General features: G+C 39.4%; 1 protein-coding gene across 1 annotated transcript; it reads left to right on the top strand.

Moving 5' to 3' along the window:
* Nucleotides 1–55,951: 55,951 nt before the first annotated feature.
* LOC149155577 (uncharacterized) lies at nt 55,952–135,103 on the top strand. The gene is made up of 8 exons (XM_089444457.1): nt 55,952–56,346; nt 56,529–56,672; nt 73,633–73,708; nt 74,063–74,183; nt 74,387–74,916; nt 99,362–99,436; nt 123,482–125,440; nt 134,753–135,103. The coding sequence occupies exons 1-8, from the start codon at nt 55,952–55,954 to the stop codon at nt 135,101–135,103; spliced, it is 3,651 nt and encodes a 1,216-aa protein (XP_089300583.1).
* The last annotated feature ends 9,076 nt before the right edge of the window (nt 135,104–144,179 follow it).

Raw genomic sequence — 144,179 nt, 5'->3', positions numbered from 1 at the left:
ATGAAAAAACTCATTGATGAATAACCTTCCACAAATGAAGAAGAAACTAGCCAACAAGTTTGGAATGAAGCAATGGATGAAGAGTACCAATCAATCATGAAAAATATGTTTGGGAGATTGTGCTAAGGCTTGAAGGGAAGTTAGTTCTGAATTCCAAGTGAATATACAATATTAAGCATGTTTTTGATGGTAGTATTGGCAAATACAACACGCAGTTTGTGTCTAGAGGATTCTCCCAGAAAGAGGGAGAAGAATTTGATGATACCTTTGCTCTAGTTATTAGATACACCTCTATTAGATCCATCATTTCTCTTATTACCTTGTTGGTATGGAAATTGCACCAGATGGATGTAAAGACCACATTCCTCATTGGTGTGATTTTGGAATAGGTGTACATAGAATCAACCTCAAGGATTTGAGGTATATGGAAAGGAATCTCATGTTTGTAGGTTGAAGAAGGCCTTGTATGGACTCAAGCAGGCTCCAAGAGCTTGGTATGCTTATATTGGCAATTATATGACGAGATTGGTACTTACCAAGAGCGAAGCCGATCCAAACCTTTACTTTAAAGTTGTGAAGGACACACCTTTGATCATAATATTATTATATGTTTATGACTTGTTTTGAACAAGTGCCAAGCCTCTTATCATTTAGTGCAAGAAGCAGTTGGCGTCTGAGTTCGATATGGAGGATTTTGGGTTGATGCACTACTACTTGTAATTAGAAGTATGAAAGAAACTTGGTGAAGTCTTCCTTGGTCAAGGAAAATATGAATTAGATATCCTTCAGATATTTGGTATGATGGATTGCAAATCCATGGGGAATCTCATGGTGACTAACTTGAAGAAATCAAGAGGCTCCAAGTCCATATTAGTAGATGCATCTTTTTACTAATGAATGATTGGTTCGTTGATGTATTTGGTTAACACCAAGGAGGACATATGCTTTGTTGTAAACACACTTGCGCGATACATTGAATTATGGCTTGAGATTTGTTGCAAACAAGGATGTACAACTTCAGGGATACGCAGATGCTGATTAAGTAGGGAGTGTTGAGGATAGGAAGAGTACCTCAGGAGTATGCTTTAGTTTGGGATTCGTTATGATATCATGGATAAGTAGGAAGTAGAGGTCAATTGCACTCAACACTATTGAAGTAGAGTACATCAAAACTAATGAGGTTTGTATCGAAGCAGTATGGCTCCAAAATTTGTTTGCAAGATTGTTTAGCCAAGAGTTGGAATCGATGGTGATACATTGCGATAATCAAAGTTTTGTGAAACTTTTAAAGAATCTCATGTTCCATGATAGGTCGAAGCATATTGAGATTAAGTACCACTACATTCATGACATGGTGTATAGGGGAGCAATAAGGCTCGAGTACATCTCCACCGATGAGCAGACAACTGATGTTCTGATGAATTCGTTGTTGAGAGATAAGTTCATGTACTTCAGAGAAAAGTTGGGCTTGTGGAGTTTATCCCTCTCATTGAGAGGGAGTGTTGATATATCTACAATATGGATGGACATTCTCTCAAAATGGAGAACAGATCCAAGAGACTAAGAGGGATCAATTGGATGTGTTAAATCTATCTCTTGGAGGAGGACCTTGATCACACACTGGAATGGTGGAGTGAGGTCCTAGACCCTGATCACACACTAGGAATGGTGGGGTGAGGTCATATAGAATTTGGACCCTGATCACATAATAAAAAAGTGGAGTGAGGTACAATACCCTGATTATACACTAGGTAGGGTGGAGTGAGGTCCTTTTAGTATCTAGAGCCGATCACCAACTAGGAAGGGATTGAGTGAGGTCTTGGCCCAGAGTGCTCACTAGGAAGGGTGATTGAGTGCTTAATAGTTGAGGGTCTCGACATTTTGGCCTAGGTAGAGGCCATGGGATTCAAGGACCAATCACTCTAGAAGAGTGAGTCTAGATATGATGGTGACATTGCCATGGGTGCGGTACCACCCCAGATATGGCCACTAGCAGACGCTGATAATAGATCATGATGCTGGTAATGATGGATAACCTTTTTCTTTAGATAAATTTGTTTAATTTGAGAACATCTATGATAGTGATTATAAATACCTTCCTAATTAAGAGGGGGTGTTGAATTTTTAAGTATGGTTGGTCTTCATATTGTACTTTTCGTCATTTGATGTAATTATATTTATCATTGTAAAGCATATTTATAAGTGCTTGAGTCAAAGGAAATTTTATTTTGATTCCAAGTCCCATTGCGACTTTTTAAAGATGAAAGTTTTTTGAAATGTAGATTTTCGCTCCAAAAGTTACAAGTTGAATTCCCTCCAAGTCAAGTCCGTCCTGGCTAAGAGACACGTCAATTCACTCTAGATAGAGTACTATATAAAGGAAACTTGACCTCCTCTATTTGGGATTCACATTCTCACACATAAGACAGTTTCTGGGCAAGCAAGCGAAAGACTAGAAGGACTCTAGAGGAGTGAGTCCTGATATGCTGATTACATTGCCATGGGTTTGGTACCACCTCACATATGGCCGCTAGCGGATGTTGATAGTATAAGATGATGATGGTAATGATGGATAACCTTTTTCTCTAGAGAAATTTGTTTAATTTGAGAACATCTATGACAGTGATTATGAAAATCTTCCTAGTTGAGCAGGAGTGTTGAATTTGTAACTATGGTTGATCTTCAAAATGTACATTTGGTCAGTTGATTTAATTGTATTTATCATTGTAAAACATATTTATAAATGGTTGAGTTAAAGGAAAATTTATTTTGAGTCAAAGTCCCATTGCGACTTTTTAAAGATGAAAATTTGAATTTTTGAAATGTAAATTTTGGCTCCAAAAATGACAAGTCGACTTCCTTCCATGTCAAGTCAACCTTGGCCAAGAGACAAGTCCGTTCACTCTAGACAAACTAATATATAAAGGCAACTCGACCTCCTCTATTTGGGATTCACATTCTCACATACAAGACAGTTTCTGGGCAAACAAGCGAAGGACAAAGTAGGACAAAGAAGAAGGCTTGGATTTCTCCCTTCTCTTTCTATCTCTAGAAATTTGCACGTGTGGATTGATCTATCTCTATGGTTCACAATTTTCTTGGGAAATTGTTGCAAGGGGCTGAAAATTTTGGGCAACTAGGGCAACTATTGATAGGCCAAAACTATGGCGCAATTGGTGTTGGAAAATGTAACTAGTTTTGGTCTTCATAATTGTTATTGTACTCATGTCAATATGTATATCTTATGTAACAAAAAAAAAGAAGAAAGAAAAATTATTATTTTAGAGCATGGGTTTCATACTTCTTGTTGATGATATGCTAGGTAAAAGCATGTTCTCCATGATTCTATGGTTTGTTAGGTCATAGGATTTGCTGTCATGAGTTTAGAGAGTCAACGTGTGATTATAATACCCATTTGGGCAATATGTACCTTGTAAAATAATTTATTTTGAGTCAAATAAGTTAAAATAATACTCTTAGCACAAGTCGACCTTACCAAAGACAAGTCGCCCCAAAGAGGGGTATTCAACCCAACTAGAAGAGTATAAATAGAAGTTGTTCGACCTCATTTTCTCACCAATCTGATCTGTAATAAAGGAGCTTGATATGAAGTGCGAAGATCAAGAAGAAGGCCAAGAAAAGCAAGGAAGATGCAAACAAAAGTTGCAAGGGAGGAAAATTGAAGTTTTTCCCTAGCTTTCTTTCACACGTGTGAAGTAATTGTGTTGTTGTAGGAGGCTGAAGTTGTAAGACAAATTGCATATATGAAATCTTGTTTCTGGGGGCTGAAATTATGAGTTTAGTGCAGTTGTGGAAGGATTTCTCTCTCGTTGACTTGGTTTGTCTTTGATCTAATTAGAGGGTCTTTTTGGAGGGTTGACTTTGTGCAAGGATGAGGCTTTGGTCTTGTGGTTTGGGTCTTGGTTGTCTCATTTGAAGTAGATTCTATAAGAAAAGAGACTTTCTAGGTTTTCCCGTAGGAGGGGTTTTGCCTTGCCTTGCCTTGGAGCCTAATTTTTGTGTCCATTATCTTTATATTTTTGTCTTGATACTTGTTTGATGAAAATATATAATAAATAAACACAAGAAGATAAATAAAGTTCACAATAATATATTAAGGAATAAGGAGAAGTTTAATTATTTGTTGCCATATTACATTCTCCAATAACTCGCTATTATAGGAAGGCTGAAATTTTGGGTCAGACATGCAAAACGAAATGCAAGATTAGTTCGGATGACTTGAATCTGAGGAAAAGACCAAGTTTGACCATAGGTTTAGGCGTGTTTCTCATTGAACAAGAATAATTTCTTATTGAAAAAGTTTGTTGGGTTTTTCCCCTTTGTGAGTTTTCCCAAGGTAAATATTATTTTGTTTTATGTGTTGTGATCTCTACTGTTCGACTATTCTTTATGGTTGAATTTATGAAGTATAATTGTTGAATGATATATTCAAATAAGTTAAAAGATGATATACATCAAAAGTAATTATCATAATTTCAAAAATATTATGCTAACCCTAATTGCACTAAGAAAATCAATAGGACTTTTGTTCACAAAAATTACTCACTGATGAAATTTTTAAACATGGAATCCAAGGTCCTTCAATATGCACCCTATGCAAAGAAAGCAATCCAACTATTTCTCACCTCTTCTGATCTTGCAGGTTTACAAAGCAGGTATGCAACTTTAAAGGATCTATCCCAAAGATTTATATGGCTTACTCAAATACCAACATATTTCTTAGCTAGAACGAGGCTAATGTAGGGCCTTTTCACTACTAAATCCCTTCTCAAAAGAATATGGCAATCCCTCCCTAGGTAGATATGTTGGAAAATCTAGTTGGCTTGAAACACAAGTAGCTTTTAGGAAACTTCCTCTTGCACAAATATTGTTGCTTAAAAGGTAATATCTCTCTTGGTGGAATATCTCAATACTAAAGGCGTCTCATTTGATCTTCCACAAAGCTTGGATATACTAGAACACATATGGCTCTCCTCCCTTAATTTAATTCCCGAGAAAGCGCCCACTTCCTCTTCTTTGATGGTGTTTCGAAGAACAACCTATGGGTTGCAAGCTACGGGGGGAGCGGGTCATTTATTAGGGCCCAATGGAATATAAGAATTTGCATACTTGTGGAGCCTCTGACAACCACGTAGAAGCACATGTCATACTCTAGGACATTAAGTAGGCGAGAGTACCAAAGCTTCAACAACTAAAAATCACTGGGGACTCCTCTTTAATCATCATAAATCTATATTACCATGCTCTACCAAGCAATGCCAGATTACAAACATATTCATGAGAATCAATCACGCTCTTAAGAACCTTTGGGAAATCAAAGTGATCCATGTCCTTTGTCAAAGTAAGAAAAGAGAAAACCAATTGGAAAATTGGGCAATATGTCACCCAATTATAACTTCTTTAACCAATGTTTAGGGTGCTTATGTATCCATTTGCTAACCATGGTTAAATTCTAACTCACAAAGACTCAACCAATGGCATGACAAATGGGGTTCATTCATGAGGTTGTGTTGCAATTTAAGTCCCACACAGGCTCATAATACATTTGTAATATCACTTCCTCTTGGTAAATCTCTCCACTCTCTTGCTTGTACATATCACATACTAGTAAGTCCTATTTGAAAGCAACGCAAGGGGATGATTTCAAGATGGGTTAATTTGGCATGATGCTCTATTAATTCATGGGTAGCTATTGGGTTCATGTTATTCACCACTTTGTTGCATGTAGTTTGTCGAGCTATATTATCTTTGCTCACCATTGGGCCTGCGACAGAATCAAAACATTTCATCACTGTCTTATATCACCACTTGTTGTGCTCATGGGCATGTCCTTAATCACTTTTAAATTTTTTCTATAGTTTCCATAAATCGACATTTAAAATTCAACATTTAATCCTCATGATGGCACAATCATTCAAGAGTAATGCCCAAGATAATTTTCTATCTCAAAGGGAGGAGACTGAAGGAAAACAACATGAAATAATTCTATTGCAAATTTAACAAGGATATATCTCCTCTAGTTTGACAACTGCAATGGAGATTTTAATCTCCCACGGGCAACAAATATAGAAAATGAAGGATGAAATTTAGGCCCTTAGAGCTTAAATTGAAGACTTAAGGCTTCTAATGCAATTGACACAACTCTAAGACTCCTTTGCAAACTAAGACAATGCTTCTCCACGAGTTTTGGATTTGAATAACTCTCCCTAGCCAAAACTTTCTCTAGGTTGGATCAACAATTCTCCCAATTAGAATGCACGCAAGTCAAAAGTTTGTAAAATTTTGGAAATTTTTTATTTGGTATAAATCTATAAATCATAAGGGGGATGAATCATCTAGACAATTATTATATATAAAAACTAGACTCCTAGTCTCTCTAAATAAACATCGCTGCTTGGCAATTTTGATGTAATTTTGGTTTGCTATTACACCCCATATGCATATTTATGATAATGTAATTTTAATGGTTATGGTTTTATTTGAAAAAAAGTGTATAATTACAACAAAACTTGTTTGCCCACCAATGAGATGTTGTCACCGCGATTGCGTGAAACTTAGTCGAGCTTGGACACCTCTTGAGATACTTATTTCCCCCATAGGTGGATCCTACCCTTAGCCCCCTCTCCATGAGGTTTGAGTCTAAAACCTAATAGGGACTAAACCCCATAGAAACCAACTAGACTATACCTCATGGGTGACTATTTATCAACTTTCTATACCAATCAAAATTTGAAATTGACGTGTGAGATGTAGACTAGTTGGTTTGTGTAGGTTTAATCCCCATTAAATCACTAGTTCAAATCCCATGTAGAGGATTTGGAGATAGAGCCACATATGAGAGATAAAAAATATTCCACATGACATCTAGACTAGATTAACTCTCCACAATCTTAATCTTCTATACAACATAGAACTAATGCCAACCTAAACTCAATCTAATTAAAATAAAAGAAAAAAGCTCAAAAAAATTCAAAATTTAATTATTCAATACAAAATACAATTAAAAATTAAAATAGGAGTTGTCTTTAGTGTGACTTTTTGGACTTTCTAGAATTGGAGATGAAATTTTGATTTGTGTTATTTAAATTGGTTTTTTTTGTGACTGTATATATGGATTCAACACTGTGAAAAACCCTATGGCACTTTGATTGTGCAAGGTTACCCCATCAAACTTGCGATTTCAATAAATTCTTTCTGGATTTTAGAAAAATTAGATCGGAAAAACCCACCTCAAAAACTTCTAAAAAATCTCACTAAAAACAACTCGATTAAAATATATTACATAATACTATTTTTTCGATGCAAAATAAATTCTTTTCCAGCGGGAAAAAATTGAATTATTCATTGCAAAATACAAATGGTGCCGAAAAAAATTCAAATACGACTTTTAAATGCGATATGAATTCGCATCAGGTGACCTTTTTTACCAACTTTGACCTTTAATATATTTTTAAGGAATATAATATTAATTAATTTTATATTTTATTTGATGGCGACGTCTCCAAAACCACAATTTAAGGAATATAATATAAATATATATTCCTCATTTAATGGATATATTATAATTATATATATTTTATTTGATGGCGACGTCCCCGAAATCCCAACTTGAGGAATATAACAAAGTTAAATATTTTTTTAATTTGACGTTTACGTTCCCTACAAAAACTATAAAGGCATGCGTTTGAGAATTAAAAAGGGTAATTCCGTGAGGCTTTAAAGAGGTACTGATTTTTTCTACCTTTACACGAGATACACTCTGTTCATTCGCTAATTCATTAGACTCTGTTCATTCGCTAATTCATCAATGGAAGGCAAACTCAACAACGACAACAGCAGCGGTAGCACCAATTGGAGGCCTACTACCTCGATAGATAGCGGCGGCTCTGCCATGAACAACAGTGGAATGGAGGTCGATCCTAATTGGAGAATAAGTTTTCCCGAGAACTCCCGCGTGAAGATCATCGATAAGATGTATGTGTATGCATTCAATTTTAATGTGCTGCAGATTAAGGTTAATGCTCAAACAAAAAAATGAGTATGCATTCAATTTATATGTGCTGCAGATTAAGGCTAATGCTCAAACGAAAAAAAATGCGAATAAGCCTATTAATTTCAATAGAATAGTCTTGTGGGGGGTGGTAGTAATTGCTATTAGTTTAAATGGTTAGTGTTTTTTTGAAGTTTTACCATGCCAATGCCTCTGTCTCGCGTTTGTTCGATTTCTTTTTCCGGTCTTTAACTGCAATATTGTTTGTAAAATTAAATTACATTTTGGCTTTGGTGGAGGCTAATAAAAATTTCAGTTCAATAATTTATAAATTTCAAGAAACAACTAGAAAAGAATTAAAAAAGGTTTACTTTTTTTTTTTTACAAAATCGGGTGCTTGTTATATTCAAAAAAGATGGAGGAGTCTAAGCTCCGGTTTTACAATAGATAGAGTTACAGAAGTAACTTGATTCTGAATTTCATTGTGGCAGTACACATGAATATCTTTACTGCTTGCTTGTAAGGTCCTAGAGCAAGTATATATTCTTATAAATTGGGACAATAGAAGACTGGTTTTGCTGTTCATTTAGACAATTATGATAGATCTGATTAGTCAGTCCGCTGAGGCCTCTGGTTGGCTGTAAGAATCACAAGTTCTGCTGAAAAGTACATTTAGATAGGAATTGCTGCAAGAAGGAGGTTTGATCAAACTCCTTGACATTATAATCACAGTCATAGGTTTACTGTTAATATCTGAAACATGGGAGCTTTTATGCTTTTTCTTATTGGGGTATAATCCTCTAGCACCAAATTGTTCTTCTGTCATCTGCTAGCAGACTTGGATGGTATGAACACCCTCAATGTTTTTACTGTTAATATCTGAAACATGGGAGCTTTTATGCTTTTTCTTATTGGGGTATAATCCTCTAGCACCAAATTGTTCTTCTGTCATCTGCTAGCAGACTTGGATGGTATGAACACCCTCAATGTGTTTACTGTTAATATCTGAAACATGGGAGCTTTTATGCTTTTTCTTATTGGGGTATAATCCTATAGCACCAAATTGTTCTTCTGTCATCTGCTAGCAGACTTGGATGGTATGAACACCCTCAATGTGTAGTTGCATGTCCGATTATCCATCTTGAAATAACTCTCCGATCATGCACATTGAATTGTCATCAATTATAGCTGTTGGGCAAACTTTGAATGAAGATGCTAGAATACTACGTTCGTTGTTATCTCTTACAATGGGCGTGAGAACATACAGGTTGGCTTTCATCGACCTTTTGGGAGAGGAAGCTCACATTTCGCTTCCCATTCCCTGCTTGTGATTTTGTAATGATGTATCCTGTTATGTGCATTAATGGGATTTTGTAATGATGTATCCTGTTATGTGCATTAATGAAGGGAAACTGATATGCATCCCTTTTGCATCACATGTTAAAGCAATTTCTGCTGTTATTTTGGTGTGCAGAATCCAAATCAGCGAAGGCAGGGCAATCTAATACTGAACAGAAATTGAAATTGTCACCATGCTTATCCATGTTCTGTTGAAAATACTGAGAGATGGGGAATCAATATTTTTTTTAAGTGTTCAATTACAGTTAATATTTTATCACAAGTTGAATTAGAAATATAAGAAATAGAAGAAAAAAACTAATTTTATTAGTAAAGATAGTGAAGACTCCAATCCTTTTTTCCAAAAATAATTCAGGCTCCAACCTGTACAACAAAATCTCCAACCTTTTCAAGGCTCTGACCTTGAATGAGGACTCCAATCCTCAAATATAAATTCTGCTCCAAAGATACTTTACGAGTTGCTCCAATTGTTCTTCAAAGTCTGCTTCAAGAAGGACTACAATATCTGCTCCATATTTGCTTCAAGAGGCTGCTCAAAAAGTCTTCAAATGTATTCCAAGAAGCTCTTCAAGTCCAACCTTGAACAAATGTTTTTTCAAACTTTTACCAAAAACACTGCTTCAAGATGTCATCATAGTGGCTCCAAGATGCTCTCTAAAATCTGCTCCAAAGATACTTTACGAGCTGCTCCAATTGGTCTCCAAAGTATGCTCCAATTGGTCTTCAAAGTCTGCCTCAAGAAGGACTAAAATATCTGCTCCATATTTGCTTCAAGAGGCCACTCAAAAAGTCTTCAAATATATTCCAAGAAGCTCTTCAAGTATGCTTAGGGAGATCTCCGATCCTGCTTCAAATGTCACTCGAAATCTGATCTATGGTATGTTTCAAAAAGACTTCAAGGTCTGATACAGATCTGCTCCAAATTGTCTTCAAGGAAGCTCTAGGAAGGCTGCTCAAAAGTCGCCCAGGTCTGTTAAGAAATGCATTCAAAATAACTCAAAGGGGTCTCCATTGAATGCTCTAGAATCCCTCCAAAATGTGTCCTCGAATGTCTCCAAAATATGCTTGAAACCTGAGGCAAATAGGGGGCCAAAATTATATCTTCAAGGGGCTGATCTGCAGGCCCGTATTAGACCTCAGAAATATTCAAATTGCAGGGTTGAGATTTCCTCAGATAGGGCCAAGTCTGCACTAATGACAGGCCAGGGTTTGTTGCTACCTCAGGCTGAGTTTATCCCTCTTCCACAGGTCGAATTACAGGCAGAGAATAGGCCGAGTTTTTGCAAACAAGAGGACGAGTTTTGCTCCAAATTTCTGTTCCAAATTCTTGATTAAAAAATCACCAAGAAAACCATAAACCAAGAACTGTAACCAGCAACCAAAAACCTTCTTCAACTTGTCCTAGGGTTCATGAGATATGAACTGAATTGCCTCTATGTTTCTTGTTTTCTGCTTTCTTGGACTAATGGTCAAATGAGGTCAAATAGACCCTAATTTATCTCTGAACTCAAGCTTTTGTGATTCGTAATGTTTAGAGAAATAGCTCTTCTGTATCAATCTCATGCACATTTTGTGGTCGATGTGTTTCGAACCAACCAATGTGGTTCATCGTCAGGACAGAAAGATGAAGAGAATCTGATAAGTTGTTGGATCAGTTTCTCTTCATCTCTTTGTCTTGATGATGAACCATCTAAAAGAGCTATTTCTCTAGACCCTTATTTATACTGGTCCTGTCACATGAATTTGACCATAAGAGGGCCGACTTGATCATGTGGAGGCCGAATTGTCTTGGGAGGCAAAATTTGGTTTTTCTTGAAAAATTCATTTCTCTTTAACGAGGAGGAATTAGGAGGCATGCAAATGCTTGTTGGAAAGGGATTAAAGTCCTCTACAAGCCTATGTAATTTTCTTCTTGAGTTGAACATTCCTTTGACATCAATAACAAATATTTTTCCAACAATATCCCCCTTTGTTATTGATGGCAACATTCTCCTCATATGCTACTCCCCTTGTCATTGTGTTGTCCCCCCTGTCATTGTGCTACTCATCTTGTTATGATGCTGCTCCCCTTGTCATATTCTCCCCCTTTGACATCAATAGCAAAGGGATGCTCTAATGGGATGCAAGAGAGATGACCCCCATCTTTTGACGAAGATATTCAAATGATTCTCGAGGTAGGGGTTTTGTGAAGATGTTTGCAATCTGTTCCTTAGTGTTGACATATTCCATTTTGATGTTTTGCTTTGCAACTTGTTCTTGGAGAAAGTGGTACTTGATTGGGATATGTTTTGTTTTTGAATGCATGACTAGATTTTTTGAGAGGCTGATTGCACTGGTATTGTCATAGTAGATGGTGATAGGTTGATTTGTTTCTATATTGACATCCTTCAAGGCTTCCTTCATCCATAGGATTTGTGTACAACAATTTGCTGCTGCTATATACTTGGCTTCAGTTGTGGAGAGAGATATAGATATTTGTTTCTTACTTAATTAAGATACAAGATAGTCTCCTACGAAGAATGCATTCCCACTGGTACTTTTCAATCATTAATGCTTCTTGCCTAGTCTGCATCAGTATATGTTGGTAAGGTAACATTTGTGTTCTTAAGGTACTGTAGTCCAAAATCAAGAGTGCATCAGGTATTTGAGTATTTTTTTTCCAACTAGCATGTGAGATTCTTTAAGAGCTGATTGGAATCTTCCTACCATTCCTACTCCCTACATGATGCTTGGTCGTGAAGCTGTCAAATATAAGAGACCTCCAATCATTGATTTGTAATGATTTGCATCCACCATAGGAGATTTGTCATCCTTACTTAGCTTGCAATCTGTAGTCATAGGTGTGCTTATAATAGCACATTCTTCCATCCCAAATCGCTTAAGCATATCCCTGAGATATTTTGCTTGTGATATGAATAGTCTTGCTTTGGTTTGAGTTACTTGAAGTCCAAGAAAGTGAGACAACTATCCAATCATTGACATTTCAAATTCTTTTGACATGCCTTGGGCAAATATGTGCCTCATTTCATCATTGTTGCTCCCAAAAAACAAACTCATCCACGTATACTAGTGTGATTAGTAGATTGTCCTTGTCCATATTCATGTAAAGGTTGCTTCTTGTAATTGCGTTCTTGAATCCTTGTTATTGAAGATAATGATCAAGTCTAGCATACCAAGCTCTTGGAGCTTGTTTTAATACATATTGTTACTGGATGGTGGGGGTGGCATGGCTGATGTTGCTTCATCATCATCTCTTGGAAGTTATATTTGCAGTTCTTCTATATGTAGAGCACCATCCTCCAAATTATCTTCCTCTAGATTGTTGTCCCAAGTTTTATATGACGTATCCTCACGAGCCCTTTCACAATAATGACTCAACAACCTCAAGTTGTAGTGCACATAAACCAAGCTTTTTGCCCAGTTTTCACTGAGTTTTTTCTTCTCACATTATGGATGAAGCTGTAGGTGCTTCAACACCTCTCTGTAGAAGAAGTATTTACAACCTGTGAGAGCACTTTTTTTCCCAATTTTGGCAAAAGTCCCTGCCCGCCATATGCGTCCCACCATCTGATAGCATCAAATTTGTACCTATCTTCAATTGCATGCAAAGAACCAAACACTCCAGTGCTAGTGAAGTATTTTCATAATTCAAGACACAGATTAGCAATTTAGCACACTCCTCCCTGTCAGGGAACAACTTGTCTAATGCTTTCATATATCCCTGTTGTACCTCTGGATCTGTATGGGGTTTGGTATTAACCCACCCCCAGGTGCAGTTTTTCCCAACCAATATGGAGAGTAGTATTTTGGCATAAGGATATATGTGAAGGCATCTAGTGGAACATTACGTTTATTCCACCATGTACACACACACTTGTGAATAATATCATACAAATTGGGATCTTTTTCTTGAACAATATCTTTTATTTGCCCCAACATGTTATCAATCTGCTCATACACCTCTCCAATCACTGGTGCATCTGTATTTGAAAAATGAATCATGTTATAAATGCACTTGGTGAATTGCAAAACATCCCTCATACATCCCCAAAACAGACCATCAAGAGCAGTGTCCTCCACTTATTCAAAATCGTTCTTGTCAATTGTGGTTGGAGCCCTGTCCTTTAATACCTGCCATTGTTGACTTGATACCATGCTAGCCAATGACTCTCTTACCTTCAAAAGGCCCCTGAAGGTGAAGTAATAGCTAGCAAATCTAGTCTTCGCAATCTTCAATAGCTCCAAACTTGAGTGACTGCGGAAAATCCCATGACTATTGCTATGATTTGTAATAAATTTTATCATTTTTTTGCCTCTCTTGTACAAATAATCAATCCATTTGTATTGAGGGTTTTTGTTCTTAATAATATCATGCATCAAAAGGTTCATTGTGTGAACCGAACACCCAGACCAAAATATTTTGGGTTATCTATTCTCAATAATTTCTCCTGCTACCTTACAATTAGAAGCATTATCAATGATGACTTGGATGACATTGTATGGGCCAATACATTCAATTGTTTGAAGTAATGGTTCTGCAATGTTGATGGCGGTCTTGAACTTTTCTAAGTAATCATATGTTGAAAGGAAGATTGCACCACCTTTAGACACAACAAGAATACTTATCAATGGCTTGCCTTTTACATTTGTCCATCCATCAAATACAATGGATACCCCATGCTCTTTCTAGGAACTTGTCATTTGACCCAAAGCATGTGTTATTTTTGCTTTTTCATGATCAAGTCCCACAGTTATAGCACTGTCGTGCCTATGCCTCTTGTATCCTTTGGGGGCATCATTAATGGTGGAAACCATTTCATGCCAATAAGGTGTTGAATGGTATTCCACATGCATAGAGAAACCGATTTTTTTTTAATCCACATCATTCCTACACCCTTCGGCAAGGAAATTTGATATGGTTGTAAACCTTAAAAGGTTGTTTGTTTCTATGCCTCCATATCCACTGCCATTGGAGGATGTTGATGGAGTTCTTTGTCTTTGTGATTGTGGGCTATCATGTTAGATTTATATTGGGAGAAAATTACATAGGCTTGTCCCATCCCATGGCCTTGTCCCACAGAGGTGCTTTTTGACATGAGTGTATGAACCTATGTAATTTCTTTTGCAATGGAGGCATATAAATTTAGTGGTTCCACCCCCTTTCCTTGCTTTAGGCCTAGAAACATATTTCCACAAAGGGGTTTGGTTTCCTTTCATTTTTGTGCCCTCATATCCACTCTCCTCTTTCTCCTCACCAAGGTACTCCTCCTCTCCAGGGGTTTCAAATCCACCACTACCCACTTCTTCATCATCTTCTGTTGGAAAATCAATGTAAATAGATTAGGGTTTGATTCTCCTTTCTTGATAATTACTTGTGAGTTGTGTTGGCTTCGTTTACTTCTTTATTATCTTATCTTTCATTAAGAAATTACCATATTTTGTGTGTATGAAGATCACAAAACAAGAGACACAAGATATAGGCACTATGCAAGGGAAAAACACTTCTTAAGGAGAAAACCCAATAATTTTTGTTTCCTTTCAAAAGTATTCTTTGAGACTCTTCACCCTAGACAAAGACCAAACCTTCCCTCCACACCAAGTCATCCTCCCATATCTTTGACCTCTTTTCCAGCAACTTTGACCATGCAACAACTTCCAGCATCAGTGAAACCTCGAAGACTTTGATCTTCAAAACTAGGGCACAAAACAGAGAGAGAGAGAGAGGCACCAAAAGTTTGATTTTCTTCTTCTCCTTAGACTCTACCTAACTCGCACTTCCTTTAGCTTCCTTATACCCACTTTGACCTACTTCGCACTTCTCCAACTTCTCTTGAGATATCGAATTAGCTTGAGATAAGAATTAGTTCACCATGGACTTCTTGGGCATATATTACATGCGATACTCCCGATATGGCTCCTTCGATGTTAACTCCTTTGATAAGTTGGCTCCTCCGATATTTCATGCGATATCTTAATAAGAACAAATTGTAACAGACTCTTACTCATGGCTTGGCTTCGCTCCTTGGCTTCTTGTTCCAGTTTCTTCACGGATCTTCTCTGCTTCTCCTTGGCTTCATATCATTATTTAGTATCTAGAATATTGCCATATTGACATCAATGACAATCTAGATCAACAATCTCCCCCTTTGTTATTGATGGCAATATTCTTCTTCTCTCCCCCTCTGATACCAAGAAGAAGAATATTGCCATCAATAACAAAGGGGGAGATTGTTGATCTAGATTGTTATTGATGGTAAAGGAATGCACAAGGACTCCCCTTGTCGAACTGCTCCCCTTGTCATGCAACATCTTTATGAATCAACTTAAAGTGATGCTAAAGAAATAATCTCCATCTTTTGACAAAGATCTTCAAATGCTTCTCGAGGAAGAGGTTTTGTGAAAATATCAACTATCTGCTCCTTAATATTGATATATTTGTTCAGCTACTTGTTCACAAAGGAAATGATACTTGATTGGTATATGTTTGGTCTTTGAGTGCATCATTGGATTTTCGCTGAGGTTGATAGCACTTGTGTTATCACAATAGATGGTGATTGGTTGATTTGTACCTATGTTGACATCTTTCAGAGCTTCCTTCATCCATAATAGTTGAGTACAACAATATGCGGCAGTTATATATTCGGCTTCAGCTGTAGATAGTGATATGGATGTCTGTTTTTTGCTGAGCCAAGATACTAGACAACCTCCCAGGAAGAATGCATTTCCACTAGTACTTTTTCGATCATCGACACTTCCTGCCCAATCAGCATCGGTGTATGCAGTCACAGTAAGAGTTGAGCTCTTAGGGTACCAAAGATCGAAATCAGGAGTTCCTTTCAAGTATCTAAGAATTCTTTTTACAGCCATCAAATGGGATTGTTTTGGGGCTGATTGAAACCTTCCCACCATTCCTATTGCTTGCATAATGTCGGGCCTCGTAGCTATTAAGTATAGAAGGGCTCCAATTGTTGACCTGTAATGAGTTGCATCTACCGGAGGAGAGTCATCATCTTTGCTTAATTTGAAATTTGTGGTCATAGGTGTGCTCATGGGTGCACAGTCTTCCATTCCATATCTTTTAAGCATGTCTTTAAGATATTTGGCTTGAGATATGAACATGCTTGTCGTGGTTTGAGATACTTGTAGTCCAAGGAAGTAAGATAACTCTCCTATCATCGACATCTCAAACTCTTTTGACATATTTTGAGCAAACTCATGGCTCATTTCATCATTATTACTAGCAAAAATCAGATCATCAACATAGACAAGTGTCACTAGTAACTTATCCTCATCTGTCTTTATGTAGAGATTACTTCCTGCTACCCCCTTCTTGAAGCCTTGTTGTTGTAGATAGTGATTCAATCTTGCGTACCAAGCTCTAGGAGCTTGTTTCAACCCATATAATGCCTTTTTCAACTTACAAACAAAGTCTTTTCCTTCTGCTAGATTAAACTCTTCTGGTTGCTCCTTGTAGACTTTTTCCTTAGGTTCCCCATTCAGAAATGCTGATTTTATGTCGATTTGATAGATTTTAAATCCTTTTGAGCAAGAGAATGCTAAGAACATCCTAATAGCTTCCACACGAGCTACTGGTGCAAAGGTTTCTTCAAAGTCAATTCCTTCAATTTGTGAATAGCCTTTACAAACAAGCTTTGCCTTATTTCTGATGATTTGCCCATCTTCATTCATTTTGCCTTTGAACACCCACTTGGTTCCAATTATATTTTTATCCTTTGGACGAGGTACCAGCTCCCATGTATCATTCTTTTCGATTTGAGACATTTCTTCTTCAATGGCTTTTACCCAATGAGGATCCTTACTTGCTTGAGTAAATGTTTCTGGTTCTATCATGGATAGTAGAGCAACATCATTTTTCTTTGGTGTACTTGTCATCCTTCTTCGGGTTTGCAGTGGGCATATTGTGTTTGCATTATATTATTTTCTGTTAAGTTATGGTATGTTCTATGCTTATAACAGTTTACTTCTTTTTCTTATAATATTCCACCGATTAGCAATCACATGTACATAAAGTAAAGTGCAGATAGAACATTAAACGATCGACAGAAAACAAGCCAAGACAAGAGACACAAGATGTGGCGGCTAGCCAGGGCAAACCCCACAATGTGTGGGGAAACCCTTTGATCAAATCTTCTTTTATCTTCAATAATTCAGCAGAGAGAAATAGTACAATAAATCTGATTCATATCAACAGTAGCAAACCCTAGATCAGTAGCATCAGCATTAGCGGCTTCATTATCAAACTAGGGCAGACCATATCTCACAAACCGACAGTCAGATTGACTTCATTCCACCACCAAAAGTTTCGGCTTCCAGAGGAGGTTCAGATGAACCTACAGTGCAGTTCAGATGAGGAGATCTTTTAGGCCACGCAAGTCAATCTTTACTTCTGCAGTTGCAGCGTCAGTTTCAGCAGTTTCCGGCTTCAAACTAGGGCAGTCGATATCTTGCAAACCGTTTGTCGGATTGACTTCATTCCACCACCAAAAGTTGCGGCTTTTAAAGGAGGTTCAGATGAACCTATAGTGCAGTTCCAAAGAGGAGATCTTCTAGGCCACGCAAGTCAATCTTTACTTCTGCAGTTGTAGCTTCAAATTCAACAGCTTCCGGCTTCACATGTGTGAGAGAGAGAGACCCATTTCAGCGCAGTAGAGAAGAGACTCATATCTGCGCAGTAGAGAGAGAGAGATGTGAGTGAGTCCAAATGAGGAAAAGTCTTCTTATATTTATACACAACGTTGGTGGGTGAATAGATGTGACTGTTGGGCTTTTGAGCCTACATGAGTTGTAGGTCGGCTTGATAATAATTCCATAATCAAAATAAATTCATATCTCCATGAATACTTATCGGAATCGGATGATCTTTATATCAATCTTACACCTCTCGACGAGAGGAATCTAATAAAAATATTATTAGCCATGAATAAGATAACCCACATGAAGTTTTGCCCTGGCTGCCAATTTTAACATTTTCAACGGCAATATACATAATGTGCGTTAATCTATGATCATATACGGTGCGTACTCACATTCAAATTAAAGAAGTATATATGCATTACTGCATCCTACACTAATGGCCCTACGTTATTTCATGGTGCATATATATTCATTGCTGCTGCATTATATATTCCTTGGTGTGTATGTTTCACTTGATGCTGCGATATATGGTGCTGCCTAATATTGCATACATTGATATGGTGTGTTATATATTGAAAATTTACAGTGCCCTGGTGGATTAATGTAATATAATCAGGATGTTTGGTGCTGACAACAATATTTAAATAAAAATGGCAACAAGATGAAAATGGCAACAATATTTAAATAAATAAAAGCAAGTTGTCGTTTAGCTAATTTAAACAAGCTGTACCTTCAAGCTTTTGTGATGGCCCAACAACCATACAAAATGAGTTGATAGAGGTATTGAAAGACAGTGAATCAAAACATTGGCATACGAGTTATTATAAGGTTGTAAATATTGCATGGCGCCTTAGTCTCCTAGGGTTATTGGTGATGGCAACAAATATATATTACGAATTATTGTGGAGTTGTATTGGAAATATAAATGGCATTTTTAATATATATAATGTTCTCAGAATGAATTTTATTACAATGCATTGATGTTGCGTTGTAAATATATGAGCATTGATGAATACAAATCGAGGCTCAAAAGTGCATTTAAAAATCCGCAGTCAAACTGTTTGGTCGTGGTAAAATGGTCATTATTTATCGGTGTTGCATGATGTTCCCTTTCAGTTACAAGATGGCGTGGTTCGATAAGCAAATCACAGAGCAGTTATATTCGCAGTGAGCTTGCCTTCTATCTATTTCATGTGAGGTTTACCAGTGCAACGACTTTTATTCTCCATTGTTGTGTATGAAAGCAGCCCCATTGCATTTCATATCTCATAAAGAATTCCTCACAATAACCACTGCCAGAAAATTTTGCAAGCGTTGATATTAATGCTGGTTGATAGCATTATATGCAACGATATGATTGAACCAGGGATATACATACATGCATGCATGCAGCGATCATGAATTAGATTTATGCAGAGATAATTGGAGTAGCGTTTTTATGGCAGTTTTGGAGAGCTTTGAGCGTTAATATTATCGTGGTTTTAAGCCAATGCCAATTCGTAGTTTTTATGCCAAGATCCTTTACCATTGCAGCGTTAACATTATGCTAGCATCGGGTATGTTGCATTTCCATACATTGAAATATATTTCAACGTCATATCGTGGCAGCGGCTAGCATTGTACAAGATTGGTATACAATCCATGGTGATGTGCAATATATGCGTTGGTTAATAGCTGCGCGTTGGTTAATAGCTGCTGTATTGGTGATACTAGCATCAAAAAGGACGATATTTGCAGTGCTTTAATACAATGTGCGGATATGGTTTGGTTTTATGCAGTTTATTTTTTGCAGTACAAATCCGTAGGAAAGCGTTGAGAATTTGTTGGAGAGCGTTGACAGTTAATATAATATATCTTGGTTGGTTTGACGTGGAGACTTATATTATGAAGTAGCTTTCATATGCCAACGCTTTCATTTGCCAACATTGACAACAACGTTCATTATCTTTTGGAGCGGTCATGCCTTTAATCATCTTAATGCAACACGATAAATAGTTTGGAGCATACCTTTCATACCTTCTTTCAAGTTGGGCAGCGTTGACATTATAATAGGTTGGGCAACATTAAGTTTATGGAGTGTTAATATTGTTATATGGAGCGTTAATGTATGTCTGTGGAGAGCATTAATATATGCTTTTTGTGGAGAGCGTTAATGTATGCTCTTGTGGAGAGCATTAATATTGTTATATCGATAGCGTTATATTGGATACAATATACAATATATGTTGCAAACAACATACAATATGGTCGATAAACACTGCAAACAATATGTTATATGGAACGATAATGCTATGTCAAGAACTAATGCTGCATAACGCTATGAATTCTATGGGTATGGAATGAAAAATATACATAGCACATATAATCCATGGGTATATATGAATTCTATGGGTATGGAACGAAAAATCTACATAGCACATATAATCCATGGTTATGGAACGAATGATGGAACGCACATGGGTAAGTGGATCGAATAATGGAACAGGTATGTCAAAAACTAGTGCTGCATAATGCCATGCAACGAATATGGAATGAATAGTACAACTTTGGTTTATATATATCACTGGTTCTACAAAGAAGAAAGAAAGAGAACTTATTTTAACGTCCACGAGGCTAAAGATAGCCTATGGGACAGATTGCTTCTTCATTTGCTTGATGTATTCGACCCTTTTTCTGTGAAGATTCACAATAAATGCTCCCAGCTTCTCGACAAACCCCTCACTAAATAGATTATCCCAAGAGCTCGCTGCAAGCATATCTGCAAAACTTTCCCTGTTGTCTTTGAAGGCCTCACATTCTAAAATGAAATGTTTTTCTGTTTCCACTTTTCTGGAAGAACAAAAAATGCATACCCTTTCCTCCCACACTTCTTCTGGTCTTTTCCAACGCCCTGTTTCACAACGGAGTTGATGAGAATTAGTCTTTAACTGAGCAATGAGAATTTTGGCTCTCCAAGAGATATTGACTCTATGTATGCTTTTGGTTGATGATTATGAGTGAGATTAAACACTTCAATATAGTAATTTTTCTTTCTTCCTAGCTCCTTATCCCAAGTATGTTTGTGGAACTTTTCCATAACAAAAGCTTTTACCTTTTTGTTGTTTATGGGACACGCGTTCAAGCAAATACCCCATTTACTAAACCATTTGTTATTTTGCTGCATCCAAGTTTTTTTGCTCTTGTACAATATATCGTTAAAGACAACCTTAGGCCATTTACCATCTTCCATTTGCTAATTTTTTTTTAAATACCTTATGGCTCGCACCATAGCAATTGCTTCAATAGGAGCAGTCCCTGTTTCACTTAACAAGATATCATATGGAACTGCACTTTTCATCTTAAATTTGTTTGTAATCAAACGCTTCTGAATTTTCTCAATTTGTCTCCACTGCGTGTCTGAGGTACTGCTAGCCCATAGTTCACAACCATAGAGAATCACCGGAATCACTAGAAGCCCAAAAAGAGTTTGAGTGGTCTTCCAGTCCCATAACTCTGCCTCTCTACACCTATTTTGAAAAGCATAAAATGCTTTCCAACCCCGCAAAGTTCTTTTCTTTCTACAACCATTCCAGCTTAGATTTTTGTTGAAGTCAATTCGAGGTATTGTAATCTGCAACTTCTTCCAGAATGTTGCCTTCAAAGTAGAACTGATGCTGGTTATGTTTTCTTTTCTTATAGAAGACCACTACTTTCGCTTTGCTGATATCGACTTGCATCCCCACACTTCTACAAAAATGCTCAAGGGATAGTAAGTGCTCTTGCAAACCAAGAGCCGATTTAGCAATCATAATAAGCTCATCTGCATACAAAAGAAGCCTTATAACAAACTTGCACAAATAGATACCATCACCCCCTTGCAAATTTAACCACTCCTCAAGCTTGTCAATATATAAACCAAAAAGGGTAGGAGACAGTGGGCAACCTTGCTTGACCCCGATATCGCTTCTAAAACTTTCAGAAATGCTTGCTGAAGTTCTAATTTTGACTTTTACATATTCATACAACCTATGCACAACTGTTCTCAAATGTTTAGGAACCCCAAGTTCCTCCATTCTCTGCCAAAGTTTATCCCTATGAACCGAGTCAAATGCTTTTCTGAAATCAACAAAGCAACAAAAGACTTCTTCCTTTTTCTCCCAAACTTTTTCAATGATGTGCCTTAAAGTTATGCAATGATCAACTGTGGAATGTTTAGGTCTAAAACCTGCTTGCCCTTTAGCACGCTTATCTCTTTCTTCTGCCCACTTGCTAATTTTGTTTTCTAGCATGCTTCCAAATAACTTTGCAAACAAAGGGTTTATCATGATGGCCCTATAATTGGAGGGATTATTGACGTCACCACTCTTGAAAAGAGGTATTTCCAGACTAGTTGATCAATTTGTGGGGAGCCCTTGTTGTATGATGTTGTTGAAGATTTTTGTAATGTGAGGTGCAAGAATCTTTGAGCCCCACTTTAGATATTCTTCTTTGAGTTCAGCTAAGTCTTTTGCTTTTCCAACTCCCAACTTCCTGATACCCATCTCTACCTCTTGTACTGTGAAGAGTTCAGTATCAGTGTTGACCAAGGGGGGAGGGTCAACCTTGGGCAGTGTCACAGGGTTCGTCGAACCCAAAGGTTGAGGTCCGAAATTCGTCGAATTTCAAAAAAAAATCTCAAGGTTCGTTTAAGTTCGAGAAGGTTCGGTATAATGTGTATCGGAAATCAAAAATATATTGCAGTATCGGAATCTGCCTACATACATTATAATGTTTTAAAAGCATTATATTATAAGGCGTCAACAATATTGCAATATCGGAATCTGCCTACATACATTATAATGTTTTAAAAGCATTATATTATAAGGCGTCAACATTATTATAATTCTAGAAGTATTACAATATTACAATGAACTCAACGTACATGTATTACAAGCAATACAATATGTTAACACATTACAATGTATTGAACTCAGCTTATATGAGGCATTACGATAGGTTAATGTATATTTTTTATTATTATAATAGTAATAAAGATAAGTTAACCTAATTTAAAAATTATATATTTTTACAAGAATTATTTATAATATATTTTAAATTATATTACATTATCGAAATTAGAGTATTGTTATTTTAAATATTATGAAATAATATAACGTATATTTATGAAAAATTATATTTATTGATATAGTATATGATAAAAATTATAAATATATATTAATTATAAATGAATATAAAAGATTTATATAATTTTAATTATTATATATATTTTTAAAATTATATACATGAACGAACTTAATGGCGAACCTCATTCGAACCTCATCCAAAAATTCGAACTCGAATCGAACTTAATTGTAATCGAATTCGAATTCGAACCCGAACCATGTGACATTGACCTTGGGAACCTGCTCATAGAGTTGTCTTGTATAGTCAAACCATTTAGAAGCTGTAATATTATTTCCAATTTGTATCTTTTTTGGTTGGAGCTCCTTCCAAAATAATTTGGGATTATTTTTCCCAAGGAAGATTAGTTATTCCCTTCTTGAAACTATGAAATCAACCTTTTTCTTCCTTAATAACTGCTTGTATGATTTGAGCTTTATGTTATCCTTGTTTGACTCTTTCCAACAAGAGTATATACGCTGGTACATATTCCAATAGAACACTGGTACATATTCCAATATAACACTCGTTTATTATATAACAATAGAATGTTGGTATATATTCCAATAGAATGCTCGTTAATTCCAATAGAACATTGGTATATATTCCAATGGAATGCTGGAATACAATGCAAGGTACTGTGGAGAGTTTGCATACAATGCAAGGGATATTTACATTGGAGCAACGTTATAACATTCATGGCAAGCGTTACGTTATATAATTCCATATTTTATTAATGTCATTCCTGAAGTGAAATGGGCAACGTTCAAGAACAACGTAGCTCTACATTGCAGTGTTCAAGAACAACCTTCAAGATCAGCGTCCACTCGTTATCTTGGAATAACTAGATCAACGCTCACTCATTATTGCACTTTATTGGCTTGAATGCCGCTGTTCTCAATCTTAAGTTTGGAAATAAAAAACCTTGTTTATTTCACGACGGCTTATCACGGGTGCTTTTTATGAGTTAGGGTTTTGTGCCCTAACTCCAAGAACAAGAAATACATGTTGTGGTTCTACTTCTTCAACGGGAGTCGTTGGAACCATTCACAATTTTGATGGGTTCATTGTCGATTTAACAGATAAGGTCCACTAGCTTCCATGCTGCATCAAATACAGTGGCCAATGCTATGTTTTTGATCACTGCAAATGCTACTCACCAACCTGTTACTGCAGCCGAGATTGCTTCGAAGACTTCTAAAAATGCAAGGATAATGGAACGATATATTCCTTTCACGATATGTATTGGAACGACAAGATGGGATGATAAATATGATGTTACGCTAGTGTGGCTGCTATAGTGTAACACTGGTGTGGCTGTTGGAATGGTATATATTGGAAGCATTTATTGGAACGATATATTGGAAGGATTTATTGATATATGTATTTCTTTCATGATATATATTGGAACACTGCTTTATTAGCCATATTGGAACGCTGCTTTATGCATTAAGGAATACTATATGCACACATAGTGATACCTTGCTTTATGCCTTACGGAACTTGACGAAGAATACAAAGAACCTTGAATAATTGGTCCAATTAAAGCATGAAATGACACAATTGTTGGGATGTTCTAAGTAACAGTGTTGATAATATCGCTGATATATCAGTGATATGTGAAAATATCGTGATATTTTTGGCAAAACGATATATCGCCAAGTAAATATCGTGATATTTTTGGCAAAACGATATATCGCCAAGTAAATATCGTGATATTTTCAAAATATCGGCAAAGTATCACGATATTTTGAAAATATCAGTTAACTATTGCCATATTTTGAAAATATTGGCTATGCTTAAAAATATGAAAAAATTGATTTTTTATGTTTGCCAATATTTTACGATATTTTCGCCGATATTGCCGATAAAATGTTTTCAGGACCCTTGTCGATATTTTTGCTGATATTGCCGATAAGATGTTTTCAGGACCCTTGCTGATATTTTGCCGATACTGTTATTTTCAACACTGATTCTAACTATGCAAAATATGCGCTGGAGAATCATATGGCTAAGACATTTTCTAAAGTTATAGAGTTGTTAGTGGATATATCAGTGAATATATCAAAGTCGGCTACTAAGGAATCACAAAGACTTAAGGATTTGAAGAAAAAGGAGGAATGGAGGATTCACACTACTATAGCTACAAAGTAAAAGCAATGTTCCACCAAGACTCCGGTGTGTGGAGATGCGGGTGTGGGGAGACGCACAGGGGGGATGTGTGGGAGTACCCTCAAATTTTAGGGAAATTTAGGGGGTGCGGGGGGACGTCGGATTATATCTATCTATCTATCTATCTATATATATATATATATATATAAAATTCAAGTTCATATTCATAGTTCAATAATGAAGGCATAAATATTAAATAGACTAATAGTAATATGGATACCAATACATTGAAAATTGAAATTTGATCCACATAAAATTTAAAATCATAATTGAATTAAATAATGACATACATTGATCCATCTTCATCATTCATTTTGATACATACATCATTCGTATGACATACTCATTATTCATCCATACCATGAGATTCAATAATGAAATATTCAAATGCATTGATCGATATCATTCATCATTCATCATTCATCATTCTACAATCTACATTGATTTAAAAATTAAATTCATCATTCTAGAATCTAAATTGGAAGCAAAACATACCAGTATATTACTATATACTATATACTATATACTAGATACTGGAGTTTGAACACTAAATTTATATGATTCAAAGTTTCAAACTCAAAATAGTTAAAAGTGAAGAGTCAAGAACCAATCTGAGGTCATCAATATCTAGTGTCACAACTCAAAAGTTAAAATTGAAAAATAAAAATGGATAATGAGCACTGAAAATAAAATCAACATCAAGGACTCAATCTCAATGATTGGTCCTCTACATCCATCTGTTGCATGAAGTCATCGAGACCATCAATGGGAATGCCAGTGTCTGAGTCAGAGTCACTCCCTTGAGTAACCAACGGAACTCCAACCAAACCATGCTGCAGCTCATCTGGTCCATCCTCATCTCTATCTGTGTGCTATCCTATGGATCTACATCCCATCGTGTTGCCGGTCCCTTCCGATACTCCGTTGTCTTCCTTGGTGCAAGACATAGAGAAATGCGCATTGCAACTAGCTTCTCTGCTCTCCTAGAGGAAAGTCTATGCCTCTTGATAGAGTGGATGAAGCTATATGTGGACCAATTCCTCTTTGCTACAGAGGAACTAACAATCTGAGATAATAAGCGATAGCAAGTTGTTGAATCTCTGGAGCATCATCCACATGCATGGTCCACCAACCAATGGGGTAAGTTTGCCCTAAATCATTACAATCTTCCCTTGCATCGGGCTTGTTGAAGGGACCATTGAGACTTGCAAATTGCGTCCACTGTCTCCTAATTGTTCTCCCTTCTTCTAAACTATACATCTTTGTAATGGTAGCTCGAAATCTCTTTTTGACCTTTGGATCTTCAATGGGAAGAATTCTACTAGTCCTTGCCACATACCATTTTGGGTTGAGTGCATATGCTGCCATGTGCAAAGGCGTATTCTTTCGATCCCACCTACCTCAAAAAGGGGTATGACTCTCTTGCCCTCCTTTATATATAGTGTTTCTAGTATTGGTTCCCAAACTTTTTGTCCAAGCTACGTCTCATGGATACGATCATTAGGCCTATTTTCCTTTACGGGTCAGAGATTTGGAGCCCAAGTTTGTCTAGAGTGATTGGGCCAAGATTGAGAGTCAAAACCCTTCTCCTTAGGTGCATTATCCTTTGCGAATGTACGGTTCCTTAGCCCATTGTTGAGGTTGAGTTTGAATCTGACCCTTTTCGCCTCAATGTCATCTTCCATTTGGTTTCTTTTTGCATAGGGTTTCAAGGTTTCAAGATTCTACCTCTGAGAGAGATAAGTATGGCTACATAGTATTGTGCTCTTCAAAGCTTATCACCTCAAATAATTGCTTGGGGATTCCGCACTAGTCTTGTATCAAGAGGCATGTTGGCTTCTTTAGTTAGTGCTTATATGCCAAGACCATCTACCCCCTTTTAGTTATTTGTTAGATGTGCCTTGTTAGCTAAGATGGAATTGGGTTGAGCCATTTGTGAGGACTTCTATATATAGTCTCTCAAAGAGCCTTGGCTTGAAGATGGCCCTCTATTTGGAACACTTGGAGTTGCAGAAAGAAATCATTGCTTGTCCCCTATATGTGGAGACACCAGATGCATTCTATTAGGATCCCCTTAGAACAATTTTGGGTGGGATATAATAGACTTTGGATAGAGATTTATCACCATATACCATGATCATAAGGAAACCACTAACATTGTCACTTATTGGAACTAGAGACAAAATCCATTTTTATCTCCAAATGCTTTCTCTAATATGAGATTACAGATTGTTACTGTTGCCTCTATCAAGACTCAAGGGACTCCCCTCTACCTTTTTCTACTTCGATTACATGTACCTAACAATCTTTGTGGGAAAGGTGCTCATATATATCTTAGTCCTTGAATTCCTCGCTTTGATTGATCACTCTTAGGAAGATCACTCATACTTATAGGTTGCCTTGTCAGAACAGGGCAACAATCCATAGGTAGAGGTCTAAGACACTTTAGTCATTAGATTAGTGAAAGCTTCGGTCCTTTCTCGAGTATCATCATCTTGATCTCCTCCCTGAGGGATAGACCTACATCTTCAGGACCACATAGATTTTTCTCCAAGACAGCGGTCATACATCACTAGATATATAAATAGGCCAAATTGAGATAGGACCAATGTCAAGGTCTTCTTGGCTGTTAGAGTACGCCATTGCATCAACTGAGTAGCTAGTATTCTAATAGGATTTTTTTTTTTCTTTGATCTTGGATGGCTGGAGAATAACGCTTCCTCTCTCTTCTTTTACCTTTGAGGAGCATACTATTGGATCCCTCCAATGCTGGCCACTCCTTATGGGATATCATCCTTTGTTGCATTGGCCCATTTATAGTGATATACATCTTTGACACCAACCTTGTATCTTGATCCCTTCCCTTGCCCTTGAATATTAGGACCAATAAGGTTACATATCATCTCTCCCTTTCTTGTACAGTTAAGATCATGACATCTTCATCACCTTATCTGTTTGTTGGACTACTAGTTTATAGCTTTTGGCTAGATGCTCAGTTATTTTACCTACTTTAGCTTCTTTCTTTTTGTATTGTTATAGGAGTTCCTTTTGCACTACAACATGCTATTTACATTAGATGTATCTTTAAGTCCTTTTCACCTACTTTTGTGGTCTATTGTTGGACAACAATAAAATTATCTTATCTGACTGTCTTCTCTTATCTATCTTCCCCTCTCTCGGTCTTGTGTGAGCTCAAAGCCCCTCCTCTTGTTCCCCTTGGCCATTCAGTGCCTTGCATTTACTCAAGCTGCCAGTAACATGCATATAGATCATTGTTTTTAAGCCTCACTTAGGTAAACCTAGAATAATATTTTCATCACTTTGTGGATTCACTATCAGTCTCTTTCCCTTGGGCCCTTATTAGGAATTCTACATAGGCACACAAAACATATCACATTTACATCAAGGTGGTGGGACCCTTGATTCAGTACTGAAGAAAAACATACTCATATGCATCACATAATTACATATCATATGCCCAATTTCCCATATCCAAAATAAAGAAGTTGAGTGAGGTTTTCTGATAATTATCAGTCAGTTCCTTAGCTAAAAGTGGAATCAATTGCTGGTTTTTGTCTTGTACAATTCTGTTATCAATCTGTAGTGTTGCTATTTCTTCGCAGAGTATATGCAAGTACAACAGTGAGTTCTAATTCCATCTCTTTCAATATGTTAATTTCCAAGTGTAATGTGGATCTTGGTATCAACAATGGCACTACTAGGTTACCTATTTGCAAAATACTATAAAGGTCCTCAAATCAAGTATTGTAAATATTAAATCATTTGAGGTTCTTTTCTTCAAGATGACATTACGATTATTGTTACATTTGTTGGATGTCCTTGTTTAGTGGGTTTAGCCACAACAGAATTCTTCTAATTGGCTGATCTTTTGACAGGTACAATGTTAACATTTTCTGTGATAAATTACTTTGTGCAGAATAAGCACCCTACAGGGGAAGCTCTCAGGTAACCCCAAGGAAGCAATTAACACTAAGGACATGAATAGACTGAAGAATATGGCATATACGGTTGAAGCTAATATTCACTCTGCTGCCAATAGTAAGGTACAGGATATATGTGTCCTTCACATTTGTTATCACTTTCTGCTAACTAATTTTCATGACCAAACCTAGTGATTATCCATTTTGAGGAGTTTTATCCATCTATTTCCAGCATTGCTGTTTATTCATCTTTTTATACTTGTATCTGTAATGGTTTTTTGGTGCATAGTAATAAGTTTGCAATTGCGTTGCCTACCTTCCTTCAAGAAAGCGCTATTACATATGTTACTTACATACATCTACTACTAGTGGCGAATGAAAACCTTTATATCCATTCCTGGTTTATGGTGATCAGATTTAGGTAAACGCTCTTGGACATGGCTGCTTGTGCTTTACTTGCCATTATCAGGCTGCATGTAAGATAGGTGATAGTGAAGAGCTAATGCTGAAGGGTGTTCTTTGGATGGACATGTACAAAACTAGGTATTTTATTTAAATGATGAGATGGCAGAAGATTATGCATGAGTTTGTTGTTTTGTAAATGTGTAGAAAACATTGTTGAATTGGAAATGATTTCTATGCAATCCTTGTGTAATGTGAGTCACAAAATTGTGGGACCACAAAGAACCCAAGTGGACCCAACTAGGTCAAGGGTGTGGAGTAGATCAACAATAGAGGGGCTTGACCAAGTTAGGGAGGAGAATAGAATCAAAGGAATAATTTTCTTTTGTAATTAAAATGCAACGATCCAAATGGGGACACTAACCCAAAGCAACCTAGGGAGAGGAATGATCCTTGAGCTAGGGCTTGCAATATCTTGGGATTCCTTTGTCGGATTGAGCTCAAACTTGGACTCCTTGAGAAGACGCCAACGCAATTGTGGACCAATTTTCAAGGGTTTTGGATGGCTACAAAAGATTTTGCTTGATACCCTAGGAGACCTAGGGTTAGGCCTAGAATTGGCAGAGATGAAGAAAAGAAAGGTGAATTTGACCACCAAAAGGATGCGAGGATCAGTGCCTTGCTTCTTGCGTTTAATGGAGTCAAAATACACCTAGATCAAAGATTTTCTTATTACTTTTTGTAGCATCGAATGTGTTCTAGACATGAAATTTGGTGGAGAGGCTAGAATACATGAGATCTACAAAACCCATAAATTGTTTATGGAAATTCCGCCTAGAAGTGTCTCAATTAGATTTTTAACCGTTTTTTAAATATTTCCTAAGTTTGAACTTAGGGAATATGGTTAATTAATCAATATTATTTGAGATAAGGTGAGAATAGTCTAGAAACTCACACGGATTGATCTAGAGATGATCCTAGTCATCGATTATGTTTTAATATTGGCCGTTGGTGCTCCAGCAAAGGATTATAAGAGGAGGTCGATGTGGTGATGGAGAATACACTTCAACAGTTCAATTTATGAGCAGATCGATTTCTAGAGTAGTAGTAGTCAGTGGTCAAAGAGAGAGCTAGAGATTGAAGTAGTGAGATAGGGGCAGAGATAGTGAGGTTGGAGGAGGCATTCCAGATCCAGCGAGTGCATTTGCAGAGTCAGAAGAGCCACAGAGAGGTCGATGCAAGGGCAGCGCAACAACCTCTAGAGGCAAGATTGATTTGCTGAGAGGGAGAGACGTCTTTAGTTCCAGGGCCTGGGAAGGAGTCCTAGAGTGCTGAAGCAACATCTTTCCAGTCATCAGAAGGCAGAACGACCTAATCATAGACCAGTCTGAGGCTAGATGTCAAGCAGGTTGCGCAGAGGGTCATAGGGTCGAATTTTTGAAGGCAAGTCGTGTTGGAAGATTGCCTGTGGGGTGGGGAAAATTCCACACTAGATTTTTGCCAGTATTTTTCTCTGTAAGATTGCCAGATTTCGACATCCAGTTATACTCAAAATTTCTCACTGCTGCATAATAATAAAACCCTCAGTTGCTGCACCAATTTTCCCAAGTTGGGGTTTTCCGGGGACTTTTATCCAAAAATAATTGTGTTACTTTTATGTGTGTGCTAGCATTTCTTAGCTTCCAACATTTTATTTTTCTGCAAAATTTTATTTGTGAAGGTTGCTATGTATTTATTTCGATATTTGCCGTAGCAGATAAATTATTAATTGATTAACAATTAGGAGAAATAATATCAGTTGCTGCAATAGGATTCCAATTTTTGGAATTTTCACATTTCTTATGCTAAGGATCCATAATTAGCCTTCGCTGGCCTTTCCAAGTGTAACAACTAGGTTATTAGGATTTTATACTTCAAATTTGCAAAGGAGATGAAGTTTTGAGGTCTTTCAACCTATGAGGTGCCTCTAGGAACATTCACCCACTCCCTCAAAGAGCAACACATGCATTAAATCACTTATTCAAGGTTTCCAAAAGAATTTTGCATTATTTTAAACCCATACAAGAATAATGATAATAATACCATGCATTAGGCAAGTAAAATAACAAGAATAGCATTAAATTTCACTGACATGAGAGAGAGAGAGAGTATATCCATTCATTAACTTCGCATTAGAAAGAAGCTCCAATCACAATAGCGAAAATTCAAACATCATAGTGCATCAAGAAACTCCAAAAATTTTGTCCCAAAAACAAGTGCGAAAATTGCTCAAGTGATACTAATCTAATCCAAGTGATGATGAGAGGAATGAATGAGTCTATCATCTATTTATATCCTTCCTAAAGGGTTTGATTTTCCTAATTAGGCCTAATTAAGCCCCAAATAATAAAATAATGTGCCATAATAACATCCCTTGGTGACAAGCCCACCAAGATATCTCCAAAATAGAAAGATAAGCCTTTCAAGAGGGAAAAATAGTAAACATGATGAGTCGTTGGGCTGTTGAGAAGGCCTACTAGAGTCCAAAGTGTGGCAAGGTGTGTAATATTCCAAACGGGATATTTGGCTAATTTTGCAGAAATCTAACTCAACCAAAATTTCTCCATAAAATTACCATTGAATTAGCAAAAGATTGCCATGTAAAATATGACAAATAGAGTGCTTGCAATTCAATAATATGATGAGTAGAAATATTCTCAACTTTTATTGTAATAGAAACTGGGGTTTACATGCTGATACAATAAAATAGCTAAGATGGAAACTGACCTCAAGAATCTGCTCCAATGCTGTGTTGGCCCTCCAAAATTGAACTGAAATGTCACTGCTGAGCTCTCCTATGAATTCTGGATGAATTCACCAAGGGGAGATGGGAACTTGCCCAATCTCATTGATTCACCCGAGAGTTTTTGTCATAGGGCTACTAATGAAGTAGAGAGCCGGGTTCTTAACCTCTCATACATGAAGAAGATCAAATCCAAGATGTTCCCCAGTGGCCTCCTCTTATTTTTATAAATCTGATGGACCCCTTTAGAACCTCTTATTTTATTGTTATTTTAATCATTGAGCATGTTTCCCTCTTTTATTAAAATATTCTTTTTAAAGTGGGAAAATGGTAAATTGGCCACCGTGCCTAATTAGGTCATTGGAAATCCCTTCTAACCATCCCATCCTATATATCTCCTCATTCTGGTTCCAACAAGCTATTACACTAAGGTGTTTTGTCAAGTATTCCTCTCGGAATGCCACCTTAACCGTAATTAATTGAGTTAGGCCGAATAATAACCCTGTTTCTCGAAAGTTGTCAGAATGCAACGAAACAAAAGGCAAGTTGTGTGGATGATGGAATATGCCAAGCGAATGCCATCGAATCCCATATAAACTCCTCAAAACCACATGAAACATCTCCAAAAGCCCCTGAGCCCGCTGATGAAGTAAGCTTGCACCTGTGACCAATCTAACTCCAACAATGAAAATCCATCCATAAGGAACACTAGAAAAAGGAACATCTCAAATCCTCCTGCCCCAAGATTGCTTGCCCTCAAGCAATCCAAACTTGTGGACCAGTCTGGTGGCCCAATGCAACTGAGACCCAATGACTGGATCCCATACAAATGACTGGGTGATGCTATGTCTCTGTGTCAACCCACCATGATTAGACCCCTCTAATTTAACCTGTCATCAACAAATCCTCCGGATATTAGTGCCACCAAGGACAAGCATCAATGCTCCATGGCTTTTGCTGTGCTATAGCTCTGGCTATGAATGCTGTTCTATTAACCACGTAACAACTCATCACCTCTCTCCAGTCCAACCCTTGGCATAGGCCAAGGTCAGTCCTGTTGAAATTTCTAAGTATTACCTGTTAGAAATTTTATCTGTATTCTCTGGTTTATTTTGCCTACTTGTTTAATTACTAACAAGTTATCTAACCATAAAAACACTGAAATAAACACAATACAGTCTCAGTCCCAAGGGTTAGCTCAACCAGTCAAATCAGTGCCTCGCCCATCAGGAGGTCACAAGGTTAATTCTCCCCGAAGCCCTTGGGGTTAGGCCTAGTTATTGGTCGCGGGGCTCGATTCCCTTCGGGGTTTATCAACCCAGATATTTCCGTGGACATAGTGGCCACCCAATGACTAGGGTGTCTGTGAACCACACCAAAAAAAACGCAATATAGTCTCAATATAGTCTACAAAATTAGTCTAAAAACGCAATATAGTTTTTAGACTTAGGAACCCATTAAAAATATTAATTATTTTAATATCTCCTTCACCAGGCAGAATTTCCCCAAACTATTTATGGGTCTTGGAGATCTCATGTGCTTTAGTCTTTCCACCAATTTTCATGGCTAGAGCACATCTGATGCTACCCCAAATCAACACTCCCTCTTAGCGAGGACTGTGCTTTAGTAATACTCCACATTGAGCGTCACCCTGATTATACAACACCTGTACCTGTGTTGATGCTAGGCCTCCCCGCCCAACATCCTCTGCATTGCTGCATCCTATACTGTTGCCCATGGCTTTGCCATTGCCACTGCTACATCCGTACGACAGCTCCCTCTGCATCTGTGCTGTTGCTGGTCCTTTCTCCCAACATTGCATCTGCACTGCAGTTCTCTCTCGTCATGTTGCATCATGCTACTGCTACTGCTATTGCATTGCAACTCAGTTACTGAGAAGTAAGTAACTGATCCACCCAACTACTGACATCCTTGTCAGGCTAGAAACCCTCCCGATGCTGAAGCTCTCTCTGCTGCTATCCTGTGCTCCCTCTGCTGCCTCTGCGCCGCTGCAACAACTCTGTGCCTCTTGCACCGCTGCAAACCTCTTTGTGCCATCCTGCACTGCCGCAACCCCCTTCGTGCCTCTTGCATTGCTGCAAGCCTCTTTGCGCTGGCAAGGACTACTGCACTCTAGCACTCTCTGCTGCTTCATCCACATCCACTTTTACGGACATCCACCATCCTGCTACTCTCACTTCAGGGCTCCTGTAGCTAGGTATAATCCAAGAGTTTGGGTACCTCAAAGATCCTGCCCCTCATCGCTTGTAGTTTTCCTAACTACAGCTCGATGTCTCGAGGAGAGGTCCTTTTTCTTCCTCTTCTCTTGCTTCCCCGCAGATGCCAGAGCTACAACCTCTTCCTCCTCTTTCTTGACCCGGGCTCCTTTGCTTCTACTTTCTGTCTTGGTCAGTCGTCCAATCTCTTCTTGGTGAAGAGCTGCCCACAATTCTTCCCAATTTGGAAGATTCTCTCTGCCCAGAATACTCTAGACGAATGTCTCCCACTCCTCGGAGACTGCGTTTAGGGCGGTCCTCACCATCAACTCCTGATCCGACGTGGCCCCTATGGAAGTCAGTTGGTCTCGGATCTCCTGCAACTTGCTGAGGAAGTGATTTACCTGCTCCCCCTTCTGCTTTTGGTATGACCACAACTGATGCTCCAATAGCATCTTCCTTTGCATAGAAGTGCCTTGAAACAATGTCTTCAAGGTATCCCACATTTCCTTTGTCGTCTCCTTCTCGGCGATATGCTGGACCACATTCGCCTTGGCCATCGCATCCTCATACCTTTCATTGTCAGCTTGGTCGACTGGGATAGCCACGGTTCTCAAGGCAAAGGCCTTGATGCGATGTCTATCTAGAACAGATAGGTTCCTGGCCTTTCAGATGACAAAGTTGGACACCCCGTCCAGCCTGTCCTGATCCCTCAGTCCATTCATGGCCATCTCTCTGCTCTTCCTTTCAACTCCTCTGAGTCTCTACTTCCCTCCTGGAAGTTCTCTCTTCAACTCCCTCTGAGTCGCTACTTCCCTCCTGGAAGTTCTCTGCTAGACTCCCTTTGAGTCTCGATTTCCCTCTTGGAAACCTGCCTGCCAACCGTCGAGTCCCACCTCTCCGATCTCCTATGCACTTGCAACGTTGATTTGGATTTCTTAGCTAGAAATCCGCCTAGGTAGCGACTCCCTCTACCTTGGTTTTGCCCCATTAGGTACTGTTTTGTCTCGGCAGCAACAACACCCCACCAGCTTCACTCCCCGCAATCTACCCACAACTTCCTATGCCCCAACAACTGAAGGACTGAGCCTCTAGGCTCTGCGCAATCCCGGGAAGGCCGATTTGCTCCCTTGGCCAACTGCGTCAACCCTCCTAGTCTCTGCGTGGCTTTTCGTGAGCCTCTTTTGCCTTCTTCTACCTCTGCGTTGACCTCTCTCTAGCTCTTCTGCCTAGGAACAACTTCTGTCACTCGGGACAGTTGTTTTTGCTGCAAATTCTTTGATTCAATTGGTGCCTTCAACTCTCCTATGATCTGATTCGCTCTGATACCATGTTGAAATTTCTAAGTATTATCTATTAGAAATTTTATCTATATTCTCTGGTTTATTTCGCCTACTTGTTTAATTACTAACAAGTTATTTAACCATACAAACACTGAAATAAACATAATACAGCCTCAATCATCTACAGATCAACAAGTGAAAGAAATAGACAAACACACAAGGGACACTGTTATTTTTGGAAAACGTCCCTGGAAAAACCCAACTTGGGAAAATCGGTGCAACAGTTCTGAGGGTTTTTATTATTAAGTAGCTTTTCTGAGTACACTGGGTGCAAAACTAGCTCACCCGACAGAGATAAAGATCTAGCAGTAATACCTCTCTTCAGAAGCAGATATTCTTAAAGTCTGCCCCATGAAACTCTCTCCAACACAATCTGAAGCACTACGTCAACCCTTTTGGCCTCTGCATGCAGCGTCAGCCCTCTAAGGCTTTGCGCAACCTCTCTGGCCCTCTGCATCACTCCTACAGTCTCTGCGTGGATGACGCAAGCCCTTCTGGCCTCTGCGCAGTCCCTGCTAGCCTCTGCGTGGGTCCCTCTCGTTTTGCATCTGCCTCTCTGCTTCTACGCTAGTCTTTCGGCACTATCTCCGCCTCTTTGCGTCGTATTCATTGCCCTTCACTGCAACTGATCATTGATTCGATTTCTCTTAGCAAACCTTGCTCTAGAAAATCGAATGACTTGTCACTCTAGTGTATCCTCCAACTGACCCTCAAGCCTCCTCTTATACTTTTTCTGTTGAGTCTTCAACGACCAAGATTACATCTATAATCAACGGCTATGATTAGATTTGGCTTGATCCATGTCCTTTAGAACCTTCTAACCCAGTTTTATATTAATACCCATTAATATTTTTATTTTCCTAAGTTTAGACTTAGGAACCCGCTAAAAATATTAATTATTTTAATATCTCCTTCACCGGGTAGAATTTCCCCAAACCATTTTTGGGTCTTGGAGATCTCATGTGCTTTGGCCTCTCCACCAATTTTCATGGCTAGAGCACATCCAATGCTACCCCAAATCAACAAGTTCCACTATGTAGATGCAGCCCTGAAGTGCTGGAAAGATGTTGGCCTACCTCCCACCGCCAACTGGAGCATGTGGTACTCCTCATGTCTAACGGTCCCTGTTACACTATGCACCTGACTGAGAATATCGTGCCACCAACAGGATACCAACTCGTAATCTCCCTCCAATCCATCTCGTGGGAAGGATCAGATCGATGTGCACATGTATATGGCATGAGTTCACAGTGTTGCACCATGTTCAACTCATGCAACTCTGCCTAACCAATCAATTGGATATGTCTATGCATCCCTACCTCTCTCCCTATAAGTGGGAAACCCATGCTATATGCCTTGTCTATGTACTCTTGGATAGGGATGCTGCCTGGAAATATTGCAGCTTCGCTAGCTGCCACTGCACCTCGTTAGTGGGTAGACCCAAAGATGGATGCACCACTGTCTCCAAAAGAGCCTCCCTCATTTGACCGAAAACTCCATGCTCCACTGGTCCACTCTTCACTTGCAAAATTGTCTTGTTAGGCCCCATCGCCTCCTGATGACCCATGTCTACAAATACTACCTCCTTGGTGGCCGTTTGTACATTTGTGCCTGCTTCTCATCAATGGCTGGCCCCAAGCATGTCTGCTCATCCTCCTCTATCATGGACTCAACATGAGCCACCGACTGACACTCTAAAGATGGCCCATCGTGCGCACTGCGCTCCACTATGTGCTCCTCATGTTGAATGGGAACAAGCTTTTGCTCATCAATCTCCTCTACTAAACATGGTTGCATCTCTAAGCTGCTGTCAACAACCCCCCCTGATTGCTCATGCTCCTCAGAGGTGTCCATGGACTCAACTATAGAAGAAGGACCCTCATCCTAAAAGTTAGAAGGAATCTCCTTTTGATCTCTCCTTGTGGTCTCCTCAGTGTCACCCATGCATGAGTGATTAGGTCCCTAAGGTTCCTTGCAGTTGAAGCAAAGACCCTTCCTCCTCAGCTCATTCTTGCTGCATGATCCACCAAACCTGAGTAACTCCTCCTTGGTCAACTGTATTTTGAACAAACCCAATGTTCTGCTCAACCAACCCTTCGGCTAGTTCATAGGCAGTAGGTGAGACCAACTATTCTCTCCCCCAAACATACAACAACCAAGATTGCAACTCCCAACAAATGGCATCATGGCCTCTCATACATGATGAAAAGATGGACTGCATGTGTGTTTTGATTGAATCATAATGATATCTCCTAATGCTGAAGAAACATTGGAACATTTGCAGGATCAAATCATCACACTCAAGATCAAACATGATTTCATAAGTCCTAGTCATGGCCATAATTTCCAAAACCTGAATCTTCTTCCCAAATGTAGGACCCTCATTATTATCCAAATCTCACAGGGTGTCTACCATCAGTCTGAAGACTCTCTTCATTATGTCGTCATTGTAAGGAGGTATAGGTGTCGACAACATCATGATACTGCTGAGACAAGAGGAAATTGGAAGAGTGATCCCTTCACAAGGATACTTTAAAAACTTGGACTGTATCAAAGCTAGCATGGTGGGTTTGAAAGCCCACATCAACCTTTTCCCCCCTAATTGGTTTATCTCAGAAAGGAGTGTGTCTTGTTCTTCTAATTTGGGAAAGGTTTTTAATGTAACCTTCATGTGCTTGAAGATTACCCCCAATGCAAAAATATTGTGTCGTAATTCCTCCCCCTTCTGCCAATCTTTAGGCGATTCTTGGTGGAGAAGGGTGTGGATCCCTTTTGAGAATGATCTGCTATTCAGTTTTGTTTTCTGGTCTATATTGCCGCCCATGGAGGTATTGACTTTCGGGTTCATGAGGCATTTTAAGAACTCCATTATTCAACAACATATACAAGGCTATGGAGTTAATATAATAGTGTCGTCATATATGGTAGTTATGGATTTAATGACAATTCTGCGCATCGATCTCAGATTAGACAAGACATATATAACAACTTACTCAAGTTTCTAGTATATACACTGCCCAGAGAGCTCCAACTAACAGTCAACTTCAACAAAATGATCTCTAGTGATTAGAATCAGCTCCATTACCTCTCCTCTTTGTCACAGATCTAGGAATTGTTTGCTTCAAAATAGGAGGTTATGATTTGAATAAGTATAGTGAGATAAGCTACTACAGCTAAGGAAAGATGACTCTGATCCCTTCTTGACACACTGCTACAGGTATAGGAGGAATGGATTCAAGGAAACTTAGATCTGGAATACAAACTACCTCATGATTGTAGTTCGATTTCTGGTAGCAATGTCCTCCAACTATTGCTACTTGGCCTCTTTCAAGAAAATTACTAGACACTTCAATAATCTGGTCCCCTTTTCCTTATAGACATAGATGGGAATTATGATGGATTCCCACTTAGAATTAACCGAAAGAGCACTTGTGTTTTTTCACTTGGTGGAGGTTTTTCTTACTAAGGAATGGTTTAATGGGAAGTTGTGAAAATTCGGTGATCTCGAATCTTACTACAACAACTGACAATACTTCTCCTATTTGTTAAATTTACTCAACAAATTATTTGTTGTTTTCTACGACAAACATCAAAATACATACATTGCAGCGTTCACAAATTAAAAATACTGCAGAAGAATTAAAATGCTGAAGAATAGATGCACACACACATATACACTATTATTTTTGGACCAATGTCTTCGGAAAAACCCAACTTGGGAAAACCCGTGCAGCAGTTGAGGGTTTTATTATTATACATTAGTAATGTGTGTGCAAATCTATGGAAGCTCAAATCTAGCTTTCCATACAGAGAACATGACTGACAAACGTCTAGTGAGAAATCTCACTTCCATCGGTGATTCGACACTGACCTTAGCTCAAGATGAGTTGCACCTAGCTGCCTTTGCGTCACCCTATGTAGATCTGCGTTAGCCTACTGGGACCAACATCTCTCTCACTCTGTTGCTCTGAAAACTCAATCTTCTGGCCTCCGGGCTCCCACTCCGGCTCCTGCTTCTGAATCTTGACTTCTCCTCAGCAAATACGGATCTTCCTTTGAAGCTTTGCGTTGCCTCTCTGCACTACGTCAGCCTCTCTGTGGAGTACGCTGTCTCTTTGCTATGCACTCACTGGACTGGAAAAACTTCCTTCTAGCCTTACTATCCCTGCCCCTCTCTCACTGCTTCGAAACTACTGAATCATCTCTGGCAACACACAACTGCTACTCTAGAGTTCGATTTCCCAGCAATACTGAATTCCTTGCTCCTCAATTGTGTTCTCCAACCCCCATCAAATTTCTTCTTATAATCTCTCGTTGAGGCTTCAATGGTCAAGATTAAAACATAATCGATGGCTAAGATTAATTAGAAATCAATCCATGTCTTCTTCTAGAAGAATCTCACCAAGACTTAATTAATACCTTTTAATGAACCAAATTTCCTAAGCTTAGACTTATGAACCATTAAAAAAAATTTAATTATATTAAGTAGGTCGTCTCTAGGTGGAATTTCCAGAAATGATTTTTGAGTTTTGGAGAATACATGTATTCTGGCCTCTCCACAAAATTTCGTGTCTAGAACACATTTGATGCTACAAAAATCAACATAAGTGTAGTGCCCTAAATTCGGATTTACAGTAACCAGATAAACACTCATATGAAATTTGAAAACAGTAATGCATAAAATTGTAATCTGCACCTACCTGAGCTGCTGGCTGACTTCCGATTCCGCTGCTGAACTGGTAATCCTGAACTGCTGACTGATTTGATTCAATTTCGAGATGGCCAATACCACCCTACCAGACAGAGCAACCTGGTTGCTCAATCCAGAGAAGCTCTCCACAGAGGCTCTCTGTCCCTCCGTGCCCAGAACTCAGATCACTCAAGACTCTTCCACTGCAAAGTTACTTCTCCTGGTTTCCTGCTGATGAATTCATAATTCTTTGGTTTTTTTTTTATATCTCCCCCACTTCAGGTTCAGGCCCTGCTATTTAATCCCTGGTCTGGCGGTGGCCGCCCTCCCACTTGCAGCCACCGCCTTCCTCGCATTCATGACCCTCCGATCTTTCTTACTGTCCTTGGCGCTCAGTAATAACCATTTATCTGGTTCCACCCACTTTATTAATGGCTGGGATACGTATAGATTTTTAGGGCAGCTGATATTTTCATTATAATATTCCAGCATACGTATAAGTTTTGTAATTGATTCCTTTATAACTTACATTAAAATGTTATAAAGTTTAATGATACAGTGTAGAACGTTTGTTTTATAATTGCTATAAGGTTTTAGGATATATATATTATATCATTTAAATAATATATGATATCAAGTTAAGTATTATGTCTTATAACATATAAATTATATATGATATAAAGTTAATTAATATATCATAACATTTAATTTATATATGGTATAAGTTAATTAATATATTTTATAAATTCATATTTATAAGGTCTAACCATATACTTTATAAAATTTAATACATGGATATATATTTATAAAGTTTTAAGGTCTAAAATTTTATTAATGGGTTGTTACATACATTCCCCCTTCTGAAAACTTCGTCCCGAAGTTAGAGCTTTTAGGTTCAAGGATTTAATGGACACGACCTTTCTATCCAGGTCCCCAAGCTATTCAAACTCATCCTATCCTTCCTAATCTCTTCTGCTCCCATCCTATCCGACCTCTACTAGAGTATGCCATGGCGTCAATCTTACTGACCTAACCATTCATAACACGAAGGTAACAACGTCGGCTATACCGACCTGACTCCCAGTAGGCATCCGGCAGTCATCATCACACGTCTAGGGGAGCGTGACTCGCACAGTCCTCCCATGACTCCAGGATTCAGAGGATAAACGGTGGGTAACACCTCCACCCCTCCAGTAGAATCAGGGCTACTACCCTATCATAGAATCACTTTGAGCTTTAACTGATCTGAGTTCTGTCATCACGTGGTCATCTCGAAATTGAATCATTTATCTGCAATCATAGTTTATCTGCAATCTTACACTTACCCAACATTTGTAAAATGTGCATCAGCATATTCGAAATAACTTATGTATTATCTACATATAACAGAATTTTGTTTATTTTCTATGCATGTATTCTGACTTTTCTATAGGGTGTATTCACTTCCTGTCTTTTATTTCAGTTGCTCGTTTTGACATGCATAAAATAAAACAGATTTATATTGTTCAATTTCTACCAGAAGTAAATTCATTTGACGGTCTTAATCTTTACTTCAACATTTATAATTTAGTAATATAATCACATATATTGTTTTGGTATCCATGTACCAGCAGGAATTAAACACATATTATTTTGGTATACACGTACCAGCAGGAATTTAAACATGTATTATTTTGGTATCCATGTACCAGCAAGAATTTAAACATATATTATGCCGCAAAGTTTCATGTTTATCACTAATCATTCAAATGTTTTTGGTTTTCTGACAGAGGTGAAGTAAATATATATACTAAACATAGTGTAAAGTTCTTCAAAATGGACATAAACTAGGGTATCTCTGACATATGTCCTCTGTATTCTCCCAAGTCGCTGATCCAGGACTATACTTGTCCCACTGGACCTTAACTTGGTCCACCAGGCGGTTCCTCAGCTGTCGAACTCTACGTTCCAGTATACGTAACGGTTCGACCGTTATGACTCCCTCGTCCGATACCTGCAATTCTTTCCACTGGATGTTATGAGATAGATCAGCTACATAATGCCTTAATACAGAAACATGAAATACATTATGAATTCTATGCAGGTGAGGTGGCACGGCAAGACGATAGGACACAGGTCCAACTCTTTCCACGACTTTAAACGGTCCTATAAATCGGGGTGACAGCTTTGTCCCTTTTCCGAATCGAATAGTACTTTTATTTGGCTTGATGCGGACGAAGACCTGGTCCCCTACTTCATACCTCCTATCAGATCGGTGAGCATCAGCATAACTCTTTTGTCTATCCTGTGCTTCCTTTAATCGCTGTCTAATCTGCCTGACCTGCGCTTCCATTTCATGGATTAATTCTGGTCCTATTATCACTCGATCTTCTAACCTGTCCCAGCTTAACGGTGTTCTGCACGGTCTGCCATATAAAGCTTCAAATGGAGGCATCCCAATTGAACTGTGGTAACTGTTGTTGTATGCGAATTCAACCAAGGGTAAATACTTTTCCCAGAGTGATTGCTGATCCATTACATACATTCGCAACATGTCTTCAAGTACTTGATTTACTCTTTCAGTTTGCCCATCAGTCTCAGGATGGTAGGCAGTGCTTAAATTTAGCTGAGTACCTAAGGTTGTCTGCATGCATGTCCAGAATCTGGAAGTGAATCGCGAATCTCTATCGGATATAATCTTCTTAGGTACTCCATGATATCTGATAATTTCGTTTATGAATACTCGAGCCACGTCAGCAACATCATAAGTATCTTTTACCGGAATAAAATGGGCGCTTTTTGTTAATTTATCCACCACTACCAGAATGGCATTGTGTCTCTGAGAAGTAAGAGGTAGTCCAGTGATAAAATCCATAGAGATGGTCTCCCATTTAGACATAGGTATGTCGTGGGGTTGTAAGAGACCCGCTGGGTGACAATGATCTGCCTTTACTTGCTGACATTTCATACATTTTGCAACAAATTGAGCGATATCACGCTTCATGCCTGCCCAAAAGAAGAGTTTCTTGGTATCCGCATACATTTTCCCTACTCCAGGATGAGCACAATATACGGCTTTGTGAGCTTCCCTGAGGATGGTATCTCGAAGATCTTTATCATCAGGAATGTACATCCTTCCACAGAATCGCAAGATCCCATCGCTTTCTAATTCATAACCCTCGAACTTAGATTCTTTTGCCTTAATCCCCTCAAGACTTGCCCTCACTTTTAAATACCAGCTGTCTTTTATAAGACGATCCAGCACTCGTTGTCTTAAGTCCACTTTAATGGGTATGAGAGAAAATATCCGGGGTCTCCTGCTTAAGGCATCGGCTACCACATTTTCCTTTCCCTTAATATATGATATTCCGAAGTCATACTCACTTAGGAATTCACTCCATCGCCTTTGCCTGGCATTTAAGTCTCTTTGGGTGAACAAATATTGTAGACTTTGATGGTCGCTTTTAAGTGTAAACTTTCGTCCCACCAAATAGTGTCTCCAGATCTTTAAAGCTAGCATTACAGCGGCCAATTCTAAATCGTGAGTAGCATAGAGTTCTTCATGAGGCTTTAGCTTTCTGGAAGCATAAGCTATCACTCCCTTATCCTGCATCAATACTGCGCCCAGCCCTTGCTTGGATGCATCAGTACATACCGTAAAGTCTTTGCTCATATCAGGGACTCTTAGGATTGGTGCACTGGTGAGTAGTCTTTTGAGTTCAGAGAATGCATTATTACATTCCTCGGTCCACTCATACTTAACACCTTTACGCTGGAGGGTTGTGATTGGCTTTGCGATTTTGGAGAATCCCTCCACAAATCTCCGGTAATAACCTGTTAAGCCCATAAAGCTTCGTATCTCATGTGCATTTTTCGGTATTGGCCATTCCATGATCGCCTTTACCTTCTCAGGATCTACTGAAATCCCTTCACCTGATATGATGTGACCCAAATAATGGATCTTTTCTTGAAAGAAAGAACACTTGGACAATTTTCCATATAACTGACGTTCTCTAAGGCAGGACAATACTAGCCGTAAATGCTCTTTATGCTCTTCTTCATTCTTGGAATAGATGAGAATATCATCTAAAAAGACTTGTACAAATTTATCAAGATACTGACGGAAAACACTGTTCATAAGATTCATAAATACGGCTGGCGCATTTGTTAATCCAAATGGCACCACAGTAAATTCATAGTGCCCAAAACGTGTCCGGAATGCTGTCTTAGAGATATCATTTTCGGAAATCCTTAGCTGATGATACCCTGATCGAAGATCAATTTTTGAAAAGACAGAAGCTCCTTTCATTTGATCGAAAAGATCATCGATTCGCGGCATAGGGTATTGATTCTTTACTGTAGCTCGATTCAAGTCCCGATAGTCTATGCATAATCTTAAGGATCCATCTTTCTTCTTCACAAAAATTACAGGAGCGCCCCAAGGTGAGGTACTGGGCCGAATAAGCCCTATATCGAGTAGTTCCTTCAACTGGATTTGCAATTCCTGAAGTTCTGGAGCTGTCATTCTATAAGGCGTTTTAGAAATCGGCTGGGTACCTGGCTTTAATTCAATAGTGAGATCCAATTCTCTTACCGGGGGTAATCCAGGTAGTTCCTTTGGAAATACATCCGGGAACTCGGCTAGCACCGGATATTGTTCTAAGGATGGTCCCTTTTCCTGGCTTACTTCGTGAATTGCATAAGCCTGACAACCCTTTCTTAAACAACGCTTCACCTGCATTGCCGAAATGTAGCGCAAAGAAATTTCTCTCTTAATTCCTTGAATTTGGATTACTTCTCCCTCATCATTTAAGCCCAAAATCCTTTTTCCATAACAATCTACCCACGCTTGGTGAGCTTCCAGCCAGTCCATACCTATGATAAGATCATACGTCCCTAGGGCTGTGACATAGACTTTTAGTTTAGTCGAACAGACCCCTAGGTCAATTTTGCATTGATCCACACTCAAGCCTACGGTTTGGAGTTCTCATGAGGCCATTTCCACTTGGTGGAAATCATTTTGTCTACGAGCTGCCAGCCCACATTTGTTTAATGCATATGACGAAATGAAACTATCTGTGGCACCAGTATCAAATAAGATTTTGAGTTTTACACCATTGATAATACCTGAAGATTCCACTACAGTGGATTGATGGGCTGCTTGGTCGTGGTTGACTACTGCATGAATTCTATGATTACTTCGCTTGGCTGATATCGGCTCCCTCCCAGTGCTTTGCAATATGTCCGATGACGCTTCTGGGCAGTTACGCTGGAAATGCGGCCCCCCACATCCCCAACAATTGAGCTGCGCTGATCCTCTTGAATTAAGGTGTGAGTTTCTAGAGAACGAGCCGCGTCCTCCCATGTTGGTTCCTCTCGCACCCCTTCCTCTACCGGTAGTCCCTCGCGATGCCCATGGTCTGGTGCTGGACGATTCCGCAGCTATAGTGTTTACAGCCATGGGAACTCTTGTCCCCATACTTGGGGTAAACCTGTTACCGTAAGGTGGCCTCGAGCTACCTCCTCTGAAAACGTTCCGGGGAGCCTTCCCTGGAAACCCAGATTGAAAAGGCCCTGCTGGCCCCATATCCTTTTTGATTCCAAGGTGCTCTTCTGCATAACGGCTACATTCGACTGCCTCGGCTACAGATGATGGTTTCCACATACTTACCAAGGCTCTGATGCGAGGGTTTAACCCAAATATGAAGCGTTCAGCTTGACGTTCATCAGAGTCTAAGTAGGGAATGTATTTTACCAGCTCCATAAACCTTATTTCGTATTCTTCCACCGTTTTACTTCCCTGAATTAGTGTATGAAAGGCTCTGGCTTGCTGCTGTTGAAAATATGGAGGTAAATACTTCGCGCGGAACCTTTCCTCAAACAGATCCCAAGGAACGTTGTCTGATGTAAGGTGTAGCTGCTTTTCCAGGTTTCCCCACCAAATCAGGGCACTTTCCTTTAGTTGAAACACGACAATTTTTGTTTTTGCTGAAGGCGAATATTCTCTTAACCTAAAGCACCGGTTCATCCCCTCCAACCATGCCTCAGCGCGTTCACCAGCTCGACCTCCCGAAAATTCTGGGAGTCTAATTTTTTGAAGCTCCCTAGAGATGTCTTCTCTCGATCCTCTGGGCTCCAAATTATGTGGTTCCGCTGAACTGGTGGCTACATGTTGAAATTCCTCTTTGTTTTTAGCCTTAGTTGATTCCTTTAATGTCTCCAACAAGGCCTCCAAAGAGTTCATTATCACAGTCAACTCTGGCGTTGGAGCGTTTGATGTTGACGGTTGCCTTGGTGGTGACGAGGGTGAGGGGGATGGCGATGGCGACGGTGGCGGCATTAATGGTGATGCTGCTGCCTGGTCACGTCGTCGTCGCTCATACGTCTTTACCATAGTAATGGTCCCTGAACACAAATAAAATGTATATATATATATAAAAAAAAAGAGGCGGATAACCGAATTTTAACACACCAATTTCCTTGCAACTTCACATTTAAAACGGGTATAGGTTTGCTATTTTTACCCGCTAGGCGGATCTTACTGGTACCGAGGTCAAGGAGGGTGGTCTCGCGACCTCCTTGTCCTAATGCAGGGTATTCTATCCTAGTATGAATAATGCAGAAGTATGGTTATAGACTCCTAACAATTGGGACTACTATTTCTCTGTCTGGGATGTGATTTGCTTCAGTGGAGGACTCACATGAATAATACTGTAATGATTTCATTTAAAATTCAAAAACACCTAGATTCCTCAACTTGGATATGGTGAACAAGGCAAGGAGCATTAACATTTTAATGAAACAATAATATTCCTTCTCTCACAACATTATTCTTTCAACTATATTTAGCCGTCATTACCTTAAAACATTTTATTTTGAACCGTTGATGCATTCTCGTTAACAAACACTTGTTCGTAATTTATTATCCTTTACTAAACAGATGACTTCAACATGTCTATTTCTTTTATCGAGTGCATATAGCTTTTAAAGTTTCCATACATCCTTGGGGGTTTAGTGACATTTCTCAACAATTTCATGCTTTAAATGGATGCATAATCTTGCTACTCCAGAGTTAGTGACCTATATTGTGTACATGGACGAAAGGCTGCCAGATCTTAGTCTGAATGAGTAGTATTCCTTCTTAGTTTTTAGCAAAATACTCACTATACTTTATCAGAGTTTTTTTTTTTTTTTTTTTTTTTTTTATGGTTTTGGTCAAATAGTTTGTTTACAAGCTGCTGAGGGTGTTCTCTTTTAATTTACTTAAGCATAACAAATGCATAGACTCCAAATATATCGTTTCAGCACAAGGAATGACAGACACAATTTGCACATATAACATTTGCACTGAAAATAGGAAAGCTACAGGTAGAAGAATCTGCCTTTCTAACCTCTCCTATAAAAGGGATAACAAAAGGAGCATGGGGAAGCTCGTGGATAGTCACTTTTGTTCAACCCAAGCTGCAGTTACAGTGCTCTGAAAGGTATTGCTGAAATTTTGATTTTAGGGGCAGGTAGATTCATAAATGGTAGATTCTGATATATATATATATATATATATTTTCTTTTATTTTATTTTTTATTTTTTATTTTTTATTTTTTTTATATATATTATGCTGCAACAATCAAACCACTTCCCAGATCCAACAAAACAGGATCTATGAACTAAAACAAGGAATAAGTCGAGTAAAGATCTCAACCATCTCCATCAAGAGGTCACAGATACTAGGAAACTAGCCTATGAAAATATCAACTATTTTCTGATATTAGGAAATGACAATGCTATATATCTCTCATACCATATGTGTTTCCTACTACAATATTAATGAAAAATACAAAGTATATAATGCTCAAAATATAAACTAGGCAATGTATTCCTTATCAAATGCAGTTAATTGACATGTGATATTACTCTCGAGACTTTTATTGTTTGCCTTAGATTTTTGTACTCTAGCTTCTTTTAGTATTGGCTAGATCTAGGGATATTTAGTCAAGCAATATGTTAGCTTAGTTTTGAACTTGTTTATTTCCAGGATTATTTCTCGACATTTTTTTTTCTTCTGATGCATAGTGCAAATTGAATTTATTATTTTTGTTTTAATCTTGTAATTTCCAACTATTAGCTTACTTGTAATTTCAATTTTCAGATTGGCCTCGAGTCTAAATGTTTCATTTCCAATTCAAAAATAGACTCATTTACCTCATATTTGCATTCTGTAAATTTACTTTTAATTTCTGCTTTAATTTCTTTGCATTTCTACAATTAATTTACTATTGAATTTTATTTTCAGATCGCATTTGAACATGCTAGCCTACATTGACATCTAATAAATGAGAGATTTTTTTTTTACCTAGTCTAAACATATTCAATTACACTCACCCGACTTACGAGTGGATTGTAAACTTGAACCTCACCGTAGCGAAGCATCTTTTGTGCTAGAGAGGAGCTAGCTAGGTCGCGGTCATTATAGTAGCTCAAATTTCCCTTTTACAGTAATAATCCCAGTCTTCCAGAAGTGCATTTTCTGGGACAAATGGCCATGGGTTCGATTCCCTAGTACCGCGCGTTATAACTATCTAAATAAATCATAAACCCGAAGCTGAATATTACGATCACATTGATTCCTATGGATATTGCGGCCAATTGAAGGCTGCTCAGCTGGCCTGTAAAGATGAGTGTGACGGACCCGACTGTATATTCGCCTATTGGTGATGACAGCAGCCCTTGCAGTAGCCCACAGCTCTACTACAGCAAATGGCACTGGCCGAATGGTTAAGGCGTGTGCCTGCTAAGTACATGGGGTTTCCCCGCGAGAGTTCGAATCTCTCAGGCGATGGGTTTGCTGCTAAAACGCAGGTGTTTAACATTCTGTCGAAACTATTTCAGGCGACTGAACTGGTCGAAACTATTTCAGGCGACCGAACTGCCTACGTTTTCAAACGTTCGCTATGACTCACGGTTTTCATGTCTTTTGTTTTCACTTTTGGTCGAACTCGTGACTTGTGTCGTGGTTTTTTTTTTATTTTAAATTTCACCATTCCGCTTCAGAGCACAGATCTAACATCTGGTTATTAAAACGAAATGCGATAGCTACTCGGGTTAATATGGTTGCGTCCAACGGTTAGGGTAATTGCCTTCCAAGCAATAGACCCGGATTCGACTCCCGGCAGACGCAATAATGGATCTTCGGTGATATATAATCCTACGAGAGAACAAGTACACGCTTGGATTGCGATAGTTTATGCAACCGGCCAACCAAAAGTTCGTCAGTTTGATTTCGGCACTCCCATGACTACCAACTTTCCGTCACTGGTCCTGGTTATCTTAAAACCAATTTCGATCCAGGAGTAATGTCCTTGTGAAAATCCTCGAGGATCTTGAAGGATCTCCGGATTCCGACTGTCGCCGAATTGATAGCTGCGTTCTTCTCGGGCAGCAACAACCAAACCCCGAAAAATAAAGACGAGTTTAATACTCTCTGAAACCCTAACGGCCAGTAAGTTTAATCAATGGAGTTTCATACGAATTACAGAGAAGTTTTAATGCAAGGAACGGGATGCGAACTGTCAGAGATCCCGAACTGTAAGAGCCAAAATTAAATCCTGGCAGAATTAAATCACAGTGTACAGGAGCGTGGGCCTGTGAGGTCCCGAAGGTTTGAACACGGGCTCCGATACCATGTGTAGTGCCCTAAATTTGAATTTACAGTAACCAGATAAACACTCATATGAAATTTGAAAATAGTAATGCATAAAATTGTAATCTGCACCTACCTGAGCTGCTGGATGACTTCCGATTCCGCTGCTGAACTGGTAATCCTGAACTGCTGACTGATTTGATTCAATTTTGAGATGGCCAATACCACCCTACCAGACAGAGCAACCTGGTTGCTCAATCCAGAGAAGCTCTCCACAGAGGCTCTCTGTCCCTCCGTGCCCAGAACTCAGATCACTCAAGACTCTTCCACTGCAAAGTTACTTCTCCTGGTTTCCTGCTGATGAATTCATAATTCTCTGGTTTTTTTTTTCTCCCCCACTTCAGGTTCAGGCCCTGCTATTTAATCCCTCACCTGGCGGTGGCCGCCCTCCCACTTGCAGCCACCGCCTCCCTCGCATTGATGGCCCCCGATATTTCATACTGTCCTTGGCGCTCAGCAATAACTATCTATCCGGTTTCACTGACTTTATTAATGGCAGGGATACGCATAGATTTTTAGGGCAGCTGATATTTACATTATAATATTTCCCATACGTGTAAGTGTTATAATTGATACCTTATAACTTACATTTAAAATGTTATAAAGTTGTAATGATATAGTGTAGAACGTTTGTTTTATAATTGCTATAAAGTTTTAGGATATATATATTATATCATTTAAATAATATATGATATCAAGTTAAGTATTATGTCTTATAATATTTAAATTATATATGATATAAAGTTAATTAATATATATATCATAACATTTAATTTATATATGGTATAAAGTTAATTAATATATTTTATAAATTCATATTATAAGGTTTAACCATATACTTTATAAAATTTAATACATAGATATATATTTATAAAGTTTCAAGGTCTAAAATTTTATTAATGGGTTGTTACAATAAGTCACTGTAGGTGTCCCTTTAAATAAATTTCAGAGAGGTAGTGACACCTAGTGATGTATTGAATCATTCCTTAAACAAAGGTATTTTATACTCAATAATCTCATATACATTAAAGCAACCACAAAAAATATATCTGATCACCAGGTAATAATTCAGGAATGCAAGCAATGTACACACAAAATTTCTGAGTTTATAAAGATAATTATATCATGCAAATAGAGGAACCTGGAGTTTACGTCAGCCCCTTTTTGACACACAGGAACACTTCAAAATTTGAGGATGATACTCTCTATCTCTGCTAACAATACCCGAACAACCACGACGAGAATCTCATCTCTGCACGTACCAAATTGTACAAGATAAATAATGCGCACTCCTCTATCAAGCTGCAGATCGATCTTGTTTACAATAATGACCAAAGGCTGCCCCTCCAAGTTCGATCTAGTACACAGTGGGGTCATTCACATATAGTGTCTAGAAACATACAAAGTCTGATAGCAATGACAACTTCAGCCTTGTCTCATGTCCCTGCCAGTGAGGAATAATGTTCCTTGACAGCTTGGTTAGGCACTGTAGTAGGAGCTCAATCTCCTTGCACAATAGCTATGCATTCCTTTACAACTCAGGTTTTATACGAGACTTCGATTTTTTTATAATTCCTGCTCGCAATTCCTCAAGGGAACATACTCAAAATGCTGAATAAAAGGAATATGTGCCCCTTATCTGAGGTCAACACGACCAAAGGTGAAGAGAAACCTCGACCCCTTCAGAGGAACACCCATGACCAGATATATAAGAAGAAACTCAACCCAGAACTGAGATATGGTACAGGACTTTAGTCACTTCACTGCCATTCAAATGCGTAGCCTCTATCCTCCTTGAAGATGAAACTTGTGCTCTAGAATGAACCACCAATCGTCAACTCACCACAATAAATGCAGAGTTCCTTGTGAGTATGCTAACTGGCAATGTACAAGGATGATGATTTTGTCTAACATAGACTAAAAACACAATAAAGCTCAGAACTGCTATTTTAGGTGTGAAATCAACTCGTCCTCTCTTTTCACCAAGTCGGCCAACCACTGCATTTCTCTTGGGAGCTCGAGCTTCTGCATTGCACTTGAAACTTTTAATGCGACCCTCTACAAATAATCGACCCCCTTCAAAAATTAATTTCCAATGTGGCCCTTAGATCAACTAACATTTAATAAAATTCGCTCATGGAAATGAATATACGACTTCCTTTTAAATAAAATTCTCCCCCTATAATAAACATTTGAGCTTTATAAAATTAATCTTTGCCCCTCTTTAAAGTAAAGAATGCGCCACGACATAATAATTGGCCCTTGTGTCCTTAGGAAATTTAATTCACAACTCTAAATTGAAATTCAGCTCCCTTTTAAAATAAAATATTTCGGCCTTCCAATAATGCGACGGCCAAAATTAGACTCTCTGCCCTTCCAATAATGCGACGACCAAAATTAGACTCTCTGCCAACTATTATTAATTCAACAATTTGAAACAAATTGTCGGATACTTAAGGGAGGAAATCCTCAACAATTTTGTTCCATCTTCAACACCAGAATTTTTTTCCAAAAACCTAAAACCCTTGATTTTCTCCGAGGTTATTCTACAATAAACCCTCAGGCTAGCAGGATGCACAACTGCGATACCACTGTAATATCCCAAACAGGATGTTTGGCTAATTTTGTAGAAATCTAACTCAACCAAAATTTCGCCATAAAATTATCATTCAATTAACAGAAAATTGCCATGTAAAATATAACAAATATAGTGCATGCAATTCAATAATACGATGATCAGAAACAATCTCAACTTTTATTATAATAGAAATTGGTGTTTACATGCTCATACAATAAAATAACTGAGATGGATAAATGGCCTCAAGAATCTGCTCCAATGCTGTGCTGGCCCTCCAAAATTGAACTAAAATGTCACTACTGAGCTCTCCTGTGAATTCTGGATGAATTCACCAAGGGGAGATGGGCACTCGCCCAATCTCACTGAATCACCTGAGGGTTTCTGTCCTGGGGATACTAATGAAGTAGAGAACCGAGTTCTCAACCTTTGATGTCCCCCAATGGCCTCCTCCTCTTTTTTTTTATAAATCTAATGCACCCCTCTAGAGCCTCCTATTTTATTATTATTTTAATCATTGAGCACATTCTCTCTTATTTAAATATTCTTTTTAATGTGGGAAAATGGTAAATTGACCACCATGCCTCATCAGGTCACTGGAATTCCCTTTTAACCATCCCATCATGTAGATCTCTTCGTTTTGTTCCAACGAGTTATTACACTAAGGTGTTCTGTCAAGTATTCCTCTCGGAATGCCACCTTAAGCGTAATTAATTGAATTAGGCCCAATAATAACCTCGTTTCTCGAAAGTTGTCGGAATGCAACAGAATGAAAGACAAGTTGTATAGATGATGGAATATGCCAAGCGAATGCCATCAAATCCCACAGAAAGTCCTCAAAACCCCATGAAACATCTCCAAAAGACACTAGGCCTGCTGATGAAGTAAACCTGCACCAGTGACCAATTTGCCTCCAACCTAGAAAATCCATCCATAAGTAACACCAAAAAATGGAACATCATAAGGTGAGAGAATGTACTCCAAACATAGTGAATAAGGAGTTGGCCCCTTGATATCCAAGCAAGTCACATGTGGTGTCCCCAAGTGGGTGTGGGGGCATAATGACATCCTCACGGGTCTCTAAGTGGATCGATAATGCCTGTACACTATCTACAAGGGCTAGCATGATGACATAAGCCCTCCCTTTGTCTCCCACGATGAGACACATCCTCATTTGGACCCTGGAACCTCTGCCATGTGTGTGGTACAAGTGTGGAGCCGACTAGACATGGTTATCCAGGTGCATCAACCTCATCCAAAAGGTGGAACACGAACAATCACTGAATAGTGTTGGGGATCCATGAAGTGCTCTCTGCTATGGTGGAGGCCCATGGCTCTCTACGCTCACCCTACAAGTGCCAATGTGACCCTCTAGAGGGATTGGACCCCGTATAGGGAGACCAAACCCAAAATGGATATCCACTTGCAATCTTGTATAATATCCAACGTGTCCCGTTGCCCTCCAATAGAACAAGTCATTAGAGTAATCATGTAAAAGAGCTTACAAATTATGGAACCAAATGGACACTTCATGGTGGCATGTCCTTCCATAGTGGGCTTTGGCATGTACAAGTGTCTCCAAGCTCAATAAGGGGGTTAACCAAGGACCCTATTAGGTGATTTCAACCTTTAAAGGGGGTGACATGTCCATGGTACATCCATCGAGTGGTAGGTAGCATGTGATATAATGATGGAATGGAGTGGGGATCCAGGGGATGCTCCAAGCCACATGCCATGGTACATGGGTAGCTATAATAGGGGAAGCCCACACTTGGGTATATGAGTGTAGGAGGGAGCAATCGTGGTACATGAGTTACGCCAACCTTTGTTTTTTTGCCATTCTTCATATGCTTTTTGCCTTTGATTAATTTTTCTTCATAGCAACTCCAGGGTCCACGCAATGAGAAAATGGTGTGTAGGATATAGCAGTAGATACCCCCTTTAAGGTGGGGCAGTTCGTTGCCCACCAGGGGTTGGGACAATCATGGGTTCCTTAATGTGGAGGGGGCTCATCTAGGGCCCATAGGAACCAGGGTGATGGCCATAGATAAGGGGTTGAGCTCATGTTTGGCTTTTTCCCATGTGCTAAATTTGTATGTCCCAACCATCTTTTGCATTTTGTGGTACATTTCTTGTTGAGAGTGGTCAAATTATGCTTTTTCCTTTCTTTTTATTTGCATCAACCTCTAGGGCATCATTCCAGGCTTGACCCAATGTGTGGACAAGGTGAGGGGGAAGCTAACCCTTTGTTGACCCAGTGGACAAATGTGGACCCGGAGGGGAAAAGTGATAAATGGGGTTAAAATGAGCGGAGGGGAGTGATGTACATGGTGTTTGGGAATCAGGACCATGCAACGAAAATCGAGATTTTCCATGTAGTGCCAACCCTAAAGCTAATAGGCAGTAAAGGAGATTGAGACTAGGATACAAGGATAACCACAAAATTGGGCAGAGGAGACAAGAGTATGGACCTAGCCCACTCTTTCCGCCGAATCCCCCCACCAATCCATGCCCAAAAGTGTCCATAATAAGTAAACAAAATTATTCAACTATACTAATGAAAAGCCATACCTTCAGGGTCTGGAGGCCCTCCTTCAAACATATGATCATAACAGATGGGCGAGGGACCACATGGCTGGCTCAAGTTCTGGAGATTGTGGCACATCAAATTATTTGGTGGTTGCCGACTAAGGACCAGCTAGGAGAAAATTTTCTCCTATGGACACTACCCACAGGTGGTAGGTAATATGCCCCAAAGTTGCATTTCAGTGAGTTGGCTAACCTGAGGCAGACGGGCAACGCGGATGCTTATATAGTCGAGTTTCTGAGACTTGCGGTAATGGTCTCGAATGTTTCTGAGGCGAGACTAGTCATGTTGTTTATTGAGTGGTTGGCAGAGCCATTGTGTGGATAGGTGCGAGCATATAGATCAATATCGTTGCAGGATGCCATTAGTTGGGCTCTGGACATGCTTGATGCTATTTCGAAGATGAGGGCCTCAACTCCTACTAGAACACTTTCCCTTAGAAGGGGAAAGACACCAGACCTCCTAATAAGGAGTGGACAACTGGATGATGAGACCAGGAGAGACCTTTGGAGGAGGAAATTGTGCTTCACTTGCCAAGAGCAATGGGCACTAGGGCATGGATGCACCAAGGGCAAGGCCCAGTATATAGATGTATTTTTAGATAGTGAGCTAGAGGAGGAGTTAGAACAAGAGGCAGATACAAGAGGTTGTGGACCTGAGGGAACAGGAGGAGGTGGCCCAACACCCCCACCTGGTGCAGGAGCATTCTTACCCATTGGAGGGGTCATTGCTTCACTTTGGCAAGTTCCAAAGTATTTTACTCTACGGATCAGGGGCGCGGCACAAGGGCAACGCGTGTCAGTTTTGGTGGTCAGTGGGGCTACCCACAATTTTATTGATGCACAATTGGTTAACAGGAGAGGCATTTAGGCAGAATCCTTTGAGGGGTTCTCAATATTGATATCAAGAGACAAGGCCATGCAGTGCACAAGATATGTTCCCAGTATAATTTTGACCATTGGGAACTACTTGATGATAGATCACTTCTTTGTGGTGGACGTTCCGAACACCAACGTGGTGATGGGAGTTCAATCGCTGTATTCTCTCAGGCGTGTCACCATACATTGGCAAAAGTTAAAGATGGAGTCCATAGGCATGGATCGGAAACTGGTGGTGTTGAGAGGTATGCACTGATATCCACCACAAACAGTGTCAGCGCACAGGACGGAGGCCGACTTGAGGCTTGGAGGTATAGCTTGGGTTGTAGAGTTTAGGAAGTCTGAGCCAGTGGCACCAAAGTAGTTGACACATCTAGACATATTGGCTCTCTCAGAGATGCATCAGGCGGTATTTGGAGACATTCCCTCGGGGAAAAAGACCATCTATCGGATAGAGGATTTGAACACACCATAGAGTTGGAGGAGGGGATGCATGCAGTAATGACTCATTACCACTCCTTATAAGCATCCCAAGGCATATCAAGATGAGATTGAGAGGGAGATACAAGAGCTGCTGATATTGGGGCATATTAGGCCCAATTATAGTCCCTTCGCTTCTTCGGTTGTATTGGTGAAGAAGAAGGTGTTGATTTGTGGTAGCATCGGATGTGCTCTAGCCATGAAAATTGGTGGACAGGCTAAAGCAGATGAGATCTCCAAGACCCTGAAATGGTTTGGGGAAATTCCACCCGGTTAAAGAGATGTTAAAATAATTAATATTTTTAATGGAGTTCCTAAGTCTAAACTTAGGAAAATTAAAATATTAATGGTTGTTAATATAAAATTGTGTGAGAATGCTCTAAATGACATAGATCAAGCCAAATCTAATCTTAGCCATTGATTAGAGACTTAATCTTGGCCGTTGAAGACTCAACATGAAAAGTATAAGAGGAGCTTGAGGGTCAGTTGGAGATACACCAAGATTGATCAGTGAGTTCAATTTTCTGGAGCAGGGTTTGCTGAGAAAATTCGAACAAGTGATCTGAGTTGCAGCGAGGGGCAGTGAGTACATAGCAGAGAGGCAGAGATAGTGCCAGAGGGCCAGCACAGTGATTGAGGAGGCTATGCAGAGGTAGCAGGAGCCACACAGAGGCAGCTAGAGACTGCACAGAGGCTGAGGGGCCTGCATGGGTGACGTAAAAGGCCAGAGAGTTGACGCAGAGAGGCAGAAGGCTGACGCAGAGGGTTCCAGAGCTACACAAAGGCTAGCAGGGCTGACAGAGAGCTTTGGAGAAGGGCCGAAAGGATTTCTTGTGGGGCAGACTAGTGTTGAGAAGTTGAATATCTGCTTCCAAGAAGAGGTATTACTGACGTGTAGAAATCTCTGTTGGGTCAGTGAGTTTGGCATGCTAGTTGTACTCAAGAAATCTTGATAATAATAAAACCCTCAGAACTGCTGCACCGGTTTTCGCACATTGGGTTTTTTTGGGGATGATTGTCCAAAAATAACGGTGTCCCTTATGTGTTTGTCTATTATTTCAGTTGACGATCTGTATGTGAGTTGAGACTGCATTTGTGTTTATTTTCAGTATTTATATGGATAAATATCTTGTTAAGGAATAAACAAGTAGGTGAAATAAACCAAATAATGCAGTAGGAATTTTTGACGTGTTAGCTTAGAAATTTCAACATGGTATCAGAGCATTGCAGATCACAAGAGGATTGAAGTCACCAACTTAATCAAAAGTATTTGCAGCAGTAGCAGCTGTCCCAAGAGATAGAGCTGCTCCTAAGCAAAAAGCAACAAAGGAGTGACACAGAGGGCCTTCGTCATCATTTCGAGCCAGAGAGAGGGCCAGTGCAGAGCAGAGAGGCAGAAGAGGCTCACGAAGAGTCACGTCATCCTACTCAGTCAAGTAGGCTTGACGCAGTTGGCTAGAGGAGTGATTAAGCCTTTGCCGAGATTGCATAGAGTTGAGAGGCTCAGTTCTTTAGTTTCCGGGGCCTAGGCAGCTGTGGGTAGATTGTGGATTGGGAAGCTGGTGGGGCGTTGTTTCTATCGGAGCAGAGCAGTACCTAACAGGACAAAACCAAGGTAGAGGGAGTCATTACCTTGGTGGATTTGTAGCCAAGAAATCCAGATCCGAGTTGTAGTTGCAAAGAGGATCGGATCGACAGTTAGCAAGAAGATTTCCAGTAGGGAAATCGAGACTCAAAGGGAGTCTAGGAGAGAACTTCCAGGAGGGAAGTCGATACTCAGATGGAGTCTAGGAGAAAACTTCCAGTAAGGAAGTCGAGACTTAGAGGGAGTCCAGAAGAGGAGTGAAGATGGCAATGAACGAATTGAGGGATCAGGATAAGTTGGATGGGGCCTCCAACTTTGTTATCTGGAAGGCCAGGATCTTGTTTGTTCTGGATAGACATCGCATCAAGGGCTTCGCCTTGAGAACTGTGGCTGTCTCAGTAGACTGAGCTGATAATGAGAAATATGAGGATGCAATGGCGAAGGGTAAGTGCATAATCCTTGATGGGGTCAAGGATCATGTCGGAGCACATATTGTCGAGAAGAACACGACAAAGGAGATGTGGGATACTTTGACGACATTGTATCAGGGCACTTCCGTGCAGCTGAAAATGCTATTGGAGAATCGATTGCGGTTGTAATAGATGCGGAAGGAGGGGCAGATAGATCTATACCTCCTCAGATTGCAGGAGATTCAGGACCAACTTACTTCCATAGGGGCCACACCAGATCACGAGTTCATGGTGAGAACTGCCCTTAATGCAGCCTCCGAGGAGTGGCAGACATTTGTCCAAGGCATTTTGGGCAGAGCTATTCTTCTAGGATGGGAAGAGACGTGGGCAGGTCTTCCCCAAGAAGAGATCAAACGGTTGACCAAGGCGGGAAGTAGTAACCAGGGAGGTCGAATCAAGAAACAGGAGAAGGATGCGGCTCTGGCATTTGCGGGACAGTAGGGGAAGAGGAAGAAGAAGGGACATCTCCAAGGTAAAGTGCTTCCATTGTGGGGAGCTGGGTCATTGTGCAACCCAATGTTCCAGGAAGAAGAATAAGGGAGAGGTTTTTGACTCCAAGGTAGCTCCGGCTAAGGTGGAGAAAGAAGTCGAGACGGATGATGACTGTGCCATGAGTGTTCATGCACATCTAGAGAAGAGGTGGGGTGACATCGAGCTATAGTCAGGAGGACTACAGAAGATGTGGGGTAGGATCCTTGAGGTACCCAAACTCTTGGATCATATTCGACTATAGGAGCCCCGAGTGATAGTAGGAGGATGACGAATGTCGGTAGAAGCAAGATGCGGATGGAGGGACAAGGTAGTGCTAGAGTGCAGGGGTCTGTAGCAACGCAGTGGGGGTTGCAGCAGTGCGAGAGGCACAGAGGTGATTGCACCAGTGCAGAAAGGGCTGAGGCGCAGAGAAGGCTGCAGTAGCGCAAAGGCAATAGAGGGAGCATAGGATAGCAGCAGAGGTAGCTTCAACATTAGGGGGCTTCCAGACTGACAAGGATGTCAGTAGTTGGGTAGATCAGTTACTTTTTTCTCGGTAACTGAGTTGCAGTGCAGCAGTTAGCAGTGGTAGTGCTATGGGCAGCATGATACAACATGTTGAGAGGGAGCTGCAGTATAGATGTAGCAGTGGTAGTGGCAGAGCCATGGGCAACAATACAGGAGGGAGCAATGCAGTGGATGTAGGGTAGCAAGCCCAAGATCAACACAGGTACCAGTGCTGGAGGATCAGTGTGATGTTCAGAGTTAGGGCATTACTAGAGCACATTGATTTGTTGTAGCATTGGATGTGCTCTAGCTATGAAAATTGGTGGAGAGGCTAAAGCACATGATATCTCCAAGACCCAGAAATGGTTTGGGGAAATTCCGCCTGGTTATAGAGATATTAAAAAAATTAATATTTTTAATGGAGTTCTTAAGTCTAAACCTAGGAAAATTAAAATATTAATAAGTATTAATATAAAACTGGGAGATAATGTTCTAAATGACATGGGACAAGCCAAATCTAATCTTAACCATTGATTTAGAGACTTAATCTCGGTCGTTGAAGACTCAATAGGAAAAGTATAAGAGGAGGCTTGAGGGTCAGTTGGGGATATACCAAGATTGATTAGTGTGTTCAGTTTTCTGCAGCGGGGTTTGTTGAGAAAATTTGAACAAGTAATCTGAGTTGCAAGAGGCAGAGATAGTGCTAGTGGGCCAGCGCAATGATTGAGGAGGCTACATAGAGGTAGCAGGAGCTACGTAGAGGTAGCTAGAGACTGCGCTGAGGATGAGGGGCCTGTGTGGATGACGCAGAAGGCTAGAGAGCTGATGCAGAGGGTTCCAGAGCTACCCAGAGGCTAGCAGGGCTGACACAGAGCCTTGGAGAAGCGCTGAAAGGATTTCTCGTGGGGCAAACTAGTGCTGAGAAGATGAATATCTGCTTCCGACAAGAGGTATTACTGCCGTGTAGAGATCTCTATTGGGTGAGCTAGTTTGGCACCCTAGTTGTACTCAAAAAATCTGCATAATAATAAAACCCATAGAACTGTTGCACCGGTTTTTGTGCATTTGGTTTTTCTGGGGACGATTGTCCAAAAATAATGGTGTCCCTTGTGTGTTTGTCTATTATTTCAGTTGATGATCTGTATGTGAGTTGAGACTGCACTTGTGTTTATTTTTAGTATTTATATGGATAAATAACTTGTTAGGGAATAAACAAGTAGGTGGAATAAACTAGATAATGCAGTAGGAATTTCTGACGTGTTAGAAATTTCAACAGAAGGATGGGACCCTTTGCATGTGCATAGACTATAGGGCCCTAAACAAGATGACATTGAAGATCAGATACCCGATCCTGTGCATAGATGGGGAGATGGATGAGCTTAGATGAGCTAAATACTTTTCTAAGATAGATTTGTGCTCAAGATACCACCAAATTCAGGTGAGGGAGTAGGACATCCCGAAGACTGCTTTTTGTTGCCATTACGAACACTTTGAGTTCTTGGTGATGCCCTTCGGGATAATCAATACGCCAGCCACATTCCAATCTTGCATGAACCATGTGTTCCACATGTAGTTGTGCCGATATGTTTTGGTATTCTTTGATGACATTTTGATATACAAGAGGACATGGGAGGAGCACCTCCAACACTTGGAGGAGGTATTGTGCGTTCTGAAGGAGCAATAGTTGTATGCTAAGATGTCATAGTGTGAATTTCGATTGACGGAGATGTTGTATCTTGGACATGTGATTGGGGAGGATGGAGTATGAGTGCATTAGGAGAAAATCAGGGCCATCCTAGATTGGCCTACACTCATGAACGGGACAAAGTTATGGGGATTCTTGGGCATTTGCAGGTATTGCAGTTGATTTCTAAAGGGGTTTTCCCAACTAGCAGAATCCCTAACAGATCTGATAAAGAAGGGAGCATTCAAGTGGACAAATGTTGCACAGGAGGCCTTTGAGTGCCTAAAGGGGGTGATGAGTAGCTGTCCTGTTTTGGCCCTACCATATTTTTCACGACCCTTTGTTCTGGAGTGTGATGCATCAGGAAAGGTTATTGGGGCAGTTCTAACCCAGGGTGGCCATCCGATAGTGTATGAGAGCTGGAAGCTACAACCACATGAGAGATTGTAATCCATTTATGATAAGGAGGTGCTGGCAGTTATGCATGCGTTGGCTAATTTTTGGCTGTACCTAGTGGGAAACAAGTTCAAGGTGAAGACTGACCACAACAGTCTTCGATTCTTCTTAGAGCAAATGAATCTTCAGTAGAGGCAACAAAAATGGCTCAACAACATCCAAGCATACGATTTCGAGATTGAGTATGCCAAAGGCAAGCAGAATACGGTTGCTGATACCCTATCACGGAGGCCTGTGACTCTCTTATTGGTGGATATCTCACAGGACTGGAGAGCACAATTGTTAGTGGAGTACTCCAAGGATCGACAAACATGCGAGATCTTGGATGGTACTCATGGAGATGATCGGTACCGGGTGATGGATGAGGTTATTTACTACAAGGATAGAATTTATCTAGTGCTAAGGTCACAGTTGAAGGAGAAGATCCTTCTTGTAGCTCATGACTCCCCATTGGCAGGACACCAAGGGTTTTACAAGACGTACAAGACCATTAGGAAGCATTTCACTTGGCAAGGTCTTAATGAGGATGTCCCGAGGCATGCTAGGGAGTGCGATGTTTGCCAAAGGAACAAGGGGGAGCACACTCATCTAGTTGGTCTACTACAACCTCTTCCTATTCCCAAGAGGAAATGAGAGAGCATATTGATGGACTTCATTACAGGGTTGCCAATAGTTCAAGGGAAAGATTGCATCTACGTGGTGGTTGACAGATTGACGAAATTTGCCCACTTTTACGCCATTCTAGTCAGATACTCAACTTCAAAAGTGGCCGAGTTATTTTTTTGGGAGGTGTTCAGGCTGCATGGGTTGTTTAAGATGATTGTTAGTGATCGAGACAACTGGTTCGTGGGTGGATTTTGGCAAGAGCTATTTCGCATTATGGGCACAAAGCTTACACCGAGCACGAGCTATCATCCCCAGACAGATGAAGATAGTAAATAATGTTGAGAAATCTAGGGCATAGAGATTAGATGATTTCTCTTGTAATGATAACTGCTTGTGAGGACTTTTTACTTTTTCTTAATTAGATTCTTCTTGTACTTGGTTATTATTATGTGTTCTTCTTTATTAAACAAGTACCAAACCATAGAGAAGAAACAAAGAACACAAGATGTAGGCGATTAGCTAGGGCCAAAACCTCTCCAAGCTTGAGAGGAAAAACCCAACGAATTTTTCTTCTTAAAGAATCTTCAATTGATGAATTCGAAAACCTAGACCCTTGACCAAGAACCCTTCCAAGACCAAGTCAATGCTCTTTCTTTGAGTAGCTCCTCTTTCTGGCAACTTCGTCCTATCCTGCAACTGCAACTTCGACTTGCCCAGAAATTGCAACTTCGACTTACCCAGAAACTGCAACTTCGACTTGCCCAGAAACTGCAACTTCGATTGCAACCAGAAACTGCTACTACAACTTCTAGAAATTGTAACTTCTCTTCTTCACTTAGGTAGATTCTCTCTCTTAGAGAATTTAGTTTCTAGAAAAACTCTTCTTGGTGACCTAACTTCACTTCTGCAAATCGACTTCACTCCAACAAAATGTGCCCTAATTCCTTCGCACATGTGGAGAGAAGTAGCCCAAAACAAAACCCAAAACTTCGACTTCTTCTTCTTTCTTCGATATCGTCTTCTTCACACTTCTTTTTGTCTCTATGATCGAACTTGTGTGAATGAGAGTGTGTCCTCTAAATGAGGTCGAGTGCCTTATATATATGCTTCCTTGTGCCTCCTATTAGGCCGACTTGACATGTTCTTCAGCCGACTTGTTGCTCCATTAGGCCGACTTGATGCTTGCATGATTGACTTGGCCTTGGAGGGTCTTTTGACTCTTTCACTCAAATAATTTTCTTTACAATATGTAACATGCCCAAAAGGGTCATTCATACATGACAATGACTCAATGAATTTATAACAAACCTAGAAGCACACAATGGGTGCGTTGACCTATAAAAATGAATTCTCTTGAGCATGAAACCCATGCCTCAAGACTCACAATAGTAAGTTTATTTTTATATTTTCATTAAATACATAAAATCATGATTACATTTGTCATTATGAAGACCAAACCTAGTTACATATTTCAACACTCACTCTTAACTAGGGAGGTATTCATAATCCATACAAGGTACTTGGACATTCTCAATCTGAAGAATTCTTATAAGAAGAGTCAGATTGGTAACCCATCTGTATAGCGTCATATCCTCCATCATTTTCACATAGCAAGGCCTTGACTCACAACTCTATCTCTCCACAAGATCAGAGCACAATGCTGGCGAGACTAATGATTATAGACACCCTCATCATTGTCTCTCTCGGAACACACCCTACCGACGATCTCAAAATGTGTTCCACCAGGACTATTCTTATCTTGGATTCCCAATCCTCAAAGAATATCGACCCTCTACGATTATTGTTATCTTCGATGCCCCAACTCATCCTTAAAGAGTATTGGATGCAAGATGTTTAACCAATCCTCCATTTTGTCTTCCCAAGTGAAGACAATAATGATGTGTCTATCTCTCCCTCTCAACTTAGGGAGGACATACCCATTCCACTAAAGGAATGTACCCATTCCTATAAACAAGAATGTACCCAAGCTCCCTCTTAACTAGGGACTTGACCAAGCTCCCTCTTGACCAAGGACTTGCTTTCAGTAACTCTTCAGGTGGAGATCATGGGACAACCAACTGCTTGTAGAACTCCTTCCTTTGATGTCATGAATTTCTTCTTTGTCATAGAGTCTACATCTTTTGGGACTTCTTCATAGGGCACATACCATCCATCACTTTCATCCATGAGTCATGTCATCATTTCTTTCATGGGAAATGTTAGCTTTTGTAACATCGAATGCGTTCTAGCCATGAAACTTTGTGGAGAGGCTAGAATGAATGAGTTCTCCAAAACCTAGAAGTTGTTTCTGGAAATTCCACCTAGAAGTGTCTCAATTAGATTATTAATCAATTTTTTTAATTATTTCCTAAGTCTAAACTTAGTGAATATGGTTAGTTAATCAATATTAATTGAGATGTGATGAGAATCATCTAGAAGCTCACACAGATCGACAGGGAATTAATCTGGGTCATCGATTATGTTTTAAATCTTAGCCGTTGGCGCTCCAACAAAAGATTATAGGAAGAAGTCGATGGGTAAATGGGGAACACACTAGGGTAGATACTTAGTTGCTCAAGCAGATCGATTTTCTCAGTGGCTGAAGTTCGGCAAGAGAAAATCGAGTCAGAGAGTGAGTTGCAGGTGGGAGAGAGAGGGCATCAGCAATAGTCTGAGAGTGCAGGACAAATTTGGAAGGGGTAGCACAGAGGAGGGACGTAGTTCATTAGTGCAAAGGAGTGACACAGGCACTACACAAGGGTGACGCAGTGAGGACAACGAAAGGGCAGAAGGTCCTCTTTGAGGTCAGAAAATCGCTGTGGAGTGTGAGAAATTCATCAGTAAATTTCTCTCAGTGATTCTTCCTCTATTTTGGCTATCCGTATCTTGTACAGAAATTATTGTTGAAGATTAATAAAAGAAACCCTCATCTGCTGCACCGGTTTTCCCACATTGGGTTTTTCCGGGATGATTGTCCAAAAATAACTGTGTCATTGTGGTTATATATGTGCTAGTATTTTTCCTTGCATTTATTTTCCGCATAATTTTATTTGTGTAGGATGCAGTGTATATGTTTCGATATTTGTTGTAGAAAACTGCAAATAATTTGTTTAATTAATTTAACAAATAGAAGAAATAATATCAATTGCTGTTGTAAAATTCAAGATAACGAATTTTCATAGGAAAATGATCCATTATACCACATTTGGCCTTCCTCCATGCCATGCTGCCTTCTTCATATCATGTTTCCTTAAGAACCTTTCATCCTGCCACATGATTGTCAGTTGTAGAAGACTTCCACAGTTCTTCCCTTAGCAGCCTTGCATAAGCCCATCCAGATATGATTCAAAAATAAGAATTAATTCAAAATTACCTCTGTGATGGTCTTTCATCATGACATCTTTTTGTTTGCATCGACATCCTACATACATATTGACACATCTCCAAAAGATGTACATCGTCTAGGACCTCTTTCTTTTTCAAACCTCATTGGGGTCTTCATATCTTTCATGGAAATATCATAGTCTTCATATCTTCCACGAACTTCCAATCAAAGTTCCTCTATCTTTGTCAACCACCTCATATTTCATATGAGGACATATTATGTTGATTTCATCTAGTCAATGTGTGACCCATGCCTTCCTGCGTCCTTTCAAAGGAGGAGATACTTTCTTTTTATTATGCTCTCGAAGTAGAGCATTCTTAATATCTGCAACCATATGACATGACTTAATATATATATATATATATATATATATATATATATGTTCATACATACCTTGTTTCTTCCTTTAGGCCATCTATACTTTCTTCAACAACTTCCTTGATTGGAAGAAATTCAATCCCTTGACCAGCTTCACTTCTTTTGACATCATACCATCATCCCCTAAATTCCATACAAGTTGGAATTCCCGGTGAGAAACTTGCTTCTTGAAGTAGGTGAACCTTCTAATGAAGATTCCAACAGAGGATCTTGTTCATCCTCATCCTGCAAATGCTCCTTTTGAATGACATATGATGAGCTCTATGCTAGATAACTTTGTTTGTCCTATAAGTACTACTTATGCTTCTAATGAGGTTACCAAAAGCTGCATCCTTTTATAGGTGACAACCATAGAGTTCTATTTCAGCTATCTTTCATGCTTCTTTATAATGAAGTCAGGAGCTCTTGCTTTCAATTGTATGCTTCTATGATGCCATCTCCTAATGTGATGCATCCTATCATGCTTCTAATGATTCCCAACATGATAGTTATACTCTATAACAAAAAACAGAAACTTGAGAAGAACTAGGTGAGGAAAACTTATCTCAATAATATTAGAGATCTTTTACTTCCTCCTTGAATTTCTTCTTTTCAGCTTTCTCCCTTCTTCGTTTGTTGTTGTCCTTCTTTAGCTTAGGATAGTCTCCCTTGTAGTGCCCATATCCTTGACATCCATAGCATTGGATCTGAGACATATTGATCTTCTTCTTTTTCTCAGGACCAAACTTGCCAATTTTTCCGTTGCTTCTTGACATGGCAGCAAACGTTTGACCCTGCTCATCTGACCGAGTATCACTTTTTGCCTTCAACTTGTTTTCTTCGATCTTGCATAGTGACCACAAATTATTGAATGCGATAGCTTTCTCCTCTTCATAGGCCTTTGATACAAGGTTTCCTTGTTCATCAGTTAGAGCATTTAAAACAATGGTAATCATTTCTTTATCGAATATCACCTCTCCTATATCTTGAAGTTGATTCCTTATTTGCGATGCTTTTGTGAGACATGTAGATATCCCTTCATCCTTTGATGCTTTCAATTTGTATAGATCAGATCTTAGTGATATGATTTTTCTTGTTATGCTTTCAAAGAATAGTTCTACTAGTTTATCATATATCCCTTTTGATGTCTCCAACTCTACTACATATGGGATTCTATAAGAATCCTTTGAGCCCTTAGATCCTTTTTCATGTATTTAGATAGTGCTTTTCCTTTAGTTGATTTGGAGACTTTGCCATTGACATGATCAATAACTTCATTTTCCTTGAGGACTAATCCTATCCTCCTTGAGACATGATAGCGTCTTTGAGATCTCCTTCTTTGAGGTGATGATTGAGTGTGGATCCCAAGAATGCTCCTTTGATCAAACTAGCGTTTTGACTTTCTTCAAGATGATGATGTGATCCTTGTCCTTGAAATGCCTTGGAGAGGAAGGAATCCTTTTGATGCTTTGATGCCCTTGATACTTTTCTCAAACTTTAATCCTTGAGTGCCCTTTATTGAGTTTCGCTTCCTTGACTTGTTACCTTAGCTTTGGAACCATGTTGAGAAATCTAGGGCATAGAGATTAGATGATTACTCTTGTAATGATAATTGCTTGTGAGGGCTTTTTACTTTTTCTTAATTACATTCTTCTTGTACTTGATTACTATTATGTGTTCTTCTTCATCAAACAATTACCAAACCATAAAGAACAATGAGACAAAGGACACAAGTTTTAGGCGATCAGCTAGGGCCAAAACCTTTCCAAGGTTGAGAGGAAAAACCCAACGAATTCTTCTTCTTATAGAATCTTCAATTGGTGAATTCCAAGACCTGAAACGTTGACCAAGAACCCTTCCAAGACCAAGTCAATGCTCCTTCTTTGAGTAGCTCCTCTTTCCAACAACTTCGACCTATCCTGCAACTACACCTTCGACTTGCCCAGAAATCGCAACTTCGACCTGCCCAGAAACTGCAACTTCGACTTGCCCAGAAACTGCAACTTCGACTTGGCCAGATTCTGCAACTTCAACCTGGCCAGAAATTTCTTTCGAGTTGGCGAAAAGATTCAACTTGGACTTGACCAGAAACTGCAACTTCGACTTACCCAGAAACTGCAACTTCGACTTGCCCAAAAACTGCAACTTCGACATGCCCAAAAATTGCAACTTCGACTGCAACCAGAAATTGCAACTGTAACTTCGATATTTCCTAGAAATTGCAACTTCTCTTCTTTGCTTAGGTAGATTCTCTCTCCTAGAGAATTCGACTTCCAAAACAACTCTTCTTGGTGACCTAACTTCACTTCTGCAACTCAGTTTCACTGCAACAAAATGTGCCCTAATTCCTTCGCATTTATGGAGAGAATTAGCCCAAAACAAAACCCAAAACTTTGAATTCTTCTCCTTTCTTCGATCTCCTCTTCTTTGCACTTATTTTTGTCTCTATGATCGAACTTGTGTGAGTGAGAGTGTGTCCTCTAAATGAGGCCGAGTGCCCTATATATAGGCTTCCTTGTGCCTCCTATTAGGCCAACTTGATGCTTGCATGATCGACTTGGTCTTGGAGGGTCTTTTGACTCTAATTTGACTCAAATAATTTTCTTTATAATATGTAACATGCCCAAAAGGGTCATTCATACATGACAATGACTCAATGACTTTATAACAAACCTAGAATCATTCAATGGGTGCTCTGACCTATAAAAATAAATTCTCTTGAGCATGAAACCCATGCCTTACGACTCACAATAATAAATTTATTTTTCTCTTTTCATTAAATACATAAAATTATGATTACATCTGTCATTAGAAGACCAAACCTAGTTACATATTTCAACAAATAAATGGCTGGAGGGCTACCTACACAACTATGTGACCAGGTAGTAGAGAGCATGGGTTATGTGGCTGCACTTTGGGGAGCATTGCTACAACACCACTTATCATATGTCCATATGCATGTAACGCTTTTGTGCTTTATATTGTTATGATGCACTAACTGTTGCTGATATGATCTTTGGAGATAGGTGGGCCCTAGGGGCCGCAGATTGGATACATGAAAGCCAAGATATCCTTAGAGCCCTCAAGGATAACTTGCAATTGCTCAAAACCAACGAAAGTTGTATGCAGATAGGGTAGAGTTGAGCGACATTTTGAGGTGGGGGGCTTGGTTTTTCTGAGGCTCTAGCCATACAAGTAGACCATGCTGAAGTAGAAGGGAGTTGAAAATCTCAAGCCCCATTTTTATGGATCTTACAGGGTGATTCGACAGGTAGGATAGGTAGCATACGAATTGGAGCTCCCACCAGGGAGCAAGGTGCACAATATATTTCATGTGTCTTGCTTGAAAAAGGCCTTGCGACAACAGGTGACAACTACTTCAGAGTTATCGCCAATGGTGATGGGGGGCACTTAGTTTTGGAGCGGGGGGTTATCTTATAGGAGGGGAAGGAAGTTCAAGAGTAGGGCAATCAATGTGTTTCTTGTGAGATGGAAGGACTTACTTGAGGAGGATGCCACCTGGGAGGGAGAACAAATTTTGCAACACCCAACATAACAGTTGCTTGGGGACAAGCAACATTTGAGAAGAGAGAACTGTCATGTCCCCAACAATTAATTTTGCTAAAGGGAAATCCACAATTTTGCAATTTTGGCAATCGATAAATGTTTTGGCGTTTAAACTTAGGAAAGAGGGGTATGGAGGCTTAAATTAAATTTTGCAAAGGGGAAAATGTTGTAAAATGTAACTAGGTTCGTTCTTCATAATGACATGATCTTTGTAAATGATGAAATAAAAGAAATAAAATTATTTTTGTATGCCTTGCTTCATGGGTTTCATGAGCAAGAGATTTTATTTTTTAGTGGCTCCCATTGAGAGCCTTAGGATTTATCATTGAGTCAAAGAGTCAATGTCATGTATGAAGAGCTCTTCTTGATCATATGTAAAATAGGAGGTGATCAGGGAGATAGCACCTCAACTTGCACAAGACAAGTGAATAAATACACTCAGAATGGTAAGGAAATGGCCTCTCTCTGAACTACGTCCAAGCTGCCGGAGAACTGCTGTGCTGCTGCTACTGTTGGAATCAAGTGAGGATTTGGGGCTTCTCCCCTCAGAAAATGCTGAAACTCTGGAATCAGACTCTGCTTAATAAACCCAGAAAAACCCAGAAAGCTTTTCTAAAATAGCTGACCCTCGAAAATCAACCCCTTGAGGATCTACACAATCCCTCAAGGCTTTGCGCTGCCACTGAATAGAACCCTCCAAAACTCTGCCCGAAACTCTGCCAAAAATCCTCCAATATGCAAGGGTTGATCCCTTGCTCAATCTCCTAGCTCAAATCCTCCACATAAACCCAATCCGGAACTCCTACCCAAAGTGATCGCGTCCTCCTCTCTCAAGACTACGCAGTCATCTAAGTGCTCAGTCCCTCCTCAACTCCAAAGATCGATCCTCCTGCAAGAGACTGCTGAAAACTACCTTGCCCGAGTATGCACTCGAAGTCCCCTGGGGCTAAGGGTGAGATCTCCGAACGAAGACACTCAAACAGTGCCGCAGACAGGCTAAACAACCAGCGTGCTCTAAGTCGAAGTGACTAGCTCAAATGCAACATAATCGAATGCCAAACTGAGGAGGCTCGTCTCTCCTCTATAGTGTTGGCCCCTCTCAAACCTTAAGGTCCTCCTCCTCCAACGTAGCCTCTCTCTTGCCACGTGCTCCTCTCCATCTGCGCAGTCCCTCCAAGTGTCTGCGTGGGCCCTCTTCTCTACGTGGTCCTTTGGCCCCCTTGGCTCCCTTTTAAGTTACAATGTTGTGCTACTAGGGAGTGACTTTATTCAAAAGTGAGTTATGTCCCCCTTTTCTCACCCTTTTATTTATAAATAACTATAGAAGGCAGAATTGAGCAAAATCGAATATTCTAATTAGCCATGGCTAATTAGGAATATTACAGAGGTACAGGCCGCTTTCTTCTCAAATGGGTTTTTGTTTTAGCTTCTGAAACTTTGTAGTGAACAAGTTATAGCAAAACTTCCACGATGACCTATTTTATATGAAATTCTGGAGCTTGCCAAAACCCTAACTTCCTCAGATCATATATCCTAAAATATAGCGAGACAAGATTTGAAATTCGGACCTAAGGTTCAGCAAGATTTCTTCTCAAATGGGTTTTGTTGTTAGCTTCTGAGACGTCGCATAAAAAAAGTTTTAGCAAAAATTCCACGATGACCTGTTTGGAGCAGCAAAACCCTAGAATCCAAAGCTCTGATACCAAATGTTATGAAACTAGCTCACAAAAATATAGAAAAGATAGATAAACACCTTAGAAATTAGCCTTTTTGAAGGGGAAACCTCCTTTACATCATCGACCTCTAGCCCTAGACTTATTCACTTAACTTTCTACATGATCCAATTATATACATGTTTGAAGCTATCCTATTATTGTATCGTTTACTTCATTTTATCCTAGATTTAGCTTTGGCATTTCTAAGTGTCGCGTTTGCACACCTACATTGTACTCATATTGGTTGTATCCTTCTGTCCCATTGGCCTATTTATGGTCATTCGTTGTACATTAATAAAATTATCTTATCATGGGAGGATCCCTCTCTACTTTCTTTTAATACTAGGATTAGAGATGCTTAGCCCTTTTCATTAGGGATATTTTCAACCATAGATCTCAAGTCCTGTACACCATGCCCTTCCCTAGGATGACCAGACTGATCATCTCATACTTCTTTGTTGAGCCATTAGATTGGGGAAATAAACAGGAGGTAAAGTTCTAGAGTGTACCAAATAGTAGGATGGTGAGACCTTGGGCTTCTCCTTACCCCCCACTCTGGGGGACCTCTCAATATTATCTAGACCGATTCCTAAATGTTGGAGTGTACATTAGACCACATGTTCTCGGAGCATTAGAGAGATCAATTCTAGACGGGTTTAGAGTAGAGCATGCCTTGCCCATTAGACTACCTCCCAGATCTAGAGGAGCAACGAGAGTTATATTCAAAATTTTCTTCTTTCGACCATGGATGTTAAGGAGTAGGAAACCAGGTTCGATGGTTTCAAAAGACTCTGATGACGAGCCAATGCTTAGTTCACCCCTCTTGCCCTCAACCATTAGACTCAGGAGACCTTAACATCATCAGCCCAATCATATGATCTACCTCTCTCACACTCTCATGAAAAATTCTTGAGTTGGGATGTCCACCTTTTTAGTCTTGGACAAATGCACTTAGTGTTCTATATCAAGGTATCTTTGTCATGGTTATACAAACTGTTGATAATATCGGTGATATTCAAAAATATCGCGATATTTTTGGCAAAACAATATATCGCTGAGAAAATATCGCGATATTTTCAAAATATCGGCAAAATATCGCGATATTTTGAAAATATTGGCAAAATATCGGCTATGTTTAAAAATTTGAAAAAATTATTTTTTATGCTTACCGATATTGCCGATAAGACGTTTTCTGGACCCTCGCCGATATTTTCAACGCTGGTTATACATATGTATATAGGTTTCTTTCTTTGCATTATTTTTGGCGTTTTATAGTTGTGCTGGCACTCCCACATTGTATTCATACTAGTTGTACTCTTCAGTCCCATTGACCTACTTTTGTGGTCATTTGTCAGACATTAATAAATGATCTTATATAAATGCCAATTCTTTGGAAAATGAAGTGGGCTCTGAGAACTAGCCTTGTTTATCCTTGGAAGGGCAAAGAGAAAGATATGGATATATATTCTATATACAAGCAAAGTCCCGTACAGCATGGATCTTGTGGAGGAAGAAAGCAAGTATGAAAATTCCATATATAAAGGATGTTCCCCAAACTCTCTTGGATGGTGGCTTGAGGGACCACCCATTTGCAATTGATAATGTGCTGGAGCGTAGACTCTGCCATCTCGGCAAGTGCCCAATATAGAGGACAGATACGTTCCCCATATCTAAGCCTCACAGAAAACTGTGGCTTTGATGATGGTGTCAATGGGGTGCATCTTGGTAAGGATGTATTGATATGCAAAAGGGAACATTGGTGATCATGGAAGGCCAAAGAAGGATTATGTGCTTAAGTAGAAATACTTAGGAGAGATGTATCTATGTAAGCAATATATTTGGTTGCTATGGAAATTTTTGTTCTGTTCTAAATCTGGTAAATTTCTCATTCTAAAGTATGTTCCAATTTTCATAATATGCAGGATTCCTCTGACATGCATATATGATACAGCTGCCTCAATAGTAATGTGTGTGAAATTGCCTGTCTCAATTGACATTGTCTTTCTGTAGTTAGTTCTAATAGTTAAAAATGTCCATTGTCCCAGAAAGTCGATCTTGCCATGAAGAAAAAATATGTATTTAATAGCAATATTATTCATAAAAATCCATCCTTTGGTTTATTGACTCATTCCATGAACAATAGGCAGTTAAAATTAATATGATTAGATAATTTTGTTAGAAAGTTCCCATTGGATTGGTAAAGGTCAGCCTCATATTTGATGATTGGTTGTGATGGCATTCATACCATAAAATGTTGAAAGATGATATTGGTTGATATAGAAATAAATGATCATAAATTTCTTGTTGTGGAAGTTTCCCCATATGATCTTTTTATTTCTGAGTGTTTCGCAGGAAGATTATATGCGGAAAATTAAAGCCACACTAAAATCAATAGAAATGAAACGTCCAGGACAAGTAATAAATTCTTCGCCAGCCAACTCTACTGGATTTGACCAAAAGTTGCTAGATTCAGGTAAGAGCTAATCATAAAGCATGATGTTTGAAGTATGTAATAAAGATTTTAAGTTTTGGTATAGCATCATGTTAACAGAATAACATGGAGAATAGTAAATTGTCATTTCATTTTCTTTCATACAGCTCTTGTCTAAAATTACATTAATTTTCTTAAAGTAGTGCTCCCACAAACCTTTTTGTTGCTGTTCCACAACATTTTAGGTACAAGTTTCATGCAACCTAGCCAAGTTCAAGCACGGCCACAGCTCCTATCTGAAAATATTCAATCTAGCATTACAGAGTGTTCTGCTGGTTTTGCATCTGCACTGTCTACTATGCCAGGATTATCTCGGACTGGAATCTCTACTCTTGGTGCACAGACTACTGCCATGTCAAATATGTCGGGGATATCCAAAAGTTCCTTGAATAATTCAACAGCACAAGTTTTTCCCCAGAATACGTTAACAAAATCTCCGAGATACGAGATGCAAGCAAAACAACCTCAGCAGCAGCAGAAACAAACACAAACTCAGCATCATTTGATATATCAACAGCAGTTGCAGAATCTTCAACTACTGTCCCACCTCCAGCATTCAGTTCCACAGCAGCTACAACCACGACAGTCATTTCTTGAACAGAAACAACATCGACAACTGCCTGCCCATGTTCAAGCAGCACAGCAGCCCATGGTGCAAACTGTCCAACAGCGAACAATTGGTGCTGAGGACCAGCTAGAGATGATATATCAGAAGGTATGGTATGGACCTTATGTTTTCTGTCATCTGCTTTGGCTATCAAGTTCATACAGTGTTGTGCATGTTTATAACTTTATACTGTTATTATGTGGCAATAGGCTTAGGTTTGAAAACAAAATGCCGCATTAAAGCTTTGGTGAGAGGGTGCACTGACTTATTTTGTACTTCTATTTACTATATTATTATCTTTATTTTCCTCCGTCCTCACGTTTGCAACCATCCTTTCGGGCAATTATCAGCGTTTTGTCATTTATGTTAGTTATTATTTGCAGGATATTCATCCATTCCCTTTTGGACCGGAATGCATATTTTCATCTGCATTTGTAAAGATTGCCATGTTTTGTCATTGTAGAACGCCATTCATTTTACACCCAAAATGTACAATGAAAAAGTAAGCACTGATTATGTTATCGTGAGAACTTTTGATTGTCTTGTGATTTTGTCATTTGTGATCTCTGTCAAGCACAAGTGGGTAGTTTAATAGGCAGTTTGTTATTACCCCCTGACAAGGATCAATGTTGGCCATGAATGGAATAAAAATGATATAATATTGGAAACTCTCAGTCTTGTGAAAATTTCTACTTAGAAATCCAACTGCAGTGGCTGATATTATTTCATCTATTTATTAATTCAAAAATAAGTTATTCATAGTGTTTCTACGACAAATATTGAAATAAATTCTACTACAACCTTCACAATTAAAATACCGTGGAAAGTAAATGTAAGGAAAAATACTAGCACAAGTACAATCACAATGCCAATTATTTTTGGACAATTGTCCCCGGAAAAACCCAATGCGGGAACACTGGTGCAGCAGATGAGGGTTTCTTTATTAATCTTCAGCAAAAATCTCATGTATAAGATACAACCAGTAGAATAGAAGAGGAATCTCTGTGAGAAATTTATTGACAGTTCTCTCGCACTTCTCGGCAAGATTCTGATCCAGGAGAGGATCTACTGCCCCCTCTGTGTCTCACTGCGTCAATTTCTACGTGAGGACTGTGCAATCCCAACGTCAGCCTCTATGCTGTCCCTCTGCGTCACAGCCTCTGCGCTATCTCTTTTCTGTCCTGCGTCTTCTGCTCTTGTACTCCCGACTGATGCTGCTACCCTCTCTCTCCTCCTCACCTGCAACTCTCCCTTTGAATCAATTTCCTCTTGCTGAACTTCAACTAGTGAGAAAATAGATTTTACTCGGATAACTGAGTATCTGCCTGGTGTGTCTTCCAAATGCCCATCGAAGTCGTCCTTCTTATAATCCTCTAATTGAGAACCAACAACCCAGATTAGATTCTAATCAATGGCTCAGATCATTTGGATTCGATCTTCGTCTTCTTCTAGTCTTCTAGAAGTTTCACCCACGGTTAGATTAATACTCTTTAATTATTTTAATTTCCTAAGTTTAGACTTAGGGTCCTGTTGACCTTGCCGCCTACACCTACCTACAAGTTAGTGAGAAAAAAATTCAATCCCGCAAGGTGTGGTTGGTGGCAGGGAACTCGGAGAAGGGGCTGTCAAACTAATCTTGACTCTCTCCGTTTGAGCTATCTCCTAGGTTAGCTAAGGGGGGTGGTCCCTAATGAAAAGTTAAGTTAAAAAAGATCTGAGTTTCTAGGAGAATTGTTAGAGTTAAATAGATTATCTCTTTAAGATTTATAAGCAAAAACCTAAGTAACTTGACACGTGGATTCAGGATTTATCGGATACGGGGATTCGAGTGTTGGATTCAAACACGTTAACTCCCTGAAACAGGACACATTCATATATGTTATATATTATTTTATTAAAAATATATATCTATATATTAAAAATTAGATGTTTCTTACACAAATTCTCATTAATGATACAAATTCATTGATTTCAAACATAGATCTTCATCTAGATGTAAATTTCATTGTTTGCAAAGTAAGTTAGTAACATTATAGCATCCATAGTACATACAAAATTCAAATACATGTCACATAAATGATAAATCAATGAATCATAAATTATAAATTCATAAATGATAAATCGTAATACATATTCAATTCATCAACGATTCAATAGGAGAAAGACAAGATAGTAAGATAAAGACACTGACAGCTATAGTTTTCTCATTAAGTCATCAAAATGAAAATGTGTTACATAGGTAGTGCAATGCCAATGGAAAATAGAAATAGAAAATACAAAACAACTACAAGTATACAAGCCTCAAGGCAGTAGGTAGCTCATGACTCATGAGTCATCAATCCTCATAGTCATCATCAAAATCAGCATCACTGTCCTCATCATCATGGTCACCACTGCTCTCCTCTACTGCATCCTCCTCCCTTGTATCCAAAGTCGCCTCTGCATCTGTTGGTGTGGAGGATGACCCCTCTACAATATCATCATCATCAAATCTAACAGGCCCTAGCACTGGATCATTGAGATCCATGTTGACCAATGCCAACTCAACATTGTTGTCCAGACTCATATCATCAAGAAATACATCCCACATCTTTGTCTTTCCCTTCAACCACTCTTCCCTCTTCCTGTAAATAAGACGAATGTTGGTGTGCACATATACCATTGTCTTTTCTCTAGACTGCTCAAGCCTGCTTTTCCTAACACTATACAAATTCCCATATGTGCTCCAATTCCTCTCGCAACAAGAGGATGAAGTCACCTGAGAGAGGAGCCTCATGGCTAACTGTTGTAGAGGAGGGCTTGTTGCACCATGATTTTCCCACCAAGAATAGGGCTTCTTAGCCCCCTGTCTCTAATCACATCATATCCTGCAAATCGACCAGTGCCAGTGGAAAACTCTGCAAATGCATCCTCCACCTCATCAGGCAATGCTCTATCCTGAAAAACCCGCATGAATGTATCTTTCCTCCCCTGTGAGATTTCACCATCCATGTGAAGTGGGAATTTGCAGGAAGGTCCACCATTTAGCCACTCATGGCTGTAGTATTTTGGGTTCAATGAGTGAGCCAAACAATGTAAAGGTGTGCAATTCTTGTCCCATCTGTTGACAAGAATATCCTGTATAGTACCACAGAAGGCCTCTGGTAATGTCTCATACTCGGGGTACTCACTCTGTAGAATAATGCTCCTCACAGACTCAATCATGGAATCCCATCCCTCATAAACCTCTCCTAAGATGGGTTTTTCTGTATATGGAAATCGAAGCAAAGAAATGATAGGGTCCATGATCTGAATAATTAGATCTACCCTCTCCCACCAAGCATCATTTAGCATTGTGTCCTTCACTCTTTTAGAGGCTACTTGATTTGTCTTTCTCCAAAAATACCAAAACTGTAAAATAACCATGGCCCCAAGAGCGGTCTTGACCACTCTCTCCTTGTGTGCGCAGGGAATCTGCGGGAAGGTCCACCATTCAGCCACTCATGGCTGTAGTATTTTGGGTTCAATGAGTGAGCCAAACAATGTAAAGGTGTGCAATTCTTGTCCCATGTGCTGACAAGAATATTTTGTATAGTACCATAGCATGTCTTCGGTGATGTCTCATACTCGGGGCACTCACTTTGTAGAATAATGCTCCTCACAGACTCAATCATGGAATCCAATCCCTCATAAACCTCTCCTAGGATGGGTTTGTCTGTATGTGCAAATCAAAGCAAAGAAATGATAGGGTCCATGATCTGAATAATTAGATCTACCCTCTCCCACCAAGCATCATTTAGCATTGTGTCCTTCACTCTTTTAGAGGCTACTTGATCTGTTTTTCTCCAAAAAGACCAAAACTGTGAAATAACCATGGCCCCAAGAGCGGTCTTGACTTCCCTCAACCTCTTCAACATGATGAATGAAGAGGCAAACCGTGTATCCACACTCTTCAACAATGATAGATTGCTATACTCCTTGTAGATAGTGAGGGCATTTGTATGGCTTTGTACAAAGTTACAGATATGTCGTGCATCCTCAATAATGTTACCAATCCAAAGCACATCAGAAGCAATGGATTTCAGTGCTATGTTCAATGAATGGACAATGCAAGGTGTCCAAAACACTTGTGAATATTTAGCTTCCACAACCATGCCAGTAGCCTTGCAAACAGATGCATTATCTATAATGATTTGCACACAAGAGTCAACGCCTACATCTTCAATAAATTTAATAAGCAACTCACCCATATATTGTGCATCCTTGTATTCTCCAAGTGTATCTATTGCTTTCGAGAAAACTGGACCATTCAAGGAAGACACCATGAAGTTGATGATTGGTTTTCGTGCTGAATCTGTCCATCCATAAGAAACAATGCTAACCCCAGATGTTGTCCATAATGCTTTCATAGGCTCAAGCATTTTTTGCACCTCTTTTTTTACCTTCGTCAACAATGTGGTTCTAAGCTTCTCTGAACCAGGAGGCACATACTATGATGGAGCCCTGTGATTTAGAGCTTGGCACGCCTCAATAAATACAGGTGAGCATGCAACATTAAAGGATCAGTTTTGATAGAAAAAAAGGCAACGGTGAGATCAAGCTCTTCCTGTTTCTCCTTTTGAAAAATCTTGTCCATTGGACTTGTTGATTTGGGGTAGCATCAGATGTGCTCTAGCCATGAAAATTGGTGGAGAGGCTAGATCACATGAGATCTCCAATACCCATAAATGGTTTGGGCATATTCTAAATAGTTTGGGAGATATTAAAATAATTAATATTTTTAATGGGGTCTCAAAGTCTAAACTTAAGGAAAATAAAATATTAATGTGAATTAATATAAAAATGTGTTAAAAGGGTCCAAAAGTCATGGATCAAGCCAGAGTTAATCTTAGTCGTTGATTAGGGACTTAATCTCGGCCGTTGAATTGTCAACGAGAAAAGTATAAGAGGAGGCTTGAGGGTCACTTGGAGAACACACTGAAGGAGACCAGTTAGTTCAATTTCTGGAGCGGGGTTAGTTGAGAAATTTGAACTAGTGGTCTGGTGAGCAGTCAGGAGGCAGCAAATACAGAACAAGGAGATGGGATCAGCCACAGGAGACCAACGTTGAGGCACGAGAGGCAGACACATGGCATTTCAAGTAGACGTAGAGGCAATAAGAGACTGTGCAGTCACTAGAGGGCCTACATGGAGACGCAGAGTGTCTGGGAGCCACGCAGAGGTCAGCCAAGCTAATTCTGGTACTAGGGGAAGTGTTGGAGATTTTTTCTCTTTGTGGGTAAGCCAGTTTGGCACCCTGTTGTACTAAAGAATTGCTGAATAATAAAACCCTCCCGTGCTGCACCGGTTTTCCCACATTGGGTTTTTCCGAGGACTGTTGTCCAAAATATCTGTGTCAATGTGTTGATTCTTGTGCATGTGTTTGTTTCTATATTACGGTGTGATATCTGCAACATACTTTATTTTAATGTTTAGTGAAGGAATTTCATAAATAACTTATTGAAGAATAAGTAGGAAAAGTAAATCAAATGTTGCAGTGATAGAATTTTCACATGGTATCAGAGCGAGTAATCAGAGACAGGAAGGGAAAATCAGTTATGGGTCGAGACCACGATGCAGAGGCATCCACGTCAGGGGACTCGCACAGATTTTCAGAAGATTGCACGAAAGGAAGAGATTTCGATTTCTCTATGTTGGCTTCCAGGCTGGAAGAGGAAGTGGCCTATATGACTAGTTTTACATCATCAGAAGTGTGGTATATAGATAGTGGAGCTTCGTGGCATATGACGAGAATCAGGGAATGTTTCTCAGAATATCGAGAAGACAAGATGAACTTTCAGATCACCATGGGGAACAAGGCAAAGTGTACTCCAGTAGGGAAGGGTACCATAGTTTTTGAAACAAAATCGGGATAATGTTAAAATTTGGGTACTAGAGGACAAGTGGTTCCCTAAGGCTTTGATCTTTGCCCTACGGAAAAGTGTCCAAATTTATTTTTTACTTTTCGCCTAAAGTGACTTTATAAGTGGTAAAGTCAATTTAATTTAAAAGTGACTTTATAAGTGGTAAAGTTACATTCTAATTTAAAGGCGACTTTATTAAAGTGAATGAAGAATTAAAAAGTGAAAAAGTGACTATGGAAATAAAAGGCTAAGTGGGTATTTATTTAAGTGGGTGAGTTAAAAAATAGAAGGTGAGAATTAAATGCACATTTATTCTCATCCCTAGATCTAAATGAATCTCAGCCATTAGATCTTAGGGTAACCCAAAAGGTCATTTAGAGAATAAAAGGAGAAGAAAGGAGGAAAAGATCAATTCATTCTTTCATGAGCATTTGAGGGAAAGAGAAGAGATAGCAAGGAGAAAATTTATGAGCAGTGAAGGAGAGTAGGAAGAAGACATTTCAGCAGATCTAGGCAGCAACATTTATTGGCAATTTGGCACACATCCCAAGGAAAAACCGTACAACAGGAGAAAGGCACAAAAATTGAGGAAGAGGGACATCAAGTTCTGGGCACGTTTTTTGAGGTTGGCTGTACAACATTTAATTCTGTTTTATTATTGTAAAAAAATCTGTTTTGGTTGTTTGCTGATTGGCATGATTTTTGAGGTGGATTTCAGGCACAGAAATCGAGATAAGTTGTAATTTGTGGTTGCTAGAATTTTTACTGTGTATTTTAGTTTTTCTGTAAAAGCATTTTCAGAAATAAAGAAGAGCTCTCAAACTGGTTTTCCCCAAGAGTTGTAGGGGGTTTTTTTAGGGTCACATTGACCAAAAATCACTGGGCTATTTTCTGTGCGTGGGTGTCATAATTTTGCTGTGTTTTATTTCCACGATTTCAGCAGTTGTGAAATCTCTAAATTTGTGTTTTCAGAAAAATATTATCAGTTCCAGATTTTAGACTTCTTATCATGCTTGGATTTAAAACTAAATGCATGGAGTGATAAGGAAAACTGATAACCGAGTGGGGGTTGAAATTTCTTAAGATAACGTTTCCGTGCTACAAATGTGCTGCATGTACTAGGATTGGGGATGAACTTACTTTCCGTATCACAAATTCAAGGCAAGGGCTATGACGTTTACTTCATCAAGGAGAAGGTACACGTCAAGCACTCGAGGTGGAAAAAGAAAGTGCATATTGGGATCAAAAGTAATGGGTTGTATAGATTACAACTAGAATCACTAATGGCACTAATAGGCAATCATGGAGACAAGGACTTGAATGAACTATGGCACAAAAGAATGGGTCATTTGCACCATGGAGCTCTGAGAATTCTCAGGAGCACTGTAACAGGAGTTCCGGGTCTAAGTACGGAACGAGATGATGTATGCAAAGGATGCGCTCTAGGAAAGTATGCCAAGGCAACATTTGCTAGGAGTAAACACAAGGCCCAGAGTGTACTAGGGTTGATACACTCAGATATCAGTGGACCTATGTCCGTCAAAGCTCTCAGTGGTGCCGAGTATTTCCTTATCTTCATTGATGACCACTCAAGGAAAACTTGGATTTATTTTCTGAAAACCAGGGACGAGGTTTTCTGTCGGTTTAAAGAGTTCAAGGTTCTGGTGGAGAATCTGACTGGGAAGAAAATAAAAGTTTTGCGCTCAGATAATGGTGGAGAGTATGTCAATAAGGACTTCACTGATTTTTGCGCTAAGGAGGGCATCGAAGAAAGTGGACAACTCCCTATAATCCGTAGCAGAATGGAGTAGTAGAGAGAAATAACAAGATTATTGTAGAAGCAGCTAGGGCCATGATGTATGATCAGGATATGCCAAAATTCCTATGGGCGGAAGCATGCAACACAATAGTCTATGTTCAAAACAAGACTCCTCATCGAGCGTTGGGCAAGATCACTCCAGAGAAAGTTTTCACAGGGAAGACACCTGAAGTTAGTCATTTCAGGATATTTGGGAGTTTAGCATATTGCCGCATACTCGAGGAAAAGAGGAAGAAGTTGGATCAAACTGTGGAAAAGGGATATCTGGTGGGATCTAGCAAGACTGCTAAGGTATACAAAATCTGACTTCCAGGGAGCAGGAAGGTAGTTGTTCGACGAGATGTAAAGTTCATGGAGGACAGGGATTTCAAAAAATCTCATGAGATTCCTTCTAAGGAGCAGTCAAAAGAGGAGTCGCTAGTTAAGCCTCTTCAACCAACGGAAGTAAAGAATTCTTCCTTGGGTCAAGAAGATTCATAGGATGAGGAGGAGGAGCTAACAGAAGCACCTGCTGGCAGAGGAAGAACTAGCAGGGAACTTTGTCAGATTCTGCGAGATGCAAAGGACTTCATCGGTGCACCAAGAAACAATAAGAGGGAGCGAAAATAACTAGATAGATATTAGGCACTAGTAGCTCAGGATGGGGAGCCTGCCAGTTTCAAGGAGGCAGCTCAACATCAGGTTTGGCTAGACGCGATGGTAGAGGAGTACAACTCCATAATGGTGAACGATGTCTGGGAGGTAGTGCCAAGGCCTCAAGATAGATCAATGGTATGATCAAGATGGATCTATAAGATCAAATATGTTGCCGACGATAGTGTCGAGATATACAAGGCCTAGTTTGTGGCTAAGGGGTATTCTCAAAAGGAAGGAATTGACTACGAGGAGACCTTCACCCCGGTAGTCAGGTATATGTCTATTAAGATTGTGATATCTCTTATAGCTCAGATGGGATGGCAGATTCATCAGATGGATGTCAAAGCGACTTTTCTGAACGGGTAATAGAAGAAGAGGTATACATTGAACAACCAGAGGGCTTTGAGACACATGAGGAGAAGTCTCATGTATGCAGATTGAAAAAAGCCTTGTATTGGCTAAAACAGGCACCTAGAGCATGGTATGGTCGAATAGATGGCAACTCAACATCAAGTTTGGCTAGACGCGATGGTAGAGGAGTACAACTCCATAATGGTGAACGATGTTTGGGGGGTCATGTCAAGGCCTCAAGATAGATCAGTGGTAGGATCAAGATGGATCTACATGATCAAATACGTTGCAGATGACACTGTCGAGAAATACAAGGCCAGGTTTGTGGCTAAGGGGTATGCTCAAAAGGAAGGAATTGACTACGAGGAGACCTTCGCCCCGGTAGCTAGGTATACGTCTATTAAGATTGTGATATCTCTTTCAGCTCAGATGGGATGGCAGATTCATTAGATGGATGTCAAAACGACTTTTTTGAACGTGGTAATAGAAGAAGAGGTATACATTAAACAACTAGAGGGCTTTGAGACACGTTAGAAGAAGTCTCATGTATGCAAATTGAAGAAAGCCTTGTATGGCTTGAAACAGACACCTAGAGCATGGTATGTTCAAATAGATGGCTACTTGCAGAAGATGGAATTTGTCAAGAGTGACGCAGATCCGAATCTCTACTATTTGGTTGTAGAGAACGAACCGCTAATCTTAGTATTGTATGTGGATGATCTCTTTCTGATAGGATCATCCAAGCTCATTGGGGACTGCAAGAAAAATCTAGCCACAAAATTCGATATGAAGGATTTGGGACGAATGCGTTACTTCCTAGGGTTGGAATTTTGGCAACAGAAGGGAGAAATCTTCCTTGGGCAAGGGAGGTATGCTGCAGAAATCTTGAAAAGATTCGGGATGGAGGACTGTAGACCCATGGCTATTCCAATGATCACCAACTGGAAGAAGATTGATACATTAGAAGACAAGGATGTTGATCCCACCCTATACAAGCAGCTCATAGGGTCCCTGATGTATCTGGTCAATAGCATGCTAGACATTTGGTACGCTGTCAACACCCTCAGTCAGTTCATGGTGGAACCGAAGAGGGCACACTGGCCAATAGGGAAACACGTTCTCAGGTATTTACAGGGAACAGTCGATTCTGGACTCTTGTACACCAAAGGTAAGGATATTAGTTTGAGTGGATTTACTGATGCATATTGGGCAGGAAGTTCAGTGGATTGGAAAAGTACGTCTAGGTACTGTTTCAACATTAGATCAGGAATGACCTCTTGGTGCAGTAGGAAATAGAAGTCTGTGGCTCTGAGCTCATTTGAGGCAGAATATATGGCAGCAAGCACAACTTTGTGCGAGGCCATATGGCTTAGAAAACTGCTTGTGAACCTATTCAGAAGGAATATGGAGGCAACCACTATCATGTTCAATAATCAGAGTTGCATCAAGCTCTCTGAAAATCTAGTGTTTCATGATAGGTCGAAGCATATTGATATCCAGTGTCACTTTGTCAGAGACTATGTCTAATGAGGAGCTGTACAGTTGAGCTACACACCTACAGGAGAACAGGTGGCGGACATCCTCACCAAGGCCCTTGGAAGGACAAAGTTTGACTACCTTAGGGAAAAGATGGGGATGGTAAAGAACCCGTTTCAGTAGCAGAAACGGGAGTTGTAACAGCACGGATGCAGAGGGAGTTGCAGTGCAAATGTAGTATTGGAAGAAAGGACCGGCAGCAGCACAGATGCAGAGGGAGTTGTCGTACAGATGCAGTAGTGGCAGTAACAGAGCCATGTGCAACAATACAGGATGCAACAGTGTAGAGGATGTTGGGCAGCAAGGCTTAGCTTCAGCACAGGGACCGATGCCGGATGATCAGGGTGATACTTAGTGAGGAGTATTACTAGAGCACAGTCCTCGCTAAGAGGGAATGTTGATTTGGGGTAGCATCAGATGTGCTTTAGCCATGAAAATTGGTGGAGAGGGTAAACCACATGAGATCTCCAATACCCATAAATGGTTTGGGCATATTCTAAACAGTTTGGGAGATATTAAAATAATTAATATTTTTAATGGAGTCCCTAAGTCTCAATTTAGGGAAAATAAAATATTAAATTGAATTAATATAAAACTATGTTAGAAAGGTCCAAAAGTCATGGATCAAGCCAGAGTTAATCTTAACTGTTGATTAGGGACTTAATCTCGGTCGTTGATTTGTCAATGAGAAAAGTATAAGAGGAGGCTTGAGGGTCACTTGGAGAGCACACTGAGGGAGACCTGTCAGTTCAATTTTTGGAGCGGGGTTAGCTGAGAAATTCGAACTAGTGGTGTGGTGAGCAGTCAGGAGGCAGCAAGTAGGGAACAGAGAGACGGGATTAGCCACAGGAGACCAACGTTGAGACATGAGAAGCAGACGCAGGACATTTCAGGCAGATGCAGAGGCAGCAGGAGACTGTGCAGTCACTAGAGGGCCTGCGTGGATGACGCAGAGAGGCCCAGGGCCGATGCAGAGTGTCTCGGAGCCACACAAAGGTCAGCCAAGCTGATGTTGGGACTGGGGGAAGTGATGGAGATTTTTTCTCTCTGTGGGTAAGCCAGTTTGGCACGCTATTGTATTGAAGAATTACTAAATAATAAAACCCTCCCTTGCTCCATCGATTTTCCCACATTGGGTTTTTTTCGGGGACTGTTGTCCAAAATATCTATGTCAATGTATTGATCCTTGTGCATGTGTTTTTTTTTTTTTTTTTTACTGTTTTACAATGTGATATCTGCAGCAGAATTTGTTTTAATGTTTAGTGAAGGAATTTCATAAATAACTTATTGAAAAATAAGTAGGAAAAGTAAATCAAATGTTGTTGTGATAGAATTTTCACAGGACCAAGTGAAATTTCCTTTCTTTTTGCTGCTTGTCCCCCAATAAAACTCTTAAATGGGAATTTGTTGATGCCTTTCCTCAAAAATGGAAGGGGGTCATCATTCTTGGTTTTTTTTCATTTTTTGCAGCCACATTTGCCATACCAATAGTGAACTCTTTTTCCATTTCTTTCCTCTTTTGTTAAGGAACTTGTGTACAAGCTCCAACTCCACAACCTGGTAAAGCCAACAAATGGCCTTTCACACGATAATATGTGCTTGTGAAATTACTGTGGCAAAAGTTGCATCTCCAATTCACATTTCCTCCTGATTTCACCTTGTTGCTTGGCCCATCCTCTCTTGTGACATATTTCCACAAGGGATATTTCTCAACGTTACCTTTAGAAGGAAGTCTTCCCTTAACATTACTTGCAATAGAGGGAATACTTGCAACGGAATTTGATGAAATTGGGGGAGGAGGGGCATCTCCAATGGGGACATTCTTCCCCTTCCTTTGCCCCTTACCTGCTGCCCTTGATTGAGCCACGAATACTATAAAAAAATAAAAAAAACATGCACAAATTTGTAAAAGAAATGCATATACAAATTGCCGTAATACAAATGCAAAAAAATAGAGAGGAAATGCACTTACCTGTTGCTTCAATCTCCTTGAAAACACTCCACACCCTTTGCTCCTTGCTCCAAACTCCTCACAGCAAACCCACAACTCACCTATTGCAAAAGAAATGACAAAAAATGATGCAAATGAAAGGAATTTTCGCCCTTTTATGGCTGCGCGGGTCCCATTTTTCCGGATTCGTGTAAAAAACCTGTAAATCTTTAATTATCCCACACACTTCAATTCTTTTAGAATCCATTGAACATATGTTGTGATAGGGCCTAGATACCCTTAAATTCAGTTGCTCCATGACTTTCTTGATCATGACATTTGATGAAACCCTTGAATCATGCATGCAGTTATGTAAAATACGATCATTCAGTAGCAAAGAAACATAAAATGGTAGATGATCTTCATTCCCCACATAAAAAATCATACTTTTCGATACAATGTCCTCATCTTCTGGTTCGTCACTAGGCTTTTCTTCCCTTTGAGTAAGTTCAATGGCACTTAGTAACATGGCCCTTTGAGATGGTATCTTTAAAAGGACTGTCACTGGAATAGAAACCTTTGCATTATTCACCCAATTGCCCAAGTCAAAATTCAATGCTGAAGTAGGAGGAGAAAAATTTCTGTGATTACTTCGGTCTTGGATATCCCTTCTTTGATAAGTCATCCCTTGTTCAGATGTAGGTTTTTCCCCAAAAATCTTAGTGACTTCATCAAAATTTGCAATCATATTTAAAACCCCAAGATTATTAGGCCTATGGTCAATCTCTTGATTTCTCTCAATGGTGTATATCTGATCTTCCATGGAGAACATATTGATTTGACCAGCTATCCTTACATGTTCATCTCCTAACATGCCACTTTCCATGATTCTCTTCACATATGGGCATGTGGTTTCTTCATGGAACTCATTACATGGCCTACAAAAGGGGGGAATCTGACCTACCATGTTGGTGGATTCCAATGGATTTGGTGGCCTATACTCCTGTTGAGGGCCTTCATTCTTTTTCCATCTATCATTTGGCCTAGGTTGGAATCTTTGGACTTGTGATCTCTCCATGGCCACCAACCTATTTTGTGTGGCTTGCATTTCTTTAATGTCATTTTCTTCTATGCTCTTGATGAGTTGAATTGGTTATTTAATAGGATCATGCGTAGTCTCTTCCTTGGCCTTGCCTTTGGAATCATTTGATTTTGATTGTAACGACCCATCTAAATTGATCCATTATATAAAGTTTTAAACTTTATAATAAAACAAATATGATGAAATTTAAATAATAAATATGTTAAGTTTTATAAATATAATTAAACTTTATAAACATATATAAGTTAAATTTTATAAAATATATAATTTAATTTATATATATTATAAAGTTCAATTATATATTTTATAAAATTTAATTTATAAATATTAAGTTTAATTATATATTTTATAAAATTTAATTTATAAATATTAAGTTTAATTATATATTTTATAAAATTTAATTTATAAATATTATAGCGTTCAATTATATATTTTATAAAATTTAACTTATATATGTTTATAAAGTTTAATTATATTTATAAAACTTAACATATTTATTATTTAAATTTCATCATATTTGTTTTATTATAAAGTTTAAAACTTTATATAATGGATCAATTTAGATGGGTCGTTACATAATATAAAATTTAATTTATAAATATTATAAAGTTCAATTATATATTTTATAAAATTTAACTTATATATGTTTATAAAGTTTAATTATATTTATAAAACTTAACATATTTATTATTTAAATTTCATCATATTTGTTTTATTATAAAGTTTAAAACTTTATATAATGGATCAATTTAGATGGGTCGTTATATTGATGATTCTCTATTGAAACCAGGAATTTCAAATTTTCCTGATTTCTTTGTACTGACCCTTTCTATCTTCAAGGCTTCAGATTGAGCTACACTTAGATTCATAGGCTCCTTCCTCCTCAACTCATAGGCAATGTCAACCCCAAAAACATCTAGATATGAGCATAAAAGAAATTCACCAAGAGGTTTAATAGTAGCAGGCATGCTTTTTACTAATTCATTGAATCTCTTGTTAAACTCCTCCATGGTTTCATTCTCATTTTCTTCATGTTGCTAATGGCATTGATCAAATGCTTATTTTCCTTCTCTCCAAAGTTATCTAAAAATGCAGTTAGAATGGCTTGTAAAGAGTTATATGAGTTAGCAGGTTGCTCAGTGAGCCAATCAAGGCCATCCTCTTCTAAAGATAAAACAAAAAGTCTCTTTTTCACATCCTCATAGTTAGCAGTGTTACACCATTTAAAGATACAAACATTAAAGAAAATGCTCATTCATGATGCTAGGCTCTACTTGTTCTTGAAAAACAAATGAATATAAAAATAACTTCTTGCCCAAAGCTAGCAAGAGCTCTACTATGAGAAAGTCTATTCAACCTCTCTCTAAAAACCCTTTCAGGATCAAGAGAGGTGATAACTAGACCACTTGAATTTCTCCTAGTAGAGACTCTTGCAAAATTTGGATTGAGTGGAGTCGCCACTTGAGCAAGAATCTAAATCTAAAGTTCAAAAATGCGAAAACCAAAAGGCTAGTCGATTTCCCAGGTACAAGAAAGCTTGTCCCCAACAGTGGCGCTAAAGATGTTGACCCTACCACCTACACCTACCTACAAGTTAGTGAGAAAAGCCTTCAACCCCACAAGGTGTGGTTGGTCGCAGGGAACTTAGAGAAGGAGCTGTCAAACTAATCGCGACTCTCTTCGTTTGAGCTATCTTCTAGGTTAGCTAAGGGGGGTGGTCCCTAATGAAAAGTTAAGTTAAAAAAGATGTGAGTTTCTAGGAGAATTGTTAGAGTTAAATGGATTATCTCTTTAAGATTTATAAGCAAAAACTGATATGAGCAATAACCATCATAAGGTAAGCATGAAATACATAAACAACCAGTGCCTTCCAAGTATTTGATCTTTAAGAAATGAAATTGTATTTTGCTTGTACATGTCGAAGCCTATTATGGAAGGGCATGCCGCTAGGAAGTGTCTATGTGGATCCATGATTTGTAAGCTCATTTACTCAACTACACTAATGTTTGGTTGTACTGGAAGGTGAGAGGATGCATTGGATCTTATACAAGATTGCAAGTGGGTCTTCATGTTGGGTTCAGCCTCCCTATACGGGGTCCAAGCCCTCTAGAGGGTCATATTGGCATTTGTAGGGTGAGTGTTGAGAGCCACGGGTCTCCACCATAGCAGAGAGTAGATTGCCATTTCATGGGATCCTTGAGTTCCACTTATTGCTTGCACGTTTTCCACCTATTAGACGATGATAATGCACCTGAACCACCTTGCCCAACCGACTCCACTCTTGCACCACACAATTGGCAGTTGATCTAGGGCCCAGATGAGAATATGTCTTGGCATAGGAGACAATGGGAGGGCTTGCATCATTCTTTTAGCCTTTACAGATGGGATACATGCTTCTTCGATCCAATTGGAGACCCATGAGGATGCTTTGTGCCCCCATAGCCACTTCACTTGGGGGCACCAGAGGGAATTTGCTTGGATATCAAGGGGCTAACCCCTTTATCACCATGTTTGGAGCTCATCATTCATCTTGGCACATATTAGACTCCACTAGGCCTTCTCAACGACCCTTTGACCTATTGTATCTATTATTTTTCCCTCTTGAGAGGCTTATTGTTGTATTATGGAGCTATCTTGGTGGGCTTGTTACCAAATTGTGTTTTTTTCCAAAGAAAAATTAGTAACTTTCTATTAAAGAAAAATGAAAAGTTACATTGAGTATATGCATAAAGCATTCAGAATTTGTCCTGAGGGACCCGTGTGTATACAGGACACACACATAGTAGCAGAGCTACCAAAAAAAAAAATTCTAGATTGCCAGATAAATTGGACTTTTCTTTTTTACCTTTTTTCTTTTGAACTTTTTGCCAGACCCCAAGTGATGGAGTAGTAGAGACAATTGCCAGTTCATTATTTCTGGAGATGTTTGGAACTTCTTTATCTGAATCAGAACTTTTAGATACATGAGATCGCTCAACTCCCTGTTTGGTGGCAAACCCTGCATCTAAAGGCAGTGTTTTCAAAATTTAACCACTGTGTCCACTTGAAATCTTTGTGTCAAATGGATACATTCCGGAAGGCCTTTGCTAAAGTCTATCTCCACACAGATATGGGCAAAAGTGAATATCCCTTTGTCCATTCTTTCTCGATCCAACTTTAGGAACCTTCCCAAAGAATTTCCAATCCCTTCTAGGACCAGATGGTGCCAAAAAGGTAGGTGGAGGTTATATAGCCTTACCCAAACTGGCATTTTTGAGACCACCATTGAGTTTGCATCAAAACCAGGGAACCATGGGGTTACGAAGAGCCCCGCCCTTCCCTAGAACCATGTTTCGTCATTTATGACATGATTGTAATCTTTTTGAGTATCAAACTCAACCACAAAAAATCCTTTTTCACACAGATAAATATCACAGTCTCTGGTCCAGTTGAGATAGATCCACTCACTTAGTTCTTCAGATTTGGGCCAGAAACAGTTAAATTGACAAATGATAGCTTTTTCTTGTAAAGTATTGAAGAGAGCACGCACTTCTAGTAATTCTATGGACAAATCTGGAGCTTGTTCCATCTTTTCTACTTTGTATGGACCTGGAATTGTCAAATACCCTTGTCTGTCGGTGCTGATCTAGCAAATGTGCTTGCTCCTGGGGCACCTCCTTTTAGCCGTAGATTCTGGATAATGGTAGAGTTCCTTTGAATACCATAGTCTTTCAAAGGGATCTCTTCCTGCAACACTTTCCTGGAAAAAATCAAACTTTGTAATGAAGCAGAAATACTTGTGACATTTTGGGCATTTTGCTTCAGATCTGTCACTTGATTCATACTTCGGACCCATAACATTATTGATTTCCCAGAGATAGTTTTGATAAAAACCTGATACAAATCCTCTGGATTTGGGTCTGCCCCTTTGTTGTCAGCCTCTGGACTTTTGTCCCGTGTTTAAACTCGTGCTGGTTTGCTTTGCATTTGATGATTGGTTTCGAAGCCCCAAGTTGTATGGGAATGTGCTCGTCTCGGCCTTTTCTCGTTCCATTGCATTGTGCCCTTCGTTGCTGGATCTGTCCTTTTGCTTTGCATGCAACTCCTAACCACTGCATGTCCATGGTGCATATTCGTAGATTGTCCCAAAGGAAGAAAAACCATTGTCTGCAACCCTTCTCTTTTCCCATAAGCGAATTTGCAGAGCTTTTAGCCTTTCTTCCGCCGAGTTTCATTTTATGCATACTATAGACCTCTCATCGATGTTGTTAAAGGATCTTCGATCCATCCAACAACACGTATCATCATTGTTGCAATCATTGTCCACGTAGTGGGTGCCATTTCTATTTTGTGATCTCTTTTCATGTTTGTTCTTGGATGCCTGTGCACTCGTCTTTACCGTGCCCAAGCCATTGAGTTTCCTACACGATGATCTGAGCCCGAGACTGTTGGTCTTGATGAGAAAAACCCCAAGGATAGTGACATGTATGCCTGAGTTCAAAGTAGAAAATGAAAGTGTATGTCCGGGATGTGCCGAAGGAAAACTTACAAGGGGACGCATTCCCCTATGGTAATAGCAAGACCACAGACATATTGCAATTGATCCACTCCGACATATGATCCACTCCGACATATCTGGTATGATGCTAGTAAACTCCTTGGGAGGATACTTATATAATCTCACCTTTGTGGATGATTATTTTCAAAAGACCTGGATCTACTTCTTGAAGAAGGATGAAATGTTCACCTAGTTCCGACATTTCAAAGCCTTGATCGAAAACCAATCTGAGAAGTAAATCAAGATATTGAGGATTGATAATGGGACCGAGTATGAATCCAATGAATTCCAAGATTATTGCAGAGAAGGTGACATTAAGAGGGAGACTACAACGCCAACACTCCCATGCAGAATGGTGTGGTTGAAAGGAAGAGTCACTCTATTGTAGAAGCTGTCCATGCCATGCTTCATGATCAAGGCCTTCTGAAGTTTCTATGGGGTGAAGCTGCAAATATCACCGTGTATGTTCAAAACCGATGCCTTCATCAAGCATTGGACTCCAAGACTCTCAAAGAAATGTTCATTGGTAAGAAACCCGATGTCTCTCATTTTCGAATTTTTGGAAGCTCCCTATATTTTCATGTGTCGAAAGAGAAAAGAAGCAAATTGGGTGCATTTGGGAAGAAAGGAATCTTTGTGGGCTATAATGAAAATTCTAAGGGATATAGAATTTATGTGGCTAGTCAAAAGGAAATTGAGATAAGTCATGATGTCACCTTCGATGAAGATATGGCCCTCAGGAAGTTCAACAACCTTCCTATCCTAGGGAAGGACAAAGAAGCTGACACAGGAAATTAGGGTGAAGAAGATGACGAATGATGCCTGATGTTGATGAACCTATGGATCCTATTGATCCACTCCCTCATGAGCCTTCCTCCTCCAAGAGGAGACCTTCATGGCTCAGGGAGACTCTCGAAGATGCTGAGAGGGATATTGCACCAAGGGGTAATTTCTGTGAAAGCAAGAAGCCATACAAGTACCAAGGATATTTGACTGCCATGAGCACTATCATTCAAATTGAGCCTTCATCATTCGAAGAAGCCGTGAAGCAACAAGTATGGAAGGGTGCTATGAATGAAGAATATGAGTCAATTATGAAGAATGATGTCTGGGATGTGGTTCCTAGACCCCAGGACAAATCGGTTGCACTTCTAAGTGGCTCTACAAAATCAAGCATGGAGCTCATGGAAATGCAGAAAATTTCAAGGCTCCCTTTGTTGCTCGAGGCTTCTCTCAAAAGGAAGGTGTAGATTACGGTGAGATATTTGCAGTTGTTTCTCGATACACCACCATCCGCTCGATCATAGCCCTTGCTACCTCGCAAGGATGGAACCTACATCAGATGGATGTCAAGACTGCCTTCTTGCATGGTTCAATCAAAGAGGAAGTCTATGTGGAACAACCCGAGGGGTTTGAAGTTCATGATCGGGAATCTCATGTATGTAGGTTGAAGAAAGCTCTCTATGGATTGAAGCAAGCACCCTGGGCTTGGTATGAGAGGATCGATAACTATCTGATGAAGCTGGGATTCACTAGAAGTGAAGTCGATCCAAACCTTTACTTTAAGGTTGAAAATGATAAACCTCTCATTCTGGTACTTTATGTGGACGACCTCTTTCTGACAGGTGTAGACCCTCTCATTCACAAATGTAAGAGGGAGTTGGCTTCTGAATTTGAGATGAAGGACCTAGGACCGATGCACTATTTCCTAGGGTTGGAGGTTTGGCAAAAGCCAGGTGAAATTTTCCTCTCTCAAGGAAAATATGTTGTGAAGATATTGGAAAGATTTGGGATGGTGGACTACAAGCCTGTGACTATTCCGATGGAACTTAACTTTAAGAGGTTATGTGGTAATGTTGTTGGACCTGAATTGGGAAATGCTTCTGAGTATTGTCAACTCATAGGAGCATTGATGTTCTTCGTGAACTCCCTTCCGGACATATGTTTTGCAGTTAACACATTGAGCCAATACATGGTTGAGCCTCATCATATACATTGGATTGGCGCCAAGAATCTTCTGAGATATCTTCCCGGCACAATCACTCATGGATTGAGATACACTGCTGGAAATGTGAGGCTACATGGTTATTCTTGTTTATTTGGAGTAGCATCGGATGTGCTCTAGCTACGAAAATTGGTGGAGAGGCTAAGGCACATGAGATCTCCAATACCTATAAAGGGTTTGGGTAGATTCTAAACAGTTTGGGAGATATTAAAATAATTAATATTTTTAATGGAGCCCCTAAGTCTAAACTTAGGGAAAATAAAATATTAATGTGAATTAATATAAAACTGTGTTAGAATGGTCCAAAAGTCATGGATCAAGCCAGATCTAATCTTAGTTGTTGATTAGGGACTTAATCTCGGTCGTTGATTTGTCAACGAGAAAAGTATAAGAGGAGGCTTGAGGGTCACTTGGAGAATACACTGGGGGAGACCAGTCAGTGCAATTTCTGGAGCGGGGTTAGCTGAGAAATTGAACCAGTGGTCTGGTGAGCAATCAGGAGCAGCAAGTACGGAACAAAGAGACAGGATTAGCCACTGGAGATCAGCGCCGAGGCAGGAGAGGCAGACGCAGGGCATTTCAGGCAGACGCAGAGGCAACGGGAGACTGCGCAGTCACTAACTAGGCCTGCGTGGGTGACGCAAAGAGGCCCAGGGCTAACACAGAGAGGCCCAGCGCTAACACAGGCAAGCAGAGGCTGACGCAGAGGGTCTGAGAGCCACGCAGAGGTCAACTGGGCTGATGCTGAGATTGGGAGAAGTGTTGGAGAATTTTTCTCTGTGTGTGTAAGCCAGTTTGGCACCCTCTTGTACAGAAGAATTGCTGAATAATAAAATCCTCCCTTGTTGCACCGGTTTTCCCACATTGGGTTTTTCCGGGGACCGTTGTCCAAAATATCTGTGTCAATGTGTTGATTCTTGTGTATATGTTTGTTTATGTATTACGGTGTGATATCTGCAGCAATATTTATTTTAATGTTTATTGAAGTAATTTCATAAATAACTTATTGTGGAATAAGTAGGAAAAGTAAATCAGTTGCTACAGTGATAGAGTTTTCACAATTCTAATGCTAATTGGGCTGGCAGTGTGGTGGATCGCAAGAGCATTTCTGGATGTTGTTTTTCTTTGGGTTCTGCTTCGATATCCTAGGTGAGGAGGAAGCAGAAATCGGTTGCCTTGAGCATCACCGAGGCCGAATACATAGTTGTTAGTATGGCCTCTTGTGAAGCTGTCTGGTTGAGGAAGCTCTTCAGTGAGTTGTTTGGACATGTGCTGGATACCACTATGATTTGGTCCGATTATCAGAGAATCCTGTGTTTCATGTTCTCTCGAAGCATATAGATATCACGTACCACTTTATCCGGGATATGGTACAACGAGGAGCAATAAGGCTCCATCACATTGGATTGATGAACAGGTTGTCAATATTCTGACAAAGCCCCTGGGGAAGGTCAAATTTTTGGCCTTCCGAGAATGACTTGGACTCGTGGAGAGACCCTCTTATGAGGGTCTTGTATGAGATGGACATTGAGATCTGGGAGCTCCAGGGGGCTTGGGGTATTTCTTGGAGCGGTGAGCAACCATAGGGTTAGTGGTTCAACCTTCCCCTAGTGGTTTGTTGTGTACAAGGTGAGTGGTTCATCCTTCCCCTGTGATATCCCTTGACAACATTTGACCAAGACGAGTCATTCATCCTTCTCCTGCTGAGACATCCGACCCATGTAGTCTAGGACTCATGAGAAGTACCTCTCATCTGGCCAATGAGTAGGGCAATGAGGATAGGGACCATAATACTACCGATGGATGCATCGTGTACTATCATACTCCCTATGCTAGGATGTCTGATATTGATCTGGGATCAATGGGAACTGACCTCGGGTCATTAAGAGTGGTATGAGACACTCTCTTTTGATTGGGACTAACTTCAGGTCAATAAGAGTGGTATGAGACACTTTTTTGATTGGGACTGACTTTGGGTTAGTAGAGAATGGTATGATACATTGTCAATCACTTCTTCTTCTTCATAGTTCAGCAGAGCAGTGTAAAGCAATGCATGGATGGCAGAGATGGTACATATTGGCAGATGGATTAGCAGGTGTAGTTCTCCCTAGTTGAGAGGGATTGTTAAAATTGGCAACTAGGGCCAAACTCCACATGGGTTATCTTATATATGAGAACTGATTTTTTTATTAGATTCCTCTCTCGGAGAGGTGTAGGATTGATCTAAATATCATCTGATTCTGACATGTACAAATGAAGATATGAATTTATTTATATTATAGACAAATTGTCAAGGTCAGCCAACAAGCAAAACAGGGACACAAGTCCCCAATTCATCCTCAAAGTTGCATATAAAAAGGGGACCTCATCACACATATCTCTCTCTCCTCTTGTGATTGGGCACACTATCCGAGGCTGTCTTCTCTCTCTCCACACGTGTGAACTAGGGTTTCTGTTTTCTGCATTGACCGAGTTGCTGGTAGGCTGTTTGACTGCGTTGGCTTGATGCATTGACTTGTTTTGACTTCAGTTTGGGTGAGGAATCTCTCTCTAAGCAAGCCACAACTCTGGGCACGAAGATCAAAGAGCTTTGATTAATGTTGACTGTGGTTAGGGCTGAGCGCAGGTTGACTGTTTGACCAAACCTTAACTGGGCAGAATTCAACTGTTTAGTGCTCTACCCTGTTGACCAGCGTTGACTTTTCTGATTAGTGCTCTTTTGTTGCTATTATAAATTATCAGAATTTGTAAATTGTACTATCTCTCTATTGAACTATTGAAGACTAAAAGAGGATTTAATCAAGGGTTTCCCCACATTGGGGTTTGGTCCCTGGCTGGTGCCACATCTTGTGTCCTCTTGTCTTGGCTTTTCTTGTACTGTTTATGTTTATGTTCTATCAGCATTTTACTTACATGTTTATAAACTGAAACTAATATTGGGCTCATAAAGAAATTGAAGTAAAATTGCTCCAAAGCATAGAACTAGTGTTCCACGGGGTCTCGTCCCCCCACCTTGGGGTCTAGTTTCCTAGCTCCCTCATGCTCCGGGGACTTGGGGACGAGAGGGGGTCGTTTCCCCACGCTCCCAAAAAACACAGTACACAAGGAAACTTGAAAGGGGTCATTTCCTAGGCAAAAGGGGTCTTGAGTACCTAGAAAATTCGCAATTTTTTTTTATGAAACAAAAAAATCGTAATTTTTAATATTTGTTGACCGACTAGGAAGGGTTTACATTATGTTCATTTCACGTTTCATTTTTTGTTTGCTCCTTCGTTGAACTAAACACTGCCGCCATCGCCAAGCAACCTTCTATCTGCTCCTTTATTGAACGGAATGATGTCGCCATCGCAAAGGAGCCTTCTGTCTACTCCTTCGTTGAATGGATAACCTTGAGCGATTATGCTCATTTATCTTTTGATATGTTCTTATGTTATTTTGACTCTATAAAGTTAAAATTTTTGACTCTTGATGTATCAAACTTATTATTTTATTTCAATATTCAGTATTCAATGTTCATAGTTGGGAACACCAATATGGTTTAAAGTTTAAACATTTAAAATCTTATAATTTATTTTCATTGTGCATTGTTAGTAAGTTACTAGACTAGTAGTTACACTGCACAGTTACAAACTTGCATGTATGATGTATGATTATAATTTATATGATAATGATATCAATGATCATGCTTTTCGTTTTAAATTTGTTTCAGTTATATGATTTATCGATTTATATTTTATATTTATTAGTTTTTAAGGCCCCAATGCCCCCCCACGTTTCCTAAAAATTGGTGGGAAGCTTTTGCATAGGCTGCTCCTGTGTATATCCACTCCCTCGCCTCCTCGTCCCAGAAAATTGGTGGAACATTGCATAGAACATACCATTGTTGCCTAAAATTAACATAAGTACTTCAACAATCTGGACTTGTGAACATGTATTGAATTATAAACAATAGATGGTGTTTTTTATATTTTTTGTTATTGAACTCAAACATAAGTTGTTTCCAGTGAGATGTTATCCGCTCCCTCGCCTCCTCGTCCCAAAAACTTGGTGGAACATTGCATAGAACATACCATTGTTGCCTAAAATTAACGTAAGTACATCAACAATCTGGACTTGTGAACATGTATTGAATTATAAACAATAGATGGTGTTTTTTATATTTTTTGTTACTGAACTCAAACATAAATTGTTTCCAGCGAGATGTTAAAATGAAATCAGAAGAGTGATGCAATGCAACTGATCACTACAACAATGAGGTTTTTATCCGATCAAACATTTCCTAGCTGACCACAGTTAAAGGTTTTGATGTTTTAGATCTGTATTCATGTTAAATATGAAGCTGTTCCATTGTTTAAATAGTTGTGATGAAGCCATCTATTTCCTAGGCATGCCTGTATAGAGACCATTCTATCTTCTGTAAAGCTTATGAAATTTGGGGGCATTCTGTATAACTTGAGAACATAGTATTAGATGACAGACTGCGGGGAATGGCCACAATATATAGCCAAGAGTTACTTCTAGGACAACATGTCTTTTTATGGGTATTCTTGTTTACGTATTTGTGGGACACTATAGGAAGTATGCTCTGTTGATGATGTTCCCTAATGTCTTTCTCATAAGCTTTTTTTAAATCTGAAAGTATTGTTCCACATTTTCTTTTGTTGACGCGCATGTTTCTGTATGTGGGTGGCTGTGTGTGTGTGAGATAAATTAAGTCCGAGGCATGTCTCTGATGGAATGGGAGGTTTTTTGCAGCTACAAAGCTTAAAGGAGACATATCTACCTAAACTAAAAGAAGCAAAGAACTTTCTTATAGAGAATTCTCAAAAGGTGTGGTTCCCTTGTTCCTGCTACATCATATAGTTTTGAACTTTTGATTCATTAAGTCATTGATATTTACCCCGTGTTTTTTCTGGAACACAGTTTGTGCTAGACCAGTAATAAAATTATACCTTTTTACTTTTCGTCTGCTGTTATTTTAGCAACTCTTCTGCGAAGATATGGTTTTGAAATCAAAAGTTGTAACCTTATTCATAAACATATTGCTGATATTTAATTCTTTGCTTAAATGACCAACTGTAATTATTCAGTGATTTTGACTCCCATATCTGTGAATCTAACAGAGAAGTGACATGGATATTAACAATAGTACATAGTCTAATGTTGATGTCTTTGTATTTATTTGACGTTAGTCTAGGTTGCTTGGAAACATATAAAATTCAGATTTCGAACTGCCAAATTGCTGCAAGTTTCAATATGCAGACAATCAATGAATTCAGCTTCTGTTAACAAACAAATAGAAAAACGTTATTTCTTAACATATTGAAAGCAGAACTGTATTGATTCAACCACTTGCAGTTTATCCAAGAATGATAAAGTCTACAGATTTCTACTGAAACTGTACCATTATTTATCGTGCACCCAAACATGCTTTTGGAAGGCTATCACAATTAACTATAGCTTCTCTTAGGAATGTACACAAACTAATGGTGAAATGTGAAAGACACATCCAAGAAAAGCAGGATAAAATACGTAGCAGCACTAGAAAATTTCTGAGATTTCATTCCTTTTTAGGAGAAGCTTTTCAAAAAGAGATAACTCTAGAATCTGTCGATCTATTTATAATAGACATGCACACACTGCTATTCTCTTTGTACAGATCCACTAGAAAAATAAAGGTAAACAGAGATATATAAATTTAATCTGTTATTGCACTCATAAAGATATTCTCCATAAACATTTCATATGAATTTGACAGTCGAGGCCATTGTATGGTGTTGAAATGTGTAAGCTACTTGTTTTGTTCACCTGGGGCATTGCAACCATGTGGAGAACTACAAATCCATTATCATCAATTAATATTCATCCAATTCATTGGTGGGATAACATGGAGAAAAATCAACAACTGAGTAGGTTGTAGAGGAGAGATAACAAGGCCAAAGGTCAAGTTGGCTTTAGACTGAAACTTTCCATGACCATTTGGACGGGTATTGTTGCAATGTGTTTGTTAAAGAATTCATGTCCTGATGTTGTATGATAGCAAAAAAGTGGAGCAACAAAGGTGAGGAATTATGGTGATGCTTTGTAGACTTCAAAAAGGCTCTTGACACATATCCTGGAGAAGAGTTATGCTACATGCTAATGGAAATGGGAGTCCCTAATGAGTGGAGAGCCATGGTGCAGAAGATACGGAAGGGTGTCAACACCGAATTAGAACTGAAGATGGCTTGTTTGAGAGCTTCAAGAGTGTCTTAGAAGTTGTTATAATATAACTTCATAACATTATGAACATGTTGTACATTTTCTATTTAGTCATGATTGGTTATAAGTTATAACTTGTGTATTAATGAATAAATTAACTGACATGGATCTTCTTCATCTTCATAGTCTATATAGAATAATTTATTCTCACTACATTTATGCCCTTTATTTGTTGTCACAGTTGAAACATAGTCCCTTTTCTCTTCTTTCATCAATTTGCTAAGGAGTCAACCTTGTTAGTTTAGGAAAGGGAGCATGATTTTCTTTATAGTTATTAGTGACCATTTTTCTAGTGGTCATATTTTTACTTTAACTTTCCTTGCTAGACTGAAAGCATGCTCTAGATATTTAGGTTCCATCCTCAGTTTATTTTATAAAGTGAAAATGTCGTAATTAAATTGATTAATCAATTTTAATTATTTTCCTAGGTGTAACTTAGGGAAATAGATTAATTAATTAATAATAGTTGAGACATGGTCGATTTTCCTCTAGAGACTTTTAGTACAGTGTCTAAGTGAATTTAGCCATCGATTAGATGATTTCAGATCTAGATCTTCGCTGTTGATTTCTCAATGAGAGAGATTATAAAGGAAATCGATGGGCTGTCTTGGAGATCAATTCATTGCAGTGAACAGGGCGCAGTGATAGCGTGGGTTTTGACACCAATGAGGGTTTCAACAATAGTTGCAGTAGTAAATACTTTTGGAGTTTTCTTTCATTAATATTCTTCCAATTTTCGAGATCTGGAGGAATTCTCCAAGAGTTATTTTGTAGACAAGAGAGGTTGAGATTGCTAAGAGAGGTTGTACGATATTTCCAGGAGAGGTTGTATGAGCTGCCAGTTTAGCGTCTTGAGATTTCCAGTTGCAGAGTGAATTGCAGGAAATCAGTGCAATTGCAAGAAAAGGCCAAGAGCAGGAATTCATAGTAGATTGTAGGAATAACAATGTGAATTGTAGGAAAGGCCGTGTCATGTTGCAAAGGGAGGGCATGGGCCTTCTAGTCGTCGGATCGACCTTTTTTTTGATCTATTTTCTTTTTTTCTTTGCACCGAAAATCTAGGTAGGTCCACTCGAAGGGACCACACCCCTGAACCAAACTAATTTGGGCCTAACACCGAGGGTGTCGAGGAGAATTGAACCTGTGACCTCCCAATGGCAAGGTGTGTTATGAATAAAATGTATATAAATAATATAAATTAAAAATGATAATAATTGTTAATTAAATAGTAATTATTTATTGAAGAAGCATGTCTCTAGGGACATGACAGTTCATGAAAAGGCACCTTCTTGGCTATATAAGAGGGCCCTCATTTGTAACAATCATTGTCTCATATCTCTTTTGTATTTAAACATTCATATATTTATTTATTATCCTATGATGGATACTTTTATATTCCAGATCTTCTGAGAATTATGCTGCATATACGAACTTTGTTCATAGCATTAGTATCAGAGCGTTTACGAACTTTGTTTGTAACATTTGTATTAGAGTGTTTACCGACTTTGTTTGTAACATTGGTACTAGAGTTGTTCGATCCTTTGGCTGCTCAATCACTACATAAAACCAGTCTGATCTAACCTTTGGGCATCAACTGTACGTCAACTTTGTTGTCGTGCAATTGAAGCGTTTGGCTACACAAGAGTTTGAAGCTTCTCCATTTCGCCATTAGGCCGTTGGCCATATAATTAAAAAAATAATTTAAAAGAAGAAGAGAACTAAAAAAAGGAAAAAATTATTAAAAAAAAATTATAAAAGAAAACAAAAAGAAAAGAATTGAAAAAAAAGGATATATATATATATACACACACTCTTTGTTTTTTTACCCCTTTTTTAATTATTCTTTTTAATTCCTCATATATATATATATATATATATATATATATATATATATATATAACAAGGAAAAAGGTTGCACGCAGCCGCTGCAACATGTCGGCACACCCAAAAACATAGTCGCCGAACCAATTTCCACTGACCAAATTCCCAAACATGTTGTGGCAACCATGTCCCTTGTGCGTTCCTATCAGAGTTGTGCCCATTCCCTTGTCCAACCATAGCAACCATCGCGATCTCCGACACTGCCACCAACCCCCCTCGATTCTCTCTGTCGCTGTCCCAGCTGCCGCTAGAGCTCGTCCTACGCCGTCGCCGTAACTCCACACAACCGCTGACACCAAGCTTTGCAACAAATCGCAAGTCACAGCCTCAACCACCTGAGCTGATGCAACCGAGACAGACCACCACCAAACGTTCTCATCTATTCCACCTTGCCAGGGGTCCTTGTCCATTGCCATTGTAATCTTTGACATACCCATGTCGTCTGCTTGTCCTCCACTGATTCATTCAATGATAGCGGTCTATTGCACATTGCTAAAGATCATTCTGACACTGATCGGTACTTGATTTTTGCAATAGCTTAAAATTAATTTCACTTGTAGTATTGTCTACATTGTGCCGTTGCTGGAAGGTTTGCCATAATCGCATCAACTCAAACGACTAAGTGAAAACACTTAGTCACGTCCATACAAATCCTCATGGTAATCTCATAATATTAAATTTTAAAGAAGCGGTTTAGTAAATAGGGTTACAAGGAACTATTCATGTTAATTTTAGGCAACAATGGTATGTTCTATGCTTTAGTGCAATTTTACTTCAATTTCTTTAAGAGCCCAATATCAATTTCAGTTTAGCAATTGCATAAACATGTAAGTAAAACGCTGATAGAACATAAACATAAACAATAGAAGACAAGCCAAGACAAGAGGATGCCAAGGACAAACCCCAATGTGGGGAAACCCTTGATCAGATCTTCTTTTAGTCTTCAATAGTTTAGTAGAGAGAGATAGTACAATCTACAAATTCTGATAATTTATAACAGGAGCAAAAGAGCCCTAACCAGAAAAGTCAACGTTGGTCAACAGGGTAGATTTCTTCCTCAATTCAGCTCGGTCAAAGCTAGTCAACTTTGACCTCCAACAAGTCTAATCAACCCAAAATAGTTTGAAAAAGTCCAGTGAAAATTGGTCAACAAAAGTTAACCCTACAGCTAGTCCTAATACAGTCAACGCTGGTCAAACAAGAGGTCAGATTGCCTCAGTTCTTGTGCCCAGATCTGCGCCCTGCTAGGACAGAATTCCTCCACCCAAAATCGCACCAAAAATAGGGAACGCTTGGTCAACGCAGTCAAACAACCTCTAAAATTTTTGGTCAAATTTGGTCAACGCTGAAACAAAAAAACCCTTCCTTCCCTTCGCATGTGTGGGGAGCAGCTTCATATTTTCGTACCCAATCAAAGTAGGAGAGAGAAGATGAGTGAGTGAAGTGTGTCCAAATGAGGATGAGGCATCATGTATTTATAGGAAAGCGTTGAGGATGAATAGACATGACTATTGGGCTTCTGAGCCTGCATGAGTTTGTTGGCCGACCTTGACAATTTGTCCATAATATAAATAAATTCATATCTTCATTTGTACATTTCAGAATTGGATTATCTTTAGATCAATCCTACACCTCTTCGAGAGAGGAATCTAGTAAAAATATCAAATGTCATAAATAAGATGACCCAAAAGTGGAGTTTGGCCCTAGTTGCCAATTTTAACACTCCCTCTCAATTAGGCAGAACTCCACCACTAATCCATCTGCCAATTTGTACCACCTTTGCCATTCATGCATTGCTTTGTTGAACTATGAAAAAGAAGAAGTGATCGAGAATGTATCATACCATTATCTACTAATCTGAAGTCAATCCCAATCAAAAGTGAGTGTCTCATACCACTCTTAATGACTCGAGGTCAGTTCCCATTGAGCCGAGATCAATATCAGACATCCTAGCATAAGGAGTACAATAGTACATGATGCATCCATCGATAGTACTATGGTCCCTATCCTCATTTCCCTACTCATTGGCCAGATGAGAGGTACTTCCCATGAGTCCCAGACTGCATGGGTAGGATGTCTCGGCAGGAGAAGGAGGAACGACTCGTCTTGGTCACATGTCGCCAAGGGGTATCATAGGGGAAGGATGAATCACTCACCCTGTACACAACAAACCACTAGGGGAAGGCTTAACCACTCACTCTATGGTTGCTCGCCGCTCCAAGAAGTACCCCAAGCTCCTCGGAGCTCCAAGAGCTTAATGCCCATCTCATAAGAGAGTTTCTCCACGACTCCAAGTCGTTCTTGGAAGGCCAAGAATTTGACCTTCCCCAGGGGCTTTGTCAGAATATCGGCGACCTGCTCATCAGACCCAATGTGATGGAGCCTTATTGCTCCTCGTTGTACCATATCTTGGATAAAGTGGTACCTGATATCTATATGCTTGGAGCGATCATGAAACACGAAATTCTCTGATAATTGGATCCCACTCTGGTTGTCGCAGAAGATCATGGTGGTATCCAAGACATGTCCAAACAGCTCACTGAAGAAATTCCTCAACCAGACAACTTCACAGGAGGCCATACTAGCAGCTATGAATTCGGCCTTAGCGGTGCTCAAGGCAACCGATTTCTGCTTCCTGCTCATCCAGTATATCGAACCAGAATCCAAAGAAAAACAATATCCAGAAGTGCTCTTACGATCCACCACACTGCTAGCCCAATCAACATCAGAATAACCATGCAATCTCACATTTCCGACAATGTATCTCAGTCCATGAGTGATTGTGCCCCGAAGATATCTAGAATATTCTTGGAGGCGATCCAATGTATATGATGAGGCTCAATCGTGTATTGGCTCAATGTGTTAACTGCAAAACATATGTCCGGACATGAGTTCACCAAGAACATCAATGCTCCTATGAGTTGACGATACTCAAAAGCATTTCCCAATTTAGGTCCAACAACACTACCACATAACTTCTTAAAGTAAAGTTCCATCGGAGTAGTCATAGTTTTGCAGTCCATCATCCGAAATCTTTCCAATATCTTCAGTGTTCACAACATATTTTCCTTGAGAGAGGAAAATTTCCCCTGGCTTTTGCAGACCTCCAACCCCTAGAAATAGTGCATCGGTCCTAGGTCCTTCATCTCAAATTCAAAAGCCAACTCCCTCTTACATTTGTGAATGAGAGGGTATGCACCTGTCAGAAAGAGGTCGTCCACATAAAGTAACATAATGAGAGGTTTATCATTTTCAACCTCAAAGTAAAGGTTTGGATCGGCTTCACTTCTAGTGAATCCCAGCTTCATCAAATAGCTATCGATGCTCTCATACCAAGCCCAGGGTGCTTGCTTCAATCCATAGAGAGATTTCTTCAACTTGCATACATGAGATTCCCGATCATGAACTTCAAACCTCTCAGGTTGTTCCACATAGACTTCCTCTTTGATTGAACCATGCAAGAAGGCAGTCTTGACGTCCATCCGATGTATGTTCTGTTGTCGCACAAAGTGTCTAGCCACCGCGAAAACGCTCAGAGTAAGGGCAGTCACTCTTAATCCTTACTCACTCAGTTTAGACTCTCTCCTAGGCAAGTCAAGGGGGGTAGTCCCTGAAGTAAATGGATGAAGATAGCTTGTGAAAAAAACAGACTCTAGGAGATTTTAATGACAGACAACTTGATGAATCTCAATTATATCAAAAGAATAGATTAACCGCCAATGTAAATAAGACACGACCACAAGATAGAAACGATTATAGACCAGTGCCTTTAATATTTGAATTAACCATCAAGTAAATAAAAGAAGTTGTCCAGAATGATTTTCAATATGTGATGAATAATGATAATCAAGTATGATTAATATAAATGCCCAAAACCGCATCACACAAGATATTCTAGATTTAAAATGATTTTCACTAATGACCTAGATCTAGAACTTAATTAACCCTTTCCAAAAATCACTATGATTTATTGCACCTTGACCATAGGAAAATCATAAAAAATGCATTTAATGACCAAATAACACTAAGGAAATTTAGGTTAAATTTTTTTAATTATTCCTTAGGAACTTGAAAAACAAATCAAAGGGTTAACATATCAAAATTTTTAATGGGCCATGAGTCACATTAAAAATTTTGATGTCTAAGCACAAATCCTTTAATTTATTTCGTTCTTAAATTCGACACCAAAATTTAAAATTTTTAGACTTTTTTTTTGAAATTTTTAGGATTTTAAATATTTTAGAATTTTTTAAGTTTTATTTATTTTTAGATATTTTTAGATGTTTTTAAATTTTTTTTTAACCTTTTTAAATGTTTTTAGACTTTTAATGTAAAATTGAAATCATAAATAAAAAAAAAATTGAAATCGTAATAAAAATCGAATTTTTTATTTTTTATTTTTAACTTCTAATGAATCTAACTTAAATTTGATTTAAATGAAATAATAATAATAAGAAGGCACTAACCTAAACCCTAACAATAAAAAGAACTAACTAAATAAGAAAAAAAGAAAAAAGAAATACCTAGTCTAACATAACGCATACATAGTAGATTAAAACAAAATCGAATGTTCTTGTTGTTGTGTGTCCGTAGGTTTGAAGCTCGACGAATGGAGGAGATGGAAGTGAGCAAGGAGCAGGGACGATGGACACGCGGGCCAGCAGCGATGAGGGGTTTCGGAGCAATGAGGGTTTGGAGGGTGCAAATGAGCTGAAGATGCAGCGGAAAGGAGTCGGGTAGGAGGTCGAAAGAAGAGGCAATGTTTGAGAAGCAAGCTTGTGCAGGTTTCAGTGTATGTCTATAGGTTGGACTTGCGATGAAGACGCAGAGGGCAAGGTATGGCAACGTGCAGGCAGAAGGACGTTTGTTGTGTGTTGCATGGGGATGGAAGAGATGTGAATGTTAGGGTCCCACCCTAACCCCCTTATTTATGTCATGGGATCACGTCATAGTCAAGAGTCAATAAAGCCCATATTAATATTTGTAAGTGGTTAACCCGCAATTAATTACGGGAGCACAGTTAGTTGCAAATGGGCGGTAGTATTAGTTAGATGGTAAATGGGCGGTAGTATTAGATAGATGGTATTAATAAAACCCACGATATTGGCTCGTGGTATTGCATGTATGAGTTATATATAAAGGATAGAGACTCCCTGCGAGGAGCATTGTGTCTTGTTTTGTAATCGAGCTCTGCTCTATTGGAGGTTGCCCCCTCGAAGAGGCCTGTGAACATTTCTCTCTGAATAATAAAATCATTGCTATTTTGTGCTCTGGGTATATTTTTTTGCATATTCTGCGTTCTCGGTATCTTTTCTTTGCAAATTTTATGTTTGGGTATCGCTTTGCAGGTTAAGAGCATAACAAGTGGTATCAGAGCACTTTCCAGGGCTCGGTGGGATCTCCAAATTTTAGCAAAATTTTTTTTAGGCTAGAGACGTGTTCCGGCGTCTTTAAACCACAGGATCTGTCGTTAAGCGCATAAACCTGCGGATTTGGGGAGGCATGCACGCAGGAAATACAAGAGGTGGTCACGTCCGTTGGACTCCCTTGTAACCCCTGTGGGTACCCCTTCGAGTAGTAGCGCATTAGACAGAACCGCGCACGGACTGTCTTCCACGTACCCTCTGGGTATATAGGAAGCCCCCTAGCTCCCATGAAACCTCGCCATAGATAAACCTTCGGCCGTCTTGTGGCTACAGTACACCGAGAACAGCACTCGGAGAGATTACTCGCCCGTACGATAGGGTAGTCGGGTTGTACGACTAAGGGTACGGTCGATCCTCCTTAGTTATAACCCTGAAACATTGGGCCGAGTACTACTGTCAGACCCTTATGTATATTGCGATCTGTAGCACCTGACACTCCCCAAGACCATAGTTCCCTTTCTATCGGGGGATCACACATCTTCTATTCCAGATCAGCAGCAGCAGTGGTTCCACCATTCAGATCTCTCAGATCCACCAGATCGGATATTCCAGATCAGCAGCAGCAGTTGTCCACCATTCAGATCTCTCAGATCCATCAGATCGGATATTTCAGATCAGCAGCAGCAGTTGTTCCACCAGATCGGAGTAGTTGGGAAGGGTTCCTATACCGGATATAATTTTCGCAGGACTTTTGGCGGCATTGACATTTTGAGGATTTGGCGACTGCAGTATTGATCAGGAAGGAGTAAAACTCCGTTAGGAGTTTTCCAAAAAAAAAAAAAAGAAAAAAGTCTGAGCTCTTCCGGGACGCTTATTGGTGACCTAGCCCATCAGTATCAGGACGACGAGCTGAGCAAGGTGGTACCATTCAAATTATTAGTAAAAATTTTTAGGCGGTCCCAAATTTTCATCAGGTTGGTGTATGGTAGAAACTCGCGCCCAAGCGATGGCCAATGAACAGATCGACAAAATTGAAAACCATATGGAGACCCTCGAAACGGCTATGTCCAAGAGCGCACATGAGCTTCAAGAAATGAGTAGCTTCGTACAACTTCAACTTAAAGGAATGAGTAACCAGATACAAGAGGCATTCCCAGAAGGCAAGGAGCCAGCCCACGAGGAGGGGTATAATGGCCATAACTACCATGAGGGTGAGTCTAGCCACTCTCCTCACATTTGGCACTCCCGTCCACCACCCAGTCAGCGTCCTCCCAAGTTGGATATGCAGAAATTTGATGGTTCTCACACGTCAACATGGCTAGCACAAATGGAGCAGTATTTCCAATTGAATCATATCATAGATGAGGGAACTAAGCTTATGGTGGGCACCATGTACTTGGACAATGAAAGATGGCAATGGAAGGAATGGCATCAACGCTGCAATGGACATTTTCAGAATTGGGCCCAATTTGCCAAAACTCTCCGCAGTCGCTTTGAACAGGAAGACTCTTTTTTGGGGCGTCTCACTAAGCTTCGACAGACGGGTACAGTGGAGGAATATATGACTGCTTTTGAAGCTTTAGCCTTCCGCACTAAGGGTCTCACAGATGAGTTCTACATGGAATGCTTTATCAGCGGTCTTAAAGAAGCCATCAAAGCTTAGGTTCTACTCCACCACCCCCCCACATGGACCGAGGCTTGCCAGGTAGCCCGTAAGGTGGAACGTGCATTAACAGCCCAATCCAGCCGCCCCAACTTCCCCGCTAAAGGTCGTCCCTCACAGGCTCCCAATATGACCCAAACACTTAAGATTCAAAGGGTGTTACCGGCCGAAATGGTCGAAAGAAGGAAGCAAGGACTATGTTACTACTGTGATGAAAAATATTCCCCGAGTCATAAATGCAAAGAGCACAAGTTTTTTCAAATAGATGCCACTGACTACAGCTCCACTGAGGAAGATCCACCACTTGAGGAACCGGAGGCCACCGAAGAAGATAACCAACAGGAGATGGTATCTGATGAACCAATGATTTCGCTACATGCATTGGCAGGAATTTCTTCCCCTCAAACTCTCAAAATCAGGGGTTTTCTTAAACATCGCCCAGTAGTAGTCTTGATTGATAGTGGAAGTACCCATAATTTCATCCACCAAAAGATCGCTGAAGCAGCACATTGTTTTGTCCGGGCAGTTTCTAACTTCCAAGTCCAGATTGCAGATGGGGGCACAATGAAATGTGAAGGTCGCTGTGAAAATGTCAAAATTCAAATGGGGGATTATCATTTGAAAACCCACATGTTTGCAATACACATGGGGGGTTGCGACATTGTCCTCGGTGCGGAATGGCTCCGCACTCTTGGGCCAATCACAATGGATTTCCAGGAATTATATATGAGTTTTAAGCAGAACGACTTCACACATACCCTCCGTGGACTACAGGCGGGAGCCCCCTCTATCATAAGCTCGCATAGGATGGAAAAATTGTTAAAAAAGGGCCATCATGGAGTGGTCGCTCAATTTAATGCCATCCAGGTAGTAGACACCATGTCTTCGCCAATTCATCCTGAGATGCAACAGATTTTGAATAAACATCGGATGGTCTTTGACAAACCTCATGAACTTCCACCCTCGCGAGGGGAACATGATCATAGCATCACATTGGTTCCAGGGGCCCAACCCCCAAATGTGCGGCCATACAGACATCCGTTCACCCAAAAGAATGAAATAGAAAAAATCATCAAGGAATTGTTGGAAGCAGGTGTCATTCGTCCTAGCATTAGTCCTTATTCATCTCCAGTCGTCATGGTCCTCAAGAAAGATGGGGAGTGGCGGATGTGTCCAGACTTCAGGGCCCTCAATAAGTTAACAGTCAAAGATAAATTTCCCATCCCAGTGGTTGACGATTTGCTGGACGAACTCAATGGGGCTCAATTCTTCACTAAATTGGATCTTCGCTCAGGCTACCACCAAATTCGCATGAAGGAAGTCGACATTCCCAAGACAGCTTTCAGAACTCATGAAGGCCATTATGAGTTCTTGGTCATGCCATTTGGTCTCTGTAATGCCCCCTCTACTTTTCAGAGCCTCATGAATCACCTCCTCAAACCATATCTCAGAAAATTTGTCCTGGTCTTCTTCGATGACATACTCATCTATAGTGGCACTTGGGCAGCACATCTTCAGCATGTAGATATCCTCTTGCAACTGCTCCGCACGCATAAACTATTTGTCAAAATGTCTAAGTGTGCGTTTGGCATGGAAGAAGTTGAGTATTTAGGCCACATTGTGGGGCGTGAAGGTGTCAAGGTGGATCCCAAAAAGATCCAAGCAATGCAAGAATGGCCTCAACCTAAGACCTTGAAAAGCTTGAGAGGAATTTTGGGTCTCATAGGCTATTATCGTAAATTTTTCCGCAACTATGGCCGCATAGCGAAGCCCCTGACGCAACTTCTAAAGAAAAATTCCTTCTTTTGGAACGAAGAAGCACAACAGGCATTTACCGCTCTCAAAACCGCCATGTGTTCCACTCCGGTCTTAGCACTACCGGACTTCACCAAAACATTTGTCATTGAATCTGATGCTTCGGGAACAGGTATTGGAGCAGTCTTAATGCAGGAAGGGCGACCATTGGCCTTCACCAGCCAACAACTAAGTGGGAAGAACTTGGGCCAATCTACCTATGAGAAGGAAATGATGGCCATCTTACATGCAATTGAGACCTGGCGACCCTACTTGTTGGGGCGACGTTTCCAAATCCGCACAGATCATCACAGTCTTAAATATTTTTTGGAGCAACGCCTATTATCCCCCCAACAAAATAAATGGTTAGCCAAAATGCTGGGATATGATTATGAGATCATTTACAAGAAAGGGAAAGACAACAGGGTAGCAGATGCATTGTCGCGCCAATTTGAGGAGGAAAGTACTCTGCTCGCAGTATCCCTCCCCATTCCAGACTGGATTGAAGAGGCTCGCAGGGAATGGTTTTCACATCCTGGGCTCTCACAACTCATTTCTCAATTACAGGCAGATCCTAATTCCAGCAAGGGCTACTCGTGGCAGAATGATATTCTTAGCTACAAGGACAGAGTCGTCATATCACCAACATCCACCCTCAAAAGTCGCATTTTGGCAGAATTGCATTCATCCCCCATTGCAGGACATTCGGGCTTTCAGAAGACATACGCTCGCACCAGAAGATCATTTTTTTGGATCGGCATGAAACAGGACATCCTTACTTTTGTAGCAGAATGTGACGTCTGTCAACGCCACAAAGGGGAAACCGTCAACACACCAGGCACATTACAACCATTGCCCATTCCGGCGTCAATTTGGATGGAGGTCTCCATGGATTTCATTACAGGTCTTCCAAAGTCCGGGAACAAATCAGTCATCATGGTGGTTGTGGACCGGCTGTCGAAGTATGCTCATTTCTGCGCCCTACCCCAACCATTCACACCCACTTTGGTTGCTCAAACTTTCATGGATCAAATCTTCAAATTGCATGGCATGCCCACTTCTATTGTGTCCGATCGCGACCCAATCTTCACCAGTAATTTTTGGCAGGAGCTCTTCAGAATACAAGGCACTCAACTCAAACTCAGTACTTCATATCATCCGCAAACAGATGGTCAAACCGAAGCAGTCAACAAATGTCTAGAAACCTACCTTAGGTGTTTCACTTCAGAAAAACAACACCTTTGGGTACAGTGGTTACCTCTGGCGGAATGGTGGTATAACACCAACTATCATGCCACCACCAAAATGACTCCCTATGAAGCAGTCTATGGACAACTTCCGCCGTCCCCCACTTCTTATCTCACGGGGTGCTCCAAAGTACAAGCCGTGGATCAACTCCTACAACATCGTGCAACCATGCTTGCCCACCTGCGCGAGAATCTTCATCAAACTCAGAACCGTATGAAGCAACAGGCTGACCAACATCGCTCAGAGCGCCAATTTCAAGAAGGGGATCAGGTCTTTTTGAAGCTGCAACCATATAAGCAAACATCACTCAAAGACAAGGGCTGTCAAAAGCTCTCTCCAAAATTCTACGGACCATATCAAGTACTTCAGCGCATTGGAGAAGTGGCTTACAAGTTGGCTTTGCCACCTACAGCAAAAACCCACCCAGTTTTCCATGTATCGTGTCTCAAGAAAGTGATTGGGAACAATTGCCGAGTTCAAACCAGTCTACCTGAGTTGGATGAAGAAGGATCAATCTGGCTTCAACCTGAACAGGTTCTAGACACTCGAGACAAGCACCTGCGCGGCCGCCTGATTAAGGAGGTCCTCGTCAAATGGAAAGATACCTCGCCGGAAGATGCAACTTGGGAACCAGCCGCTATTCTTCAGCAGTTTCCGCAGCTTCAGCCTTGAGGACAAGGCTAGTCTTAAGGGGGAGGGCATGTTAGGGTCCCACCCTAACCCCCTTATTTATGTCATGGGATCACGTCATAGTCAAGAGTCAATAAAGCCCATATTAATATTTGTAAGTGGTTAACCCGCAATTAATTACGGGACCACAGTTAGTTGCAAATGGGCGGTAGTATTAGTTAGATGGTAAATGGGCGGTAGTATTAAATAGATGGTATTAATAAAACCCACGATATTGGCTCGTGGTATTGCATGTATGAGTCATATATAAAGGATAGAGACTCCCTACGAGGAGCATTGTGTCTTGTTTTGTAATCGAGCTCTGCTCTATTGGAGGTTGCCCCCTCGAAGAGGCCTGTGAACATTTCTCTCTGAATAATAAAATCATTGCTATTCTGTGCTCTGGGTATATTTTTTTGCATATTCTGCGTTCTCGGTATCTTTTCTTCGCAAATTTTATGTTTGGGTATCGCTTTGCAGGTTAAGAGCATAAGAGTGAAGGAGAAGGTTTTTTGCTGGTTGGAGCAGGTATGGGCAACTGCGTGAGGGAGAAGGACGCAAGGGAGAGATGAGCAGGGTTATGAGGGCTCTATTGAGGGCAAAGCAAACATCGTATGGAGGAGAAGTTGCGGGTTGAGGAAGAAAGGTTGCGTGAGGGACAATGATGGCAGGGGTTTTGAGGTTTTGGAGAAGGCAGCGGTGAGGGACGCAAGCAAATGGAGCAGCGATGATGTATGGCACGAATCTAGAGGGTATGGAGGGACTGCGAGTAGGATAGACAGAAGAAAGAACTCAGGCAGAAACTCAAATTTCTCTAGATCTTTAAAAAAAAAAAATTTCAAAGCCCAAACTCAAAAAATAATTTCGAAATTTTCCAGAAAACAACAGTGAAAACAAATTCGAAATCTTGTTCTTAGGAAACCCCAGGCAGCAGAGAAACTGTAGCCCAAGAACCGAAGAGAAATTTCCAGATTAAGTTCTTATGCTTCAGCTTAAAATTTATCAATGAAACCCTTATAAAATTTCCAAATTAAAAAAAAAAACTCTTGGATTGCAAAATCTTTGGATAGAAACCCTGCCAAAAATGATGCTGATGGACATCTAGAGATCCAGATCTTACCCTCCAGGGCCTAGATCTGGACTCTACACAGTTTTCAGCTTCAGATCTGCAACTACATGACAAGAACCACCCAAACAGTATATACAATGACTCAATAAAAAAAAACTAAAACCCATAAAACCCAAGTGGAAGATCTATCAGATCTAGGGAGTGTGAGTCCAACTCCGCTCCAAAATCTGATAATCTGAGGCTCTTAACAACGAGATCTATCGATTTAGCATAGGAATTTTTTTTTTTTTTTTAAATTTTAGAAGAGGTACTGAGCTCAAAACCTTTCATGCATTACCCATAAAAAATATTTTATGATAAGCCCGGGATCAAATTTAAACTGGGCTCTTCAGAAAACATGGATCAGGAGTTGGCTGGTTCAGCCGAGAACTTCTCCGAACGCCCGATGATCTAATAATCAAGGATTTCCTGCAAAAATCAATTTAACCATCAACATAGAGCGAGAAAACGATACTGAAATTCAGATAAATAAAGATACCTGCTATTATATTCAAAACTTAAATTATCATTCAAACCCCATCGACTGAGCAAGATACCTGTACTCAAATCACTCTTCAGAAAGCTACATCAATGGCTAAAAAGAAATCTATACATGAAAATGACACATCTTACAGTGTTTCCACGAAGAGTAACACCAACAGAAATTAACTCCAAAGTATTTCTTTATTGCTCATAAAAAGATTACAAGAGAGCTTTTCGCTTAGTTCACGATCCAGAGATCGGATGATTCTGACGGACAAAATTAAAGATAAATCCTCCAACAACTAGTTCGAGTAATCCTTGTCAAAGCAATATCGACCGTTGATGAGGATTAAAATTTATTTTAATCTCATCCGTCGAAATTTTAATTTATTGAGGAAATTCGAAATTTTCAATTAAATGAAAATTAATTAATTCAAAAATTAAATTTTTGAATTATTTTCCTCAAAATTTTGACTTTGACTCAACCCAAGGGACCAAAGGATAAAATTTAGCAGAATAATCAATTAACCTTAGTCCCTGAACCTCTTAAAATTTAATCTTTTAAAGGACCCACGCATTTTGCCTTTGGAACATTTAAATTCACTTAGGACTTAGAATTAATCAAATTTTTGGCTTAGGATTTTAATTAATTTTGGCCAGAAAATTTAATTAATTAACCTATGAGGGGATAAATTATTTTTCTAACCCTCAAGACACTTTACATTATGATTTTTACATTTTTTACATCTCAAGAGGAAAAACCCATTTGCAAAAGACCTTCCCAGACTACCCAGTTCTGCGACACAAATATAATCTAGCAGATCAAGTAATTTGTAATAAAATAATCTAACCAAATAGTTAGGATTATTCCCAAATCACTTTTACAAAGACTCGATCTAGAACACTAGGACTCCTCTAAGACCCCAGTGAGAAAATCCATTCCGGCTTTGGGCTAACGCTGAAGGGAAACTTGCCGACCATCCGAGAATGGATTGGTGAGACAAAAACCTCTCGGAATGTACATCGTCACCAGAAAAGTAGGTTTACCTAGGTGATTACATACACGACACGGATCTGCTGAGATTATTTACATTATACATATGCAGACTGGGTTTACATTATAAGATGATGATCAACTTGATGATGATAGCTGGATGGCAGGAACACATCGATCAGACGCTATCCCTTTTGCGAAAAAGGGGGTGTACTGCTATGGGTCGTTGACACATATTGGTCAACATTTGGCTCTACTTGGGGACACGTTGCTACAACAGAGGAATGTGAGAATCTAGAATCTGCATCCACGCAACACACAACATAACATAAGTAGCGTCCATCCAAAAAACATCATGTAACATTAAGCAGAGGAAATATATAAGCTCTTCATTTATTAACTAGTCTAATAACATGAAAAACACAAATCTAACTACAAAATGAAATATTGAAATAACAGGGCATAAGGTTAGAAATACAATACAAAGATGCCCCATGGCATCAGATGTGTTCAGTATAGTGCATACTGAGCATTTGCCTGCTTTCAGGCAAATCTATCGGCTGTTTCTCGGATGTGCCATGTCCAATCTTGCATACGGTAGGAATTTTTCCTATTCGAAAATCAAGCTGCTTGCAACCATTTGATGCATCAAATCGCTTTCTCATTCTTTTTCTCTTGCACTTTTTCTTTGTGGCAGGTTGTATCACTGACTATGTGGAACATTCTGTTTCAAAACTTTTAGATGAAGTATGTAAGATATGCATGACATGTCTCTCTTCATTTTGTATCTGCTCTGTCAAGAATGATGGATCAGTCTCATAGGTGTCATGAGTTATAACTTGGTCTTCTGTGACTGGTGGATTAACCGTGTGAGCATCAACCTGATTATTAATTTCTATTTTATCTAGGTCACCTTCAATTAGCCACTTTTCAATGGAACAAAGGACCTCATAATAAAATGGAGCTTGTTGCAGCCTAAGTCACCAGGTTCGTGTTCGAGTTCGAGTTCGGCGATCTTGAAATTCGAATAAAGTTCAGCAACTAAAATTTTGCCGATAAAGTTAGACATAAAATTCGACATATAGAAATTCAAAAAAGAATGTATATATATAAAAAAAATCAATTTAAAGTCAAATTCAAAGTCCATAATGCACATTGCAAAGACATAAGATTACTGCTCAAAGATTTAAATCATTTCGACATAATTTTATAAACCATGAAAGCGAGTGCCAAATTCCAATAAAGAACCAAGTTCCAACTTCCATATATAGTAAACAAGGTGAGAAATTCATCATAGACATTGGCAATTTGGCACACATATCAAATTCAACAAAACCATGAGCCATATCAGATTGCATATATTGAAAAACAATCTGATAAAAAAGCATTCAAAATATATAAACTCGAAAGTTTAAAGTAGCTTGGCAAATTTAAAAAATTGTTCATGCAAAAAGTTTTATTCTTGATGTTCCTGTGGCCCACTTGTTATATCAAAAAGTCCTATATCATCAAGAGCAGTGGGAGCTATGAATCTGCTAGATGCTTCAGCATTAGTTTCATCAGTTAATTCCCTGTCAATGTACAAATCAGCTTCATCCATTGATGTGTTTGGAACAGGATCGATCCACGGAGTAGAGGAATTGGATGACTCTTTAGCCACATTCTTCAATGCCAACTGCAAGTTACTACGAACATAAACAAGATCTTCTAATATTCCAGATAACAATCTATTTCTTTTCTTGGAATGAATGTGGTCAAAGGAACTCCAATTCCTTTCACATGCTGATGCACTTGATCCCTGGCTTAAGATACGAATTGCAAAATTTTGCAATTCTGGTGCCCCTGAACCATAAAATTCCCACCATACTGCTAGATCACTTCTGCTCCTATCATACTTTGCTGATTGTGTTCCAAATAACCCTTCTTCTAACACCTTGTCAACATGTTCAACATGATCCTTCCAAGACTTGCTGTAGATTAGTATATCATCAAAATTTACTAACACAAATTTTCTAAGGAATGGTTTGAAAATTGAATTCATCAAACCTTGAAATGTTGAAGGTGCATTGGTAAGACCAAAAGGCATGACCAAAAATTCATAATGACCCTCATGAGTTCTAAATGTCGTTTTCAGAATGTCTTCAATCTTCATTCTGATTTGATGATATCCCGAACGAAGATCCAACTTGGTGAAGTAAATTGATCCATGCAATTCATCCAGTAATTCATCAATGACGGGAATGGGGAACTTATATTTAATAGTGAGCTTGTTGAGCTCCCTATAATCCGGACACATGCGTCATGATCCATCCTTCTTGTGCACCAATACTATTGGAGCTGAAAAAGAACTTTGACTTGGTTGAATTATGCTAGCCTCTAGCATTTCTGCAACCATACGTTCAATTTCACTTTTTTGGACATAGGGATATCTGTACGGCCTGATGTTTGGAGGAACACTTCCTGGAATCAAATGGATAGCATGATCATGATCACGCATAGGTGGGAGACCTTTGGGAGTCTCAAATACCTTGGAATGATTGTCTAGGACTTTTTGGAGATCTGGAGAAATAGATGATTCCAATGTGGAAACATCTAGCGAACATAATTTTACAATTACACCTCTTTGCTCCTTTTTTAAAAGCTTTGTCATACCATTAGAGCTGATTATCTTTCCTGGTTTCCCTGCAATACCCCTTAATTCAACTTCTTTTCCTTCTGTAGAAAATTTGATGAAAAGTTTTTGAAAATTAAAAGCTATTGTACCCAAGGATTGTAGCCATTGGACTCCTAGTACAACATCAGCGCCTCCCATTGAAATGGAAAGCATTGGGCTAGTCAACACATATTCTCCCATGGATAGTTTGATATTATGGCACCTTCTAGAGCAATTTATTGTTCCTCCCATTTGCAATCATCACTTGACACTCTGGTGCTGGATATAGGAAGCAATTCAATTCTTTTGCTACCCTACAATGAATAAAATTGTGGGTGCTTCCTGAATCAATCGACACTATTACCTTTTTCTTCTTGATTTGTCCTTCTATCTTGATGGTTTGAGGAGTGGTAATTCCCGCCAATGCATTACAAGATATGGTCGGATTTATTTGTTCTTCATTACGGGAATGGGGAACTTATCTTTAATAGTGAGCTTGTTGAGCTCCCTATAATCCGGACACATGCACCATGATCCATGTGCACCAATACTACTGGAGCAGAAAAAGAACTTTGACTTGGTTGAATTATACTAGCCTCTAGCATTTCTGCAACCATACGTTCAATTTCACTTTTTTGGACATAGGGATATCTGTACGGCCTGATGTTTGGAGGAATACTTCCTAGAATCAGATGGATAGCATGATCATGATCACGCATAGGTGGGAGACCTTTGGGAGTCTCAAATACCTTGGAATGATTGTCCAGGACTTCTTGGAGATCTGGAGAAATAGATGATTCCGATGTGGAAACATCTAGCGAACATAATTGTGCAATTACACCTCTTTGCTCCTTTTTTAGAAGCTTTGTCATACCATTAGAGCTGATTATCTTTCCTGGTTTCCCTGAAAATTAAAAGCTATTGTACCCAAGGATTATAACCATTGGACTCCTAGTACAACATCAGCACCTCCCATTGAAATGGAAAGCATTGGGCTAGTCAATACATATTCTCCCATGGATAGTTTGATATTATGGCACCTTCCAGAGCAATTTATTGTTCCTCCCATTTGCAATCATCACTTGACACTCTGGTGCTGGATATAGGAAGCAATTCAATTCTTTTGCTACCTTACAATGAATAAAATTGTGGGTGCTTCCTGAATCAATCAACACTATTACCTTTTTCTTCTTGATTTGTCCTTCTATCTTGATGGTTTGAGGAGTGGTAATTCCCGCCAATGCATTACAAGATATGGTCGAATTTATTTGTTCTTCATCTAGGCTTTGTTCATGGAGTATATCTTCTTCTTTTGACCTTTCTTGCTCCTTTTCTTCTTCCTCTTCACAATCTATGTAGAATAATTTCTTCTCAGCACACTTATGACCTTTAGTGTATTTGTTATCACAACTGTAACAAAGCCCTTTTGCTCTTTTTTCTTCCAATTGTTGTGGTGTCAACCTTATAGGTTGTGGAAGACTAGGGGCAACAACACTTCTGTCTTTATAGTTGTGAGTGGTATGCTTCCTGGTTGCCATAATTTTGCTTTCCATTTTTCTTGCTAACTTGAATGCCTTCTCTAATGAATCAGGTTCCCAAAGACAAACATCATGTTGGATAGTATCATTTAAAGACCCTATGAACACATCAATCCTATGCTCCTCTGGAATATCTTTTACCCTTATGTTCAATTTTTGGAACTCTTCAATGTGCTCCATTACTGAACCCTTTTGTTTGAGATTTATCAATTGGCTAAAAAAAGTGTTGCTTTTTGTATCTTCATAATGTGCTATCAATTCTTCCCTAAAAATTGCCCAAGTGATAATTTTTTTACGAGAGCAAAGCCATTGATACCATACAAACTGATTTGGTTCCAAATATACAGTTGCCATACGTACCTTTTGTGTGTTTTGCACATTATTGGGATCGAAGAATTGCTCCATTTGTAATATCCATGTGGCGGGATCCTTGCCATCAAACTTCCTCATATCGATTTTTGGAATATGGTGGGTCTTCGATCCAACGTTAGAGTTTATGGAATTATGATTAACATTACTTTTGTTCACATCATGAGTTTCCTTTACAACCTTTTCACCATTAGTAAGTATTTCTTGTAGAAAATTTGTCAAATCTGTCTTCAAATCTGCCATGTCTGTCTTCAAATTTGCCATGTCTCTCTTCAAATCTGCCTTCGAATCATCCATCTTAGCTTCCATGCCCTTTATCTTAGATTCCACACCATTTATGTTAGATTCCACGCCATTTATCTTAGCTTCTGTTAGCTTTTGTGAGTGTGACATTTGTTGTACTTGTTCTTGTAATTTTGATATATCATGTAGCATTTCTTCCTCTCCTTCATAAGTCATGCTAGAACTTTCAGGTTCCTTACTAGGTGTTTGCATTTTCTTTCCTCGGGGCATCAATTACCGATAATAATGCTTTACTATGCCCTTTGAATTCCGTTAAACCAAGCTTACGCAAAAATTTAAAAAAAACTACACACCTTTTTTCACTTTGTATAAGCCTGATATTGAGTCTGATGTATCTCTGTAATTTCGGATCATCCAGTTCTGAAATTGCGACCTATAGTAGCCTTCTGCGTCCTCTTTCCAATGCCATAAGTCTGACCCAAATTGGATTCTCCAAGGAAGAGTTATGTGAAATCTCCCACAGTGACTTGCTTCTAGACTAGTTCAGTAGAGCGAACTTGTACGACGTGCCACGAGTCACTGTTTCAACCTTTGGATCTGAAACATGCATACAAGAAACTATAGTCCGTCCTCTTTCTGCACCTTCTTACGAAATTTCAATCCGATCCCCAGAGAGAAAGTTATGACGATTTTCCCCAGGTCACATGTTTTGAATTTAATTTAGGAGTCTGCAAAAAGACCAACTTCCTCAGATCATATCTCTGCAAATATCGCGCGAAAAGCTCTGAAATTCAGACCCAAGGTTCATCGTGATTTCTTCTCAAATGGGTTTTTTTTTGCGACTTCTGAAACGTCACAGAAAAAAGTTATAGCGAAAATGCCACGATGACCTGTTTGGAGCAGCGAAACCCTAGAATCCAAAGCTCTGATACCAAATGTTATGAAACCAGCTCAAGAAAAGGTAGAAAAGATAGATCAACGCCTTAGAATTCAGCTTCTTCGAGGGTGCAACCTCCTTTACATTACATAAATGAACAATTCTTGGATGATTTAAATGACAAAACCTCCTTTCTATATATAGGAGTCTAAGGAGTCACAATATAATCCAACCGACCTAACAATAATAATATAAAGCCACAAAAATAACAATAGAGGGATTCCATGGGGCACAGAAATAACAACATGGGGGTAATAGGGGCATAACAATATAAATAAGGGGTATAACTACAATAGTAATGGGGTAATCACTAGTATTATAGGAACCCAACAGTTTGTCATATTGAATCAATCATTTGAACTTTAAACTTTTATAGCCATAGAAATTTGAATCTTGAATCATATCATTTTTATAGCCATAATCAATTAAACTACCCCAAAGACTACCATGAAACTGCTATTGATTCAAGTACTGTAAATAATTTTAATGCCAGATTTGTGGGTTTGAAGCGAATGGGAAGATTGCATGGAATCTTGCTCTGGCACAGCTGAGATAGGGATTTGATTGTATTGTTTGAGAATATTGGAATGCTCGATAGAGCTGCAGAATGGTTTTTACAGACCGACCTCGTTTTAGTATCTGCCCTGCGATTTTTGCATGCGTTTTACTGTATGGATTGCAGAGCCGGTTTTGCTCACATGAAGGCTCGACGCATTTAAGAAAGTACAGTCGATGCATTTTTTTATTTTATTTTGGGGTTAATTTAATTGTGAGATACGAATGCCCAACTTCTATTTTTTGGTCAAGGGTTCGGATGGAAGAATTCAAAGAGAAATCGTTGAAGCGGGGCAAATAATAGAAATTCAAGCGACAACAATTTTTGATAATAATACAAAAATTGATTTTTAGATTTAACAATCCAAAATCAATACAAGAATAAGATTTCTTTTCTTTTGAACAAAAAATTGGACAATTTTCATAACAATCATTTGCTGGTCAATTGAATGGAGTTTTCCAGGACTTCGTTGAGTTGGAATATCCTCCTCACATCCATTGCAACATTACTGGAGCTCTGGTACCACAATAATGGCAGAAGTGTCTTCAGGCATGTAATTTTATTAATCAGAAAAAAACAATTACATCTGGAATTTTGTAAGAGTTTACAATGAACTATTTATAAGTTCAATGTCCTAACTACCTCTAATTATGCAATAACAAGTGTCCACTTACAATAAAAACTATTCAAATAATTTTACTAACAATTCTCCTAAAATAGAGCTTAAGATACCACACATTTGTAGAGTCGTATCTTTTACAACAATATACTAATTCTAAATATCCCCATTAAATAATTAAATATTTTAGATTAATAATGAATATTTAACATTTTGAATTAATAATTATTTTATTTTAACTTAATAACCTATGATAATATTATTTTTGGATCGTCTAACAATAATTTGATATAGAGGCATGATTTTTACCATTTCAATAATCGAATTCAACATGCGATTTAGTTTTCTTGCTCGAAGGGTTTAAGATGTAATATTGCCCTTTCGATATAGACATGTTTTGTTTGCATTTGTTTAACACCTACATGGTTCACGTAAGAATAAAAATACTTGCAATGTAATTTTTTGGAATGCTTATATGGTTATGTTTTCCCAGCCTTTGCCCCCTGAGCAGTTGGAAAAGTTCAATCAGTTTTTGAAAAAACTACAACAACTCGAGGCATGTCTTCATGCAACAAAGGGGGGTCTTCCACAAGGTTTCGATGAAGACAAAATAGGTCAGCTCGAGAAGCATATAATAATATGTTTAAATGGTTTGAAGACACGAAAGCCTGCACAGCAACATGAAGAACAACGGCAACCTCAATTACAAAGTAGCAATAGAGCGCAATCTGTGCAACAAGCATCGTCTCGGTTTCAGCAACTAGACAAGAATGTTATGCAACAACAACAGATATCACAGGCTTCTTTGTTGCCAATACAGCATCAGTCTGCACCTATATTACCGCAATCAGGTTCAATGACATTGCAGCAAAACAGGATAAATTCACTACCACCAAATAGCAGTGCATCCCAACAACAAAAGCGGACCCTAGTGCAAATGCAAAATCACCCTCAGCATATCGTCCAAGCAAAACAACTAAAAGAATTACAACCGGGCCAACAGCAACATCCCTTATTTCAGCAGCAGCAGCAAAAGATGCAACATTCCTCATTTCAGCAGCCGCAACAGGTGCAACATCCCTCGCTGCAGCCGCAGCAGCAGCAGATGCAACATGACTCATTTCAGCAGCCGCAACAGGTGCAACATCCCTCGCTGCAGCCGCAGCAGCAGCAGATGCAACATGACTCATTTCAGCAGCCGCAACAGGTGCAACATCCCTCGCTGCGGCCGCAGCAGCAGCAGATGCAACATGACTCATTTCAGCAGCCGCAACAGGTGCAACATCCCTCGCTGCGGCAGCAGCAGCAGATGCAACATGACTCATTTCAGCAGCGGCAACAGGTGCAACATCCCTCGCTGCAGCCGCAGCAGCAGCAGATGCAACATGACTCATTTCAGCAGCCGCAACAGGTGCAACATCCCTCGCTGCGGCCGCAGCAGCAGCAGATGCAACATGACTCATTTCAGCAGCCGCAACAGGTGCAACATCCCTCGCTGCGGCCGCAGCAGCAGCAGATGCAACATGACTCATTTCAGCAGCCGCAACAGGTGCAACATCCCTCGCTGCGGCCGCAGCAGCAACAGATGCAACATTCCTCATTTCAGCTGCCGCAACAGGTGCAACATCCCTCGCTGCAGCCGCAGCAGCAACAGATGCAAGATTCCCGATTTCAGCAGCAGGAACAGGTACAACATCCCTCGTTGCAGCAGCAGCAGCAACAAACGATGCAACACCAACAGAAAAAGCATCAAGTTGCTCAGCGAGCACAAATTAACAAACAGCAAACTGCACGTGTTCAACCGAGGAGTGATATAAGTAGTCAAGTTAAAGCTGAACTGACTAGTGCATTCAAACCATCTTATGTTCAACAGCGGCAGCTGGGTCAACTCTCAAATTATCAGCAACAGCCACAAGAACAGCAGCGTCAGCAATTTTATCAATCATCACCATTGTCAGCCTCTTCGTCTCATCTTCTTGAGGTCTCTTCTCCTGAAATTTCTCAGCATTCCACTCCCCAGATAGATAAACAGAGTCTAAAAACATCACCACCACAGTTTCTCAAAATTGAAAATCCCATACAGCCTGCCACTTCCTCTTGTGTGGCGTCCTCACTTTCAACTCTTCCAACACCTTCGACCCTACTGGAGAATATTGATGCGAAGTCTGCTTCTGTTGTTTGTTCTGTCTCAGCTACTCGAAGTGGTCAGGGTCTTCAGCAGTCTGTTACTACATCCGCCAATACCCAGTCTCTAACTGTTACTACATCAACCGATACCCAGTCTCTAACTATTGGCACGCCAGGAATTTCTGCTTCTCCTCTTTTGGGCACATCCTCTCCCAACATTGCACAAAATCCTGTTAGTCAGGATGGATCTCAAACTATGTCTCGTGGGCTCATTATGGGCGAGAAAAAACCTACAGAGCGTCCTATCGACCGTCTAGTTAAAATGGTACTTATTTCCTGAACCTCGCTGTTTTATTGACTACGGGCCTGAGAATTTTCAATTATTCACATCTAGTTTAAATAATGATCATGCAATTTTCACATGCACTTATGATACATTTTTGTCATAGGATTTTAGTGTTTGCTTTCCATTGAAAAGCAGCCTTCCCTAGATTTCCTCTATTTGTTCCTTTGATTTATTCTCAAACAACATTGAAAAGTGTTTTTTAATCATCTTCATGCACATTTTATTATTTATGATCCAGTAGTTCAGATGCTTTTCCTTGCAGGGACTATACCTTGTTGGTCAATATCTTATCACATGAAAAATAGTGTCGATTCAAGCAACATTTAAAAGTGTTTTTTAATCATTTACATGCATATTTTATTATTTGTGATCCAGTAGTTCAGATGCTTTTCCTTGCAGGAACTATACCTTGTTGGTCAATATCTTATCACATGAAAAATAGTGTCGATTCAAGCAACATTTAAAAGTGTTTTTTAATCATTTACATGCATATTTTATTATTTATGATCCAGTAGTTCAGATGCTTTTCCTTGCAGGAACTATACCTTGTTGGTCAATATCTTATCACATGAAAAATAGAGTCAATATATTGTAGGTATCTGGGGGGTGATGGTGATGCAGGGTAGTGAGGTTTTATAGGTATTAGGTTGTTTAAAAAAGGATTTCTGTTAAAAATAAGGGATGTTTAGTAAAAATATGATTTTGTTTGTTGGAAAAATGCATTGGGAGGGGAGTTCAACAAAAGGATTTTGAGAGGTATTTATCAATATCTAGTGAAATCAGAGGTTCTCTTTAATATCCCATGAATGCACATGGTATGTAACAGGTTTACTGTGTGGGGACCCTGTTCTTTCCTCTTAGCTTTTTCCTCTATATGGGGGGTGTGGGGGGATGCTGCTGTCAAAATCACTCAAGGCTTGCAAACCTGGGCTCATCTACTCCCACTTTGGGGTTTTGAATCTGGGTCACTGCTTATAGAAACCAATCACCTCGCTCTTGCTGCTATACTATGCTTCTTTGGTTTGGTTCTACCAATCTTGTTCCAGTAGAAATTGGATGAAAGGTAACACTGTGCAAACTGCAAAAGGGTTGCTGAACATTGACAGAAAGCAAGGAATCAAAAGGAGAAAGCAAAATGCATATGCCTTATTGATGAATAGTTCAAATATTTAAGCTTTGAAAATTGCACAATACATATGCATGTGCAGAACATCCTTATATGATATATTTGAATTTTCTTCATCTACTCAAGGATCAAGGCTGGCCCGGATTTCTGTTTCCAAACAAACCACAATGTATATTGTAGTTTTTTAGTGTTGGTTGGAGATTCCCTAGTAGGCATTACTATAAACTCTAAAGGACTAGAAGAATATCATGTTTACTGTCTGGGATAACAGTGCAGAGTTTGCCTACTCATGAATAGATATGACCGATCTGGTCCATCTATTAAATGCGTTTTTGAACTGGAACGGGAAAAGCTGGCCTGTTCATATCTCAATGATCCGGTCTTTAAAAAAATACAGGAAGTAATTAGTTTTTTATGAAAAAAATATTTTTTAAGATTGGAAATTTTGAAACCATGATTCCAAACCATTGGAGACAAAATATGCAAAAGTTCGCTCACCTGTATACCATGTGAGGGTTAATTCTTATGTTTACACATTGGGTACTAGGTCGGCATGTGACCTAGAGTGATTTTTCACATTACTTTATGACTTAAGAGGGGCTTCTTGCTCTAATTCCAGTTAGTAGGACATGTATAAATAAGAGATCACTTTTTGTGATCGATCATCATCAAACTTGTGAATTTTGGACCTCTTAGAGAATTCACACTTGCTTCTTGTGGGTGATTTTGGAGATACTTGGATGCATTTTGACATATGGAAGCTAATTTTAACATTCTTTGGAGCTACTTCTTGGTCTAATGGAAGGACATATTGCATGTTATCTAGTAAGTGGAATCCTTTGTTGAATATCTTTTTCTTTAATGTCTAATTCATGGAACTATTGATTCTAGGTTGAAATGATGTGCCCTAAATTGCTGAAGATCAATTTATTGACAAATATCTAGATGAATCATGAATGTTGTATGAATTACTCATTTTAACATGTAATGAATATTCCTAATGGAGTACTTGTTATTTTCCATCAATATCCGTTATTTCATTAAGTGGATAATTGTTGAAATTTTGATAGCTACGGCATCAAATTGCAACCGCCTTAGAAGGAATTTGACTTATTATAAACATCCTAGATTGCATATCCTTATAGGACAAGGCACTTGTCCTATCACTTGGTGATCAACCCTAGATTTTCTCCATAAATTTCTCTTCTCAAATGCTATCCTTTTAAGGCTAGGGAGGAAAACTAGTGCTTGGAGCGAAATTTTAGGGAGGAGGCTTTTTGGTGATTTGAGAGTGTAAACAAGATATAGGTCTAGGCTGCCTAACATAGCAATTTGGTGGGCTTCCACTCAAATTTCATCCATAAAATCTCTTTCCCTATGTATAGCCATAAGAGGGAAACCCTAGTTTCTTTTCCCTCCACTTGAGGACTTTCTTGAGGGTTTCATGAGCCTTGGAATAGATGATTATCTAAGTCACTTGACACGGGGATTCGGGATTCGTAGGATACGGGGATTGGAGTGTCGGATTCGGACACGTTGACCCCCTGGAACAAGACACGTAGGATTTGTTATATATATATATATATATATTAAAAATTAGATATTTCTTACACATTCTAATTAATGATACAAATTCATTGATTTCAAACATAGATCTTCATCTATAGCATGCATAGTACATACAAAATTCAAATACATGTCAGTGGTCACATAAATCATGATTTATAAATGAAAGACAACTTACAACTACAAGATAGTAAGATAAAGACTCTGACTACTGTAGTTTTATCATTAAGTCATAAAATCAAAATGTGTTACATAGGTAGTGTTGGTGCAATGCTAATGGCAAATAGAAATAGAAAATATAAAACAACTACAGGTGTACAAGCCTCAAGGCAATAGGTAGCCCATGACTCATGAGTCATTAATCCTCATAGTCATCAGCAGAATCAACATCAATGTCCTAATCATAATGGTCACCACTGCTCTCCTGTGCAACCTCCTCCTCCCCTGTATCCATAATTGCCTCTGCATCTGTTGGTGTGGAGGACGACCCCTCTAAAATATCACCGTCATCAAATCTAACAGGCTCTAGCACTGGATCATTGAGATCCATGTTGGCCAATGCCAACTCAACACTGTTGTCTAGACCCATATCATCAGAAAAGACATCCCATATCTTTGTCTTTCCCCTCAACCACTCTTTCCTCTGCCTGTAAATAAGATGAAGGTTGGTGTGCACATACACCATTATCTCTACCCTGGACTGCTCAAGCTTGCTCTTCTTCACACTATACAAATTCCCATATGTGCTCCAATTCCTCTCGCAACAAGAGGATGAAGTCACCTGAGAGAGGAGCCTCATGGCTAACTGCTCAAAGTATGCAAAACTGAAAGAGAAATATGGTAAAAAACATAAGGAACAACGCCTTTCTTATGCGCACGGGTTTCAATTTAGGGGATTCGAATCCCAGAATTGGGACATGTTGTGTCCTAACGGGATTCGTACAAATCCCGTTAGGACACGACGTGTCCCCTTCTGGGATTCGAATCCCCAGCAAATCGTGTCCGATTCGCAGGATTCGAACACGTGGCCCCTTTATAATGAATCTGGTTACTTAGATGATTATCATTACAAGAAACACTCTCTTTGGTCTTGACCTTGTGAACACTTGTTTTCATCGAAAATCTCAAAACCCTAGGTCTTGAACATTGTTTTATAGGGCTTTTGTTCAGGATCATTTTTCTTTTCTGAAGCCTTGAACCATTGTTGAACTCTCTCTTGAATGAACTCTTGCTTGATCACGTCATGCCTTGTATCTTGCATATCTATTTTAGGTGATCTCCCTCCTATTGGGACTCCTCCCATCGGTAAAAGCCTGTAAAGAGCAGGGGGCCTTGGCTGTGGTGACAGCAGTGTTTTACAACCAGGCCGGGTTGAAACGGAAACGGCCTGGTCATACCGGGTCATAAAAAAAAAATTCGACCAGGCCAAGTAACCGGCCAGTTTGGCCGAGTCATAGCTGACTCGGTCAACCAGGCCGAGTCCGCATTGACCAGGCCGGGTCAATAAAAACCGCGTGGGCAGCGTTAAACATGTTTTTTTTTTTTCACTTTTTTGCTGTTTTTTGGTAAAGTTAATAGGGTTTGTGGATTCCAGGTTTCTAATCTAAATACACTCATCAAAAATAGGAGCAAAAGGCATCAGAGTTATTCATTTATTAAATGGATCCTTTGAAATCTAAAATTTTTCTCATATAAAGGTTGTCAAGGTGTCTAAAGATCATCCTACAGTTTGCAACTGAGTACAAAGGCCAACATTCATGCCTAACAATGGAAAAATGAATAAAGGAAGCTCGGTTTGGTTAGAACAGCAAGCATAGGGTTTAGAAACAATTCAAGGCTACACAAAAGCTTTATAGTAAGAGAACTTCAGGAAATTAAGGTTTCAATAATTAACAGAATTACCGTTCTTGTAATACCCCACATGCAAAGAAAAGGGCCTTAAAAATAAAAAACTTTAGTTTGGCCTTTAAGCCTAATAGTAGAGCGTCTTTTTGAAATGTTCTGTTGCAGGTAGTCTGTCAGAAACTGAATACTGGCCAAGTGCAGCATTCATACTGCTCTGAGAGACTATTAAACCCAAGCTGGCATCCATATCTTCTCATCTTATGTACTGTATGAAATGATATATGAAGACAATAAAGGTTTTGTTTTCAGGATTTCCACAAATACTTCAGTGCGCTCTTAGACCTGAGTTAGTGTCCATCCATTCTCAGGATATTATCTTTCATTATATGTAGTGCCTAAAATGCTGTTCAATATTAATAAAGGTTCTGTTTCAATGGTTCTCGCAAATACTTAGTGATGTTCTTTGTTTTCAGAAGTTCCTAATCTCATTCAAAAATTCAGACTCTAGTTTGACAATTTAGATATTTCATAGCAACAAACTATGTGTGTTTTTTGCTGAATATATTTCTTGCTCGTTTGGAAAACCTCTAACAATATAACAAAGACAGGTATTCAATCGATGCATAATTTTCCATCTTTTTCAACAAGAAGATTTCAATTATAGCAGCAGGTCCATCTGTATTTATCAGTTACTATCTGGTCAAGAACATAATAAAGATGCCAATTTTTGTAGGCTTCCTACTTTAGCAAATGCATAACCACAAGTGGCATGCAAAGAAGCAAATCTACAGAACAAACAGGAAACAACTCCACTTAAAGCTGTTATTTGTTCTAATTCAATCAGGTCCATTTTTTCTTTAGATTTTTTTAAATGTATGCTAAAGGCAGTCTGCACTATAGACATCTAAGACACCACCAACTCGTCTCAAAGATGATGGTTTTTTCAAGATACCTTCTTCAGTAGAATCCATCGTGTATGAAATGATAAAATGCGGATATGTTTTAAATATTTTATCTATTGCTTGTAACATGTTTTATTTTATAGAAGTTAAAACATATTCCATAAAACCATTTCAATGCAAATTCTTAAACACTAGAGTTTGATATTATTAAAACAGCATTCTTTCTTTGTTGGCTCTTCAATAATCACAAAAGACTTTAAGCTAATAGCGGGCCTCCAAAGGCAAAACATTTTAAATAATGTCACATTCATTTTAACATCTAAATATTTTATGATTTATCATTTATGATTATAAAGCTTTTTATTCAAAATTCAAATACGTCCATGTTCAAGAAGCTATTGGTAGTTTAGGACACCCATCAATTACACCTAAGTCACAGGGTTCACTGTTTTCCAGCGTTGAAGTTCTAAATTCACCATCTTAAAGATTTTTCTAAGTTTGTTTGAATTCACCCTATTTAATTTGCCCCAAAACCTGGATACCCTAAATTGCTTATAAGTTATACCTATCATTTCACTTTTAACTGTTAGCTGCCCCCAACTTGCATACTCTTGCAATCATTTCAATTTTCATCAACCTACACAGTTTGTTCACATTCGAGAAGGTGCTGAGAATCTACCATGAATGAAAATCTTTAAAATTATGTTTAAAATATTTAAAATTATGTTTTTTTATAAAAAAAATAAATATTTAATGTATTTTTTACAACGACCGAGTCATTGAAATCGACTAGGCCTGGTCATTACCGAATCCTGGTCGGAGTCGGAGTCGATCCTCGGCCTGGTCGGAGTCCTGGTCCTGGTTGTAAAACACTGGGTGACAGTGAGCCCTTAGTCTAGCTTTTTTTCTTGTAGGGTTTTGCCTCTCCAAGGCCTGCTAGGTTTTTTGGTAACAGGTTACTTAGCAAGATTTATCACAACTTTCTTACTATTCAATTGGTTTCCTTACTGATGAAGTTACTACAAAATCTGTGATTTTTTCTAGAATTTCTATCAACAACTTCATAAGGCAATATATTGGTGGCTTTTCAGTGGCAGTGACAGTGGCGTATTCCTACTAACTCTCTGTTTCAACTTGACCTATTTACGGTGTCTAGAGCTTCTTAAATTCTGTGTGTCTATCCATTCTTTAGTCTAGGACCTTTTTCACAGATTCTACCTGGTATCTATTTTTTTTTTTAATTTTTTTTTTGCATCTGGAATAACTTAGCACACTGCCTTGGTTTCATCTTGGTTGTACTTCACTTCCATTTCTCTACTTTTTGGGCATTTGCTGGACATCAATAAAATTATGTCATTTCTTATCTCGTCTTTTTCAACTCTAAGAAAATTTGAGTTCAGATGATCGTGGGCATTTTATGCTAGGGAAATGACTCAGATCACACTTGCAGATTTTTTTAGGAGAAAAATTTATAGCCTTTGGATATGATAGAAAAGAATGAGATTACTACAGGAATTTCTGCATCTAATAGACATTGATTCGCTTTGTACATTCGTTGGTACAAAATTTAGACTAGTTTGCTAATGCAAATTGTCAAGAATTATAAGATGTTTCAACTGGTATTTCAGGCAAATTCTTTTAAAAACTGTTATGCTGTGAAATAATGGAAAGGCATATAAGTTAAATTTGAGAGTTATGAACAACGGAGAGGCTTACCATATTGGAGGAGAACAAATTTTTTAATCCTATAGATATCCAAGATACACATTTTGACATTGACAGCTATAACATTGTTTTACATGTTCCTTTTGTAGCTGCATGCATCATTAAAAAACTGATTTTGTATCAGATCATTGATATCTCGACTTTGTATTGGTAGATGAGTTTGTATGTGAGAGATCTTTGTTTGTGTGGTCCTGACTGTTGAGGGAAAGAAATCCTGATTGTAAGAGATGATAATGCAACATGAAATCTTTGACCGTGACAGGCAACACACTGAGAGGGATTTGTAGGTTGTAGCTAATATGTTAGATGAATAAATGTGTTCCATGCTCCTTAGAAATGTTAGATGAACAGATATTGACCACAACCATGAGAAGCACCAGGTTAACAGATGTTGCCTACACTTGTGTGAAGAAGTTTGCTGAAACAACACACAAGTTCATCCTGCACACACTGTAAGATGCCATAAAGCAGTGGAATAATGTCATGAAGCATATTGTGTCCATGAGATGAAGTTTTTAGGTGCATGTGTTATAGACAGAAAAACTACATAAACCAGTGACGGTGAGATTACAGGAACAGTTATTGTGGATGGAAAAATGCCATCAATCATATGCCATAAATAATGACTGGTATTTTCATTACCTGCAGACGCAACGTAAATTATGGATAGACAGGTCCCCTTTAGACTGTTGTATGGAATATGAAATGAGATGCTTAAGATTGGATGGTTGCCTGGGTGAGTTCATAGCCTCATAATGCAGTAAGAATGAAGAAAACGAGGATGAAACATCTGCTTTCATGGTTCTTGCATGGGAGCAATTCCTCTGTAAGGTGCAATGATTGCTCAAAATGCACATTTAATGAATGGATATGAAATGAAGGAAAAGGAAGAGCATTTAGGTGGTCCATGATCAACATGCAGTGGCCATTATAAGCTCTTTGTCATGTGCCCCCTGTTTAATCCCTCCTTGCCAATGTGGTATCCAACATAGTGGCTTCCACTGTTGATAATATCGGCGATATATCGGCGATATTCGGAAATATCGCGATATTTTCAGCAAAACGATATATCGCCGAGAAAATATCGCGATATTTTCTGTTTTGAAAATATCGGCAAATATCGGCAAATATCGGAAAATATCGGCAAAATATCGCGATATTTTGAAAATATCGGCAAAATATCGACTATATTTAAAAATTTGAAAAAATTATTTTTTATGCTTGCCGATATTTGCCGATATTTTGCCGATATTTTTGCCGATATTGCCGATAAGATATTTTCTGGACCCTCGCCGATATTTTCCCGATACCGATATTATCAACACTGGTGGCTTCTACTATTTTCTGTTGCCAAATAAGAGGACTTTCTCTTGACAAGTGGCTACAATCAGTTCACAAGAGCTAGCTAGTGTTTCCATTTGAGCTAATACGTCCTCAGTAATAGATATCCAAAGTCATACTGATCAAATTGTACCAGTGATCTGTAGCATTGCCACTATAGTTTCAATCAACTTATGACGATTTGACTATGGTTTGTTGTGTAGCATTACACCTCATTACAGTTGAGAAACTACCTGCTTGTGCATGTGACCTACTAATGCTTAGGCTTTGATACATCTACGTTGAAGAAGACACCTATTTATGTAAGCAAATACCTGGTTATAGTCCAACACTTCTACATGTTTATGTAAGCAATTACCTGGTTAGAGTCCAATACTTGTAGGAGAATACCTATTCGTGGGTGCAAATTGTCGGGCTTGTATACAGCATGTGTACTCGCTTTGCTGTTGGTCAGACCATGATCATATGCTGGTTATGAAGTTTCATAATGGAATATGATCTTCACAGAGTTTGTAGTAGGGATAGGTTCTGTGTACAAGAAAACTGGCAGTCTTTAACTCTGTTGCCCCACGAAACAAAAGTTATGCACTGCTTTAAGTTTATTCATCTTAAAATAGTGAGCCCAGATCAATACCAGCAGATCTTTACTTTGGTTTTGTGCTTTAGGTTTCCTGTTACTAAATGTTACAGAAATATGTTCTAGATTTATGGTTCTGTTTCAAAAAATAATGTGAAGTATAGACGCTAGAGTCATGGATATATTTTCTAACTTCGAATTTTTTACAGATTCATTTGATGTCCCCGGAGAACTTTAAAACTGCAGCGAGTGATTTTGGTGCAATAGTCAATTTGTCAGACAGCATGGCGGATTCTGCACTGGCTGGAAGGTCCAAGTCCACTCTTGGGGAGGACCTTGTTGATATGACAAGGTTTCATTTGCAGGAAAATAATCTCATGTTGCTGGATAGCGGTCCTGCTGCAAAGAAAGTGAAGCGTTGCATGAATTCATTGCCTGTCATTGTTGCATCTTCAGATGGAAGTTTGGATTATAGTCCTCATTGTACTACAGATTTCGAGTCTTCAAAAATGCTTTCAACAGGAACAGCGACTGATAAAAGGCCTAGGCTTGAGGTATGACAAGTACATTAATTGCTGGGATGCATTCATGTTTATCCATATGCAAAAATGCAATTTTCACGTATGTACCAAAATAATATGTCTGTCAAAATGTCAGTTTTAGTGGCATTGATGAATTAAATTTAAAGTTAATTTTAAAAATGAACAAGAGATTGGATTGGGTGTGAACTTCTGATATTTATTTTCGTCTGTAATGAATATAAGGTTATATAATGTGTAATGTAGTATATCTAATTATTTTAATAAGTACTGACATGAGTGTTGTTACAAACAAAGTTTGTATAAGCAGCAGAATATTAATAATATCTGAAATATAGAAGTATCCATTATAGGACAAGTAGTATTTATATATAAATGTTTGAATACAAGAGATATGAGATATTATTGTTACAAATGAGGGCCTGCTTATATACCTAGGCAGGTGCCCTTTCATGAATGGTCATGTCGTTTGAGACATGCCTCCTCGGTACTGTGAAAATTCCTAAACCCGGAATCCCTACTGCAGTGAATTGATGTTACTTCTACTTGTTAATCCATACAAGTTATTTACTGTGTTCTACGGTAAATATTGAAGTAAATACAACTGCAACATTCTCTATTAAAAAATAATATGCCGAAACAAGAAACTGAACAGAAAGAAGATACAACACGATGACACTGTTATTTTTGGACAAATGTCCCCGGAAAAACCCAATGTGAGAAAACCGGTGCAGCAGCTCTGAGGGTTTTATTATTATGCAGTAGTAAATTTTGAGTACAATTCGTTGGAAGTGCAATTGACTATCCAATACAGAGAGAAGCTGGACAAAACAAATAGTGAGATGATCTCACCTTGCCATTGGAAGAATCTGACCCTGATCTCGCTCGAAGGAGGCTCTGCGTCCCTTTTGTTTATTTGTGGTAGCATCAGATGTGCTCTAGCCATGAAAATTGGTGGAGAGGTTAAGGCACATAAGGTCTCCAAGAGCCAGAAATGGTTTGGGGAAATTCCACCCGGTTGGAGAGATATTAAAATAATTAATATTTTTAATGGGGTTCCTAAGTCAGAACATAGGAAAATTAAAATATTAATGGGTATTAATATAAAATTGGGTGAAAATGTTCTAAATGACATGGATCAAGCTAAATCTAATATTAGCCGTTGATTAGGGACTTAATCTCGGCCATTGAAGACTCAACAGGAAAAGTGTAAGAGGAGGCTTGAGGGTCAGTTGGAGACACACCAAATTGATAAGCCAGTTCGATTTTTTGGAGCGGGGTTTGCTGAGAGAATCCAACAAGTGATCTGTTACAGCGAGGGGTAGTTCGGCACGAGGCCGAGAATACATAGCAGAGAGGTAGAGATAGTGCCATAGAGATAGTGCAAAGCTTGAAGAGGTTGACGTAGAGGTAGCTGGGAGCTACGTAGAGGCTGAAGGGGCTAGCGTGGGTGAGGCAGAGAGTCTGAGGGCTGACGTAGAGAGCCAAGGGGCTGATGCAAAGGCTTCAGTAGATGTGCAGGGGATAACAGAGCTGTCGCAGGGCCAAGAGGCAATGCTAGAAGATTTTCGTGGGGCAGATGATCCGGATTTAAACAGGGACACAACAAATTATAGAGATAACCGTAAACACAAAAATGCAGCGGAAATAATACTTCATTTCATTAATGTAAAATACTGAAATATGCTTACAAATAGGAATGGAAATAAACCAGCTAGGGCGATGGTAGCTTATCTCTGAGAAGAGATGTGGTAGCTACATGCCTCTGAACTGTCTTACAATGAGGCTCTAGGGCCTTTTTATTATTGAACAATAAGAGCAAACCCTAAACAACCAAAACCCTAACTCGAGGAGATGTAACACCAAGAGTTTATGGGCCTCGTTGGGGTGAGTTGGACAACCAATTTCTCGGGGTCGAGACTTGGTCATATTATCTCCGTTTGACATGCATGATAGCCCGTTGGAAAGATCTCTCCGAGGAATTGTAATATTCTTAATTAGCCATGGATAATTAGAATATTCGATTTTGCTCAATTTTGCCTTCTATAGTTGTTTGTAAATAAAAAGGTGAGGAAAAGGGGACATAACTCACTTTTAGAATAAAAGTCACTTCCTAGTAGCACAATGTTGTGACTTAAAGGGGAGCCAAGGGGGCCAAAGGACCACGCAGAAATGGGGCCCACGCAGACACTTGGAAGGACTGCGCAGATGGAAATTTGCCTATTTTGTCTTGTAAATATTTAATATGTGAAATCTCTTGATCTTCCAACTGCAATTTCTCGCTACACTGGATTACATTGTCTTGTAGGAATGATGTTGGTTGTTCAACTCCTCAAATATTCCTTGATAATTCTTTAAATGAGTAACCTTTTATATATCTGTTGAAGCTATCAAATATATATATATATATATGTGTGTGTGTGTGTGTGTGTGCGTGTGTTTCTTACTCCAAAAACACCCTCTTTTATGAACCTTAGGGGTATAATATTTTATTTCCTTTTGACTTAAAATTGGTAATTCAAAAATTTTATTTTATTTTTTAATTATTTTGAAATGTTGTAGCCATTCAATAAGATAAATAAATCACACCACTAAAGATAGGAATGGAATCACACATGATGTCAACTGTCGCGACTTTCACTTTGCTAATACTTTACGTAGATACCCAATTTATGTATGCATAGCGTAATCGTTGTTAATGGCTGAGAATTAATTAAATGCAGTGGTACTAACTGGAGACAATTCCTAAATTTCGAAAGTAATAGAAATTTCACCCAATCTGACCCCTCAGTGATGCGTTCCTAAGATTATTCCACAACCCTTTTAGTAAGCCTAATGGTTATGGAGTATGGAGCAAGTGTTGTTGGTTGCATACATTGGTGTGGAGATGGTAGCAAATTAAGGCTTGGACAATGGTTGTGCAGTGAGATGGTGGTAGAAATTCATTACTATATGATGGCAGATGTACAACTATGGTGGTATGGAAACAATCGATAGAGTGATAGACTCGCGCAGAGTAGGGGCATATGCCAGAAAGAAATGGCGGTTGGAGTTTTATTTTTATTTTTATTTTTTTTAATAATAATTTTAAATACTCTTTTTTTTAACTGAAATGAATATGGATTTTTATTAATAAAGAGCTCCAAATGGTCGAAGCCTTACAATCTTCAGTGTAGGACTTTTAAATTTTCCTGTTACAAGTTGATGTCTTTTTCATGGGATGCAAATTTTTTCTGGTTCTCTCTCGTTTATGCTGAGGTCTCCTTGGCTCAAAAGACATCCTTTATTGGCATAATAGTTCGCTTCTTTATTTGATTCTCTGAGAATATGGTAGCATTTAAAGGAAGTGAAGTCTTGTAGGATATATCTCAGCCTTTGCAGATTCTTATTTAAGCTGACATCATTAAATTGACCTTTTGAATGTATCATTTTGATCAGGATTTCTGAATCACCAAATGCTTGCAACTCTCAGTGTCCTCTTTCTTTAGCTATTTTACATGCTTTTTTCAAGCTCAGGATTTCTGCTTGGTTGTTGGATCGCTGTCCTAGTCCCCAACAAAAGGTTTCTTTGGTGCTTCCGTCAGAAGAGTATATGAGTCCTCCAGCTCCCGCTATCCCAGGGTTCCCTTTTGAGGCACCATCAAAGAAGACTGTAGTTATTCCTTGCTGCCTCCACCAACTCTGAAATATTTTGTCCTTATCTCTTAGCCTCCACTCAGGATTGAGTTGGGGTTTTCCAATACTGTGGATCCGTTGGGTTAATGCAAGGGTTCCAAGCCAACTCTTTTCCTCCTGCTGCACCGAAGAGTCATCTTTGAGTTTTTGGGAGTTCAAAGTTTCTAGGAGAAGGCCTTTTGCTTTTGCTGCTACCATGTTGGGTGTCTAGGCTACATTGTTGAATATCTGCTCATTTCTAGCTAACCATAGCTTCCAACACACAAATTTTGGAATGGTGATCCAGATTCTGGCCCATGAGGAGTTGAGGGAGGACAAAGGATAACGATCTTTCCATGATAAAAATAAGTCCACTACTGAAATTTTAGTGGGGGTTTTCGCCTTGAGTCCCTGGAGTATGTGTGTCCAAACTATGTTTGCAAATGAGTAGTCTACAAACAGGTGATCCATGGTTTCCATGGCCTCTTTGCATAGTGAGCATCTATGCGAACCTGCTATTTTCCTTTTCAATAAGTTTTCACCAGTCAAAATCTTTTTGTGCATTAATATCCAGAAGAAGTTAACCTTGGGCAGTGCTAATGGATCCCATACCTCCATCCAAAACCTTGTAGGGAGAGATCTATCTCTGTGTGATTGCAACAACTCGTAACCTTTAGTTGAGGAGTATACTCTTGTAGGTCCCCAACCCTATTTATCTTTTTCTGTCTTGTGCACCGGAGCTGCTTCACGAAGTTCTTCTTTTAGCGTTTCTGTTTGTTGTGATAAGTGATCTGGTATGTTACTAAAGTTCCAATCAATCCAGAGCCCGAATTCGTCCCATTTTGAGATATCATATATTGTCTTATCTCCTCTGCTTTCAAGAAGCTCGCAAATTTCTTGCAAGCTATCATTTGATGCTAAGGGCGACTGCCCCATTATGTGATCTGTTCTCAACTTGACATGCTTACCATTCCTAGGGATACGATACAAATTTTGGGAGAAGAATCGCAATCCTTTGTTACACAGTTTCCATAGCAACGTGCTCCTTTTGCTATTTGCGTTTTGCAGGTTTCTGAGTTTTGCATTTGGTATATATTTATGCCTTAATGTTTTGCTGACAGGGTGATTGGGGTCGTTGTGGAGATTCCATAGTATCTTGCATCCCAAAGCTGTATTGGCGAGGTCCGGATCACGAATTTGAAAGTCATCTTCTCTCATGGTTCTCTTTGTTGTCTCCCATTTAACCAAATGGAATTTGTTCTGATTTCCTTTGCCTCCATGCCACAAAAATTCTCTCTTGATTTTATTAATTTGCCTTGAAATCGACTTTGGTGCCATGAGGTAGGACGCTTGATATATTGGCAAAGATGAAAGAACGGATTTTATTAGAGTTAATTTGCCACCATGAGTTAGCCATTGACCTCCCCATGCAGCGATTTTTCCTTTGATTTTTGTTATTACTCCTTCCCACAGATTGGCTCTGTTTGTGCCCAGTGTTAATGGCAGTCCAAGATAATTGATTTTGTCCCATTTTGAGTATCCGTTGAACCCCAAATTGCGAGCTATGTTTTGAGTTTCTTCCTCTTCTGCATTCCAACTATAGACTGCTCTTTTTCTTTCACTGATTAGTGCTCCAGTTGCTTTGTAGTAGGCTTGGAGAGTATTGCAGAGGCTATTTTGTTTGAAGCTCCAACCAGCATGAGGGAATCATCCACGAAATGGGCGTGATTTATTGCTTTGAGATCCTTAGTTATTTTCAAACTTGGGGCGCAGCTCCTGCTATCATGTCTTGCTCCAACTTTCTGCTCAACGTATCCGCCATTAAAATGTAAAAAAATGGAGAAAGAGGGCATCCTTGCCTCAGCCCCCTAATGGCTTGGAAGAAATCAGCTAGCCTCCCATTTACCAAAGGCGCAATCCAAGGACTTATGGTACAAGATTGGATCAGTTTGACAAATTCTTGGTCGAATTTGAAGGAAAGTAGAACTTGATAGAGGAAGGACAACTTTACTCTATTGAATCCATTGGCCATGTCTAACTTGATTAGCATGCCTTTCTCATTTCTAAGGTTGCTGGAGTGCATGGCTTCCTTAACTTGAATTACCTTATCCAGAATGTGTCTCCCATTGACGAAGCCTCCTTGCGAATCTGATATGAGTTTGTTTAGCAGTGGCTTTATTTTGTTTGCAAGGAGTTTTGCAATTATTTTGTATGAAGCATTGCATAAAGAGATTGGCCTAAACTTGTTAAAGGAAGCAGGGTTTGACTCTTTCGGTATTAAAGCAAGGAATGTTGAGTTGGTGCTGCCACAAAGTGTTGCTTTCTGAAGGAATCCTTTTATCATTCGAATAAGGTCTGTTTTGATTATGTCCCAACATGTCCTGTAGAAGTGAATGGTGAACCCATCTGGCCTAGGTGCTTTATCTGGATTCATGGACCAGATAATTTTGTTGATTTCTTCTTCATTGGTTTGCTTCAACAATGCTACATTTTCCTCTTTAGTGACTAGCGCTGGAATGTTCTTTAGGAATTATGTGTTGTCTTCTTCACAGTCATCATTCCATTTACTGTAAAGATGGTGGAAATGTAATGCAGCAACAGATTTTATTTGATCTATTCCTTTGCATGACCTCCCATCGGAGGTGGTGATCTCTGTAATGTGATTCCTGGAGAGACGGGCTCTACATTGTCGATGGAAATATGTTGTGTTTCTATCTCCGGCTTCTAGCCAAAGGCTCTGGGACTTTAATCTCCAATATTCTTCTTCATTTCTGAAGGAGCAAAATGTTTTGCATTGGGCGTCTTGCTCCTTTTCTAGCTCTGTTTTAGTTATATCTATTGTATCCACTTCACTTTGTAGCTTTTCTAGGTGCTGCATTGACTCCATTCTTTGATCTTTGGGAGTATTTGATGGGAGTTTACTCCATTCCTTGAGGGCCTTTTTTGTTATTTTTAATTTTTGTTCCCATACATAATTGGGGGAGCCATTGATTGAGGTGGACCATGCTAGTCGGACCGTTTCTACAAAGCCACTCTTTCCATTCCACAATGGGCTAAATCTGAAAGGGATTGGGCCCAGATTTTCTTCCTCCTCTAACATTAGCCAAATGGGTTTGTGATCCGAGGTAAGCTTGGGAAGAATGGCTGATGAGATTAGCCTCCTTTCCATCAACATTGTGCTTTGAACCAAGAACCTGTCCAATCTGGCGGATATGTGGTCTTCCCTTGTCCTGTTATTGGTCCAGGTGTAGAGCCCTTTTCTTGGTTTAAAATCTAGTAGGTCCCATTGTTGTATCATGTCTTCTACTACATAGATCATCTGATCCTTGCTGGTCCTGCCCCCTCTCTTTTCTTTTCATTCATCACTAGATTTAGATCTCTAGCTATGATTATGTTGTTTGGGGTATTCAGTTCCAAAAACTCATTTAATGTTTTCCAACAGTCTTTCTTTTCAGAATACAATACCGATACATATAAATTGAATAATGCAATGCTTAACCTACTTGCTATGTGCTTCAGCTCTGTGAAGCTCCAGTGTTGTGTGTTGTGGGAGTTGACAAGCTTGAACTGGTCTCCCTTCCACAGGGTTGCTATTCCACCAGAAGAGCCTCTTGCGCCTATTGCTCTTCCTCCGTTCTTTTGCCATTTCTTTTTGCTGATCTCTAGAAGGACCTCCCCTTCTATCTTTGTCTCTTGGAGCATTAAGATGTTTTCTGGTTCCACTTTCAATAGATCTTTGACCGCTTCAATTTTCATCAGGTTCCCTAGCCCTCTGCAGTTCCAAGAGATTATTTTCATTACTTACTATTAGGGCCCAGGGGTGGTTGGGCCTCCTCCTTTTGGCGGCCTTGTCCTTGTACTTCTACCGATTGACATTTCTATAGTGGGTTGACTTCCTTGAGTCTTTTGCCTTTTAGCTTCTTCCTCCCTTGCTTCTCTGCGGGACTTTCTTCCTGCCCTTTTGGCAGGCCTTTCTAAGATCTCATCCTCCGATGAGCTTGGTGATTCATGTACTTTCTTTCTTGCTATGTCGGCATAAGAGGGGGAGGGGACTACTTCAGGGGTTCTCGCATTTTGCCCTTGCTCTGTTCCTTTCCCGTTAGGAGGGGATTTGGGTTGTTCACTGCAGTCCTTATTTACTTCCAACTCTTCTGCGGCCTTACTGGGCTTTGCATTTTGATATCCTGATTTCGACATGGGGTTGGAGTTCCCATCTTTTTGTTCCTGCCCCGTTGGCCCAAGGTGTTTTTCCTTTGTTATTCCTTTGCTTCTAGGTTTTGTTGTCCCTGCTTTTTGCACTGTGGTCCATTGTTCTGATTTCGCTCTCTCTTCTGCTTCCTTTTTTTTGCAATGTCTTGCGAAATGGCTGTAGCCGTGACAGTGCCAGCATTTTAAGGGTAATTGCTCGTAGTCTAGCTCCTGGACGTGCGTCCAGTCTGCTGTAGTAAGTTTAATTGCCTTTGGCAGCCCTACTTCCAGATCAACCTCCTGCAGATTTGTGCGCATGAGTACTGATCCTTTTGCACTGCTTGATCAATATACCTTCCAAGTGAATTCCCGATAGCTTGTAGTGATTTTTGATTCCAACAATGTAAAGGAAGATGAGGTAGGTGGACCCAAACTGGAACGACAGACGGCACATATTGGGCTGGGTCGAAATTAGGGGTCCATTTGTTCCGGTATAAACCCTTAGGCCCCATGAAGTATGGGCCGATTCTGAAGATCAGATTTTTATCCTCAGAGCTTTCGAACACGAATACATAGAATCCTTTTCCTACAAAGTGGCTCTTGATTCCTTCTGATATGAGCGGTGTCCAATTCCTCTGCACCCAAGCTTCAATGGATTTGGGAGAAGGCCAAAGCCCGGTAAACTGTCCTATGAGCCCTCTGTCTGCAAGATTGATTGCTGATTTGCATGTTTTTGCAATTGGCAATTCCATGATTGGGATGCAGTCCAACTTTTTGACGAATTTCTGTTGAGTCTCGGACAATGGTCTCTTGAGAGATCCGGCAATGAGCTTCTTGAATGCGAGGAGTTCAGGCAAGGGAGGGGAGGGATCGACACCCCCGTCGGCCTCCATTGGAGCTGCAAACCTATGAAGAGGTCTATGTGGCGGCGCTGTCTATGTCATGGGATGCGCAGTGCAGCGCAACGAAAAAAATAATAAGAGGGGTCAATTTTTTAAATTTTAATACTCTTTTTATATATAAATATATATTTGATTTTTTTTTATTCCTTTAATTGTGTTATATATATATATACATATTTTTTTTTTTAGAGGTGGTTCATGGGTGGCCGCTACATCCATAGAAAATCTGGGCAGATCGACCCTGAAGGGAATCTTTTAAAGCCCATCAACTAGACTAGCAGGGCCTAACCCCAAGGGCGTAAAGGAGAATTTACCCTGTGACCTCGCAATCGGCGAGGTACTTAACAATAGGG

Source organism: Pinus tabuliformis, chromosome 9 (genome assembly GCF_031772625.1).
Source record: "Pinus tabuliformis cultivar Carrire ecotype Pingquan chromosome 9, CPIR1, whole genome shotgun sequence".
In the NCBI taxonomy this organism is placed as follows: domain Eukaryota; kingdom Viridiplantae; phylum Streptophyta; class Pinopsida; order Pinales; family Pinaceae; genus Pinus; species Pinus tabuliformis.
Note: the sequence above shows the minus strand (reverse complement) of the source record. Positions and strands in the feature narration are given on the sequence as shown.

Excerpts from the sequence above, each read along its gene's own strand:
- LOC149155577 (XM_089444457.1), top strand. The coding sequence starts at position 55,952 with ATGAGGGCCTCAACTCCTACTAGAACACTTTCCCTTAGAAGGGGAAAG. Across the intron at positions 74,917-99,361 it reads TAGAGATGATATATCAGAAG|CTACAAAGCTTAAAGGAGAC; the intron begins GTATGGTATGGA and ends GGTTTTTTGCAG. Across the intron at positions 125,441-134,752 it reads TCGACCGTCTAGTTAAAATG|ATTCATTTGATGTCCCCGGA; the intron begins GTACTTATTTCC and ends AATTTTTTACAG.